Source organism: Pongo pygmaeus, chromosome 3 (assembly GCF_028885625.2).
Source record: "Pongo pygmaeus isolate AG05252 chromosome 3, NHGRI_mPonPyg2-v2.0_pri, whole genome shotgun sequence".
Taxonomy (NCBI): domain Eukaryota; kingdom Metazoa; phylum Chordata; class Mammalia; order Primates; family Hominidae; genus Pongo; species Pongo pygmaeus.
This window is the reverse complement of record NC_072376.2, coordinates 181,256,768-181,400,946: the sequence shown is the minus strand read 5'-3', so window position 1 is coordinate 181,400,946 and position 144,179 is coordinate 181,256,768. Positions and strand designations below refer to the sequence as shown.

At 36.5% G+C, this 144,179-nt stretch overlaps 1 protein-coding gene across 1 annotated transcript; it reads right to left on the bottom strand.

The window, feature by feature from the left end:
- Positions 1 to 26,569: 26,569 nt before the first annotated feature.
- On the bottom strand, positions 26,570 to 126,527 carry ANXA10 (annexin A10). Its single transcript, XM_054485747.1, has 12 exons — positions 126,346 to 126,527; positions 83,183 to 83,264; positions 71,767 to 71,861; positions 49,555 to 49,668; positions 47,908 to 47,998; positions 46,877 to 46,956; positions 36,212 to 36,265; positions 36,022 to 36,115; positions 34,682 to 34,777; positions 32,532 to 32,590; positions 29,622 to 29,744; positions 26,570 to 26,940 (listed from the first exon to the last, which is right to left on the bottom strand). Exons 1-12 carry the CDS (start codon positions 126,361 to 126,363, stop codon positions 26,872 to 26,874), a joined length of 975 nt encoding a protein of 324 aa, XP_054341722.1. The 5' UTR covers positions 126,364 to 126,527; the 3' UTR covers positions 26,570 to 26,871.
- Between the last annotated feature and the right edge of the window lie 17,652 nt (positions 126,528 to 144,179).

The following is a 144,179-nucleotide window of genomic DNA, read 5'->3' as shown; positions in this document are numbered from 1 at the left end:
AATCAGTAACTGGGTCAAGGGAAGCTTTACCTCTTCAACTTGAAATGCTGATCTTTATAGGAATTTTTGCTACTGCAAGAAATCTTATATAAGTGAGCAAGGCTTCCATAACCAGAGAATATACTCAAAGCTAGTCCCTGCTCCTCTCAATATCCCTTTGTGATCCTGTTTATATCTTCCTGTGCAATAAAGACCCACTTTATCATCTTTATATCACAAGCAGTTGAAGTCCCTACTAGGTTGAGTGCATATGAAAAAAATTTGTGTCTTACCAATGCATTTGATTAAACCCGTATTAGCTCTTATTATTTATGTGGGTGTACCAATCTGAAACCAAATCTAATTTCCCAGTAATAAATGGATTAATAATGCTTGCACTGCACATCTTTGTGACTCTGAAGTTGATAACAAGCTCTTATCATAGGTGATGCAGTTGAACAATATCCTAGAAACCAGAAAATGTAGACCCTTTTATTACAGGGCCTGGCTTTCTTGATACAACTCTACATAGATGTTTAATTCTCTGAAAAAGAATCATACCCCAACCCTGGCTGATTTTATGCAAGTTGATTCTGCAGTTCAATAACACTGAGGCTGAAATATTAGATTGGTGCAAAAGTAATTGCAGTTTTTGCACATAAATATATAACATAATTTTATGTCCTATTAAAGTCACTGACAAAATAGGATAAGGGTCAGATAATTATATAAAAACTGTTGGGAGTGGGGAGGAAAAAAGCCACACAAAGGTTTGGAGAAAGAAATTTTCAGGCAGGCCAGGTGCAGTGGCTCATGACTATAATTCCGGAATTTTGGGAGGCCAAGGCGGATGGATTGCTTGAGCTCAGGAGTTCAAAATCAGCCATGAAAACATGGCAAGACCCCATCTCTACCAAAAATACAAAAATAGCCAGGTGTGGTGGCACATGCCTGTGGTCCCAGCTACTCAGGAGGCTGAGGTAGGAGGATCGTTGGATCCTGGGCTGTCGAGGCTTCAGTGAGCCATGATTGTGCCACTGTACTCTCCATCCTGGGTGACAGAGTGACACCCTGTCTCAAAAAAAAAAAAAAAAAGAAAGAAAGAAATTACAAAAAACATTTCAGGCAGAGAAACAGCAGTGCAAAGGCCTGATGGGACAATAAAGTTGTGTTTAAGATATACTGAGAAGGGTAGTGTGACTGTGTGAAGTAAATAAGGAAAGTGGTAAGAGATTAGAGTGGAATAGAAGAAGGGGGCCTTATAGGCTATAGATTTGAAGAATACAGTGGAACATTTTGGCCAAGACATGGTCAAGACATGCTATGATTTGCATTTCCAAATGATGTTCTTTTACCTCGTGAGAAACAGACTGGAGGAGGCAAGGAGAGAAGGAGGCTATGATAGTCATCATGACACAAGTGTGTGGCTTGGATTAAATTAGCTACAGTAGAAAGGGAGAGAAGGTGTAAACTCAAGTAGGCTTACATTGTTGATGGATTATATAACAAATATGACATTATGAGAAAAATGAAGGATGATCTAGGTTTTTGCTTATTGATAGCAGGTTATAAATTGGGTTATAAATTGGATTATAAATCTTATAGGTCTTGAAAAATCAGTCCAACATGGCTGTAGACAGTACACTTGCTGAGGCATAGGAAATGAAAAGTTATTATACTCACAGGTTATAGAGGGAGAGAAATGGTCACCATTCAGCTCAACCAAGTAGGTGGGGAGCAGAGAGAGGGAGAGGACCCCTGGGCAAGTGTCTTTATTGGGGATCAGGGATGAGGGGATTTCACTGGTGTGTTTGAATGTCAGTAGGTGACAGTGAGTGGAGGAAAAGAAGTGCGCCTGGATTCCTGGGCAGGGTGTTCACAGCCTGTTTGTGGGGATGTTGAAGCATTTGGAAAATACGAAGTTTAAAAAATGTACAATACAGACAAGTATTTTAGCAGACATCTATTAGCACATACTCATGTTCTTTTCTGGTACATGACTCTTATGGCCCCCATTATTTTTCCACCTTGGCTTATTCAGTTACTTTGTAGATCCAGCCCTTCCCTTGTCTAGCAAAGAAAGACCCATCCATTAGAGCCTCCAGAAGGGAACACAGCCCTGTCAGCCACTTAATTCTAGCACGTGAAGTCCATTTTAGACATCTGACTTTGAGAACAGTGATATTACCACTAATTTAATAGTAACTTATTAATAGCAGCAATAGAAAATTTACTATAGTCACAAGGCTGACATTTGTATTTCCATTCATCTATCACCTGTGTCATTTTCCAATTAAACCATGTAAGAATAAAAAGGGTATTATATATTATTAACTTCCTGAAACACCATCATTACTATATTTATAGTTTGGGGATAAGTTGCAGGGTGAAATACAAAAGTGAGGAAATATCTCGTGATATAAAGGAGTTGTGGTCATCTCACAGCACTAGAAAAGGGGAATCTCAGGGGAGACATTTAGTATACATCTCAATCTGGGCTTCAAGTATTTTCCTTTCCTTATTTACCCATTATTTTATTCATTGATTTTAAATTTATATTCTATTTTTTGCATATATAACACAATATGTGTGTATTCATCTGTTCTCACACTGCTATAAAGAACTACCAGAGACTGGGTAACTTGTGAAAAAAAGAGATTTAATTGATTCAAATTTACTCAGGCTATACAGGAAGTATGGCTGGGGAGGCCTCAGAAAACTTAATATTACAGTGGAAGGGTGAAGGGGAGCAAGCACATCTTCACATGGAGACAGGAGAGAGAGAGGGCAAAGGGGGAAGTGCTACACACATTTAAGCAATCAGATCTTGTGAGAACTCTTTATTATGAGAACAGAAAGGGGGAAATCCGCCCCATGATCCAATCATCTCCCACCAGGTCCCTCTCCTAACATTAAGAATTACAATATGACATGAGATTTAGGTAGGGAAATAGAGCCAAATCATATTCTTTTGCCCCGTTGCCTTCCATATCTCATGTCCTTCTCACATTTCAAAACATAATCATGCCTTCGCAATAGTCCCACAAAGTCTTAACTCATTCCAGCATTAACTCAAAAGTTCCAGTCCAGAGTCTCATCTGAGACAAACAAGTCCCTTCCATCTATGAGCCTGTTATCAAAAACAAGTTAGTTACTTTCAAGATACAATGGGGGTACAGGCATTGGATAAATGCTTCCATTCCAAAAGGGAGAAATTGGCCAAAACAATGGGGCTACAGGGCCCATGCAAGTTTGAGACCTAACAAGGCAGTCATTAAATCTTAAAGCTCTAAAATAGTCTCCTTTGACTCCATGTCTCACATTCAGGGCACACTGATGCAAGGGATGGACTTCCAAGTCCTTGTACAGCTCTGCCTCTGTGGCCCTTCAGGGTACAGGTCCCACAGCTGCTTTTACAGCCTGGTGTTGAGTGCCTGCAGCTTTTCCAGGCACACGACACAAATTGTTGCTGGATCTATCATTCTGCGATCTGGAAGATGGTAGCCCTTTTTTCACAGCACCATTAGGCGGTGCCCCAGTGAAGACTGTCTGTGGGGCTGCAACCCCTCTGCACTGCTCAAGTAGAGGTTCTCCATGAGGGCTGCATCTCTGCAGCAGACTTCTGCCTAGACATCCAGGCATTTCCATACATCCTCTGAAATATAGGCAAAGGCTCCCAAAGCTCAACTCTTGCTTTTGTGACCCTGCAGGTACAAGCCTTGGAAGCTTGCCAAGGCTTGGGGCTTTCACCCTCAGAAGCAATGGCTCAAGCTGTACCTTGGCCCCTTTTAGCCACTCCTGGAGCTGGAGTAGCTGGGATGCAGGGTGCCATGTCCCAAGGCTGGACAGAACAGTGGGGCCCTGGGCCTGGCCCATGTACCCATTTTTTCCTCCTAGGCCTTCAGGCCTGTGATGGGAGGGGCTGCCATGAAGGTCTCTGAAATGCCCTGGAGGCATTTTCCCCATTGTCTTGGCTATTAACATTAGGCTTTTCTTTACTTATGCAAATTTCTGCAGCCTTGAATTCCTCCCTAGAAATTTTTTTTTGTTTTGTTTTCTACCACATGGTTGGGCTGCAAACTTTCCAAACTTTTATGCTCTGCTTCCCTTTTAAATATATGTTCTCTAGTGTCAGGCCATTTCTTTGTTTATGCAAATTAGCATAGGCTTTTAGAAGCAGCCAGGCCACATCTTGAATGCTTTGCTGCTTAGAAATTTTTTTCTGCCAGATATCCTAAATCATCTCTCTCAAGCTTAAAGTTCCACAAATCCCTAGAGCAAGGGAACAATGCCCCCAGTTTCTTTGCTGAAGCATAGTAGGAGTGACCTTTATTCCAGTTCCCAATAAGTTTCTTATCTCCATCTGAAACCACCTCAGGCTGGACTTCATTGTCTATATCACTGTCAGCATTTTGGTCACAACCATTCAATATATCTCTAGGACATTCCAAACTTTCCCACATCTTCCTATCTTCATCTGAGTGCTCTAAACTGTTCCCATCTCTGCCCATTACCCAGTTCCAAAGTCACTTCCACATTTTCAGGTATCTTTATAGCAATGCCCCACTTCTTTGGTACCAATTTTTCTGTATTAGTCAGTTCTCACACTGCTATAAAGAAGTACGTGAGACTGGATAATTTATGAATAAAAGAGGTTTAATTGACTTACAGTTCTGCAGCCTGTACAGGAAGCATGGCTGGGGAGCCCTCACGAAACTTACAATCATGACAGAAGAGTGAAGAGGAAGCAAGCACATCTTCTAATGGCAGCAGGAGAGAGAGTGAAGGGGGAAGTGCCACATACTTTTAAACAACCAGATCTTATGAGAACTCACTTACTATCACGAGCACAGCAGGGGGAAATCTGTCCACATGATCCAATCACCTACCACCAGGCCCCTCCCCCAACATTAAGAATTGCAATTCAACATGAGATTCGGGTGGTAACACAGAGCTAAGCCATATCAATGTGTAAACAAATCTCTTTAGCAACACAGTGCGATATAGAGAAAACACACAAATAGAATCAGCTGAAAGTAAACAGGAGTGAAATAAAGGATGTAAAGCCTAGAAAAAGCTAGACATGAGGGAGTGTTGCCAGGGACCCAGACGTGAGGGACTATTGCCAGGGGACATTGGAAAGGGTGTATGTGTGTGTGTGTTTGTGTGTGTGTGTGTGTGTGTGTGTGTGTGTGTTGGTGGATTATTAGCTATTTACTGTGTGACAATTCTTTCTTCACTGTAAAATATGAATTCAATAAATAAACTGCCACTAGTATTCCCACAGAATGGTACTGTTAGGCATGGGCTGTTCCCTTCTTTCTGAGATGTTCATGTATGTTACAAGAGATGAAATAAATAAAAACATAAGGTTGTCTGCAAAAGTTTTGTTTCTTATTGTCATAATGAATTTGTCATCCTTAAATTAATTTTCTACCTCTGGATGCAATCTGTATCCATGTCCTATTGACATACTTTTTCAATGGATCTCCCACTTATTTTCTTTTTTATTTCTACCACTATGTGTGTCCAAGCTCATGTTGTTGAACTATTATTATTTTGAAATATAGTCATGTGCTACATGACATTATAGTCAACAATGGACCACACATATGAAGGTGGTCACATAAGATTTTAATGGAACTAAAAGATTCCTGTTGCCTACCGTTTAGTATACTGTGCTTTTTTATGATTACTTTAGAGTGTACTCCTTCTACTTATCAAAAAAAAAGTTAACTGTAAAACAGCCTCAGGCAGGTTCATCAGGAGCTATTCCAGAAGAAGGCATTCTTATCACAGGAGGTGACAGCTCCATGTGTATTATTGCCCCTGAAAACCTTCCAGTGGGACACGATGTGAAGGAGAAAGACAGTGATATTGATGATCCTGACTCTGTGCAGGCCTAGGCTGATGTGTGTGTTTGCGTCTTAGTTTTTAATTAAAAAAGTTTAAAAATTAAAAAAATAGAAAAATGGTGATAGAATAATGATATATAGAAAGAAAATATTTATGTACAGGTGTACAACATGGGTGTGTGTTTTAAGTGTTATTACAAAAGTGTCAGAAATTTTAAAAAATTAAGTTTATAAAGTAAAAAAGTTACAGTAAACCAAAGTTAATTTAATAATGAAGGAATAAAAAATTTTTTAATAAATTTAGTGTAGCCCAAAAGTACAGTTTTTATAAAGTTTACAATGATGTACGGTAATGAGCTAGACCTTCATATTCACTCACCACTCACTCATGAACTTACCGAGAACAACATACAGTGCTGCAAGCTCCATTCATGGTAAGTGCCCTATATAGGTGTACCATTAGTATGTTTAGATATGTTTAAATACATAAATAGCATTGTGTTATAATTGCCTACAGTACTGAGTACAGTAACACCCCTGTGTATGTTGGTAGCCTAGGAGGTTAGGCTAGGTATGTAGTAGACTAGGTTTGTGTAAGTACACTCTATGATGTTTACACAAGGATGACACATTTCTTAAACGTGTCCTGTTGCTAAGTAAGGCATAGTCATAGTTGTATTTAGTTTTGGCTTTATCAATCGTTTTTCTTTTTTATGTGTCAATAAATTTTTAATCTTAATTATCTCCTTAATTTACTTTCTTAGAAAATAGTCTTCTTTTAACTTTTTTTCTTGGTTCTTTTAATTCCCTTAGCTAAGTTGGATGCTTAGCTCACTAATTTTCACTCTAACTTCTTTCCAATAAAAGTATTTAAGATATAAATTTTTCTAATTATAATTTTGGATGCATTCCATACATTTTAATAAATATTTTAAGGTTATTTCAAGTATTTTGACTAATTAACTTTTGCCTCTTTAGTTATTTAGAAGTAGTCTTATTAACTGCCAGACATAAGCCATTTTATTTTGATTTTCTTTTTTATCTTTCATTACTGATTATGTCATCAGATAACATAGTTCCTGAGACACTTATTCTTCGAATTTTGTAGAGTAGTTTTGTGACTTAATACATGGTTAGTTTTCATAAACGTTTCTTATGTGCATGAGAAGATTGTATATGTATATTCTCAAATTATTACATGTACTAGCAATCAGAGAAAGGTTCCTAATTGCATTATTCAAATTTTCTCTAACCTTATTAATTTTTAATACTTAAGAAATGAAGAAATATGAAGATGGTCATATCACAATGAAGTACTATTTCTTGCATCTCATTAAAACCTTGAGGGTAATTCATTGTGCTAATTCTCTACATAGCACTGTCTGTGCACGGGAGCTCTCCATCATGCTTTTATTTTTTACTGGACATCAGATTCCATTCAGCAGATAGTTTTTTAATACAAAGTGTTGGTTTGTACGGGAGGGATAGCATTGGGAGATATACCTAATGCTAGATGACGAGTTGGTGGGTGCAGCGCACCAGCATGGCACATGTATACATATGTAACTTACCTGCACATTGCGCACATGTACCATAGAGCCTAAAGTATAATAATAATAATAATAATAATAATAAAAGAAAAAAAAATAAAGCTAAATTAAACACACACACACACACACACAAAGACTTTTGAGCTGATGGAGAATAATTTTTAGTGACTCTCAAGACTAATTAATCACCCGAAGATTTTCTCTACCTTGTTCTGATCTTTATCACATTTAAAAATCAAATTTGAAAAAAAGGAGGAGAATAGATAAAACTGAGAGGAAGAGGAAGAAGGAGAATCAGGAGAAGGAGAAGTGACAAGAGAAAGAAACGTGACTGAGAGTCTAAAGGAGTGGCTGGGCTATGTCCTTGAAGTAGTTTGTAGCTGGGGCACATGCCAGACTGCAGGTGTATGTGCATATACTTTCAACCTTTGCCTTCAGTGTTCCAGACATATATTTTTCTAGGGGCTTTGACTTTAAAAAATGGGATTCTGTGATAAGCTACCTACTCTTCTTTTGTTTTCTAAAGCTGTAACAAAACACAAAGCTCTGTGAGGAAACAAAACCTAAAGCAGTGTGACAGCTGGTACAGAGAGGGTGCTGCCATCAATTCAGTTCCAGGAATAAGTGTAGCTCTACCTGCCTCTCTAGAGCTTCTAAGAACACATCTGAGGACTCATTCCACAGATCTTGTGACTACTGCCAGCTGTTGGACTGTGAAAGGGAAAACCACAGACCACAGGTAGAGGATGGTTTGGTGCCTGCATATAGATGAAATAGTGAGAAAAATGAGTATGTCATTTTGATGTCAGGGTGATGCTGGCTTCATAGAGTGATTTAAGGAGTAACCCACGCCCATATGGCTTCACAGTTGAATTTGATCAGAAATATAAAGAGCTGTAACACTATTACCAATTCTACTAAAATTATTCCAAAAAATAATTTTTTAGTTGGTAGGTCTTTTATTACTGATTCAATTTTGGAAATTTATATTGTTCTATTCAGGGTTTTTGTTTCTCCCTGATTCAATCTTGGGAGATTGTGAAGATGGCCGAATAGGAATAGCTCCAGTCTGCAGCTCCCAGCATGAGCGATGCAGAAGACAGGTGATTTCTGCATTTCCAACTGAGGTACCAGGCTCATCTCACTGGGGCTTGTCAGACAGTTGGTGGAGCCCATGGAGCAGGGTGGGGCATCGCCTCAGCCAGGAAGCACAAGGGGTCAGGAAATTCCCTTTCCTAGCAAAGGGAAGCCGTGTCAGATGGTACCTGGAAAATTGGGACACTCCCACCATAATATTGCACTTTTCCAACGGCCTTAACAAATGGCACACTGGGAGATTGTATCCCGTGCCTGGCTCGGAGGGTCCCATGCCCACAGAGGCCTGCTCACTGCTAGCACAGCATTCTGAGATTGAACTGCAAGGCAGCAGTGAGGCTGGGGGAGGGGCGTCCGCCATTGCTGAGACTTGAGTGGGTAAACAAAGTGGCTGGGGAAGCTCGAACTGGGTGGAGCCCACCACAGCTCAAGGAGGCCTTCCTGCCTCTGTAGACTCCACCTCTGGGGGCAGGGCATAGCTGAACAAAAGTCAGCAGAAACTTCTGCAGACTTAAAAGTCCCTGTCTGACAGCTTTGAAGAGAGTAGTCATTCTCCCAGCACCGAGTTTGAGATCTGAGAATGGACAGTCTACTTACTCAAGTTGGTCCCTGATCCCCGAGTAGACTAACTGGGAGACACTTCCCAGTAGGAGCTGACTGACACCTCATACAGCCAGGTGCCCCTCTGAGACAAAGCTTCCAGAGGCAGGATCAGGCAGCAACATCTGCCGTTCTGCAATATTTGCTGTTCTGCAGCCTCTGCTGGTAATACCCAGGAAAACAGGGTCTGGAGTGGTCATCCAGCAAACTCCAACAGACTTGCAGCTGAGGGTTCTGACTGTTAGAAGGAAAACTAACAAACAGAAAGGACATCCACACCAAAACCCCATCTGTGTGTCACCATCATCAAAGACCAAAGGTAGATAAAGCCACAAAGGTGGGGAGAAACCAGAGCAGAAAAGCTGAAAATTCTAAAAATCAGAGCACCTATTCTCCTCCAAAGTAACGCAGCTCCTTGCCAGCAATGGAATAAAGCTGGACGGAGAATGACTTTGAGAAGTTGAGAGAAGGCTTCGAACGATCAGTAATAACAAACTTCTCTGAGCTAAAGGAGGATGTTCGAACCCATCGCAAAGAAGCTAAAAACCTTGAAAAAAGATTAGACGAATGGCTAACTAGAATAAACAGTGTAGAGAAGTCCTTAAACGACCTGATGGAGCCAAAAACCATAGCACAAAAACTACGTGATGCATGCCCAAGCCTCAGTAGCTGATTTGATCAAGTGGAAGAAAGGGTATCAGTGACTGAAGATCAAATGAATGAAATGAAGCGAGGAGAGAAGTTTAGAGAAAAAAGTGTAAAAAGAAATGAACAAAGCCTCCAAGAAATATGGGACTATGTGAAAAGACCAAATCTACATCTGATTGGTGTACCTGAAAGTGACGGGGAGAATGGAACCAAGTTGGAAAACACCCTGCAGGATATTATCCAGGAGAACTTCCCCAACCTAGTGAGGCAGGCCAACATTCAAATTCAGGAAATACAGAGAATGCCACAAAGATACTCCTCGAGAAGAGCAACTCCAAGACACATAATTTTCAGACTCACCAAAGTTGAAATGAAGGAAAAAATGTTAAGGGCAGCCAGAGAGAAAGGTCAGGTTACCCACAAAAGGAAGCCCATCAGACTAACGGCAGATCTCTCAGCAGAAACCCTACAAGCCAGAAGTGAGTGGGGGCCAATACTCAACATTCTTAAAGAAAAGAACTTTCAGCCCAGAATTTCATATCCAGCCAAGCTAAGCTTCATAAGTGAAGGAGAAATAAAATCCTTTACAGACAAACAAATGCTGAGAGATTTTGTCACTACCAGGCCTACCTTACAAGAGCTCCTGAAGGAAGCACTAAACATGGAAAGGAACAATCAGTACCAGCCACTGCAAAAACATGCCAAATTGTGAAGACCATCAATGCTAGGAAGAAACTGCATCAACTAAGGAGCAAAATAACCAGCTAACATCATAAAGACAAGATCATATTCACACATAACAATATTAACCTTAAATGTAAATGGGCTAAATGCTCCCATTAAAAGACACAGACTGGCAAATTGGATAAAGAGTCAAGACCCGTCAGTGTGCTGTATTCAGGAGACCCATCTCATGTGCAGAGACACACACAGGCTCAAAATAAAGGGATGGAGGAAGATCTACCAAGCAAATAGAAATAAAAAAAAAGCAGAGGTTGCAATCCTAGTCTCTGATAAAACAGACTTTAAACCAACAAAGATCAAAAGAGACAAAGAAGGCCATTACATAATGGTAAAGGGATCAATTCAACAAGAAGGGCTAACTATCCTAAATCTATATATATAAATATATATAAATAAATAATAAATAAATTTATTTATTTATATATATACACATTTATTAATAAATAAATTTATTTATTTATATATATACACATTTATAAATAAATAAATAAATAAATATATATACTGAATACAGGAGCACCGAGATTCAAAAAGGAAGTCCTTAGAAGCCTACAAAGAGACTTAGACTCCCACACAATAATAATGGGAGACTTTAACACCCACTGTCAACATTAGACAGATCAACGAGACAGAAAGTTAACAAGGATACCCAGGAATTGAACTCAGCTCTGCACCAGGTGGGCATAATAGACATCTACAGAACTCTCCACCTCAAATCAAGAGAATATACATTCTTCTCAGCACCACATCACACTTATTCCAAAATTAACCACATAGTTGGAAATAAAGCACTCCTCAGCAAATGTAAAAGAACAGAAATTGTAACAAACTGTCTCTCAGAACACAGTGCAATCAAACTAGAACTCAAGATTAAGAAACTCACTCAAAACCACTCAACTACATGGAAACTAAACAGCCTGCTCCTGAATGACTACTGGGTACATAACGAAATGAAGACAGAAATAAAGATGTTCTTTGAAACCAATGAGAACAAAGACACAACATACCAGAATCTCTGGGACACATTTAAAGCAGTGTGTGTTGGGAAATTTATAGCACTAAATGCCCACAAGGGAAAGTGGGAAAGATCTAAAATTGACACCCTAACATCACAATTAAAATAACTAGGAAGCAGGAGCAAACACATTCAAAAGCTAACAGAAGGCAAGAAATAACTAAGATCAGAGCAGAACTGAAGGACATAGAGACACAACAAACAAAAAATCAATGAATACAGGAGCTGGTTTTTTGAAAAGATCAACAAAACTGATAGACTGCTAGCAAGACTAAAAATGAAGAAAAGAGAGAAGAATCAAATAGACGCAATAAAAAATGATAAAGGGGATATCACCACCAATTCCACAGAAATACAAACTACCATCAGAGAATACTATAAACACCTCTATGCAAATAAACTAGAAAATCTAGAAGAAATGGATAAATTCCTCGACACATACACCCTCCCAAGACTAAACCAGGAAGAAGTTGAATCCCTGAATAGACCAATAACAGGTTCTGAAATTGAGGCAATAATTAATAGCCTACTAATCAAAAAGATCCAGGACCAGACAGATTCACAGCTGAATTCTACCAGATGTACAAAGAGGAGCTGGTACCATTCCTTCTGAAACTATTCCAACCAATAGAAAAAGAAGGAATCCTCCCTAACTCATTTTATGAGGCCAACATCATCCTGATACCAAAGCCTGGCAGAGACACAACAAAAAAAGAGAATTTTAGACCAATATCCCTGATGAACGTCGATGCAAAAATCCTCAATAAAATACTGGCAAACCGAATCCAGCGGCACATCAAAAAGTTTATCCACCACGATCAAGTTGGCTTCATCCCTGGGATGCAAGGCTGGTTCAACATATGCAAATCAATAAATGTAATCCATCATATAAACAACCTAAGAAAAAACCACATGATTATCTCAATAGATGCAGAAAAGGCCTTTGACAAAATTCAACAACACTTCTTGCTAAAAACTCTCAATAAATTAGGTATTGATGGGATGTATCTCAAAATAATAAGAGCTATCTATGACACACCCACAGCCAATATCATACTGAATGGGCAAAAACTGGAAGCATTCCCTTTGAAAACTGGCACAAGACAGGGATGCCCTCTCTCACCACTCCTATTCAACATGGTGTTGGAAGTTCTGGCCAGGGCAATCAGGCAGGAGAAAGAAATAAAGTGTATTCAATTAGGAAAAGAGGAAGTCAAATTGTCCCTGTTTGCAGATGACATGATTGTATATCTGGAAAACCCCATCATCTCAGCCCAAAATCTCCTTAATTTGATAAGCAACTTCAGCAAAGTCTCAGGATACAAAATCAATTTGCAAAATCACAAGCATTCCTATACACCAATAACAGACAAACAGAGAGCCAAATCATGAGTGAACTACCATTCACAATTGCTTCAAAGAGAATAAAATACCTAGTAATCCAACTTACAAGGGATGCGAAGGACCTCTTCAAGGAGACCTACAAATCACTGCTCAATGAAATAAAAGAGGACTCAAACAAATGGAAGAACATTCCATGCTCATGGATAGGAAGAATCAATATTGTGAAAATGGCCATACTGCCCAAGATAATTTATAGATTCAATGCCATCCCCATCAAGTTACCAATGACTTTCTTCACAGAATTGGAAAAAACTACTTTAAAGTTCATGTGGAACCAAAAAAGTTCCCACATTGCCAAGACAATCCTAAGCCAAAAGAAAAAGCTAGAGGCATCATGCTACCTGACTTCAAACTATACTACAAGGCTACAGTAACCAAAACAGCATGTTACTGGTACCACCACAGAGATATAGACTAATGGAACAGAACAGAGCCCTCAGAAATAATACCACACATCTACAACCATCTGATCTTTGACAAACCTGACAAAAATAAGAAATGGGGAAAGGATTCCTTACTTAATAAATGGTGCTGGGAAAACTGGCTAGCTGTATGTAGAAAGCTGAAACTGGATCCCTTCCTTACACCTTATACAAAAATTAATTCAAGATGGATTAAGACTTAAATGTTAGACCTAAAACCATAAAAACCCTAGAAGAAAACCTAGGTAATACCATTCAGGACATAGGCATGGGCAAGGACTTCATGACTAAAACACCAAAAGCAATGTCAACAAAAGCCAAAATTGACAAATGGGGTCTAATTAAACTAAAGATCTTCTGCACAGCAAAAGAAACTACCATCAGAGTGAACAGGCAAGCTACAGAATGAGAGAAAATTTTTACAATCTACCCATCTGACAAAGGGCTAATATCCAGAATCTACAAAGAACTTAAATTTACAAGAAAAAATCAAACAACCCCATCAAAAAGTGGACAAAGGATATGAACAGACACTTCTCAAAAGAAGACATTTATGCAGCCAAGAGGCACATGAAAAAATGCTCATCATCACCGGCCATCAGATAAATTCAAATCAAAACCACAATGAGATACCATCTCATACCATTTAGAATGGTGATCATTAAAAAGTCAGGAAACAACAGGTGCTGGAGAGGATATAGAGAAATAGGAACACTTTTACCCTGTTGGTGGGACTGTAAACTAGTTCAACCATTGTGGAAGACAGTGTGGTGATTCCTCAAGGATCTAGAACTAGAAATACCATTTGACCCAGCCATTCCATTACTGGGTATACACCCAAAGGATTATAAATCATGCTGCTATAAAGGCATATGCATACATATGTTTATTGTGGCACTATTCACGATAGCAAAGACTTGGAACCAACCCAAATGTCCATCAATGATAGACTGGATTAAGAAAATGTGGCACATATACACCATGGAATACTATGCAGCCATAAAAAAGGATGAGTTCATGTCCTTTGTAGGGACATGGATGGAGCTGAAAACCATCATTCTCAGCAAACTATCTCAAGGACAGAAAACCAAACACGACATGTTCTCACTCATAGGTGGGAACTGAACAATGAGAACACTTGGACACATGGTAGGGACCATCACACACTGGGGCCTGTCATGGGGTAAGGGAAGGGGGAAGGATAGCATTAGGAGATATGCCTAATATAAATGACGAGTTAATGGGTGCAGCACACCAACATGGCACATGAATAGATATGTAACAAACCTGCACATTATGCACATGTACCCTAGAACTTAAATTTTAATAATACAAAAATTAAAAAAAGAATCAGCTTATCCATATACACACACAAAAAAATTGGGAGATTGTGTGTTTCAAGGAATTTATCAATTTCCTTTAGGAATTTTAGTTTGTGCATAGAGATGTTCATAATAGTCTCCAAGTATCTTTTTTATTTCTGTGGAATTGGTTGTAAGGTCACCTTTGTTATTTCCAATTGTTCTTATTTGGATCGTCTCTTTTTTTCCTTGTTAATCTAGCTAGTTGCCTGTTAACTAGGATCTAGAACTTTCAAATAACCTACTTTTGATTTCACTGAGTCTTCATATGGATTTTTGGGTCTCACTTTTGTTTAGTTCTGCTCTTATTTCCTTTTTTTCTTTGGCTAGCTTTGGTGTACTTCTTGTTTTTCTAGTTCCTCTGGGTGTGATATTAGATTGTTTATTTGAGATGTTTCTAACTATTTGAAGTATACATCCAGTACTATAAACTTTCCTCTTAATGTTGCTTTTGCTGCATCTCAAAGATTTTTGTATGTTGGGTCTTTGTTTTCATTTATTTCAAATAAGTTTTTTATTTCTGCCTTAATTTCATTGTTTATCCCAAAGTCATTCAGGACCAGGTTGTTTAATGTTCATGTAATGGTGTGTTTTAAGAGATCTTCTTGTTATTTATTTCTATTTTTATTTTGCTCTGGCCTGAAAGTATGGTTGATATGATTTCAATTTTTTAAAAAATTTATCAACACTTGCTTAATGGCCAAGCATGTGGTTGATCTTGGAATATGTTCCATGTGCAGATGAGAAGAATGTGTATTCTATGGTTGATGGGTGTAGTATTCTGTAGATGTCTATTAGGTCAAATTTGTCAAATGCTGACTTTAAGTCCATAATATTTTGTTAATTTCCTGCCTTGATTATCTGTCTAATGCTGTCAGTGGGGTGTTGAAGTCCTGCACTGTTATCGTGTAAATGTTTAAGTCTTTTTGTAGGGCTGGAAGTATTTGTATTTGTGTTTTAAATCTGGCTGCTTTAATGTTGGGTGCATATATATTTAAGATAGTTAAGTCTTCTTGTTGATTTAAGCCCTTTATAGTTATAGTGCCTTTCTGTGTCATTTTTTACTGCTCTTTGTTTAAAATCTGTTTTATCTGATAGAAGACTAGCGACCCCTGCTCTTTTTCGCTTTCCTTTTGCATGGAGAATCTTTCTCCAACCCTTTACTTTGAGCTTACTGGTGTCATTACACATGAAATCGGTCTCTTAAAAACAGCAGACAAATGAGTCTTGTTGTTAATCCGACTTGACACTGTGTGCCTTTTAAGTGGGACATTTAGACCACTTTCATTCAAAGTTAATATTGATATGTGAGGTTTTGATTCTATTATGAAGTTGTTAATTGGTTGTTTTGTAGTTTCTGTCATATGGTTGCTTTATGTGTTCACTGTGTACTTAAGTGTGTTTTTGGGGTAGCATGTATCATTCTTTTTTTTCCATGTTTAGAACTCCCTTAAGGATCTTTTCTAAGGCTGGTCTAATGATGACACATTCCCTTTGTTCTTACTTGTCTGGAAAATATTTCTTCTTCATATATGGAGTTTAATTTGGCAGGATATAAAATCTTTGGTTGGAATTTGTTGTTTTTAAGAATGGTGAAAATAGGCCTGTGGTCTCTCCTGGATTGTAAGTTTCTGTTGAGAAATCTGCTGTTAGCCTGTTGTGGTTCTTTTTATAAGTGACCTGTCCCTTCTCTGTAGCTGCCTTTAAGATATTTTCTTTACTGTTGACCTTGGATGGTCTGGTGACTATACCTTGGTGATTTTCATTTTGTATAGGTGTTTTTGTACAGGTGTTCTATTTCTTGTATCTGGATGTCTACCTGTCTAGCAAGATTAGGGAATTTTTTTTTTTTTTTTGAGACAGAGTCTTGCTCTGTCACCCAGGCTGCAGTGCAGTGGCATGATCCTGGGTCACTGAAAGCTCCACTTCCCGGGTTCACACCATTCTCCTGCCTCAGCCTCCCAAGTAGTTGGGACTACAGGTGCCCACCACCATGCCCAGCTAATTTTTTTTGTATTTTTAGTAGAGACAGGGTTTCGTCGTCTCTACGATGGTCTCGTAGCCAGGATGGTCTTGATCTCCTGACCTCATGAGGCCGCCCACCTCAGCCTCTGAAAATGCTGGGTTTACAGGCATGAGCCACCACACCCAGCTGGGAAATTTTTTTGAATTATTCCTTCAAATATGTTATTCATGCTGTTTACTTTTTTTCTCCTTCTCTCTCAGAAATGCCAAAATTTATACGTTTGGTTGGTTTACGTAGTCCCATATTATGTGTGGGATCCCAAAGTCTCAAAAGACTTTGTTCATTTTTAAAAATTATTTTACCTTAATTTTTTTTACTCAATTAATTTGAACAACCAATCTTCAAGCTGTGATATCATTTCTTCCTTTTGGTCTATTCTATTAATAAAGCTTTAAAGCTTCCAATTGTATTTTGAAATTCCGTAAGTGAGGTTTTCAATTCCAGGAGCTCTGATTGATTTTTTTTAAATATGTTAATGTTTTCCTTTGTTTACTGGGTTGCTATAGAGTTTTTGTGTGTGTGTGTGTTGATTTTTATCCTTGTCTTGGATCTCGTTAAACTTCCTTGCAGTCCATGCTTTCAGTTCTTAAATTGTCATTTCTTAGTTTCCATTTTGTCTAGTGACCATTGCTAGAGGGCTAGCGCAATTCTTTGGTGGTGTTACTACAATCAGATTTTCGTGATGCCAGAATTCTTGCACTGGGTTTTTTCATCTGGAGATGCTGGCACTTCCAATACTTGTAATTATTTTGTGTAGGTAGGATTTTTTTGTGTTTTATTTCTTTTCCTATAATATTATTGGGTTTTATTCTTTCCTTTTCTCTTCCATATCTCCCTAGGGGGTGTGACTGTAGAGAATGCTGAATAGGGTCTTTTGGGTTTGCTTCTATAGTCCTATTTACTTCCTTCAGCAGGTTTTATATTAGACTGTGTGTTTCTGCCTACAAGATATTAGATGGTGCTTATAGAAAAGAGCCAGATGCAGCCAACACAGCTTTGTATATACTTGATCCTTATTTTCTGGTAGAGGCTCTCTTTGCCTCAGGCAAAGGGCTGATTCATGAAATGCAGTTATCTGAGTTCCCTGCTCAGCCCTGGAGGCAGGGGGCAGGGGCTACAATAGATGGGGACAGACTAGGCAGGCTCACCTACCTATCCCCCAATGTCAGGCACAGTGCCAATGCCAAGAGAGAATCCAGTGGGTGGCCACCAGGTTCCCAGAGGTGTGCCTAGGCATGGAGCTGGGAAATCTCCTTGGCCCCAAGTTTTCTGCATGGGGATGGAGGGTGGCTTAAGCTCCTATTTGAGGAAAGTAGGTGCTCTGGGTACCTGGAGATCTACCTGGATGTGGAGCAGAGAGGACCTCCCCTGCACCAGGTTGTCTGTATAGGAAGGATGGGGCAGCTTGGGATGGTAATACAGGTGAATTGGTGCTCTGAATTCCTGGAGATCTTCCTGGGGACAGAGTGGGGAGATGCTCACTGCATCATAATCTATGTCCAGGAACAGTGGGGTGGTTCAGGCTACTGAATCAGATGAGTGGGTGCTCTGAATGTCTGGAGATTTGCCTGGGCATGAAGCAAAGAGGGCCTCCATGCACCAGGATCTCTGTACAGGAAGGACTGGGAAGGTCAGGCTGCTGATCCAGGTAAGCATGGTGCTCTGAGTGCCTGGAGATCTGCTTGGTATGAAGCAAGGAGTGCCAAGATCTCTGCACAGGAGGGGTGAGGGAACTCGGGCTGCTGAATCAGGCAAGCAGATGCTCTGACTACCTGGAGCTTTGCCTAGGCATAGGAGCAGAGAGCCATGCTAGACACAATTTATGCCCAGGAAGTGTGGGGCAGCTCAGGCTGCTGAAGCAGGTGAATGGGTACCCTGCATGCATGGACATCTGTCTGGGCATGGAGTGGAGAGGGCCTGACTGCACCACAATCTATGTCTGTGAAGGATAGGGTGGCTCAGGCTGTTTGTCCAATCAAATAGATGCTCCAAGTGCCTGAAATTCTGCCTGGGAGTGGAGTGGTGTGGACCCCATTGCATCATGATCTCAGGATAGCAGGCTGGGGCACCAAGAAATGGCACATGCAGACAGATTCCAGATTACTAAACTTGACCTGGCTGCAAATCTCACTGTCCAGGAGAAACTGCAGCTTTAGAAGTACTCCTCTTTCCCCAGGATTGCAACAGGATAGAATACAATTCCAACACCTACTGCTGAGATGCTTTCCACAGTTCTGGCTGTGGAGGCCCCTACCCAACTCCAGGCCAGGCACTCCAGTCTCTCGCTTGAGACTAAAATGCCTGTGTGGCAACACTGCCAGGTCACCACAGAATCTATCACAGTTTCTGACTGAAAATCTATGTTGTCTGATATTAGTATAGCCAACCCAAATCTCTTTTATTTGCTGGTTGCATAGAATATCTTTTCCCGTCATTTTACTTCCAGTCTCTTTGTGCTTTGGGATCTAAAAGGAGTCTTTTCAGACGGTATATATTGGATTATGTTTATTTTTTAAATCTATTCTGCCAGTGTCTACCTTTGGATTGGAATGTTTAAACCATTTACATTTCAAGCAATTGCTAATATGGATTTTTAGTCTTTTACTATTATTGTTCCTCATTTTCTCAATTGCCACTTCCTTTTATTTCCATTTATTTTTATGTTTTATCATTTTGATCCCTTCTCATTTTCTAACGTTTTTCAAATATATCTTCCATTTGAAAAAATAAATTTGAATGTATATATGTAAGGTATAAAACATGATGTTTTAAGATATAGCTATAGATAGTAAAATTATTACCATAGTGATGCAAATTAATTTGTTCATGTTACCTAGTTACCTATTATTTTTCTTTCCTTGATATATAATATTTTACATATTTATGGGGTACAAGTGAGTGTTTGTTGCAGGGATAGAATATGTAATGGTCCCATTGTTACTGCAATACCAAGGGTTTGGTCTAGGCCCTACTGCTCACTGCACAGAAAGCCAATCACTGAGATGATGAGTACTGCCAAGGAAGAAGGCTTTAACTTGGTGCTGCAGCCAAGGGGATGGGAGCTCAGTCTCCAATTCATCTCCCTGACTGACTAACTATGGGTTTATATAGCAGGGAAGAAATGTAACCATGCATAAGAAAACAGGAACTAAGGAGGGGCAAGGAAGCCATCATCACGAATGAGAAATCTGACAACTGGTGCTGTGATCTGGTGAGTTTCAGTCCTTTGATACTTTTCAGAGGCAAGTTTCAGTTTTTTGATATTTTTCTGAGAGGCCTGAAGATCCTGTCCAAAGGAAGGAACTCAGATAAAACAAATATAAGCTTCAAGCTTTAAGACCAGAAGGATCAATTTCTACGTTTATCAAAAAGAACAGTATGTGGGACTATTGGGTTGGTTTCAACATCAGGGTACTTGGGGTATCTGTCACCTTGCATATTTATCCTTTCTACATTTTGGTATCATTTCAAGTTTTATCACAATATTCTTGCTAAGTATAGTCATCATAGTCTGCTACCAAACATTAAGTCTTATTTTTTTTCCATCTAAATGCATGTTAATACCCATTAACCAACATCTCTTTATACAGCCTCCTACCTACCCACCTTTCCCACTCTCTTGTATCTAGCATTTTATTCTCCATGTTAATGAGATCAAGTTTCTTAACTCCCACATATGAATGAGAAGATGTGGTATTTGTCTTTCTGTGCCTGACTTATTTCACTTAATATAATAACCTCCAGTTCCATTCATGTTGCTGCAAATGACATGATTTCATTCCTTTTCTATGGCCAATTAGTATTCTATTGTGTGTTTATGCCACATTTTCTTTGTTGAGTCATCTATTGATAGACACCTAGGTTGATTCCATATCTTTGCTATTGTGAAGAGTGATACAATAACTATGAGTGCAGGTATCCCTCTGATATACAGATTTATTTTCCTTTGGATAAATATTCAGTAGTGGTGTGTCCAGAGTTGGTTCCTTCTGGTGGGTTCATGGTCTCACTCACTTCAAGAATGGAGCCGCAGACCTTCGCAGTAGGTGTTACAGCTCTTAAAGATGGCACAGACCCAAAGAGTGAGCAGCAGCAAGATTTACTGTGAAGAGCAAAAGAACAAAGCTTCCACAACGTGGAAGGGGACCCCAGCAGGTTGCCACTGCTGGCTGGGGTGGCCAGCTTTTATTCCCTTATTTTTCCCCTCCCATGTCCTGTTTCTGTCCTATCAGAATGCCCTTTTCTCAGTCCTCCCATGATTGGTTACTTTTAGAATCCTGCTGATTGGTCCATTTTACAGGATGCTGATTGGTCCCTTTACAGAGTGCTGATTGGTGCATTTTACAAACCTCTTGCTAGCTACAAAGTGCTGAGTGGTACGTTTTACAATCCTAGCCACAGAGTGCTGATTGGTGCTTTTTTTTTTCTTTTTTTTTGAGATGGAGTCTCACTCTGCCGCCCAGGCTGGAGTGCAGTGATGCAATCTTGGCTCACTGCAAGCTCCACCTTCCGGGTTCACGCCATTCTCCTGCCTCAGCCTCCTGAGTAGCTGGGACTACAGGTGCCTGCCACCATGTCCAGCTAAATTTTTGTATTTTTAGTAGAGGTGGGGTTTCACTGTGTTAGCCAGGATGGTCTTGATCTCCTGACCTTGTGATCTGCCCACCTCGGCCTCCCAAAGTGCTGGGATTACAGGCGTGAGCCACCACGCCCAGCCGATTGGTGTGTTTTACAATCCTCTTGTAAAACAGAAAAGTTCACCAAGTCCTCACTGACCCAGGAAGTCCAACTGGCTTCATCTCTCAGTGGGATTTCTGGATCATGTGGTAGTACTATTTTTAGTTTATTGAGAAATCTCCACACTGCTTTTTATAGTGGCTGCATAATTTACATTTCACCAACAGTGTTTAATAGTTCCCTTTTCTCTGGATTCTCACCAGCATCTGTTATTTTGTGATTTTTAAATAAAAGCCATTGTAACTGAGGTGAGGTGATATCTCATTGTGGTTTTGACTTGCATTTCCCTGATGATTAGTGATCTTGAGCATTTTGTCATATACCTCTTGGCCACTTGTATTTCTTCTTGAGAAATGTCTATTCATGTCTTAGCCCAATTTTTAATGGGACTATTGGTTTTTTACTGTTGAGTTGTTTGAGTTCCTTATATATTCTGGATATAGCCCCCTTTTGAATGAGTAGTTTGCAAACAGTTTCTCCTATTCAAGCAGTTGTCTCTTCACTTATTGAATGTTTCTTTTGCTGTGCAGAAGCTTTTTTGTTTAATATAGTCCCTTTTGGCTATTTTGGGTTTTGTTGCTTGTGATTTTGAGGTTTTAGTCATAAAATTGTTGCATGGACCAATGTCCTGAAGAGTTTTCCCTATGTATTCTTCTAGTAGTTTTATAGTTTCAGGTATCACATTTAAGTTGTTAATCCATCTTGAGTTGATTTTTGTACATATAGGGGTCTAGTCTCATTCTTCTGCATATGGCTAGCCAGTTTTTTTTAATGTACCATTTATTGAAGAAGGTGTCTTTTCCCCAGTGTATGTTCCTCATGACTTTATTGAAGATCAATTGACTGTAAATATATAGATTTATTTCTTGAGTCTCTATTCTATTTCTTTGGTCTATCTGTCTATTTTTACATTAATACAATGTTGTTTTGATTACTATAGGCTTGTAATATGTTGGGAAATCAGGTATTGTGATGTCTCTGGCTTTATTTTTTGCTCAGGATTGCTTTAGCTTTTCTGGCTCTTTTTTGATTAATACAAGTGTCAGGCTAATTTTTTCTATTTTTGTGAAAACTGACATTGGTGTTTTGATAGGGATTGAATTGCATCTGTAGATTGCTTTGGGTTATATAATCATTTTAATGATATTAATTCTTCTGATCCATGAGCACATAGTATCTTTCCATTTGTCCTCTTTAATTTTTCATCAGTGTTTTGTAGTTTTCCTAGTCGAAATCTTTCACTTCCTTCATTAAATTTATTCCTAGGCATTTTTTTGGTAGCTGTTGTAAATAGGATTTAGTTCTTGATTTCTTTTTGGGCTATTTCGTTATTGGTGTATAGGCATGTAACTAATTTTTGTGTTATGATTTTGTATCCTGAAACTTTACTGCATATGCTTATCAATTCTAGGAGTTTTTGGTGGAGTCTTTTGTTTTTTCTTTTTTTTTAAATAATATAAAATTCTGTTATCTGCAGAGAGGGACAATTTGACTTCCTTTTCCCCAATTTGGATGCATTTTATTTCTTTTTCTTCACTGACTAATCTGGCTAAGGTTTCCAGTAACATGTTGAATAGGAGTGATGCAAGTAGACATCCTTGTCTTGTTCCAGTTCCTGGATGAAATGCTTTCCATATTTCTCCATTGCATATGATGTTAGCTGTGGGTTTGTAATAAATGACCTTTATTATTTTGTTATATGTCCCTTCTATACCTAGTTTTTTGAGTGTTTTTATCATGAGGGAGTGTTGGATTTTATCAAATACTTTTTTTGCATCTATTGAGATAATCACGTTTCTTGTCCTTCATTCTGTTGATGTGATTTCTCATCATATTTATTCATCTGCATATGTCAACCCATCATGGTACCCCTGGAATAAGTCCCACTTGTTTGTGAAGTATTATCCTTTTGATGTGCTATTGGATTTAATTTGCCAGTATTTTCTTTAGGATTTTTGTAACTATGTTCATCAGGTATATTGGCCTGTAGTTTTCCTTGTCTGGTTTTGGTATCAGCATTTGGTAATGCTGGCCTTGTTAAATGAGTTAGGGAGAATTCCCTCCTCTTCAATCTTTTGGAATAGTTTGTGGAGGATTGATATAAGTTCTTCATTATACATACATTTGACAGAATTCAGCAGAGAATCTATTTGGTCCTGGTCTTTTCTTTGTTGGAAGACATTTTATTACCAATTCTAATTACTATTCATTATTGGTCTTTTCTTGTTTTCTATTTCTTTCTGATTCAATCTTGATAGGTTTTATGTTTGCATGAATTTATCCATTTCTCCTAGGTTTTGCAGGTTGTTAGCATACAGTTGTTCATAATAGTCTTTGATTATCTTCTATATTTCTGTGATATCAGTTTTAATGCCTCCATTTTCATTTCTGTTTTTGTTTATTTGTGTCTCTCTTCTTGGTTAGTCTAGCTAGAAGTTTATCAATTTTCATTCTTTTCTAGAAGAACCAGTTTTTCATTTTGGTGATCCTTTGTATTGATTTTTTTAGTCTCAACTTCATTTAGTTCTGCTCTAATCTTTATTTTTCTTTTCTTCTGCTAATTTTGGGTATTGTTTGTTTTTGATCCTCTAGTTCCTTGAGATGCATTGTCAGATTTTGTTTGAAATATTTCTATATGTAGTTATTTATTACTATAAACTTCCTTCTTAGCACTGCTTTTACTGTATTACACAGGTTTTGGTATGTTGTGTTTCCATTTTCATTTGTCCAAGAAACTTTCTGATTTCCATCTTCATTTTTTTTACTGATCCGATGTTCATCTAGCAACATGTTATTTGATTTCCACCTATTTGTATACGTTCCAAAGTTCCTCTTGTTATGGATTTTTAGTTTTATTTCATTGTAGTCTGAAAAGATGCTTGATATGACTTTGATTTTTTAAAAATTCAATGAGACTGTTTTATGGTCTAATATATAGTCCTTTCTGGAGAATGTTGCATGTGCTGATAAGAAGAATGTGTCTTCTGTAGTTGTTATAGAAAATGTTCTATAAGTGTCCATTAGGTCTATTTGGTATAAAGAGCAGTTTACTTATTTATTTATTTTTTGAGACAGGGTCTCACTCTATTGCCCAGGTTGGACTGCAGTGGCATGATCACAGTTCACTGCAGTCTCAACCTCCTGGGCTCAAGCAATCCTCCCGCCTTAGCCGCCCAAATAGCTGAGACTACTGGTATGAACCACCATGCCCAGCCCTAAAGTGCAGTTGAAATCCAATGTTTCTTTGTTAATTTTATTTCTCAATGATCTGCCTAATGCTAAAGGTGGGGTGTTGAATTCTTGCAATATTATTGTATTGGAGTTCATCTCTCTGTTTAGATGTGGTAGTATTTACTCTCTGAATCTGGATGCTCTAATGTTGGGTACATATATATTTAGAATTGTTATTTTCTTTCACTGGATTGGTTCTTTTATTATTATGAAATGACTTATGTAGTCTTTTTTTTACTTTTTGACACAAAGTCTATTTTGTGTACTATAAATATAGCTACTCCTGCTTGCTTTGGGTTTCTGTTTGCTTGAAATGTCTTTTCCGTAGTTTTATTTTCAGTCTATATGTGTCTTCATAGGTGAAGTGCATTTCTTGTAGGCAGCATATAGTTGGATCTGTTTTTATCTTTTCAGCCAGTGTATATCTTTTAAGTGGAGAATGTAATCTGTTTATATCCAAGGTTATTACTGATATACGAGGTTTTGTTCCTATCATATTGTTAGTTGTTTACTGGTTGTAAACAACTTGTATATTCTTTGCTTCTTTTTTTACCTCTGTTTATTCTTGTGGTTTGCTGTTTTTCAGTGGTGGTACCATGTGACTCCTTTCTCTTCCTCATTTGTGTGTTTGCTTTACTGGTGAATTTTACACTTTCATGTGTTTTCAGGATGATAATTTTCTTCCTTTTGGTTCCAGGTTACACTCACCCATCCTGCCTCTGGTTTCAGTCCTGGCTAGATTGTGGCATCCATTTAGGTTATTCCCCAAATCTGATCTCAGTGAGTATTTTTCCTTTGTCACTCCTAACTTTCTGAGCCTTGAGAGACAGAAGAGACCATGCTCTACTGATGGCACAAAAAAAACATATCATAACTTCCAACAGTCGTTGAGGCTGCTGTTAAAAGGTGAAGATAAAAACAGAGAGAAATGGCTTTTCTCATATAGCTTGGGCAAGTAGTTGGTTAAGTACTGTCACAGAAAAAGAATAGCTGGAAGTCAAACACACGCACACACGTGTACACACACACACACACACACTATATATATATATATATATATATTTTATTTTTTTTTTTTTGAGACGATCTCTCACTCTGTTGCCCAAGCTGGAGTGCAGTGGCATGATCTAGGCTCACTGCAAGCTCCACCTCCCTGGTTCACGCCATTGTCCTGCTTCAGCCTCCCAAGTAGCTGGGACTATAGGTGCCCGCCACCATGCCTGGCTAATTTTTTGTATTTTTAGTAGAAACGGGGTTTCACCGTGGTCTCAATCTCCTGACCTCATGATCTGCCTGCCTCAGCCTCCCAAAGTTTTGGGATTACAGGCGTGAGCCACTGCGCCCGACCACACACACTATTTTTACACCCAAATCTCTTATACATCTAATCCAGGCAAGCGTGTATCTGGCTGCAGTTTACCGGTTTATATCTTTTTTTTTTTTTTTTGAGACAGAGTCTCGCTGTGTCGCCCAGGCTGGAGTGCAGTGGTGTGATCTCGGCTCACCACAACCTCTGCCTCCTGTGTTCAAGTGATTCTCCTGCCTCAGCCTCCTGAGTAGCTGGGATTACAGGCACCCGCCACTATGCCTGGCTAATTTTTGTATTTTTGGTAGAGATGGGGTTTCACCATGTTGGTCAGGCTGGTCTCGAACTCCTGACCTAGTGATCTGCCTGCCTTGGCCTCCCAAAGTGCTGAGATTATAGGCATGAGCCACCATGCCCGGCCGCATTTTGCTGGTTTACATCTTTACTTATTTTTAAAGCCTGCTTTAGATGATCACTCTAGCTTTATTGTAATTGTATAGGCGTCTCAAAAATTCCCCAAACGAGGATGGTCACACTGCATTTTCCTTGGCCTTTCAAATCATGATAAAGACAGCCTTGAGCAGACTCTCTTGTTGTAGGTTGTTGATGGTTCACATTTAAATAAAATCTATTCCAATGCAATTTTTGTATTATTCCATCATGCACAATTTATTTAATTGCTGATTAGATAGTAGGCAAATTCAGGATAGTAGGCAAATTCAGTATCATATACTTTCATTCATAGTTTTCTTTGGCTTAGAATAATTTCACAGATAGAAGAGAAAATGTGATTGTATAAATTTTGTTATAGTGCCATGAACAGTATAAATTTATGAGAAAATCTCTATTTGGAAGTGTCTAGAAAGAGGAGTGCACAGTGCTCTAAGTCCTCTTCATTTCAGTAGTCCTCAGCATCACCAGCACAGATGGCAAGCAGTGCTTTCTTATAATGCCCTGAAGCAAAATTCTGAAAAGAAAAATATAATATATTTGAAATAAAATATCATAATAGTTCTAAAAATGAAGCATAATTCCCCTGAACTGCACTATGAAAGAGCCATGGACCATTAGCCTTTCTAAACTTATTTACTTTTCTTATCTAAAGATTTAACATGACCTAAGTACTATTCCCACTGAAAGTTGTTGAAGAATAATGCTCTGGTTATAGTCAGTAGTATGTGGTTTATATAAAGTTGGTTGAACCTGAATGTGTATTTATAAGAATAACTTGCCTTAGAATTAAATATTCTTCTTAACTTTAGGAAGACGTACCCTAATATTATTATTATTATTGTTATAAATGAATGTAGAATGTGGAGAACAAATTAATATGTCTCAAAAGATTTAAAAATGTTTATAATTATTAATGTAGTAATTCTACCTCAAGAAATATATATTAAGAAAGTTATCAATCATTGATAAGCACAAAGTTTTGTGCTAAAAATATATACACCATAATGTTATATATAATAGTGAAAAACTGAGAAGCAATGTATAATAATGTGAGGTAGTTTGTGTACTTTATAGCTTATACGGCAGAATACCATGATTCAATAAAAATACTCTTTTACATAGTAAAACATATTATTATTTATATAGTTTTAGAAAATGACTGAAAGTACCTGTCTTAGTGTGTTCAGGCTGTGACAAAAGTACCATAAACTGGGTGACTTATGAACAATAGGAATTTATTTCTAACAGCTCTAGAGGCTGGCAAGGACAAGATCAAGTAGATGTGGTGCCTGCTGAGTGCCTGTCTCTCATAGAGAGCCTTCTTCTCATTCTAAGCTCACATGGCAGAAGGGACAAAGGTGTTCTCTTCGGCCTATTTTATAAGGACATCAATCCCATTCATGGGCTTCACTTTCATGACCTAATCACCTCACAAAGACCCCACCTCCTAATATCATCACTTTGGGGTTAGAATTTCAGCAGATACATTTTCGGGAGACACAAACATGCACACCATAGCAGAATAAAAGTTTATTAATGATTATCTGTAGAAAATTAGGGTGGTTTTAATTTTCTTGTAATGGTCTTCTATAATTTCTATATTTTCCAAAATCAATGATAGTAATAAATATTATTATAAAATGTTTCTTTGTTAAGTATCAACTTTCATATTAAGGTGCTTTGGCACAAAGTCATGTAATGATAATTCAGTGCTTTAAATGTACATAGAAAAGTTGCATTAATTACATTTTCATATTAGCAGACTTTGAGGCAGTTGTGATTAATTATAATAAGTGCCTAAGAACTAATTTGTTCATTTAGAAAATGAATTATGCCATGCATTTCTCATCACTAAAAGAGTTTAGAGTTTTGAAAGTGGCTGTAGGAGAGTTTTATCAAAGATGAAGGAATAAGATTTCTCTTAAGTGCTCCATCAACTCTTCCTCTTAGAAACCATTTCAGCTCTCCAGAGGCCTACAAAGTCTTCTGTATTATGTGATCTCTTGGGCTTTAGGTTGCTTCTAGATTACTCTTTCAATAAACTAAAACACTGCTTCTTGGAATTACAAATTTCAGATGAAAACAACGTGAACAAGGTAATAGCTCTTAGCTCTGCACAAAATATAAGTTCAGCTCTATTCTCATGTCCCTGTGCTTGGCTTGGTTTAATGCTCTGCTCTCACCATCTTGAAATTCTTTAAGCTTTTTTGAACAAGGTGCCAAGCATTTTTATTTTCCACTAGGCTCTCAGTTAGGTAAATGGCCCTATATATTCTGAGGATTCTTTGTTAGGTTTTATCAAAATGCATGAAGTTTAAAAGTATCAGAATGAAAAAACTGGCTTGTTCAGTACTGAATCATTGCTCCTTTGCCCTTCAAGGGCTAAGGGATAAGGATATGTAGAGTTGTATATAGCTAGGAACATTAAGTCCCTCCGAATTAGCAGTTTATGATATTTGACTGACTGCCTTGCCTTCTATGACAATATGAGAGGACAGCTGAACTGATTTAAGAAGAAACCTCTTCAAAAGTAATGCAGTCTTTTGCAATATATATTTTTCCTGAGCCTGATCATACTTCAGAATTTAGCTCTTTAAGCACAATTATAGAGAATGAATATTTTGCATGACTGCATCAATGCTTCTGGGTAAAACACATCAAAGAGGAATAAGTTCTGTCGCTGAGGTAAAGTGTTTTCTTTTCTTTTTTCTTTTTCTTTTTTTGAGATGGAATCTCAGTCTGTTGCCCAGGCTGGAGTGCAGTGGTACGATCTCAGCTCACTGCAACCTCTGACTCCTGGGTTCAAGCGATTCTCCTGCCTCAGCCTCCTGAGTAGCTGGGACTACAGGCGTGTGCCACCACACCCGGCTAATTTTTTGTATTTTTAGTAGAGACGGGGTTTCACTGTGTTAGCCAGGATGGTCTCGATCTCCTGACCTCGTGATCTGCCTGCCTCAGCCTCCCAAAGTGCTGGGATTACAGGCGTTAGCCACCACGCCTGGCCAAGGTAAAGGGTTTTCTAAGTTAGCACCCTGCTGATGTTCTAAAGACTGTGTAGAGGACAAAACTAGGTTATCCCTGTCTGAATAGTTAACTTTTTAGAGTCTGCCATGAAGTTATTTGAATGAGAGCTTTTATCTCAGTTTCAAAAAGGAGAAAATGTGGGTCCAAATAAATCATGTGTCGGAAACTTACTCTGATATCATGAAATAGGGATTTTCCATATCGCTCTTTGTATCGTTTCCTTATGGTCAGCAGGTCTATTTCACTTCTGGCAATGAGAATCCTGATTACAGTTTTATTATGGAAACCAAAGTCCTAAAAGATACAGAGAAGTGGGGGAAATGAGAAGACAGCATCCTAAAAGTCAGTCTGTCCCAAGTGGACACACCCCTTTTCTGTAGTCATTTTCTCTTCTTCCTGAGTTCTTCCAACACTGGCATCACTGGCCACACAGGCTGTGGCTCAGATCCTGAGTCATTTCTGTCACTTCTCCCTCTCCCTTACCGCATGCTGACAGTGAATTATTCTCTTCTATTTTCTGAATGCCTTGTGCTCTCTATTGCAGTGCCACGACCTTGACTCTGACCCTTATCATTTCACCCTGATTCTGCAATAGTTGCTCCCCCTTTCTAGCCTTGTTAACCTTCACACTGTCCCGCTCACACTGCATTATAAACTGCAAATCTCATCCTGTGGTCCTTCCAGGTAAGAATTCTTCCTTGGAGGGGAAGACATTCTCAGCTCTGTCAGGTGGACATTGATTTGTCTAAGAGAGCAATAACATTTTAATTTTATTTTCTTGTCATCATTGAGAAATTATAAAAATTAGAATTCTAGGTGATTCAAATATTTGCAGATTTAAATTCAAATGCAGAAAAATACAAAATCAATGTCTGTATGCTAGCCCCAGAAATACTGCACCCTAACAAATCAGTTTCAAATTGTCTTTCCAAACGGAGTAATCATGACATCTAGTGGCCAGAAAACAGAATCTAATTTTTGAAGCCTGAATGTTTTGAATGTATATTACTAATAAACTTTTCATAATTTGAGGTGGTTAAAATGAATGATCTAACAATTATTCAACTTTAAAATGTAGATCGTTCACTTTAGAGTGCACTTGAGGAGAACACAGAATATATCTTTGGTTCAGGGGTGATTAAAGCAGCTTTTTGACAAATATTTGACATTTGAGATCTTCATGTATCAAAAATTACATTACTTGAATATACATCCTTCTCTGTACCTACAAACCATTTGTGAATACGCATATCTTCCTTTTGCCTTATAACACATACACAGCAAAAATACAGTTTTCATGTACTATTAGAATAAGTAGCCTTGAATTTGTGCATAATTGGAATCAAGGTAATTGTGATTATTTTCCCATAGTCATTCACAAGTGAAGCTTCGTACTGTTGTTGTAGTGGTTGGTTCTTTGAGAAAGAAACGATTGAAATAATCCTATAGCATTTCCCAATACACTGTTTCAAATAAATGTTTAACCAAATCAACTGTTTCTCCTAGAAAACAGAATAAAAGAGAAGCAAGACTGTGAGCACTGATCTTCCTTTTATGTTCTGGGGTTACTCAGGTTCTTCCTTTGCATAAATGAGAAAATACACTGCAGAAGATACATAATAACATATTCCTGACTATTAGCATATTTTCCCAGCATGCTGTCTACTTTTAAGAAGTATATCTGTTAAATTTACTTTGAGGATAAAACTGATTATTAAAATTACTGTATTATTGGATTATTTTAAATCATTTTCTTTGAGTTTTCAAGGCTATGATATGTATATAATTATCTGTATGAGACTTTCTTTCTTTTTTTTTTTTTTGAGACGGAGTCTTGCTGTGTTGCCCAGGCTGGAGTGCAGTGGCACAATCTCGGCTCACTGCAAGCTCCGCCTCCCGGGTTCACGCCATTCTCCTGCCTCAGCCTCCCGAGTAGCTGGAACTACAGGCGCTGCAACCACGCCCGGCTAATTTTTTGTATTTTTAGTAGAGACGGGGTTTCACTGTGTTAGCCAGGAAGGTCTCGATCTCCTGACTTCGTGATCCGCCCACCTCGGCCTCCCAAAGTGCTGGGATTACAGGCGTGAGCCACCGTGCGCGGCCGAGACTTTCTTTTTCTGTTTCATGTAGATATGGATAAGGAGTGCATTATGTGATGCACTTAAGCGTTTGTTTTTAAAAAAATGAATGCTCCAGGCCGGGCGTGGTGGCTCACGCCTGTAACCCCAGCACTTTGGGAGGCCGAGGCAGGCGGATCATGAGGTCAGGAGATCGAGACCATCCTGGCTAACACGGTGAAACCTCGTCTCTACTAAAAATACGAAACAAAATTAGCCCGGCGCAGTGGCGGGCGCCTGTAGTCCCAGCTACTCGGGAGGCTGAGGCAGGAGAATGGCGTGAACCAGGAGGCGGAGCTTGCAGTGAGCAGAGATAGTGCCATTGTATTCCAGCCTGGGCGGCAGAGAGAGACTCCATCTGAAAAAAAAAAAAAAAAAAAAAAGGAATGCTCCAAAGTATGTGTGACTGAATAACACACTGAAGTATGAAAAACATTCCCATTTAATTGCAAAAATAGATTTAGAGTTTATGGTTTTCTAGTTATCACTTTAAATACTTTTTGAAAAGAGCACAATGTTTAAAAATATCCATTGACATAATTTCGTGTATTGAAACTTCATGAACGTGGCAATTTCTTGCTGAGAGTTTGTAATATTTTGACATTTTCTGCTTAATGCCATATGTTTTGTACTTGCATAAGTCTGATGTGGGGGTCTTTGGAAACATACAAAAACATTTGAGTTTACCAGTTTCTGCAGATGTTAAATAATCTCTAAAGTGCACGGGGAGATGCACCCCAAATATGGTTCCCTAAATTTGATACAGAAAGCAGAACATTATTTTTATCTGATATGTCTTATTTTTGGTGTCTAATCCATTTATTTTTTCACTTGGGTGTATTTTCTTTGTACATACAAGTTCAAAAATGGTAATGAACATTTAAATGATGGAAGTAAAATTAATCCTTTGAGAAAACAGACACAATTTCTGAAGAAATTTTAAAAATATATGAGTCTTACTTACATGAATTGCACTATATAATCTATAAGCAAAATAGGCTGGTTTGTCTCGAACACAGAGAACTAGGAGAAATCAGAGAGAGAAGAAGAAACATTGAGAGTGAAAACATATATTTTCATCAGAATTTGAAAAACAATAACACTTTTCCTGTTACAATTCTTACATTGTATTATGATGTCAACACTTAGAATAATGGTAACACTATAAGCCACAGGAAAAAATATAAAGCAACAACATTATAATGAGTCATGCAGATTTTCACTTGGTCTATTTCTGTCTTTTGGAACTCTTGTTAGTTCCTTCATGTAGCCTAATGAAGAAAACTTTATCATCTTTATCTGAAAATTAAATCAATAGAGCTGCAAAGAGACCTAGGTTATTAACACTATTATAGATTATTATTATTATTGTAGGATTCAATATGATATAGCTCCCATGTAATCTGTTCATCTATTTGAATGCTATTTTTAGTAACTTATAGATTTGTGAGTAGACCTGAAATCTCTTAAGGGGAAACTATGGACCACAACTGGTCTAGACCAGTTCTAGAAGTTATCTAATAAAAACTGCTAAGGCAGTAGAACAGCCTAGAGCCTGGTCAACAGTTACCTTGCTGGAAGTCAGTTGATGATCATAAACATCCAGTAGTGTTTATTTGAAGAGGTTAACAAATTAATACATGAATAGGTAATGTATGAGAGGCTATAATTTCTAGCCAGAATGAAATCATCATAACAGTATTTCCCTGGTAGTTTAAGTAATTATTTTAGATTGTGAGATTATACCCTCATCTTTTCTTTCATTTTTAATACACGAAACCTTCGTAATCACTCTTGAGTAACTACTCCTTAAAAGCTCCTTGAAGGCAGCGAACTTTTGCTGTTTTTGCTGTTAAACACATTGTTCTATCTGCAGTGCCTAAGTCAGTGTCTAGAAGAGTAGGTGCTCAATAAATGTCTGCTGAGTGAATAAATCAGTTGAAATGTTTTCTGCCATTTCTAATGTCCACCACTTCCTCTCTTATGCCCACTGCTTTGTGGCAGGGGTCTATAGTGGAAAGAAAGCTATCTTGAGATTCAGATATTATGAGTTTTAGTCATAACTTTGTTGCTAATCAGCTGATAGGCTTGGAGGCAGTCACTTAGTTTCCTTAGGCATTGTTTATAAAATGAAGGATTTTGATGTAATATATGGTTAATAAATTTTGTAGAGATTTTCTGGAATAAATGTAACATTCTCAGAAAAAATACACAGTTATTAATAGTCATCTATTGCATACTATTTTAGGGGTTTCATCAAACTGTTTTCATGGAACCCTAGTTTGAGACTTCTTTACTAGATAAGCTACAAAAATTCCTTTATCTCTCAGCTCTCACGCCCATGTACGCCTCTGCCATTCAAGGATGGAAAATCACAATATTCATTTATTCAACTAGTATCTTAAGTGATTACTTGACTATGCCTTCGATGGAGATATTTCACAATGACCTCCTTTGGTCGTCCCTGAAATGTGTGCTGTCAACTCACCAGCACAGTACAAGACAAAGGTAGTTCTATTGCACAGGTAGTTCTATTGCAGTTTTTCTGGATAACTCACCCTGTTTTGTCCTCTATGGAGGGATATCATTTCTTACTTAGGAAGGAGCAAGAGGTGTGCCACTATCACAATAGCCTGAGGAAAATCACTACTTGGTAAATCTCTTTTATGGTAGGATTTACTCCTAAACCAAAATTTATTAGTAATGGTCACTAAAAAATCCTTTTCCTCCTAAAGAGAAGAAAACCACACTGTTAAGTATTTATCGGCTCTTGAACAGGGAATGGAAGTCAGTAAAGATAAAATGGATTGAACAGTGTGAGAAGCCAATTCAAAGAGAAAATATCTGAGAATGATATGTTTTCTGGTATGAAAGTTGAACTAGCTGTTAGGGAAGGGTATCAGTTCGTTAAAGTCATCAGGTTGCCAGTTTAGTGCATTTTATTAGTAGCTGATGTACTCTTCCCCTATGGAGTTTATGTGCTTTTGAATAATAAAATTCAAGGGAAAATGACTTGATCAAGAGCTTACTCATGCATCTTTAGTTCAATCAGAGCCACTCAGCATTTACTGAGAAATAAAATGTCTGCTGTGCTTCAAATAATTTATTACTTACCAATTGCAACCAGCAGCTCCTGAAAGTATCCATCATAACATTCATTAATGGCATCTACCATGTCTTGCCCAGAAATATTTTGAAATTCCTGGAAAACTTTAACAAATTGATGTAATTCAAAGGAGATTTTGAAAATATTATAAATTTATAATACAAATATTAATTAGATTGTTACACATAGTAAAAATCCATATTTTCCATAAAATAACTGAAAGTTCTACTGCTATCAATTCTGTTTGCTATAAATACCATTGAAACAAATACAAATACTCTTAGTAGAGTCAGCATAAATTTTGAACTTCAAAGATCTGTTATTATTCTCTTCTCTTGGGGAACAAATGCCACCTCCAGTAGGACCCACTAACTCACTGCTGATTTAAATTGAGAGGAAGCATACAACAAGCCATTATTTATGGACCAGTTATTTAGGACATATATAATAGGCTTATGGCAACAGCAAACTTCCTACTAGAGCTTAAATATGAGAATTAAGTGTGAAAGTCCTCTCTGTGATGATTAAAATAGCAGTCAAAGTATCCATAAAGAATATTCTGAGAAATATGAAATCAACTTTATGGGTGTAGACTAGGGTTTACTAATTTAGAATTGTGTTAAATTAAGATTCTCTATTTCATGAACTTAGTTATCTGACTATCCCAGGCAACTTTAGTTCTCATCCATTCTTACTGAAAATTAGAAGCAAGAAGATGTCTTTTCGTTATTATTATTAAGATTATCTTTAAGACAGGAATGTCTCTTATTGACTTGTAAAGTCTAGATGTGGGATTGGGGTAGGGTAGGCCATCTGTTGAAAATTTTCAGCCATTTGTGTATTTTATATAGAAAAAAACAAAATTTTTTTTAATAAAAGAAAAAGACACTGTAGTTTAGGGAATGTCAAAGGGCAAACTAACATGAGTGCACCCTCTAAGACCAATAAGATTCTATCGATATTGCAGAAATCATGACATCAATACTAATGACCTTGATGGAGTATTGACTGGTTAAACTACATTTACTATACATTTTGCAAGACAACATATAATGTACCTAATAGGAAATAGCTAATATATTTGAATAAGTACTCCATCAAATAAAGAGATTATTTTTAAAATGCTCAGTATTTGAAAGTTATTGGAAAAAATATTAAGGAAATATTTATTCCTTAGTAATGTCATTAAATAAGGCATATCTTATAAACAAAATTCAAAACAAGTACCTTTGAGATAACTGACTTTCTGCTATTTCCTTGTAATATTTCATTTTTGTTTCTAGTCAACCACCTTCTTTTTGTCATATAATCAGTCGAATAGCTGGAAAGAAACCCAGTTGATAATTACCCAGCCACAGCTGCTGGTAGCTCTTGTTGCACAGGATCATTTGCAGCATGGTTTTGTGCTCCCCCGTCTTCTGCTGACAGGCTTCCCATAGGACCTGGAACATCAGCCAGCACAGAAGTAGCATCAGAACCACTCCAGCCCATTTTAACCAAGGTTCTTTACAGTCAGTCTGAGAACTGGTTCTAGTTACCATTGCATCCTGAGCAGCCATTGCAGGGTCTGTATATCCTTCCTCTCTGGTCCCCTGTAAAGTAAGCACAGGTTTTCCATGTAAATGTTCTTAGTCAGCAACTCATATTGGTTAGTGGGACTGAAACCCTTGAACCACCAAACATTCTGATTGTTCCCAAGGAACTTCTATTATTATCTGGAGTAAGTATTCATTTCCTGATTTCATGAATACTTTAGAAGATAGTATGTAAGGTTTTGTCTTAAAATGTGCATTATTTTATTTTACTTTTTCTTTGCAGCACTGGTAATATTTGAAAGACTTTTAGGCATTTTTCAGTTTTCCAAGTCTCTGTACAGTATCTTCTCCCTTATCAAACTGAGTATCCACTGCCTGACCATGGCAGTGGGTGTTAGAAATGAGTGTTAACATTGTTAGAGCAAAAACGCAGAGAAAGTCCATCTCTGACTTGCACAATAGGATTTATACAACAACAAAATAGTAATGAAATTCAGACTTTGTGCAGTCAGAATATTTTGTAAATCTGTTTAACTCTCACTCCATTATCATTTAGAGACCAGACATGGTCCAGTCGATGATTTCAAACAGGAGGGAAGGGGCGCTAACCAATGCAGGGTCGATTGATTCCTGAAGGTTATGAGGGCCAGTGGTGAGAAAGAGGTAGGGAGACATGTTATCAGTCTAATTAACTGTTTCTTTTGGGTCGAGATATAGAGGGGAGGCTTTCTCCTTGCTCCAACTATGTTAAGAGAACACTGAAAGTACAGTAGCTTCTGCTTCTACCATTTTTCTTTTTTTTTGAGACAGGGCCTTGCTCCATTGCACAGGTTAGAATGCAGTGGCATCATCATAGTTCACTGTAACCTTGACCTCCTGGACTCAAGCAATCCTCCTGCCTCAGCCTCCCAAGTAGCTTGGACTGCAGGCGTGTGCCACTATGCGTGGCTAATTTTTTTTTTTTTTCTCAAAAAGAGGATCTCGCCATGTTGACAAGGCTGGTCTTGAACTCCTGGCCTCAAGTGATTCTTCCATCTCAGCCTCTCAAAATGTTGGGGTTACAGGCATGAGCCACTGTGCCTAGCCCTGTCATCTTTTAGGACACTGGGAATAGCCACAGTGCAGTGAATCCAGTGAGACAGCAAGATTGGGCACAGGGAGGTCTTGAACACAACTTCCTTGAATAAACCTCAATCCCTAAATAGTATGAATGGGATCCCAAATTTCTTACCTGTTCCTGATGGAGGAACTTGCAATCTAGCTGAGAACCTGTGGGGAAGCTTGCCAGATTGAGTGGTTTATGACCATGGCAGGGACAGTGTTCCATCAGCCAAGGGCTACAGGATAGATCACATTGACTTGAAGTATGTGGGAAACACAGCTAGACCTTTGGGGGAGTCTTCAGCTCCCGTGAGAGTAAAGGTGAGGCTAAATCGTCATGAAAGGTTTCTCTGACCAAACTGGTCAGTTTGGCTCTGACCAAAGTAAGACAGAGAAAAGATCATAAATTAAATCAGTGGCTTATCTTGGCAGCTAACACTGATAAATGCTCATATGCTGGTCATTGACACCTCATATGTTCAATGTCCAGAATTGCCAAGAATTGCTATTCCATAGTCAAGATCAGCCAAAATGCAGGCAATATCTTGATCTAAGGACACAGTGGTGACCTTTCTGTTGCCAAGATAGTTCATTAACCACACACACACATCTCTCTACCAATTGCCTTCTTGGAAAGAAAGGAGGAGGATGGCCAGAAATCTGAGAGTCAAATACTTAACCCAATAAAAGTATGAATGAGATAGAACATGCACCACATTCACTATTCAAAGTATCACATAGATGAAATTTGCCATTTTAGATGAAATATTAGGGCTGTTTTTCTTGATAACAAAAAGCTAGAGGCATATGAGAAAGTGCAATTTATTCACAAAGAAATAAGTAAGCTACCATTTGTGCATAAATTTGTAGCCCTGGAACATTTAATGTTTAATCATAACTCAAAAGTTGTATGTCCCCTAAAGGTGAACAACTGATGGGAAATAGGCATGAGTTTGTCAGTCACATTTCTTCTTGCTCAATTTCCTTTGCTTAAAATACCAAGAGACTAAGACTGCACATATGCAATTCTTATTTTGAAATCTGTGTATTAAATTAAAGGAGTGAATAATGTTATTGAGTGGTAGGACTATGGGTGTTATTTTCAAATCATGGAAATGTTGCGGTGCAGGTACCTTAGGAGTTCCACCTCATATTCTGGAGATAAAAATTAGAGATATTAAGTGAATTGCCCAAGGTCTGATTGTTAGAGAAGAATGTGTATTAAATATCAGTGGCATTTCTGACTCTGAGGTGTGGTTACCATACACTTCCCTTAGCCTAAATAACTTATTTTTACACAATATGCTCTGGCTCCCTTTCAAATTCTCTTATGATTTTAATTTATACCAAGCAACAAATAATTGGAAGCAATTAATATGCTATATCTTCTGTGACTATATGCCATTTATTTAATAACATACATTTGTGGTAATTCTTAGTCTTCATCTTATTGAATCGATCAGTAGGATTTGGTATAATTGACACTCTCTTCTTGCTATACTTTCATCACTTGGCTTCCAGGATCCTGCAATCTATTTCATTTTATTGGTTACTCCTCAGTCTTGTGAACTGGTTTCTCTTCTTTTCAATCTCTTAATTTTGAGGTCCAAGTAGTCAGTCTTTAATCATCTCTTTGTCTGTATTTACATTTCTTCTCTTGATAATGTTATCTACTCATGTGGCTTTAAATTCCATCTATATTATAATGATATCCATTTATCTTACCCATTTATTTATTTACATCTCTAGCAAAGCTCTGTCATCTGAACTTCAGATATGTATATTCCAATTGCCAATTCAGCATCTCCACTTGATTTTCTAATATACATATCAGGTTTAGCATGTTGAAAATCCAATGCCTTGACTCCTTCCACCTCAAACTCTTGCTATAGTCTCAGTCTTCCACACTGCACTTCATCCTTTCTGTTGCTCAGACTAAGAAACTGAGAGTCACATTTGATTCCATTTTCTTCGGCCTTTTCATAGCCAACATCCAGTTCCTCAGGAAATAATATAGACACTGCCTTCAAAAATGACACAGGATTTTTTTTCTGTGCGTTTTGCCTGTTGGAGACCTCTGTGGCTGGCAATGCTCCTGCCTGGGCCTTGCTCACCCTGGGCTTGTGGCAGGAGGTACCCTGCCCATTCAGCCTGTTGGGCTGTGTTTGCCTTGCAACCTGGCCTGGATCCCGTGGCCACTGTGACTGTGCACTCAGGCCGCAGAGTGAGGGGATGTGTGAGCGAGTGAGCATGGGGTCCAGCTGGCTGCTCCAATTGCTGGCACAGGTGCGGGCTCCATGTGGGGCTTGTGGCTGGACCAGGCTTGTCACAAGTGACTCCGGTGTGCAGACTAAGGGGACATGGTGGTGCCTGAAAACTTGAAGACTCCAGGTGAATAGGGGTGTGTTAACAGCTCTTTTAGTTCCACCATCGACAGCCTGACTAAAGGGGGCATGTGGCCCCTTTAGTAGCCAAGCAGCTACTTTTCCCATTGCTTGGTGAGTGGGAAGGGAGTGCTACAGGGCTACAGCTCTATTCACACTCACTGTTTGGCAGGTCTCAAGTTGTTGTCCCACATCCAAGGAGAATGAGGTTACACTGACAGCCAGTGGGTGAGCAAGGCAAAGAGTTTTATTGAGTGAAGAAACAGCTCTCAGCAGAGAGGGAGACCCAAGTTGGGCAGCCCCCGTACCCAAAGTCAGGTAGTTCCTCCCCCACCACCCGAAGGTGGGCAATCCCCTGCTCTGACTGAGTCCAACCTTTTTATGGGCTCAGAATGGGGGCGTATGTGCTGATTGGTTTGTTAGTACACAAAAAGGGTAAAAAAAGGCACCACTCAAAGATGGGCACAACAGTGTAAAAAACCAATTAGGGAAGGGTAGTAATACGTAAAATAGGTGAAGGGTGGGGATCAACCAGAGGAAAGCACCTCACATGGGAAGAGGGGTTCCCAATCCAGTCTGTGGATTTATCTGACACTTGTAGATGGGTTTTCAGCTTTAAACTGTCTTTGGTGTGAAGATTGGATTTCACTGCCCGTATCTGCTTAAAGATTTGGCTGTCTCCTGCTGCTATCTAAAATACATCCAGAAACTGGGCACTTATCACCACTGCCAATGCTCTCCTGTGGGTCCAAGTTAATATTACAGCTAGCTTTACTGCTGAAGCAGCCTCCTTACAGGCTTCTGTTTCTAGCTTTGTCTCCCGGTAGTCTTTTCTCAATATAGCAGCTATTGTGAATATTTTAAAGCATAAGACCACATCCCTTCACTAAAGACCCAGCAATGACTTACCTCTTATCCATTTCACTCAAAGGAAAAGCCAAAGTCCTTAAAATGGCTTCAGGATTTGACATAATCTTACCACGTGCTACTTCTCTGAATTCATTTACTATTATAGTATATTTCCTTTCCTTGCTCAGAGGCTACCAACTGGCCTTGTGTCTATCCCTCATACCCATTAGCTTTTTTTTACCTTACATATTTCTCTAGCTATACTCTTTACTTGGAACATCCTATCACATTGATTTATCTCATAAAGGTTAAATGATAAATCCAAAGATACAAAACTGATGGGGGAGATTTGATTACACTACGGTGCCCCACAGTTATCCACTAGGAACTCACCAGCTCCAAATTTCACCTCCCGTTAGGAAGAAAACTCCATTTCTCTTTGTAAAATATCTAGACAGATTCTCTCTGAAATGGTGTACACCACAGACAATGATCAAGAGAAGTGATGGACTTTTACAATCCCATTATTCACTTTATATCTTTTCCAATTTTCTGAATTTACTGATCCAAATCCTAAGTCAGTGGTTCCAAACTGAGGAGCCATTAATGTAGAAGTGAGAAGCCAATAGAAAATCTTCAAACTATTTAACAATCTAAGAGAAGTCATACATTTTACTAACAGTATAAATTATCATGGAACTTCTGATTTTCAGAGAAACTATTATTAAAGGAGATTATATTACGTTTTTAATAGTTGGTTACCTTCATTTTCTATTATGAGTTAAATAATCTTTACAAAATATGTATTATTATATTTTTATAATTGTATTTTACATTTTAAGGAAAATGTGTATTTTACATTTTAAGGAAAATGTACTGTGAAACTTCATAAGTATATAATGTTAAAGTAAACTTTATTAATTTTCCTTGGCTTATAAAAATGTAAGTCTTGATTCACCCACACTTTTTGGTATTCTATGTTGAAAGGAAAATTTTACTATACTTAAATGCTGTTCCAAGGTTAAATACTCATACGTATATTTAATGTTCCAATTCTAGAAATCAAACTTAAGGAGTAACACTTTTGGTGGAACCACAAACAGAAAAGAGTCTTGGGTCCTGAATCATGGTTTGGAGAAGACCTTTATGCCTATTAGGAACCAAAAGCCTAAAACTCTAAACTTAAAACACAAGCAATAGAATGTTGATTCTGTCCTGTCTGCAGTATACAGGATTAGCTTTTTCTGTTAAGATAAAACTAGGAAATAAAGTTGTGTGTGGAAGCAATAAAAATCTGAGCTATTCATACATGTAATTCATAGAAATTTATAGCTGCTACATTTTTTGAAAATTTTAATAAATATATAAGAAGGAAAATCAAATTAAAAATTCAAGTTGATGTTATCTTTAAAAAAAAGTAATAGTTCATCCTGTACATTCATAATCCAAATTAGGTAAAAACCAGTGATAAAATATTGTGTGTTATTTTAAAATATATGTATATCTACACAAATGATATTATTATATATACAAATACTTGTACTCATGTACACACCCTATCATTAATAAAGCATCATTGTTTAATTTTAGGAAAAAAATAACTACAATTGGGAATAAAATTGATTGCCCTATTACATCCCAAAAGTCACCATTCATTGATTATTTTTCCCTTGTGATTTATTTTCCCTCATGTTTCATTTTCAGAACTTGTGTTTTCCCCTGAAATACAAGAATGTCTGCTTTATAAAAATACGCTGTGATCCTAATTCTTAGATGTCAGTTATTTTAGGTGGTTTATAGCTCAACCTTTAAAGAGGTGCAGAAATGCTAAGAGGATTTGAGTTTTGATCGTTGACATTTTACCAAATAGAAGTAGAATTGGAGTGGAACCAAATGGGGTTGGAGGTAGGAGCAGTACAATTCAACAGCAGAGGTGTAGTGCATGTAGGCCTGACTTCATGTCAGCCCTTTCATTAAGTAGACCTGTAATGTCAGGCACACCACTTAACCTCTCTAAGCTTAAGTCTCCTCATCTCTACGCAGAGGGGATATTGCCAGTTGGGTTTCCTGGGAAGATGACTTTGAGACAGAGATCAGCATACAGCCTGTTAATTATGGAATGTTCTTGGGATCAACACCTCTGGGAGGGAGGGAACAAAAGCAGGATTTGGCTGTGATGCAGACCTAATGGAATTAAATAAAGTCCTTAGGAAAATAATTTTCTTCGTACTAAAACAATAAAAACTTGTTTGATATTAGGATTTATAATGGTTTATAATGGAACTGTTGGCTTCACTCTGTTAGGGGCAATACCTGTGCCAAGAAGAATCTCTGAGTGGAAACTGTTGCTTTAATTTATATTATTGTAGCAACATTATTGTAAAATTACCTTTTAAATTGATAAAAATTTTTAATTAAAATTAATCTTATAAAATGTAAAAGTTAGAAAATACTCAGTTGGCATCTTGTCAAGTGAGATTATTTTAAAATAGTAATTATTATTGAAAATATATTTTTCTACAAATGACTTCAACTTCTGTTACAAATTAAAATGAGCTTATACCTACATTTTACCAGAAGCTTCAGTTTGTACTATGAAAAACCAAATTATCTTTTCTCCACTGACATGGATAATCCTACAGATGAAAATCCTCAGAATAGGATGATTTACTGAGAGTGGTGACATGGGAGTTTTATGAACTATGCAGCCAAACCACAGAAATCCAAATTAAACTAAACCAAACCAAAACCAAACACAACAAAGCAAATTCTTTGTTTATATATGCTTCCCTTTTAGAAATTCTATTTGGGCCTAATATAGTCATCATCATAAGTTTTCTATTTATTGACAAATATGTCTTTACCACCTTCTGTTACCCATTTGAATTTCTTGGTTGCAATGTTCAATTCTCTTTCACAGCTTTGAAATACACTGATTGGCCAGGCACGGTAGCTCACACCTGTAATCCCAGCACTTTGGGAGGCCGAGGCGGGCGGATCAAGAGGTCAAGAGATTGAGACCAACCTGCCAACATGGTGAAACCGCGTCTCTACTAAAAATAAAAAAAAATTAGCTGGGCTTGGTGGCGCGTGCCTGTAATCCCAGCTACTCAGGAGGCTGAGGTAGGAGAATCACTTGAACCCGGGAGGGGGAGGTTGCAGTGAGCCGAGATTGCACCATTGCACTCCAGCCTGGGCGACAAGAGTGAAACTCCGTAAAAAAAAAAAACAAAAAGTAGAAGAAGAAATACACTAAATACAGATTGTAAAACTTGTTTCAACTTCCTTGAAGACAAATAACTTCACTACCTTTGATATTAAGTAGGCCTCCTTGAGTGAGGGTTTAGCCAATGATATCTGAGCAGAATGGATATGCATTACAACAAGGCTCATAATCACTTCCATGAGGAAACCTCTATTCTCTTTCTGCTTCCCCGGGTTGAAGACAGACATGATAAACTTAAAAGCCAGTTGTAACGGTGGAAGGAGACTAAGTCTCTGGATCACTTCTTGGAAGGGAAATGCACTCTGATCGGTAGCACCTGTTCTGGTCTTCCTGTGAGCTTGAGAAATGGCATTTACTTTATGCTTTCGGTCATCTATTACAAGAAAGAGATGAGCTCAGTAAATAACTTGCCAGTTTGCAAGCAGACACACAAGGGAGAAGAGAGAAAGTTTAGAAATTTGGTGCCTTGAAGAGTTAGAAAGAGAAACCACTTACTGATTCCAAGCAATGTAAGCTGAGACTTGAAGAGGCTTTGAAAAGTAAGGGTCTTTTATGACTCAGCCCTCTAGTAATACCCGGCCAGTTTTACCTTCTAAGAGATCCTTCAAGGAAATGTCTTTGAGTCGTGAAAATAAAAAAGGCATAAATGAGGGAGCAAGGATGCAAAGAAAGTCATACTGGAGAAATATATCTAGGAAAGAACTTTGCATGTGGTTAAGTGGTAAATGGACCTAACCAAAAGCAAGTAGATCACAACTCTTCTAAGTTTTTAAGAGATCCTCATTTTCAAAGACATTTCAAACTCAGATTAAAGAAACATTGATAACGTATGCTATAAACAAAACGTGAGGACTCTAAATTTGTCAAAGTTGAGCTGCTATGAAAGTGGTACAACCCTCAAGGATATAGAGAGGCTTCTCGACTTATGATGGGGTTACTTCCTGATAAATCCATTGTAAATTAAAATATCCCAAGTCAAAAATGCATTTAATACACCTAACCTATTGAATATCATAGCTTAGCCTAGCCTACCTTAAATGTGCTGAGAACACTTGCAGTAGCCTACAGTTGGGCAAAATTATCTAACACAAAGCCCATTTTACAATAAAGTGTGTTACATATCTCACATAATTTATGGAATATCAACTATTATGTGAAAATTGAAACAGTTTTGCACCATCATAAAGTAGAAAGGTACCACGAAATAGATAAGTCAGACCATAAAAATTCAGGGACTGAGGACTGTCTTCTCCATAGCACCTCTTCAGATAAAGCCAACCAGGATAAATGACAGGGAAGGACTTCTCAGAGTTTATCCACAGTAGCCACAGAAACGTTTAGATTAAAAACAAATCCAAGAACTCATGGAAGCAATTGGGACTGGAGGGGTTCAGAGAACAGGATGAAAGAATAGACAATGATCTACCTTGCATTTTTATCTGGTGATTCTAACTCCTCACCTAAGAGTGTGGGGCTCTGGGTTCCTGAGGGCCTTAGGCAGGATTCTCACTCTAGTCCCCTCCACCTGGACTATAGATCCTTCTCTCTCCTAGGTCCTACTCTTCCAGCTTTGTTCCTACTAAAAAGGCTTTCACGTATTCTTCTTTTTTTAAAGGCATTGAAATCTTTTCTAATGTCATGTTCCCATGTACAAAATTCTATCGACTTCTTGGTTTTAGTGAAATTCTTTGGTGACTACTAATTCTTTGCTAACTACTATATGCCTTTGATGTGTAAAGGAAAGGTTTGGGGGTTTAGAAACTCTTGTTTCATTTCAAACACACACACACACACACACACACACACACACACACGAAACACAAAACCAAACCAAACCAAAATTCTGGCTTTTAAGACATTTTTCTCAGCTGTGGCCTTTGAGATTCTCTTTTAGAAATTAAGAGCTGAACACTGACTCTCTTTCTCTTTGCATTCCTGAGTGCCTTTGCTAAATAGGATAACAGGCACATTGGAGAATATGTATAAAACAGGAGATAATTATATCTTTAAAAATATTATTTGTATTACAATGCTAATATGTGGAATATTTTCAAGAAATATTTATTAAATGGAAATACATATCATTTAGTCAGTACAGAAACATAAATGATAAAATCTATTTTTAACTTGAAGTAGTGTTCCTTTTTGGTAATATATAACACCACAGAATTTTTATAGGTTGCATCGAAGATCATATGCTGGCATTTAGAGTCTCTAGCATTCAATCAAATTCTGGATTTCTACTTATTAGCTCTTTAGACAATCATAGAGCTAGAACTTTATACTTTATGATTCTCTATTCTTTTCTGAATTACTTATGAGAATATTTGTATTATAGTGTTTTGCTGTTATTAAATGAGAAAATTGTTCTTCTCCTCACACAGTACTAGGCACATTGTAGGAGCTCAGAAATGTTAGTGTGTGCTAAGCCCATGTAGCAGTTTTAAAAATGAAATTATTTATAAGGCTGGGCGTGGTGGTTCATGCCTGTAATTCTAGCACCGTGGGAGGCTGAGGCAGGCGGATCAGCTGAAGTCAGGAGTTTGAGACCAGCCTTGCCAACATGGTGAAACCCCATCTCTCTAAAAATACAAAAATTAGCTGGATGTGGTGGCACGTGCCTAGAGTCCCAGCTACGTGGGAGGCTGAGGCAGGAAAATCACTTGAACCCAGGAGGAGGTTGCAGTGAGCTGAGGTCACACCACTGCACTCCAGCCTGGGTGACAGAGCGAGACTGTCTCAAAAAAAAAAAAAAAAAAGAAAGAAAGAAAGAAATTGTTTCTAATTAGAATTATTAACTGTAATATTTTTAATCTTTAATTTTCTCAGAATATAAAATTAATTATATATACATGTATATTTATAATGTCTTTAGAATAGATTTTTAATTTTTTGAAAATAGAGTTGATGCATTATCCATATTTGTCTTTAACAACTTAAATTTCTAGTTGAGTACTTTGAACATGGCTTCAGTAGATGTTACTACACAGAATTTACTGTTGAACTGTAATATACTGGAGTTTTCTGTTCTATTTTTTTTTTTTTGGCAATGACATATACTTATTTGCTTAGATAGTGCAAAGTAATGTAAATTTTGGAATGCCATACCTGGACCAAGTTCATGAGAGTATCTCTGAAGTGTCCCGAGGTCTCTGAATAAATGTCCTCCTGGAGGTTATTGCTGTATTCTGCATAAGAAAACATGTTAAAGGTATGATTTATTATAGAACTATGTATCAGTGTGTTTTGAATAAGTTAATGTTATTTCCCAGTTGTGAGTAGAAAGTCCAGGAAATATAGTCCACCTGTTGACATTTCTTTGTTAATAAAGTGTCTGCCAAAGAATTCTATCACCTAATGGTAACATAAGCATAGGACTATTTTTTAAAAATCTTTAGTCCAAAATTGAAAAACAGGATCGAGAGTCATTTCACATTCTGTGATTCTCAAAATTCAGAATTATGCATTCTATTTCCATAGAATGCTGCCCAGCCCAATACTTTTTCTAAGTGCGTCATCTCATTTTAACATTTTAGTGAAAGTTCTAACTTCATTCCCTTCAGAAAAGTCTTGTTTTTGTTTGAATGCGATAGAGATGACTGTCCACAACATTTTCTTGACACACAATGACATACAATACATAACGCAATAGAACTTAAGGTATCATACCTTTTTGAAAGTGAAAATAGTTACCCTTCCTACTTTTGAAATGTATAAAAAATCTGATTTTGCGGTAGATTACAGGAATGTGAAATTTATGTAAAGCGAAGCAGACATTTGTAGAATTCACTGAGCCATTATTGTACCTTATTTTTTCTATATGCTGGGTCTTTCCTGGGTAAGAGGTGAAATGCCCCCTGAATTAAAGTGTGGGACACTTTCCTGTCTTAATGAAAACATTCACCTCATACAGACTTGTAATTATTTCCCTGGAAAATTTGCTTAACTTGATTATCTAGTGAACTGTTTCATTTTTAGTGCACTAATAATCAATTTTACCTAATGAGTTAATTGGTCCTCAGCGAATCCTATGTTAAATGTAAGAATGTCTTAGATAATTCTTCAAAATACATAAACTGGAATATTTAATGTGTTATAAAGTTCTTATATGTGTAAAATATATTCACATATTTCCTTACGCAAGCAGTAGGCTTCTCGCATCTGGAAAATTTCTCCATTTGTTCTTGAAGCTAGTATTTCAATGAGGCAATTCTCATCAGTGCCTACTCCCTAGAGAAAGGAAAAAAGAGATAAATGTAAGGATATTCTTATTGGAAGTAATAGTGCACCTTTTGTACAAGAAAGGGACACAGCATTTCCAGTGTTTTGAGAGGTGGCAGGGGAAAGGAAGTGTGTTTAGGGTGAAGGCAGGCACAATCTTAGTTCCAGCTTTGCCATTTACTACCTATTTGACCCTGAATAATTAATATTATCTGAAGGAAACTCTGTTTCTTCATTTAGAATAAAACAGTATGAGCATTTCTAAACAATGTGGAGAAAGACATGTTCAAGCAATGCTCATGGCATTGAGCATTTCCATTTGCTGTTGGAATGATATTTGATATTCCATTTGCTGCTGGAATATTAATTCTTTGCAAGCTGACATTAGAATACAGGTTTTCTAATTTGCCGAGAATATTTTAGAGACCTGTGCCTGCCTCTCTAGATGTGGAATTTTGTACAATTTGCATAAATATTTGGATGGATGCTTTCTGTGGTCTCTTGCAGACACATGGATATATTGATCTGTGAAAGTGATCTTAAAGACAATATACCTTTTTTAGGAAAGCCTCAGAAATCCTTAGCATTCTATGAATTATTGATAAAATACACTTGTTTAATCAAAACAGCAACATATAAACATATAACTTTATTTTTAAAATAATTTTTAGACATAATTTTGCAAGAGGTAGGAATTGACATGTAACATGTATTAAAAGCGATTAGTTAAAATTCACATAATTTTTGTACAATGTCTATTTGGATCAGTAAATGTGATGGCCAAAATCCATGTCCTTAAATTTTTTCCTGTTGCCTCTTTTCTGTCACACATTGTTCACAGATTGTGGTAATCTGGTCATTGGCAAGCATCGTACTGGAATGATTTCAACAGTTCTGCAGGTGTTTAATATCTGCATTTGGAAAGAAGTAAAGCCAAGGTCCTCTTTGTTCCCTGTACCTAGCGAACAAAATCTGTAACAAATCCACAGTCAACTTATTTCATGGAAATGACTTTCCTGTAAGAAACACTGATTCTAATTCTTCCAAATTAAGATTTTTATACATTTGAGAAAAAAAAAATGTTTCTCTAAAGAATGAACTTCAGGTCATAAAAAGAAAATATAAAGACGTCATCTATATATTGTCCCTGATTCAATATCTTCTTTTGACTTAATCAAATTTTTACAAATAATGTAACAAGATTCACATCATTTTTAATACATTATCCTCAATATAGGAATACATGCTCAGGGACAAATCTGAATAGCCCTGGAGGCTTGTTCACTTTTCCTTGTTGTAGGTCAGCATTGGGGCTGGCTCAGTAAGTTTGTGACTTTGTACAACAAAAGAACAGGCTGATCCCAGCCACTCAGCCCGGGAGGCTCCAGTTTCCTAACAAGGCCACTGCCCTTGACCACAACATTTCCATTGTTACATCATTGTTTAGATATTCCCTCCCCTCTCCTTGATCATATAAGTATGTAGGAGCATCACAGGGCAGTTTCCCCTCTATTGAAATATTGGCCTGTACTTGTTACAGGCATATTTTTGGATCAGATTACTACCTTCATGGCATGCCAGAGCTCATGAGCATCATACAGTGGTGGCGGGTACAAGAGGCCAACCATCACATCTTTGAAGTGATCTGAAAGCTGCTCCCTCAGATCCCCAATCAGGTCCTGTGGAGGAAAAAGTACATATTTTTATTATATGTTACCAGATTTGCAAGAGAAATGAGATAATTGCAGAAAGTCTTTTAATATTTTCTTTTCCATGTCATTTAATAATAACAGAATAACAAGTCTGATTCACATGTATATGTATGCATTACATGAGATGATGAACTTGAAAATTATTGATTTAATCTCACCCCGCATGACATAGCATAGGCACATTGTAGTCATTTGAACATAGAATGATTTTCTTTTTCTGACCCTAAACTCCAACTCCTCTTTTGATCTCATTATGAAAATATATAAAAGCTAAACTTAAAAACATTTAATTGGGGGTCTTTAGTTTTCTTGTGGAATTACTGAAACATTAATCCTTAAAGAAAATATGCACTTTATTTTATCATTGCAACAGTCTCTTTTAGCAGAAGTCCCTGGTTATACTATTTACATAAGCCAAACAGCTTATGTAAATTCATTAAGTAGTCTTAGAACTTTCTTCAAATAACAGCTATATTATTTTAAATATTGAAAGTCAAACACTTAAAGAGAAATACATGCATACTAAATTTTTGTGCTATGAAAACAGACAAAATATTTTGCATTTATTTTACCAATGTAAAGTGGAATTAAAAAATATATATGCTCTTCCTACACAAAAACAACAGGCAAGCTAAGAGCCAAATCATGAATGAACTCCAATTCACAATTGCTACAAAAGGAATAAAATACCTAGGTATACAGCTAACAAGGGAATTGAAGGAACTCTTCAAGGAGAGCTACAAACCACTGCTCAAGGAAATCAGAGATGACACAAACACATGGAAGAACATTCCATATTCATGGATAGGAAGAATCGATATCATGAAAATGGCCATACTGTTCAAAGTAATTTATAGATTCAATGCTACCCCCATTAAACTCCCATTAACATTCTTCAGAGGATTAGAAAAAAACTATTTTAAAATTCATATGGAACCAAAAAAAGAGCCTGAATAGCCAAGTCAATCCTAAGCAAAAAGAACAAAGCTGGACGCATCACACTACCCAACTTCAAACTATAATACAAGGCTACAGTAATCAAAACAGCATGGTACTGGTACAAGAACAGACACACAGACCAATGGGACAGAATAGAAAACTCAGAAATAAGCCCACACAGCTACAACCATCTGATCTTTGACAAACCTGACAAAAATAAGCAATGGGGAAAAGATTCTCTATTTAATAAATGGTGCTGGGAGAACTGTCTAGTTATATGCAGAAAACTGAAACTGGATACCTTCCTTATGCTGTATACAAAAATTAACTCAAGATGAATTAAAGACTTAAACGTAAAACCCAAAACTATAAAAAACCTAGAAGAAAATCTAGGCAATACCATTGAGGACATAGGCCCAGGCAAATATTTCATGATGAAAACTCCAAAAGCAATTGCAACAAAAGCAAAAATTGACAAATGGAATCTAATTAAACTAAAGAGCTTCTGCACAGCAAAAGAAACTATCATCAGAGTGAACAGACAGCCTACAGAATGGGAGAAAGTTTTTGCAATCTGTCCATCGGACAAAGGTCTAATAACCAGAGTGAGTCTGTGAAGAACTTAAGCAAATTTACAGGAAACAAACAACCCCATTAAATAGTGGACGAAAGACATGAACAGACACTTCTCAAAAGAAGACAGACATGTGGCCAACAAACACATGGAAAGAAGCTTAACATCACTGATTATTAGAGAAATACAAATCAAAACCACCATGAGATATTGTTTCACCCCAGTCAGAATGGTGATTACTAAAAAGTCAAGAAACAACAGATGTTGGTGAGGTTGTGGACAAAAAGGAACATTTTTACACTCTGGGAGTGTAAATCAGTTGAACCATTGTGGAAGACAGTGTGGCGATTCCTCAAAGACCTAGAGGCAGAAATACTATTTGACCCAGCAATCTCATTACTGGCTATATGCCCAAAGGAATAAAAACCATTACATTAATATTATAAAGATACATGCATGTGTATGTTCATTGCAGCTCTGTTCACAATAGCAAAAATATATAATCAGCCTAAATGCCCATCAATGATAGACTGGATAAAGAAAATGTGGTACATATATGCCATGGAATACTATGCAGCTATTAAAAAGGGATGAGATTATGTCCTTTGCAGGGACATGGATAGTTGGAAGCCATTATCCTCTGCAAAGTAACACAGGAAGAGAAGACCAAACACTGCATGTTCTCACTTACAAGTAGGAGCTGAATGATGAGAACACATGGACACATGGAGGAGAACAACATACACTGGGGCCTGTTGGGGGTGGGGGTAAGCAGGGAGGGAGGACATCAGGAAGAATAGCTAATGGATACTGGGCTTAATATCTAGGTTATAGGTTGACAGGTGCAACAAACCACCACGGCACATATTTACCTATGAAATAAACCTGCATATCCTGCACATGTATCCCTGAACTTAAAATAACATTTGAGGGAAAAAATATATATGCTCAATTTATTTTCTGTAGGGTTACCAAGAAATCTGAATGATGTTTAAAATAATCTCTCACTCAAGTGTGTAAAGCATATTCAGTTTTACTTAAAAACATGCAATACTTTAGTTCTGAGGTGGTTCAATACTGGAATTCAAGTAAAACATTGCACATTGAAATAACAACAAAATAGTCCTAATTTTCATTTTATTTGGCATAATCCAACAACACCTTTCATATACTGTGGATTTTCTTTTTTAGTAGATAAAAGCATTATAAGAAGAGAGAAAACACAAAATACCAATATTGGAAGTGTAAGAGTTATGTGTATGTATACTATAGACACTAAGGAGTAAAAAGAGACTATTATAAACAAATTTCTGCCACTATATTTTAAAATTTAGTTGAAATGGACAAATTCCATGACAAATACAAATTACCAAAATAGGCTCAAGTATAAACAGAAAATTTAGATTGCCCAATGTTAATTAAAGAAATTGAATTTGTAGTTAATTCTCCCTCCTATCTCTAGACCCAGGTGGAATCACTAATGTAATCTAGCAAGCTCTTACGGAAGGAGTAAAGTAAATCCTATACAAAATCTTGAAGAAATTAGTGGATGATAGAAGATTTCTCAGTTTACTTTATCTGGCCAGCATTGCTGTAATACAAAAATTAAAATAAAAACTTCATAAGAAAATTGCAGACTGATATCCCTTATAAACCTAGACACAAACGTGCGTATTCAAATATTTATAAAGCACATCTAGTAATACATAAAAGGAATGCCACCTAACGAGCAAGTAGGGTTTATCCCAGGAATGCAAGGTTGGTTTGCATTTGAAAATTAATCAATGTAAATTTCCATTTTAGCAGTATAAGGAGAAAAGCTATATGATGATATCAGTAGAAGTAGCGTGTTAGTCCACTTTGTGTTGCCATAAAGAAAAGCCTGTGGCTGGGTAATTTACAAATTGGTTTAATTGTCTCATGGTTCTGCAAGCTGTACAAGAAGCAGGGCACCAGTATCTGCTTCTGGTGAGGCCTCAAGAAGCTTACAATCATGGCAGAAGGCAAAGGAGGAGCAAGAGCTGGAGGGAGGAGCTGACAGGCTCTTTAAGGGGAACTTATTACTGACGGAAAGAGCTCTTCATGAGGAATCTGCTCCCATGACCCAAACACCTATCTTCGGGCCCACCTCCAGCACTAGAGGTCACATTTCAACATGAGATTTGGAGAAGACACATATCTAAACCAAATAATGTAGCAAAAGCATTTGAGAATATTTAGCACATAATCATCATAAAAAAATTCTTAGCAAAGAAAGAAGGAATCTTTCTCAAACTGATAGAGGGCATTTACAAAATTTCTACAGGGAAGAGGATACCAGTGAAAAACTAAATGCTTATCCTCTAAGATTGAGAACAAGGCAGGATGTCTGCTCTTACTGATATATTCTATTTGAATTTGTACTAGAACTATATACTTAAAAAGAAAAGGCAAAACTCTAAATCTTCTAGAAGAAAGTATAGGAACAAATCTTTGCAACTTGGTGTAGACAAAAAATTCTTACATGATACATGGAAGAATAAACAATATATGAAAAAATGATGAATTTAACTTCTTTGAAATAAAAACCTTAAATTTTTGAAAGGAACTTTTAAGAAAGTAAAAGAGAACCACAGTTGTCACTTCACATATTTGACAAAAGAATTGTGCCCAGAAGATATCAGAATCTCTTAAAACCCAGTAAGACATTCTGATGAAAACATGGACAAGACGTTTCAACTAGAACTTCCCCAAATAAAACTTACAAACTGGGAATAAGCCTGTGGAATGTTTAAATGTTTTCATGCTTAAAACATTAATCATTAGACTAATGGAAATTAAAACCATCATGAGATACCACCACATATTCTCTAGAGTGGCTAAAGTTAAAAGACTGATAATACCAGGTGTTGGTGAGGATGTGGATCATTTGGAACTGTCATCACTGATGAGAATGTAATATATTGCAACCACGTTAGCAAACTCTTTTGTAGTTTCTCATGAGTTTAAACATATATTTAAAAGCAATCCATCAAATGCATTCCTTAGTAATAACCAACAAAAATGAACATTTATAAACCCAAAGAACATGCATATTTATAGCACATTTATTCATAATAACCCCAAATTGAAAATGAATGTCCATCAACAGGTGAATGAATAAACAAATATTGGTATATATATGCGCTAGAAAAATACTCAGCAATAAAAGAATACACATAGCTTCACAAGTGAATCTTAAAAACATTATTCTGAGAAAATGAATCTAGACATAAAAGAGCACATATGACATGATTACATTTATATTAAATTCTAGAAATAGCAAAAATTCATCTATAAGGACAAGTAGAAAGCAGATCAGTGGTTTCTTTCAGCAGAAGGATGTCAGGAGATGGGCTGCAAAGGAGCAGACACAAAGTCTGGAGATATTAGAAATGCTCTATACTGGCCGGGCGTTGTGACTCACGCCTGTAATCCCAGCACTTTGGGAGGCTGAGACGGGTAGAGTCAGGTCAGGCATTCAAGACCAGCCCGGCCAAGATGCTGAAACCCCATCTCTACTAAAAATACAAAAATTAGCCAGGGGTGGTGGCAGGCGCCTGTAATCCCAGCTACTGGGGAGGCTGAGTCAGGAGGATCACTTGAACCCGGGTGGCAGAGGTTGCAGTGAGCCGAGATCATGCCACTGCACTCCAGCCTGGGCAATAGAGCAAGACTCCATCTCAAAAAAGAAAAAAATATATAAAGAAATGATCTATACCGTGATTCAACTGTACAGTGTTCAAACTGTATTAACATAAATAAAGTTTATTTTATAGAAATTGTACTCAATATTGTGAATTTTTAATTTTAAAATGTTATTTTGGCATCTATAATGTGAGTATTTTCAAACTCTTCAATTTATTCACTTCTTTCAAATTTATATGCCATACCACTTGATCACTGGTTTCAATTTATTTATCAGGTAATTTAGTAGTTTTAGCATTTTTTCCACACCAGTGTACCTTAGAAAAAATATGAACTTCATCATTAATATTGGTGCCCTAGAGGAATGATTTTTTAATAAGCCTGAGGATAGAAGTGACATGAGAATCCTAGGTAAGAGGAAGAGTTTGTAAAATTATTCAAAATTAATAGAGTCTCCTGTTTGGAGGCCAGGTGTTTGTCCCTTTACTCCAACCAAACATCACCAAGATGGATAAAAACAAGAAATAGGGGCCGGGCACGGTGGCTCACGCCTGTAACCCCAGCACTTTGGGAGGCCAAGGCGGGAGGATCAGGAGGTCAGGAGATCGAGACCATCCTGGCTAACACGGTGAAACCCCGTCTCTACTAAAAATACAAAAATTAGCCGGGCATGGTGGCGGGTGCCTGTAGTCCCAGCTACTAGGGAGGCTGAGGCAGGAGAATGGCGTGAACCTGGGAGGTGGAGCTTGCAGTGAGCCGAGATCCCGCCATTGCATTCCAGCCTGCGCGACAGAGCAAGACTCCATCTCAAAAAAACAAAACAAAACAAAACAAAAAACAAAAAACAAGAAATATGCACTTAAAAGCAATGTGGTCACCTATTATGTGTATATTACTAAGGGCCAACATGAGACCCTTAAGGGCAAGGCATTGAAACTTACAGAATTGTATGAGTGTATAAATTAGAGATATTATTCATAAAATGAAGGTTCCTGGAAAGCGTAGTTGTGAGGTGAGCTTTGAAAGATGAAGTGGGATTTGGTCAGGCAAAGGCTTAGGAGATACCAACAATAAATAATGTTTCAGGACAGAGAAGGTACTGTTCTGGGTAGAGCAAAACGTGCCTGTGAAGTATACAGCTAGCCTGCAATAAATGTTGGGTTGATTTGAAATCTGAATATTTCAAAAGAGACTTTGGATGTCCTTGTAGTGCAAAGGTTATACCATGAGGCCCTTATAATGGAAAGTTGAGTAGGCCAGGCAGAAGAATGTGATGATTATCCTAACAACTAGCATTTACTGAATACTTAATATTTGTCAGACCTTATTCTGAATATTAGAATAACTGTAATAATTTATTACAACAACCCTGTGAGTTAGGAACTGTATTCATTCCACTATGTAGTTAAGAAAATCAGGCACACAAAGGTGACATAGTTAGCACCATAGGAAGCCACTAATTATATGCCACCAAACTGATGAACATAGCAAATAGGTGGTACTTGTTGCATGTTTTAGGCATTTTTAAATAAATCTGGTGGCAGTGCGTTGAAGGTTTGAATGCAAATGGATCAATTCAATATACTTTTATCTCTACAGGATAGTGGCACTTGACAGTTGATAGAAAGGTAGAAAAATTAAAACGATCATCTCTTCCATGAGCCTTCTTCTATCCCTAAGTGAAATTGATTATTTCCTGGCCACCACTGCTTTATCTTTGCATTTATTATATTTCAATGACCACATTATATGATAAATATATGTGCATATTTCCCCCAAAAGTCTATCAGGACATGGACTTTCTCACAAATTCTTCAAAATTCAGCATCTAGCTCTAACAAAGTACTGAGTGCACAAAATATATAGAGTACAGCTTATAAATAATACATAAATGAATGTATAAGCAAATGAAAGAATAATGGATGAATGTGGATAAAGAAAAACTTGGTAAAGGATAAAAAAGGCAATGTTCCAGCTGAAGACTGTGCAAACATTGCGAAAGTTTGTTATTTAACCTTTAGTCACATTTCTTTGATCACTATTCCCACCCCACACATGTATCACAACATATTTCTTCCCTTTACATATTATATGTTTATACTAATACTGAATTGTAGACTGAGATTAGTAGTGCCAGTAGATGGCGCTTGTATCTTTGTTTTTAACTCAGAGGCATGCGCGCGTGGGGGGGGGTGTGTGTGTGTGTGTGTGTGTGTGTGTGTGTGTACATACCTATAGTTACGGTGAACTAATTTTGTAAAAAAAAAGAAATAATATAATTTTAGGAAAATAAACAATATCAGATATCATCTAATGTTAGAATGTACAGGTTCTGGAGGTAGGCTTTTTAGGCTTGAATCCTCACAGTGCAAAATACCAGCTATGAGATTCCAAATATGTTCCTTAACTTCTTTGTGTCTGTTTCCCAATCTGCAAAGTGAAAATAATCACAGCATCTGCCTCACAGAGTTAATATAAATGTTAAAAGATTTAACTCAGGTAAAATTCTGAAAATATTTTATGGCATATTATAGGCATTCAATATATGTCTTTCCAACCTCATAAAACCTTAAGTAACTTGTTGCAAATAAAACATGATTAGTTAGGTTGTTTCTCTCTCTACCATCCCCCATCTTTGTCTGTCTCTCTTCACCTCACAGTTTTCCCGTATTTTTTGCAACTTTTACTATATCCCAAGCTTGTCCAACCTGTCTTATTTTGTTTTCTTTGTTGTTGTTGTTGTTGTTGTTTTTTTACTTTAGGCTTTTAGCAGCTTGAAGCCATGGTTTTTAGTTTCTCTCTCTAGTGATAAGCAGAAAAGAGGGATGGGGAAGGCCCTTTCTTGGCCCAACCAGAAACAGAAACTAAGAACCCATGACTGTATTTTCTCCTTGGTTACCCCTGCTATATCCGATTGTCAATGGATTCTATTGTCTCCAACTTACAAATCTATCTAGAAACTGATGAACTGTTACTACTTTTACTGCTACAATCCTTACCCAGGCCACCATCATCACTCTCCTTTGTTAATATAATAGCCTCTGGCTGGGCACAGTGGTGCATGCCTGTGTTTTGGGAGGCTGAGGCTGGCAGATTGCTGGAATCCAGGAGTTCAAGACCAGACTGGGCAGCATGGTGAAGCCCCGTCTCCACAAGAAAATGCCAAAAACTTGCTGAGTGTGGTGGCATGCACCTGTAGTCCTAGCTACTTGGAAGGCTGAGGTGGGAAGATTACCTGAGCCTGCGAGAGTGAGGCTGCAGTGAGCTGTGATTGTCCCGTGGCACTCTAGCCTAGTGACTAACTGTGAGATCTTGTCTCAAAAACAATAGATATATTGTTTATATATATTATATATATATTATTTATATATTAAATATTAAATAAGCCCTATGAGTTATAGTTTATTTACATAAAATATATTTTATATAAATAGAATTGCTGGGAGGTGATATTATATATAATTTACTTATTTGTTATATATATATATAAAACAGCCTCCAAGTGAGTTTCCCTTCTGTCCTTGTATCTTGCAATCTCCTTCAATAACCTTGAGAGTGTGATCTTGGGAAAATAAAAATCAAATTAGTTACTCCTCTGCTCAAAATGTTTTCTCTCAAGCCACACTCCAAAATAAACTATACCATTATTTTATACAATTGATCTTAGAAGAAAATGAACACTCAGTATTTTATTCCCTTGTAAATGACAAAGTCCTTACATGGTCAACAAGATACATAATATCTTCTTGGTAACTTCTCTGACTTCATCACCTACAATTCTCCTTGCTCCTGATTTCTCTTGCTCTGGCTACAGTGGGCTTCTTCCTGAACCTGGAATAGCAGATTTGCTGAAGTCAGGCCCTTTGCTTTTGCCCTTCACTCTGACCTTCATGTTCTTCCCCTAGGTATTCACAGGGCCCACCCCCTCTGCCTTCTTAGTGAAGCCTGCCCTGTTTATCCTATTTAAAATTATACCCCATCTCCCAACACTTCCCGTATTTCTTAGCTGGCTTCTGCTTTTTTCCGAAGCATTTATTGCCTTCTAAGCATGATCTCGCCCACCCAGGTGGAACAGGTGGAATGTAAGCTCCATCATGCAGAGCTGTTGGTCTGTTTTCTTCACGGCTATTTCACCAGCCCATAGAACTGTGCCTGCTACATAGTCATCACTTACAATATAGGTACAAAATGAATGAGTGAATGAAAGAGAGAATGAGGACTACTTGTAGTTCAACAATTATTTGCTTGGAGTCATTCTTGGCAATTTGAACATAAATAAGTGAAGGTCCTTATCATCAAGCAGTTTTCTTCAGTGGAGAGAAATACAGGAATTACAATTAAATTACAATACAAAATTTGGTAAGTGCTATAGTAATGGGATTAGCATGCTATTATCAGGACACTGGAAGGAGGTGTTACTTTCAGTTGGGAAGATAAATATTGAATAATATGTTTAAATAACTAAACATTACAAGTTCAAAGTGGAGCCTTCAAATAGGTTCTCTAATTAGAGTATTAAATTCTCACTAGGACTTAGATATATATATACACCACTTTTCAAATGCAACCTTTGTAGCGCGACTTTCCCCAGCTGGACTGCCTCTGCTTTCCTGTATTCGGAAGACTTGCCCTAAAGCATACTCTGCTGGAATCACAGCTTGGCCTTACATTAAGCTAATGAGTACTTGCTTTGCAAATTGAGCTGTTCTGTGTTGCCGATGAAACTGCAGACTACCCCTGCTGCAGCTATTCTAACCACTCCATTTAAATTAAAAATAAAGTGGCATTTTCTTATTTCTTATTCATCTTACCTTTATCTTATTATGGATAAACAGGAGCAAGAAATAGAAGTAAGACTAACATTTTTCTTGTCTGAATATGCTCAGGGGAAGAGTTTCATATGCTTTTCACTTATATGGCTTTTTCTATTATTATTTAAAATGTTATTTACTGTTTAAATATCAATGATGCATGCTGTATAAAGTGAAATTTAGAATTTGTCTTAATTCTATCTCCCTCCCCCAGTGGTCACTATGTAAATACTTGCATCATTTTATATTATATTGAAAAATTAAAATGAAATCCTAAGTCCCTCAACTGACTGGATGAACCCGTTCCTGGCCAAGGGGGCCCCAGAGCAATCTTGAAAACTGAGTTCCTAGCAATGATGGGATGGAATTTAGAATACACCTTATGGTACCCCATCCCTAGCTCACAGCCTTTCTTTCCTAAGAGTTAACCAGAAACCCACCCTTTGGGAAGACTTGCTCCACCCCTGATATCAACCAACCCTCTTACACTGCCTCTCGTTTTCATGGTTTAGACAAAACAACCAGCCAGCATTCTTTCCTGGCTAGAGACCACTGACCACTGAGTGGTTCTGGCCAGTCTACGGAGGATGTGCAATGAGGGTTTTCTGTCACCCTTCAGTGTCAGAGGGCTGAAAATTCCACCCTCGCAACATGCTAACACCACCGTGTTTTGAACATGGGTCCTGTGGAGAGGTATGAAGCTTAACTGCACATGTGCATGTTTCTCCTTTCATAAATATTCATGACTCCTATAGCTTATGGAATATGTATATTCAGCCATCCTGTTCTGCATAAATTTCTGTCTTATTCTTCTGGCTATCAAAGTGTCTGTTTCCGGTTTTCGGCAAGAGACCATGCTTCCCAGCCTGTCAGAATGGCCACCCTGCAGGCTGCAACCTTTTATAAAAAATAAAGCTTTCTTTTCCAAATTTATGAACCTTGTTATTCTTCAGTTGACAGTATTATAAAAATGTTTGTGTAAGTTGCTTCGTCACTTTGCAGTGGTAAGAGAATATTCTTTCGAATAACTTCATTTTACAGATATTTTCGCAGTTTACATAATTATTTAATTTTCAATGAAATTTGGGGTTTTTTTGTTTGATAATAATGATAATACTTTGGTCTTCTAGACACACATAGTATATTTAAGCTAAACTCTCTGCTTTCAAATACCTGACAAAAAGTAACACAAATACTTTTAACAGTATACATGATTTCAGAAGAAAGAGAAACCGCTTGATGTAAAAATCAGGAAAAAATGAAAACCAGAAGATAGGAAAGTGAGCTGACCTTGGAGATGATCCTGCAGGTGACTGGGGAAAGTAGAGGCTGGTTTTGAGAGATATTTGGCTTGGGGTTTAATGCCTAATTTAGGGCACTGTATGAGGAGACGAGAACATTTACTGGGCAATGTAACACAGGGAATCAAGTCTGAAACCTCACATATGAGGTTGCTATCCTCAAAGGGTTGCATCCTCAGTAGCAGCGTGAACTAGAAGAAAAATATTATTCAGCATTGAAAGATTGGCAGAAAGCTCACACTCACCACTCATTGCCTAGGCTTTGAGTAGGGGAACGTTTTCCCTGATAATCTGAAACAATAGACCTGTGCTTTCCTGGGAGTTGAAGTTCAAATTTATTTAACTCATATGAACTGAGACCTCCATGAAGAGAAATCATCATGAAAGCTGATTTCAAACTAGTGATTCTCATGGAACAGAAGAAGCAAATGCAAAATCAATCTTCAGAAAATCTCTGACACTCCAGAACAGAAAAAGATTCTCCCTAAAGAAGCAAAAAACAAGACCCACCTCCTAGGTGATATAGTGGACTCTGCAACAATCAGAATTGAAACCCCATGAATTTGAGATCATTAATAACACTCTGAGGGAATACTATGAAAAAAGTTAACAGACTTTTTAAAGAAAGCAAATAAAATTCTAGAAATTAAAAACTAAAAAGAGTAGCTAATAAAAAACTAAAATGTAATCAGTACATTGGGAAAATACATTTTAAAGTGACAAAAATATTCTACATATGTAGACAAGAAATATATGGTATTTATATGGTAACATAAAGTTAACAGACTTGAAAGAGTGAATGAGAGGGACAGACTTTGGTCTAAAAGGATTTACAGTAGGAGAGAATGTGGACAATGCTGGAGACACACTATTTCCAGTCTTCCAGAATACGTGAATCCTCAGCTGTTTAGACAAAAATATACAAGCCTGTTGACTATCACAGTGAAACTACAGAATACCAAAAGTAAAGAAAACTATCTTAAAAGCATCCAGAGAATAAGAGAGAATCTACAGAAAAAAGGACCAAAACAAACAAAATAATAACCTCTCGATGTCAGAAGAGTTTTCTCAGAAGTGTCGATAAGGACCAGGAAAAACAACAACAACAACAACAAAAAACTGAAGTTATATTTGCAAAGATGTAGGGAAGAATAACTAGAATTCCACCCTGAATTCTATAGCTATCTAAACTAATATCTAACAATAAGGAAATAATAAAAACATTCTTAGGAAAAGACTGAAATAATTTAACATTTATTTGTTATTTCCAGAAAAAAAGGAACTGCTAATGAATCTCCTTTTGAAAAAAATCACATTGAAATCAGAAACATAGAATTGGGTATTAGAAGAAAAATGTACAAATAAATTAAGAATCACAAATAAAACTAAAGAAACACTAACTTACACAATGGCATAATAATGACTAATTTGGGGGAGTATAAAACAGGGTGGAATAAAAATATTGGTCAATAATAATATGCGCCTAGAAAATTTCCCCAGCTTTTATGTCAATTACAGGAAAAAACTTGAGGTAAGAGATGTTATTGTGAACGTAGGTTAGCAAGTAAGAAAGAGTCCATTTCAAAGACTGACTCATTATAAAAAATTGTCGGCCAGGCGCGGTGGCTCACGCCTGTAATCCCAGCACTTTGGGAGGCCGAGGCGGGCGGATCACAAGGTCAGGAGATCGAGACCATCCTGGCTAACACGCTGAAACCCCGTCTCTACTAAAAATACAAAAAAAATTAGCCGGGCGTAGTGGCAGGCGCCTGTAGTCCCAACTACTCGGGAGGCTGAGGCAGGAGAATGGCGTGAACCCGGGAGGCGGAGCTTGCAGTGAGCTGAGATCCCGCCACTGTACTCCAGCCTGGGCGACTGAGCGAGACTCCGTGTCAAAAAAAAAAAAAAAAAAAAAGAAAGAAAAAAAAATTGTCACGGCCAGGCACGGTGGCTCATGCCTGTAATCCCAGCACTTTGGGAGGCCAAGGCGGGTGGATCACAAGGTCAGGAATTCAAGACCAGCCTGGCCAAGATGGTGAAACCCTGTCTCTACTAAAAATACAAAAATTAGCTGGGCGTGGTGGTGGGCACCTGTAATCCCAGCCACTCAGGAGGCTGAGGCAGAGAATTGCTTGAACCTAAGAGACGGAGGTTGCAGTGAGCTGAGATCGTGCCACTGCACTCCAGGCAACACAGCAAGACTCTGTCTCAAAAAAAAAAAAATGGTCACATATGGGTCAAACCCAATTCAGTCAAAGGACTCAGACCGCTTGGCTGTGACAGAAATAACTGTGGTTCTGACCTCTGACTCAAGGGCCCACAAAGCTGAAACACATGGGGTCAGTAATGATTAAGTTGCACCTGATGGAGGACTTTGTGTAGGCCAAAACCATTGGAAATTTATTTGATTGAGGTGTGCACAGCCACTGTACAGGAAATCAATGTGTCATGCTGACTGATGCAGAGCCTCTGTCTCCCTCATATCCCCTGAACTTTTCCTTCCCTCTACCCCAACTTCTACTGCTTTCAGGAAAAAAGTGAGTGAGGGTGGGACAGAGATCTTCCTGTTCCCACTGTGGACTAGGGCCATGCACATTTGCCTTTGTGGAGCAGGAGGACTCAAGGATATGTGAATCTGTTGGATGCAGGTGTCCATGTCACCATTCTACCTGGACCCATTGGTGAATGTACACCCAAATTCAAAGGATGGGTTTGAGAAAGATTTGAAATGGAGAAGGAAAGTCAAAAAACCTTATGATTGGAGACCTTTAGACTAGTATAACTTCCACTGTTGAATGTGCTTGGTATTCATGTTTATTTGTTTCCTCTGTGAATGCTCCTAAATACTGGAGGGGATGCTTTCCACAGGAAAACAGCATATGTAAGAAGTGCTACTACCTATGAAGCCCCATAAGCCTAATGATCACTTTCAGGCATAAGTTTCTATGATAGATGGTTTGCTGATTGGAGCCTCTGGCAAGGGAAAGCAGCCTCTCAAAGGTGCCTCTTGATGTTTCAAACTTGTTGCCTTCCCGATACAATTCCGGGTCTATCCCTTTTGAAAAGCAGCTACTGGCCTGCTATTGGACTCTTGTAGAAACTGAATGCCTGACCCATGGAGGCCTTGTGACCCTGATGCCTGATATTCCCATTATTAGGGTAGGTCAACTGGGACTCAATGAATGGCAAGGTGGAAGAACCCAGCCAGTCTCACCTGTCAAATAGAAGTGGTACATCGAAGAATCCAGTAGGCCTGGACCCTGCAGTGTCTTGCATTTACATGAAAAAAATGGTAGCTATTCCTTTGGGGGAAACTTTTGGGGAAATCAGCAAGCTGCTGATTCAATGGGGACCTCAATCTGTTGCCCTAAATGCCATGGCCTGGTTCACTGGCAATTCAGATAAGCTGAAACCAGATAGTGTCCACTGGGCTGCTGTGGCTACTCAACTCAGAAACACCTGTGCAGAACAAAAAATGAATGATTATTGCCCCATGGGCAGAAATCAAGGCTATTATAGCTCTGAACAGTGTTCCCTTTGATAAACTCAATCTTTTTATTCACTCTTGGGCTGTTAGCCTTCTCTTTGGGTTAACTCTTGGAAAAACACAAACTGCATATTAAACAGGAGTTTCCTTCTGTAGTCTGTGGGGAAAAATTGCAGGTGCTGATAACTTTTGTGTCCTTCTTGCAGCTGTCCACACTAAGGGCTGATTCTCTGATGAGGCCAACTGGAATCCAGGTGCTGATCCAGCCTGCATTGCTCAGATCACACAATTGCTACCTGGATTCATCAACAGACTGGGCATGTGGTAAAGCATTCTATGTTTCTGATGCCAAGGTTACCACCGCTTGCCGATCTTGTCACTTTTGTCAAAGGTTGACTTGCGTTTTTCCTGGCAAAGGAAATCACAATTCATAGGATATTGCCCCTGTAGTTCTGGAAGATGGATTGCATCAGACTTTGATCACCTCATAGACTTCTGTAGGTCCTCACAAATGATAACACTTTTTCAAGTTACAATATTGCTGTTTCAGGTCAATCAGCTGACTTCCGTCACATCACTGTGGCCCATGAAAATAATCTGTGCCATGTTTTTGGCTTTCTAGACTACTTGAAGTCTGACCATCATGCAGTTTTATTAAAGATGCCACTCAAGGCTGGGCATGGTGGCTCATGCCTGTAATCCCAGCACTTTAGGAGGCCGAGGCGGGTGGATCATCTGAGGTCAGGAGTTCAAGACCAGCCTGTCCAACATGGTGAAACCCCGTCCCTACTAAAAATACAAAAATTAGCCAGGCATGGTGGCATGCACCTGTAATCCCAGCTACTCAGGAGGCTGCGCTGCTTGAACCTGGAAAGTAGAGGTTGCAGTGAGCCAAGATCACGCCACTGCACTCCAGCCTGGGTGACAGAGCAAGACTCTGTCTCAAAGAAAAAAAAGTCACTCAACAATAGACTAAGAGTCAAGGTATTTGATGATCTCCACCATCCCTAGGCTTCTGGTATTGCTGCAAATTGATCAGCTCAGTAAGACTTCTGACTCTATCTTCTTGACCTTCGTCTGTCCTACTTAGCTTAGTAGGGAAGCTTGGTCCCTGAATTCAATGGTTCCTGGAAAATATTAACCTCCTTTCAATTTCTTGGAAAATGACCGTGATGGAGGAAGAGGGTCATATAAACCTATTTGTAAAATTTGGGATTTCACTCTGACCTTTTCTAAGCATGATGCTTCTTTCTCTTAACACTGAAAGGATAATTTAGTGGGTAGGGTGTTAGCAAAACTTTGCAAAACTTACAACCAAGGCAATTCCAGTGAAAGAGAGCTGGCCTAACTGACTCCATCTTGCTTCTAACCTCCAAGATGTATTTGTTCATTCCTGGTCATAGGCTGAACTAACTTTGGGAGAACTTAGGTTATAGTTTAACTTTGAAACAAAGATGGTAACAGCCCTTTTCTAAAACAAATTCCCTAGGCTGCCTTTGCAAGACTAACAAATTAGCTACAAGATTAGAAATTATGGGTTAGGAGTCTTGCAGCTGGAGGCTGTGACATTCTGAACCTCCCTAAATTGTTCCTCAGGAAAACATCAGTGTTATACACTTGATCTTAGCCAAAAGGCTGGGAAGCAATACCACGTCAGTATTATAAAACCTAGGGTTAGTGCTTGAGATATTTTGCAGACCCTGTGCTCAGTGGATTAGCTGGCAACACCCAGGTTGATAAGCTGGCTCATCTGGTCTTGCGGCCCCCACCCAGCAACTGACTCAGTGGAGGAGGACAGCTTTGACTCCCTATGATTTCATTTCTGAACCAGCCAATCAGCACTCCACACTTTCTGACCCCCTACCCACTAAATTATCCTTAAAAACCCCAGTCCCCAAGTTTTTGGAGAGACTGATTTGAGTGATAATAGAACTCCTGTCTCCTGTACAGCTGGCTCTGTGTGAATTAAACTCCCTGTATTTATATTCCCCTGTCTTGATAAACCAGCTCTGTCTTGTCAGTGAGCAAGGAGAAACCACTGGGCGGTTACAATACCAACCTCAGGGTGTCCTGGTTGGTCTATTCTCTGGGTAGCAGCCTAATCAAAAGTGGACATAGGAATTCAAACTCAATTCTGATTCAGTCACTTGGATTCTCTCTGGAATCTCATCATCCCAGATCATAAGGATAAGGATCATTGCTTTGGGTACACTATGTGTGGGACATAATAGCTTTCCGGAAATTGTATACAAATGGCTTTGTCCCTCTTGTACCTGACCATTCCATATTAAAGTTCTGGGTGTAAGTTGGAAATGATAGAAAAAAACTGATGTTACACCTACCGGAATGGAACAGGTCAATTTTCTAGTGGTAGAGTAAGAACAACAACTGGGCGCAGTGGCTCATGCCTGTAATCCCAGCACTTTGGGAGGCCAAGGCGGGTGGATCACCTGAGGTCAGGAGTGCGAGATCAGCCTGGCCAACATGGCAAATCCCTATCTCTACTAAAAATACAAAAATTAGCTGGGCGTGGTGGCACGGTCCTGTAATCTCAGCTACTTGGGAGGCTGATGCAGGAGAATTGCTTGAACCCAGGAGGCAGAGGTTGCAGTGAGCTGAGATCGCGCCAGTGCACTCCAGCCTGGGCGATAGAGCAAGACTTTGTCTGAAAGGAAGAAAAGAAGGAAAAAAAAAAGAACAACAATCTTGGCACCTGGAGAGAGAACACTTAATTACACCATTTTGGCCTTAGAAGGCATTCAGGATTGCCTTAACTCACTGGCCAAGACTGTTAGGTGATAGGCTTGCCCTGAACTTCCTCCTGTGGGTCAGGTGAGGGATATCTGGAGCTCTAGCATAGGGCTTGGGGTGAGTGACAGCTTTAGATTAGGCCCTCTTGAGTAGCTGACACGTAAGCAAAACCTTGAAAGATGTGAGGGAATTAGCAGTATAGATGTCTGCCCTTGTAAGCCTGAGTGTTTGCTCCATTGAGAACAGTGGGCATTACTGAGAAACTGTGGAAGAGACAATTTAATAGTCAGATAACCTAGGCTGAAGTTTTACTTTTGGGCAAGTCAGCTCCGGCACTAAATTTCTTAACCAACAATGTACGTTAAATGAATGACAGAAGCCAGCATATTTTAGACCGGATAGTCCCTGTTTTAGATGAAAAAATGAGAAAATGAATTGCATCAATGCTGAATTTGAACTTTTTCAAGAATCATTGTCTGTTTATTCTTCTCCCCATTCACAAGGGCATTTCATTGTTCCCTTGGTGTCACTGCATAGTTTTTAACTAGCACTTGCTTTGGTGGGGAAGATCAGAAGTGACCTCATGAATTACTTTGATAAATATGTCAATCAGCAGAATTCCAAGTGGATTTTCAGTTGAGTCTAGGGATTAGTTTCTGCAATAGGTAAGGCAAAGCTGATGAAATTCAGCCACTCTGCACCAATGTAAAATGTCAAGTAAGAAGTGTTCATGGAGCCTGCTGAGAGTTGTACTTCACTCAGCAGCTAAGAAAATGATTCTGTCAACTCTTGATGATTTTTGTTAATGAAAATTTAAAATATTATTGATTAACATAGGGGCTAATGTATACATTCTTACCACAGAAAGGGAAAAAGTAGCAGGAGATACACCTTGGCTAGGTGGAAGAAGTAGTCCTAAATGTGAGCGGTGGTGGATGTCAAGAAGACCTTACTGATGGTCAGAGAAATTAACCTGGTAGCAGCCAGGGCAAGGAATGAGAGAAAAGAAATCTAGGCAATTAGTGTAGATTCATTTTAACTACAGAGTGGATAATGAAAGGATGTTTTTCCTTTTCTTTAAAAAAAAGTAAATAGGCAGAATATAATGCCTTAGATTCACTGATTCTGTAAATGAAATGCCTCTTCTATGCCAGACCTGGGCTGGGCTCTGGAGGGATAGCAGCAAATATTACAATCCCTGCTTTTCCAGGAGATTACAGTGTTGTTGGCAAGATGTAAAAGTGAACCAGCACAACCAAGTAGCATTATGCACAAGGACCTCTTGGAACCAAGCAGGAAACACAGAGTAGAGGGTGAGCATGACCGGTTGGGAAGGTTTACAGGAGCAGTCAAAGCCTGCCAGTGTCTTATTGGAGGAGTTGTAGTTAGATGCACCTTTACAATGTCATTCAATAAACATTAGTTAAGCAATCTTGGTATGCTAGACAGACATTTATGGTAAGCTCTAGGATGAACAAGAATCATCCCAGCTTTCAAAGCCTTAGACTGTGGTAAAGTGAAACAGATACAAACAAGCTCACAGATGTGTCATTAGTTACTGTGAGGAAGTTACAAAAAGGATGTATTAGCAGCCCAAGTCTGTTCCACTCGATCTGGTGGGGGGCTGTGAGGTCTTGTGTCCAGTACCTGGAAGGATGATAGGTGTCCAGCCTGTGGTATTGAGATCAGGTTATTGAAGACAGATAAAACAACATGACTGGAGGTGAGGGGCAGGCATGGTTAATTTGAAGAACTACAAGTATAGCAGTTCTATTTGGCTGCAGGTGGAAAGTGTGTTAGGGAAGGGGAGAGGGATGAAGATGGAGAGCAGAACAAAGCAAACAAGGCTTTGTGTGCCCTGGGAAGGCATTAGGTTTATTCCATGTGTAGGAATATGTGTAGGCAGATGGCTAGACATGAGCAGGTTACTCAAGGGGAGCCCTTGAGAAAGGAAAAGCTTGGGAAGTCTTAGGCTCAAGGGACCACCCATCATTTACATATTAATAGAATCTCTAATGAGTGGGTGGACAATTAGTCAACTGTGAGCAGAAAGAAAGGAAAAGGGCAGAGGAGAAATTCCTAAGAGATATATAGGCACAAGTACCAATTTGACTGCTGTACGACCTTCCCGGGGTGGCGGTAATGAGCAATGCAGCCATTAGATAGAATTCGTATCTAACCCCTGGCCCACGCATGCGCACCGACTAATAGTAGCGGAGGGCTCCACAAACCTGGGGTGGAAACTAGGCAGGGAAAAGGCAAGGGCTTACGGCAGAAGCAGAAAAACTAGATAATGAAAAAAGGCAGAGACTTGAGACAGAGCGGGAAACGTGAAGAAAAATCCAACGTTATGAAAACTCAACCCAGGACTCTGCCGGCCCATTCTCTTTCAGCAGCCTGCTCTGCCTCATCTTTCAGAATGTCCTGTCCCTGTAAATAAACTCTCTGCTCCCTCTTTCCCTTCAAGTAAAGATTTCTGCTGTCTTTGAATTGTCACATGGCCATTATCTTACTCCCAAGATGATCAAGGACCGAGGATTCCCCATACTTTTTAGTAGCGCATGGAAACAAGGATGTTTGCAGGGAGAAACAAGATAAACACTCAAGGATTAAAGTGGCAAAGTGATGTGTGAAAATTTAGATTTTGAGTCATTCTGGCTACAGTTTGGGGACAGACTGGAGTGGGAAGGGACTAGGGTAGACAGGACCATTTAAGAGTTTCAGCATTAGTCTGGGCACAAAATGATGAAGATCTAAATCAAGACTGTGTAAGTGAGTTTAAAGAGAGAAATGTGTGAAGAGAAATAATTTACAGAACTCACTAATTGATTGTAAATGACAAGGGTATTTCAGAGGAAAGAGGCAAACACGACTTCCAGTTTTCCAGGCAGTGCAATTTAGTGTATCAGCCAAGGTTTTCCAGGAGGTATGAATTATTCAGCAAAACTGAGGGTTTAACAAACTCTGAGACTTTATATGCACAGTGAAAAGTTCTTCACTGGAGTATAAATTGTTTAGTAGATTTTAAATTCCTTGCGTGTAAGTACTTCATTTTAAAATTGTTTAAATCTGCTTTAGCATAGTTTTGTAGAGCTTGATAAAGTAATGTTTTCAGGCTAAATTTAACCTGATTTGTAAAAAGCAAAAATGCATGTAAACCTTTGGGTTAAAAAAAAGTTACTTAAAAATGACATTTCTTGTCTGGGCACAGTGGCTCACGCCTGTAATCCCAACACTTTGCGAGGCCGAGGTGGTCAGATCACCTGAGGTCAGGAGGTCAATACCAGCCTGGCTAACATGGTGAAACCCCGTTTCTACTAAAAATACAAAAAATTAGCTGGGCGTGGTGACGCATGCCTGTAATCCCAGCTACTCAGGAGGCTGACGCAGGGGCATCGCTTGAACCCAGGAGGCGGAGGTTGCAGTGAGCTGAGATCACGCCATTGCACTCCAGCTTGGGCAATAGGAGCGAAACTCCATCTCAAAAAAAAAAAAAAAAGACATTTCTTATAGCACTATGCATATTAAAACAATGTTAGATTACCAATGATACAATTTTTATAGTTTTTATATTCTCTTTCAAAAGAAAACTAGTACTGGTGTAGGTGGAACATAGGCTGAGGTAACAGTTTATGTGGAAAAGAAGATATCACTGGTCTTCTACTTTGGCTTAATTTAACTAAGGTCACTACTGATAGTAGCTTTTGGATTATTAATTCAATCTAAAGCTGAGGGATATCTTTTATTTCATCTACTATAGTTGTTCAAAGACTGGGGTTTAGAGGTGGAGTAAATTTACATGGATTAACTATACAGAGAAAGTTTTATGATAATGTTTCATCGATAAAGCTCAGCTGATGAAGTAATTGTTGTTTCAGGCACTTTTGGCCTGAAGGGTTTTTGTTCTGAATTTGTGGTTTAAATGCATAGCAAAAGCAAGGAATCTTTAATGGTACTTGCTTTGAAATTAGAGTGTGATTACTTTAAAACACTATGGATAGTTTTATTGCCTTAAACTATTTTTAAACTGCCATTCTTTTTTAATGGTCTATATAGCTGCATGCTGGTGAAAGGAAAAGCTAGTAGAGAATTCACTTTGCTTGCCAGTTAGGTGAGGACTTGCAAGGAACTGTAGGAAAAGCTGTTATATTTTGACCTGGTGATCATTAGTTTTTTATGTGCCTTCCCTAAAGCTCTCCACAGGGGTGTTTCCAGCACAACACTTTAAGCCTAATTGGACCCACTGGCAATGTAAGTTTATTAAAACTTTTCATCTGGGGACACTGAATGATTTTGGGGAAAGAACTTGTCACTGGTCACTGTGAGTGTGAACATATCTCACATGTATATTTGTTTCATAATATAGATTTTATTCCTTGAAACATGTTAGAGGAATATGAACTGTTTCTGACATATAATGATGTCTGAGATATTTGCAATCTGTGAGATTGAAAAAAAAATAATACCTATTATCTGTGAGTGTGGTTAGTTCTCAAGAGATTGCCCTAGAAATAGGTCAAGATAAAGTGGCCTTACCCGGCCATACATGCTCTGGTATGCCTCTGCAATCATCAGCCTTTGTGCATTGCAGCGCTGCGTCAGAATGTTGATCAGCATGTCTTTGTCACAGTCTGGAAAAGAATAATATTTGAAGATTAGTAAAGTCACTACTTAGTAGTTGGGAAGAATCCATTATCTAACGATCATAACCAGTGTGTAAGCATTATCCCTGATGGTATTTTACAGCAGGGAACAATTTTAACTAAAATTGGAAATCATGTAATGATGCTTGATGAAGCCTGGATCCTTCCTATCTCCTAATTTAGTGCCATTACTATAAACTAGGCATTGAAGGAACATTCCTCAAAATAATAAAAGCCATATATGACAAACTCACAACCAACATCATGCTGAACAGGGAAAACTTTCCCCCTGAGAACAGAAACAAGACAAAGATATTTCCTTTCCCCACTCCTATTCAACATAGTACTAGGAGCCCTAGCTAGAGCAATCAGGGAAGAGAAAAAAATAAGAAGCACCCAAATTGGAAAAGAGGAAGCCAAACTATCTCAGTTTGCTGATGATATGATCTTACCATCTTATAGAAAACCATAAAGACTCCTCTAAAAGACTCCTAGATTTGATAAATGACTTCAGTAAAGTTTCAGGATACAAAATCAACATATGAAAATCAGCATCATTTCTATACACCAACAACAATCAAGCTGAGAACCAAATCAAGAACTCAATTCCATTTATAATAGTTACAAAAAATAAATAAAATATGTAGGAATACATTTAACCAAGGAAGTGAAAGATCTCTATAAGGGTAACTACAAAACACTTGAAAGAAATCATAGATAGCACAAACAAATGGAAAATTATTTCATGCTCATGAATTGGAAGAATAAATATCAGTAAAATTATCATACTATCCAAAGCAATTTACAGGTTCAATGCAATCACTATCAGCTTATCAGTGTCATTTTTCCTAGAATTACGACAAACAATCCTAAAGTTCATATGGAGCCAAAAAAGGGCCTGAATAGCCAATGCAATCTTACACAAAGAGAACAAAGCCAAAGTCATCACATTACCTGATTTCACACTATATTACAAGGCTATAGTAATCAAAACAGCATGGTACTGCAATAAGAACAGGAGAAAACAAATAACTCCATTAAAAAGTTGGCAAAGGATATGAACAGACTTTTTTTTTTCCAAAAGAAGACATACAAGCAGCCACCAAACATATGAAAAATGCTTAACATCATGAATCAGCAGATAAATGCAAGTTAAAACCACAATGAGATACCATCTTACGTCAGTCAGAATGCCTATTATTAAAAAGTTAATGGCCAGACACGATGGCTCATGCCTGTAATCCCAGCACTTTGGGGGGTCGAGGTGGGTGGATCATGAGGTCAGGAGATCGAGACCATCCTGGCTAACATGGTGAAACCCCATCTCTACTAAAAGTACAAAAAATTAGCTGGGTGTGCTGGCGGGCGCCTGTAGTCCCAGCTACTCAGTAGGCTGAGGCAGGAGAATTGCTTGAACCTGGGAGGTGGAGGTTGCAGTGTGCCGAGAGCACGCCACTGCACTCCAGCCTGGGCAACAGAGTAAGACTCCATCTCAAGAAAAAAAAAAAAAAAGTTAAAACAACAGATGTTGGAGAGGATGTGCAAAAAAAGAAATGCTTAAAGACTGTTGGTGGAAATGTAAATTAGTATGATCTTTGTGGGAAACAGTATGAAGATTTCTCAAAGAACTAAAAATAGAACTGCCATTTGACTCAGAAATTTCACTACTGTGTGTACATACTCAAAGGGAAAGTAATCATTATATAAAAAAGATATTTGCATCTATATGTTTATTGCATTACCATTTACAATAGCCAAGATATGTAATCAACCTAAGTGTCTATCAACAAATGATTAGATAAAGAAAATGTGGCATATACACACCGTGGAACCATGGAATACTACTCAGCTATAAAAAAGAATGAAATCTTGTCTTTTGCAGCAACATAGATGGAATCAGAGGCCATTATCCTAAGTGAAATAACTCAGAAACTGTCAAGTACCATATGTTCTCACTGATGGGTGGGAGCTAAACAAAGGGTACACATGGACATATTGAGTAGGATAATAGATATTAGAGACTCCAAACAGTGAGAGGGTGGAAGAGGGGCAAGGGTTAAAAAATTACCTATTGGTTATGATGTTCACTATTCAGGTGATGGGTACACTAAAAGCACAGACTCCACCAGTGTGCAATATATGCATGCAACAAATCTGCACTCATACCCCTTAAATCTGTAAAAAAATTTTGAAAGGAAAATAAAAATCCAATCAAAAGCACAGAGGAGTGAAGAAAATATAGTGTCTCTTCAATCAGCTCTTACTCCACTAAAAAATGGCTCCTTGACCTTTAAGCTGATTAGTGTTTAAATGGGAGCAACATCTGATATTTGGATTTAGGTCCCTGCCTGGCTACCCTGCACAACTTTGGGACACTGCTCTCTGCATCGCAGCTGTTCCAGCTCCAGCCTTGGCTAAAAGGACCCCAGATATATCCCAGGCTGCTGCTCCAGAGGGTACAAGCTGAAAATTGCCAAGGCTTCCACATGGTGTTAAGTCTGTGAGTGCATGCACAGCAAGAGTTGAGGTTTTGGAGCCTTTGCCTAGATTTTAAAGGATGTATGGAAACACATGGATGTCCAAGCAGAAGTCTGCTGCAGAAGCAGAGCCTTCATGGGGAACCTCTACTAAGGCAGTGTGGAGGGAAAATATGGGGTTGGAGCCCCCACACTGGGGCACTGCCTAGTGGAGCTTTGAGAAGGGGGCCACCATCCTTCAGATCCTAGAATGGTAGATGCACTGACATCTTGCACCAAGCACCTGGAAAAGCACAGGGACTCAACACCAGCCCTTGAGAGTAGCCGTGGGGGCTGAGCTCTGCAGAGCCACGGGGGTGGAGCTTCCTGAGGCCTTGGGAACCCACCTCTTGCATCAGTGTGGCCTGGATATGAGACATGGAGTTGAAGGATATTATTTGGGAACTTTAAGATTCAGTGACTGCCCTGCTAAGATTCAGGCTTGCATAGGGCCTCTAGGCCCTTTGTTTTGCTGATTTTTCCCCTTTGGAAAGAGAGTATTTAGCTAATACCTGTACCCCCATTGTATATTGGAAGTAACTAACTTGTTTTTGATTTTACAGGCTCATAGGCAGAAAGGACTTGCCTTGTCTCACATGAGACTTTGGACTGTGGACTCTTGAGTTAATGCTGAAATGAGTTAAGGCTTAGGAGACTGTTGAAAATGAGTAATTATATTTTGCAATGTGAGAACATGAGATTTGTGGGGGGACAGGGGCAGAATCATATGGTTTGGATTTGTGTCTCTTTGCAAAGCTCATGTAGAATTGTAATCCCCAGTGGTGGAGGAGGGACCTGGTGGGAGGTGACTGGATCATGGGTGCAGATTTCCCCCTTGCTGGTCTTCTGATAGTGAGTGAGTTCTCATGAGATCTGGTTGTTTAAAAGTGTGTCACAACTCCTTTTCCTCTCTTCCTCCTTGTAGGAAGGCCATGTAGGATGTGCCTGCTTCCCCTTTGCCTTCTGCCATGATTGTAAGTTTCCTGAGGTCTCCCCAGCCATGCTTCCTGTACAGCCTGCAAAGCCATGAGCCAATTAAATGTCTTTTCTTTATAAATTATGTAGTCGCAGGTAGTTCTTTATAGTAGTGTGAGAACTGACTAATATTAGTCTTTCTTGTTGAATAGAGATATGGCTTATAATGAACATATATTAAGGAGGGAGGAGTAATAGAGAAGGAAATCGTGAAAGTACAAGGCACCTGTGTGCTTCTGAGGGATAGTGTGAACCCGTCATGCTTTTCATGGAACACCTGCTACCCTGTCTATCTCCTCCCTAGTATAGACTGTTTCTGGTCTGTGTATCCTTCACTTCCTCATGTACCAACACACCAAGCTAATAGATCGGTTTAGTGCACAACTAGTTTAGATGAATTTTGTAGTCATAGTAGAGTCAGCAATATGACATTAACCTTTCCCTTAGCTTGACTAAAATTTAGATAAGTTTCTTCCCAACTACAGACTCCTAACCTCCCTTTTATTAGAGCATTTATTTTAGAAAACATGCTATTTTAAATTCTTTCTCTGCCTCTTAGAGATGTAAGTCTCCTCCCAGCCTTTTGCAGTTTGACAACCCAAAATTGTCTTTCTCAGGGATATGGAGTCATCCTTTTGAAATGTAATCATTGGGAAGATAGAAACTGTATTTCCTTTTCCCAGTGTCTGTGTTAGGACAGGAACCTGACTTTGTTAAGTGCCAATTAGCAATCACAGATAGCCTAATCACATTGACCAATGCCCTCCCTGCCCAACATCCTTCAGTTCTTTCCTACTATCTCACCATGCTGCTTAAAAACTCTCTTGCCTTTGTTTCATAGGATTTGAGTTCACTCTCTCTCCCTTCTTGCAATGGTCTTGATTCCTACCGCAGAATCTTCCTTGCTGTTTAATTCCATCTGGTATAATTTTTCTACGACAAGGGGAGATATATAATGGAGATGAGGAGAAAAATGAATTGAAAAGCTAGAATGTTAAGCAAATCATCTTTTTTGAAATTAAGTCCATCCTGGATGGGCTTAGGATCACAGGAAGGCTATGAATAAGCTGCTGAAATATCCAGCGAATGAGAACAAGTGTTTGGAATTAACATAGATGACTGTACCACTGAAAAGCAGGGGGAGCATCAGGGTATTTTATGCACAGACAAATGGTCTGAAAACTGTAACAGGGAGGGAGGAAGGCCTAGAATTGTCTTCAAAGATAGAAATTAATGGCTACTGAGAGAAAAGGCAGACTCCACTGAAAAGGCATAGAGAAAGGTGATGTCTGGCTGAAGTTTGGTTAAGACCCTGAACTAAAAGGCAAAAAAAAGAAAAAAAAATAGCTGTAGAGGAATCTGTTAATGGCATGATGGACATTCTAAAGTGAACATATATTTAATAATAAATAGAAGATTTTAAAATTACTTTCTTTGTCTTATTCTTACTATTATCACATTTATGAAATTATTATAGTCTTGCTTTTTGTTCTTGTTCTGTTGAGATTATCCACAATCTAGTGCTCTGAATTGCTCTATTAAGTTTTCATAGCAATTCTTGTTTATTTATTCTTCCAGAGATATTTTATATGAATCTCAATAATTGTATTACAATTTTTAAATTAAAATAAATGTAAATTTAGGAATCAATTTTGTAAGTGTTGTCTTTCTGTCACTTACATGATATTTCTGCCAACCTACTATTTAAGGTTTTTTCTTCTCTAAAAGACTTAGTAAAGATTTGTGGAGCTTTTTGCTAATGACAAGAAGGTTTATTTTGCTAAAGTTATTTATATTTGCACTTCTATTGATATTCCCAGTTATGTTATTTTTGTTTTATTTCCTAACACATAATTGCTTAATTGAAGAAGTGATATTGATTTTTGTGTTTACTTTGTATCCTGAAAAGTTATTGAACTCTCTTATAATATTAAGTAACTTTTTATTAAACTTGAATTTCTAGATATATAACTTCTTCATATAATCACACTTTAATTTCTTCTTTGTAATCATTATATGTTTTTCTCTTTCTTCTCCTACTGCTTTAGGTCAGGGATTTCTAAATAATTTATCTTTTTCTGATTTTAATGGAAAATTTGGGCATAATGAACCATCACAATTTTATCAAATTTTCTTTTGTACAAGTGACTCTTGTTGTATGTGGTATTTATATTCTACAAATTTGCCATGAACACTGAATTAGTAAATACTGAACTATTGTTCCTAGGGAAAATGCAGGGTTAGGTTTCTGTAACCCTGTGGTTACAATATTTTTTGTCTACTGAAATGTCATTTGCATTATGTTTGTTTGCCAATGTCCTTATGAAACAAGCCAGTCTTGTTAGCACTGAAAACTATGCTTCCACATAACCTTCTCCTGTATAAACATTTAAGAGATATTTTTAAAGCTCTTCTATAGCGTCCTGATCTACAGAATTTTTCTAACCTGCCACCCAACACTGCTTTCAAAAGAAAGCTGACCGCTTTGATTATTTTTTAAAATTATTAATTTTGTTATCAGTTATCGTCTCATGAACCCACAAATTCAGCCATTTTTTCATCTTTTCCATACTTCATAACATAGAATAGATGTTACTGCAGCATTTTCCAAACAGCATCGTGCATAGATCAATACATTTTCTATTCTTTTTTATGGATGTATTATTTTATTAATTCATTAACATTAAACTCATGGCCAACAGTACTATAGCTAATTCTTGAATTTAGTTTATGTAACACACGTATTTTTTTCTTGAATACTTCTTTTTGTGCATAGGAACACACTAGGCAGTACTTCAGCACTATGCTTGGGGCCATTTTAAACAGCACAATCACCAAGCAAAGCATAAAAATGCAAAATTGTGTCACTACATAGATTGCATAAAGGACTTATTTACAGCATGAAAGCTAAAAGAAGATGGCAGAGGTCACCTTGTTTGATTTCAACCAGCAATATGCATTCTATTGACTAAAATTTTTCACCTCTCTGCACGTGCCTGCAAATGACCACGAAATATCTGTGAATATTGATTTGGGGGTTATAAAACAATTTTAGTGAGTAGATAAATTTGTAAATATAGCATTTGTGAATAATGAGAATTGACTGTATGGTCAAATAGGTAAAAGTGGCCTCCTAGGCAAGAAAATAATTATTACTAAAATTTAAAATTATTCCTTAATTTATTTTTAATTTTTGTGGTTACATAATAGGTATATATATTTATGGGGTACACAAGATGTTTTGATATAGGCATGCAATATGAAATAAGCACATCATGAAGAATGGGTTATCCACCCCCTTAAGCATTTATCCATTGAGTTGCAAACAACCCAATTACACAGTTTTAGATATTTTAAAATACACAGTTGTTATTGACTATAGTCACCCTGTTGTGCTATCAAATAGTATGTTTTATTCATTCTTTCCAACTATTTTTTGTACCCATGAACCATCCTCGAGTCCCCAGCAGCCCTCCACTACCCTTCACAACCTCTGGTAATCATCCTTCTACTTTTTTATGTCCATGTGTTAAATTGTTTTGATTTTTAGATCTCATAAATAAGTGAGAATATGCAATGTTTGTCTTTCTGTGCCTGGCTTATTTCATTTAACATATGATCTCCACTTTCATCCATGTTGTGGCAAATGACAGGATCTCATTCTTTTTTATGGTTGAATTGTACTCTGTTGAGTATTTGTATTATATTTTCCTTATCCATTCATCTGTTGATGCACAGGTTGCTTCCAAATCTTAGCTATTGTAAATAGTGCTGGAACAAACACAGGAATGCAGATATGTCTTTGATATATTGATTTCCTTTCTTTTAGGTATATACCCATCAGTGGATTTTCTGAATCACATGGTATAACTCACTTTTTAATTTTTTTGAGGAACCTTTAAACTGTTCCACATAGTGGTGGTACTAATGTACATTCCCAGAAACAATGTACAAGGGTACTCTTTTCTCCACATTCTTGCCAACATTTGTTATTGCCTGTCTTTTGGATAAAACTCATTTTAACTGAGGTGAGTAAAATTATTTCTTAATAGCACTAAGTGGTCTACAAGAAATCAACATTAAAGACACAGAGAGATTAAAAGTAAAGAATGAAGAATTATATGCCATGCAAATGCAATCAAAAGAAAGTTGGAGTAGCTATGTTAATTTTAGACAAAGAATACTTCAAAGCAAAGAAAACTATCAGGAATAAAAGGGTTATTACAAAATGTTAAAGGGGTCAGTTCTCCAAGAAGATATAACAAACCTTAATATGTATGTGCCAAACAACAAAGTGCCAAAAGAGATGAGGAAAAAATAATAGAATTGCAAAGAGAAATAGAAGAATCCACTGTTATAACTGGGCAATTTAACACCTCTAGAGTAATTTTTCAATTACTCTATAAGTAATTTTTCAATTACTCTATAAGTAATTTAAAAATCCAGCAGACAGAAAACCAGTGAGGGTATCATTGAAATGAACAGTACCATCAATCAATGGGATTTAATTAACATCTATAGAATGCTTATTGCCACAAAAGCAGAATACACATTCTTCTCAAGTTACATGGAGCATTAACCAAAATAGACCACATTCTGGACCACAAAACACATCTTAACAATTTAAAATAATAAAAAACATACAAAATATGCTCTGAGGCCACAATGAAATTAAACTAGAAATCAGTAACAGAAAGATGGCTGGAAAAATCACCAAATATACACAGGTTAAACAGCACACTTCTAAATACACATGAGACTAAGAAGAAGTGACAAGAGAATTTTTAAAAATTTCAAACAAATTGAAAGTAAAAATACTACTCAAAATTTATGAGATGCAGCAAAAGCAATGCTTAGAGAAAAATGTATAGCATTGCATATAGAGAAACAAAAAGAAATCTGAAAGCAAGAATCTAAGCTTGCATCTTAGGAAACTGGAAAAAGAAGAGAAAATTAAACCTAACATAAATAGAAGAAAAGAAAGATTAGAGCAATAATCAATGAATTTGAAATTGGAAAATCAAGAGAAAACATCCATGGCACCAAAAGCTAGGTTTTTTTGGGGGAAACATCAATAAAATTTATAGGTCTTTAGCTAGGATAAGGAAAGAGAGAGAAAGCAAGAGAGGGAGAGAGAGACAGACAGAGAGAGAGAGAGAGAGATAAAACTTACAAATATCAGAAACAAAACAGGAGCCATTACTACCAATCTCAATGGACATTAAAATCATAAAAAAAATTATTAATAACTCTAAGACCACAAATTTGATAGTCTAGATGAAATGGATCAATTTCTTCAAAGACACAACCTACCCAAACTCATAGACAATCTGAATGGGCCCATATATATCAAAAACTTAAGTCGGTGGTAATTAATAACCCACAAAATAGAAAGCAGTAGGTCCATATGGCTTCATTTATGAATTCTACCAAACTTTTAAGAAAGAAATATCAATTTTCTACAATCTCCTTCAGAAATTAGAAGCATAGAGAATGCTTCATAACTCATTCTACTAGGTCAGCCTTACCCTAATACCAAAACCAGAGAAAGGCACAACAAGAAAAGAAAATTACTGACCAACATTTCTCATGAGCATAGATAGATGCAAAAATCCTCAAAAAGTTTGAAAGTCAAATATAATAATGCATACAAAGCATTATATTTCATGATTAAGTGGGATTTATTCCAGATATGCAAGGAAGTTTCACCATTTAAAAATCAGTTAATGTCATCCATTGCATCAACAGGAAAAAGGAGAAAAATCACGTGATTATATCAACAGATGAAGAAAAATCACTTTACAAAATCCCATACCTATTCAAGATAAAAACTGTTAGCAAACTAAGAATAGAGGGGAACTTCTTAACTTCATAATGAACATTTTCAAAAATCCTATAGCTTGCATCACACTTAATGATCAGAAAGATCAGGAACAAGCTGAGAATCTCCACTCTGAATAGACTGAGTGTTTCAAAAAAGATTAATTTTGACTTGTGTGCTCCTTTGTCAAGATTTAAGAATGTAGGTTAAAAATGATTTCAGTTGTCCAGGATCTCAGAGGGCTGACCTAGCAATTACACATGTTAATAGATACAAAATAAAACTGGTGATAAGAATGCATGGGCAGGAAAGCATCTTCAAGTGGTGAGAAATTGGAAAGCAGACTGCACTATTAGGGAATGTTAACTAATAAGTGTTTCTTTCGATAGATGATGAGTAAATTTTTATACAACTTAAAGCAATTTCTATCAGAGCTACTCATTTTCATTTGTTTCAGAATACGTTTTTGCTTTCAGATTTTTCTAAATAAAACACAGTAGCTAAGAAAAACATTCGTAATTGTCTTTTTCAATAACACTTCGCCAGAGTCATGGGGATGGATAGACCTTTAAGGCAATTTGAGCTGTGTTCATGCTCTGGCATGCTACAGTGGACACCGTGCAATCAAAGCCCAAAACCTCCTAACGTACTTCAGCCTAATACACTGACAAGCAACAAATTATGATGGTCAAAATGAATCTTATTCTGACCCTAAAATTGCAACGACAGGAACATTGAAACTGGAGCAAAGAAAAACTTTTTGGTGAACAGATTGCTGTGACCCATAGTTTTAAAGCAAAAATTGCACTCCTCAATAAAAAGTTAATTCGTAACTTTGTGTTAACTTGTCTTTCTATTGTTCTAGTGATGACTGATATTTTAAAAGGCATGAAAGCATTGCAAACTCCTAAAGTCAGTTTTAGCGAGCATATTTCAAGTCCTCTATTGTTTTCCTATGGGATACTGCTAGTGAATAAAACACACAGATGTGCATTCATGCATACACACACACAGTCAAGTTCCTGCAAAGGCGACCTTGTCTTTAAAGTTAAGAGCTTGCTTTCTTATGAAAGGTTTTGCATGCCTTATGCAAAGATTTCTTTTATGTTGTCTATCTTTGCGCTCATCAAGAGTCTTCTTAAAACAGGTTTTATTGTAGGAAACTATATGAAAGTTTAATACCGCCATATGATATCTTAAAAATTATATATATATATATTTTCTTGTAAAAGAATCCCCAAATTTTCCTCCCTTCTTCTGTCTATATATGCTTTTTCTAGACTCTAGTCTCATCCATTACTAATCACCTCTATGTCAAACTCCAAGCTCTGGGAGTTCACAGTCCAGTCAGCAGGTAAGACAAACACAAGCACAGTACAAATGAGATTAGGGGAGTGAGAGGTAGGAAGTAAGGCGCCTGGGGGGTTGGCATAGCTGATTGAGCTTGCAGTGCCCAAAGAAGGATTCAAAGAGGAAGGCTCATCTGAACAGATTCTTGAAGAAAGAGAATTTAGGTGAAAAGTAGACAAGAGAAGAAAATAGCATTCCAGGCAGAGAAGTGATTGGGCCAATTTACAGAGATGTGAAAAGCAGAGTCATTTGAGGGAAGAGCAAAAAGTTTGATTTGATTGGAAGTGGAAATAGCAAATAGCAAATGAAACAAGCTAGAAAACAGAAGCAAAGGTTAAAAAGAATGCTCTATCCTGGATTAAGGTGTTTTAGTAAAGATTTCATGTAGTAGTTAGTGATGAGGCACTTAATGGATTTAAGGCAAACATTTTAAGATTAGACTAGCAATTTCTAAAGGCAAATTTGTTCATTATTGTCTTTTTATATTATTTTTCTTCTCATTCTACTTCTTTGCTCAGTTTTTTTTTTGTCTAATCTGTATCTGTGTTTTGTAAGACATCAACTATTTTATACCCACAGTATAGTCTTAAAACATGGTAAAGCAAAAAATAATCACAATAAAAGATGGTAGAAATAATCAGACTTACCAAATCCTTGGAGTGCTCCTCCTAGCATTTGGGCATCCATTATGGGATTGAAATTGGGAGCTGGGAAGATGGTTCCTTGCACCTGGTGGGAAAATCAGTGAGAAAGTGATTGTAATAATTCACGTTAATGTTTCAACATTGTGGCCAGGCACAGTGGCTCACGCCTGTAATCCCTGCACTTTGGGAGGCAGAGGCGGGTGGATCACCTGACGTCAGGAGTTCAAGACCAACCTGGCCAACATGATAAAACCCCGTCTTTACTAAAAATACAAAAAATTAACTGGGCCTTGTGGCGCCTGTAATCCCAGCTACTCAGGAGGCAAAAAAAAAAAAAAAAAAAAAAAAAAAGTTTCAGCATTGTTTTCCAGACAAATGAAAATGAAAGTATATTGTGTAAATTTAAATTACTACAAAACATACACACAAGGACTGTTAAACAAATGCCTTACTTGTGTGTCAGTTGCAGAGAGAAAATTTGGTTGAGTTCATTTTATCTGTTGGTCTCTACTTGTTTGCATCTATTATTCAAATAAGGGACTGTGATACCAAAATCAACAGTAAAAAAATGGAAGAATCAAATTAATAATATATACCTTCTTGACAAACAGTAAGTTTTTTTTTTAAGGAATGGAGATTATTTTATAGAAACTGAAAAAGGGTACCATATTGGTGGGATTCATTTCATTCATATGAATTAGAAATGGTACCTGCTACTACAGCTTTTTTCTATATAAGGGACCCTAAAATTATATTAGAAAAACATAAAAATAATTGAATTTGGATTATGAGCTTCATAAATATCCAGGTGATATAGATAAGGCAGAATTATCTAACCAAAGCTCATGGCTGCAGAGGTAAACATAAAAACCTGACTGACATTCTATCTAAATTCTCTCTCTTGACAATTATAAAATGGTAGAACATTTAAAGCAGGCTTGTGATCCACATGGTGCATTATTTTAGACTGAACCCGTCAGGACTAGGCAACGTATAATCACACTCAGCACAATAGAGCTGTCAATCAAACTTTATTAAGAAGGGCACCTCTCACTGTTTGTTGTCAGTATGCCCAGACACATTGGGGAATTCATGCCTTCCCACAGCAGATGAGTCTTCTGGGCCCTGACATGAACTCAGACATTCCTATTAATTAAGTTAATTAATTAATGAGAACGGGACTAGACCATAATTTCTAGCTAAATGAATATGCATATACTGATATCAAAATACTTGTAAAAGGAATTTGAAGGACTAAGAACTGAAAACTAAGAATTGAATTCAGTTTGGATTCTACCTCACTGATACTAATAAATATGAAGTTGTCTATCTGAAGTAGACCAAAAAACATGATGATGGTGATATGTCTATATTTTTATTCTTAGAGGTACAACTAAATTAGTGGAATTCTTATTCTGTGAATTATGCAGATTCTTTCAATCATTATACTTATCATATTTAATGTTTTGCATCAGGAAAACAAAACAGAAATAAATATATCAGACAGACTCATAAGAATTACCTTGGAGAAGAAGGTGTGGGGGAAAGAGCTGGTCCTAGATAAGAGGGTGTAAATTTCCCCCAACCACATCTATGAATGAATAAGCGATCTGGGAAGTGGGACTGCAGTGTTTCCACAGCTGATTGTATATGAGTTAAAAAAAAAAGAGTTGGAGGTGGTAGCCACAAGGTTACTAAGTAAGAGAGTGATACAATTTGATTTGAGTTCCAGTGGTAACACTTTATAACAATGTAAAGAATGAAACAAAAAGAAGCAATACAAGTTGCAAGAGTGGGTAATTTAGAATGCCAGTTGAGCTATAATGTAAACTTGAACTGAGGCAAACAGCATGTTTTCAATAAATACAGATTTCTTGGTTAACTAAATGTAACTTAACCTACTAATTTTTTTGAGACACATTTTAACTTAACCTAATAATGGCAGTTTACCCTGAAAAGTTACCTTGAACAGTCAGAGACTGTTTTAGGAGTTTTCCAGAATTTATACTTTTTGAACAATGCCCTTTTTATATGCATGACTATTTTTTTATTCTGGCCTTAGAGTAAATTGGAAATTTTGAAAAAATGTACATTTTTCAATGTGACAGTGAGAAATAATGTATATCTGTATGTATTAAGATTTTTTTCATTTCTTTGGAAGTGGCCAGATTTAGAAATAGTATAACTTGTCTAAGCCAAAATAAATTGTAATACCTGTCATTTCTATTTAAATTCTTACCACAAGGTAATCAAAATATAATCTTTGCTTCTAGTTACATAAGAATTTAGGTTTTGGAAAACGAATAAAGAATACTCTCCTTTTAGAAGACAGAATAAACAGCCACATAAACTTACTATACAGAAGAGCATGAGTAATTGTATGTTTAAAATTTAGTTCTAGAAACTATCTCCCCGCCTCTGCAAATAGATATCCTTAAATGACAGAAAAATTTCAAATTTATTAATGCCTGAGACTGAGTACAGACTGAAAGAAAACACTTGTTTTGCACGTGAAGTCGAAAAAATTATTTTTACTATCTCATATCAATAGGTACACCAATATATGGATCATATTTCACTTATTCATAGCCAATTAGGTGGCCAGGATTCATAAAACCACGTCCCTCCAGATTCAGCATCCCTATGCTTCCCACATTTGAATACTTTTTCTCATGTGGGTTTTGAGTCACATGCACCTTGGCAATCTGAGTGCCTCAAGACTTTTTGAGTTTGAAATGTCAGCTAGGCAAGGTGACAGTTTGACTAACAAGACACCTGCTGGAGTGTGGGTTTCAATGGATAATTCAGATGTTTGAAGTAGCTTAGTTTTAGTGCAGTTGATATTAGATCTCTAGTTAATTAAAGACTTTAAGAGTCCTAAAAGGAAATTGTACATAAATCTTAGGATTTCCTTTCATGAGGCATTTACCCAGAACATGGCATTGGCTTAACTTTGGAGCATTGCTCCTTGGATTTTACTTTGGACAGAACTAAATGCTCTAAATTCTCCTAAAGGTCTTCAGGCATTTACCACCCTCTGCCTCATGTCTCCCAAGAGTTCTTCCAAAGTGGTTTCGATGGCTTTAAACACAGCCAACATTAAAGGGTGGATTACTGAGCACATTGTCTTCCTTACCCTTCCGCAGCTAACGAGCCCTTCAGTCCCATTCCCTCGTTCCTAGCCTCACAATAGTTTTCATGTAATTTGCCTTCTTTTAATTTCTGTTACTACTACTTAATACAGACCTTTGCCAATTTTTCTTTGAGTTATATCTTATAAGCTGCCAAGTAGATCCTATTTGTCTACCAAAATGATCCTTCTAAAAGATCAATGTTATTTGCCCTTCCATGCTCAAAATTCTTAATGCCCAAAACAATGCTTCTCAATATTTGTTTTGTACTCTGGCCCACATGAAACATGGTTTTCAGAAGAAAAAAACATCCTTGGGAGCATCTAGGCTTATGAACATGTCCCAGTATGCTTACTTTAATTACATCCCATTCTTGTCCACTCAAGAAAGTATATTGCAATCCAACTGGGTGAGAGTATCATACAGGCAATGCAGGAATCACATAGGATAGAAAAAGTCAAACTTTGGTTCTTCAATATTAAACATTTTCAATGCATGCTGTAACATATTCCTGTGACTCAGAATAGATGACTCAAGGGATTCAACTCAAATATTTTAAGAGTATACAATATTCTTCATGACCTGATTCTTTACTCCCTGGATAGTTTCATGTTTTATTTTCTCTCTCCTGAGCCTCTCTATTCCTACACCGTGACTCACAGTCACACACTCCAGCTGAAAGGAACTTCTGTGTCATTGTTCATTTTGTTCCCTCTGTTTGAATATTTCCTCCTCAACTCGCATCTCTTGATTTCACCTTATGATCACGGCGAACGTCTATACAAGATGTTATCTTTCAAGCTTTAGCTCCAGAGTCATCTTTTACATGCAGCCATTCATGATGCCTCTAGTAGACTGTCCACTCCCAACATGGTGCCCGCTATTTTATCCTGGGCACGGAACTGTAGCACACGCTACTACAGCATCAATTGCACATCAGCAGAAAATTTCCATTTCTAATTCTACTGGGTTTCTGAGAATAATGGCTCCTATTAACAGGGCTTCCTCAGTTTTCTTAAGAGTAAACCTGAATGGGAGTGGCTGTGCAAATATGGAAATAGAACTGTTCTTGCAAGTAAAGGAGAAGGATTTGGATCTCCAGGAAATAATTTGGGAAGACACCTAACAAGGAACAAGAATGGAAAACGAGGCAAAATTCCTCTCTGTGACCTCCCCTTACTAGTCACAACTTTTCGTTAACATTTGTTAAAAGGTTGTTATAAGTGATTTTTTTTTTATAGAAGCTGGGGAAAAGAATGAGTTATTTGGGTTTGTCTGGGTGAAAAAAAAAATAACAGGCTGACAAAGGCTCTCTTCAGTTTAAACTTTAGTTAGTTAGTCAAACTGCAGTTGAGCACCTCTGAATCCTGTTCCCAGCTAGACATCTACATTTGGGGGTCTCTGTTAGTCTTGGCATCACTCAATTGTAATGACAATCTTGCTAAGTCAGTTTAAAGAAAATGTCCTAAATGTGATTTCTGATGAACCTCAATGTCCGATCAAATTCCTCATCCCCCAAGTGATGGCTGGTCACTCCAGCCTGCCTTCAGCAAGATTCCTGTTAGGTATATTAAACCAGAATCAACCCTCTACTCTTGATGCTTAATCTCAGTATTTTTTCATTCCAGATGCCTCCCTTGAATATAAATCCCCACTTATCCATGATATATTTGAAATTGCGCTCAGTTCTATTCAATACTGAAATCTCTTTCCCCCTATTGCAATAGTTTCTAAATAAAGTCTGTTTTTGTTTGTTTGTTTGTTTGTTTTCCATTTTAACTGCTACTCAGCTCTGGTTTCTTCAATAATGCACAGCTATAGAGCTCACGTGGGGAAAGAATCAAGGCAGCATAACATGCTAGGAGTTTGAAGAAATCTGGGAAGGCTTTGGACTCCACATTGCATATCAGGGTATTTGAGGCAATCTTATGCGTAGACCCCCACAAAAACCTACGTGGTTTCCTGCTTCTTCTAGGCTATAAGCTCTCAAAACCATAGATTTTGTGCAGTGTAATTCTATTAATAATACTGTATTCGATTTGAAATAATTTCTGACTTTGCCTTTTCAAAGTTTTCAGTAGACTGGCAGAATTTTGATTACACAAATTCCTTCACAACATTAACTTGAAATGACGCTAAATATGTGATACGATTTGGATATTTGTCCCCTCCAAATCTCATGTTGAAATGTGGTCTCCAATGTTGGAGGTGGGGCCTAATGGGAGGCGTTGGGGTCATAGGGGTGGATACCTCATGGCTTGATGCTGTCCTTACAATAGTCAGTGAGTTCTCACGAGATTTAGTCGTTTAAAAGTGCGTGACACCCTCCCCGCCAATCATCTCTCTTGCTCCTGTTTTCACCATGTGACAGTCAACCTCCTGCTTCACCTTCTGCTATGAATAATGCTTCCTGAGGCTTCCCCAAAGGCCAAGAAGATGCCAGCACCATGCTTGTACAGCCTGCAGAACTGTGAGCCAATTAAACCTCTTTTCCTTATAAATTACTCAGTCTCAGGTATTTCTTTAAAGCAATGTAAGAACGGCCTAATACAATATGATATATTGACTTCAGTTCTAGGTATTCTCTCTCAGTAGTTGTAATTCACACAAGTGGAATTTAGTTCTATAATACAGAGTATTATATTGGGCTTAAAATGTATGTGCAAGTTTCAAAGTAAATTACTTTCTAGACAATCCAGTAAGAGGTAACTATTTTCTAATCACCTGATCTCAGTCGGAAACTTCCTCTCCATCCTATTACCCTTATATTTCTAATGAGATTAGGAGGTTTAGAAACAATATCAAGACACCACTGATCCGAAGAGACTTCAATGGATATGGATTTGAGAGAATGAGTCTCATTCACGGAAGGTCAAAATGGAGGAGTAAAAAGCTGAAAAACTGGCCGGGGGCGGTGGCTCACGCCAGTAATCCCAGCACTTTGGGACGCGAGGTGGGTGGATCACAAGATCAGGAGTTTACGAAACGCCTGGCCAAGATGGTGAAACCCCATCTCTACGAAAAATACCAAAAGTAGCGCGGTGTGGTGGCGGGCGCCTGTAATCCCAGCTACTCGGGAGGCTGAGGCAGAGAATTGCTAGAACCCAGGAAGTGGAGGTTGCTGTGAGTGGAGATTGCACCACTGCACTCCTGCCTGGGTGACAGAGTGAGACTCTGTCTCATAAAAATAAAACAAAACAAAACAAAAAACAAAACAAAACAAACAAAAAAGCTGAAAAAGTAAAGGGAATGTTTCCCTGTGAAAAGAACATGTTCAATGAAAAAAATTGAGAGTATATGGGAAATAAATATTTTTGGTGTATACTATAACATATGAAAACACGACTTTTAATATTCTAAAACAATGAAACTTGGAACTTTGTTGAATAAGCACCAAATGTTCTCAATTTTTAGCTCTAAGCATTTAATTATTTGATAATGTGTTTTTAATCAAATTTTTGAGATTAACTTTGATATTATTAAACGATAATTAAACTATTCACTTTAAAAGTTAAGTGCATTTTGATTAAAATTGTAGCCTACACTTACTGTAATTTTATAGAATTTAAATTTCCTAGATTCAAATAACTAAATGTCATGTTACTTTTTGAAGAAAGTTAAAATAAATGGCTAACATGTGTAATATAGTTTTACTATTGTAAATTAAATGCATATACACAATGGATTCAAGGAAGAAGATGATACATTGTATCATAAAAGTCTAACAAAATTCCATGGAATTTGAAGAAAAATGACTAATCTTCAAGTGAAAAATAGAAAACAGTTAATGCCTTGTTAGAATGTGTGTGTGTGTTTTTTTTTTGGTGTGTGTAAAAGACATATGTTTACTCAAAGAATGTAAACAATGAAGAAAACTACAAATAATTTTTAAAAACCCTCAGTCTCACTACTCAGAATTAAAAATTATAAACATCAAATGAAAACATGGTTAGGAGTATAAATATTTTTAAAAGATAAAATTGCTTTTTAAAAACTTTTATATTAAAGAAACAGAAATACATTGAATGAAGTGCCAAAAACTTAAGCAGACAGCTAAATGAATTTTTCCTTATGGGCCAAAGTAGCTGTGTCCTAGATCTGGATATAAAGCAAGAAATACGTTTTACTAAATGCAATTTGGGATAAATACTACTTAGATTAAATGAAAAAAAAATTAATGAAGTGATATTGAAAAAATGTACTGATTTTTAACAAATCCACTTTAAGCACTGTAAGTATTGACATTTTAAAGTGTCACTTTCAGGTTAGGAGAAGAAATAAAAACATTAACATTAAGTCATTATATCTTATAAACAATTTTTCAATTTTAGATGGATTCAAATACAAACATTATGTAAAAGATGAGGATATTGAACCTCCCACATTGCTTCCTAATTTCCCTCTTCTCCCTGTCAACATTGTTAGGTATTTTATTAACATTACGATGTCATCAAAATTTATTACATGTACATTCTGTACCATTACCATAATGACCACAATTGTCCAACAATATTCCAATAAATTTATAGAAATATATTAATAAAGTTAAGTCTTATAACCAGTTATTTACCCAGGCTTTTTTGTTCCTGAAGTGTTAATATTTTCTTAAATGAATTTTGCCAACAAGTATTTTTCCTCCAAGACGTGCTTATGAATGATGTTTTACTTGAGGTGAAAATTTTACGCTTGATTAGATTGCAACATGTGGAAAAACATTGCTTGGAAATTTTATATTTCCTGGAAACCAGCTTTAAATAAAAATTATTTAACAAGTTTTCACAGCTGGTACTATTTCTAGGTTCGAGGCTTCCTATTTTGACTTTTTTCCTATGAGTTTCACATTTATGAAGTTCATAATATATTTCAATGTTCCAGTAAAACCCCATCTCCATTAAGTCACCAAACTTATAAATCATCTTTCATGAGTTGCTGTAAATAGCTGCCATTTACGGAGTGCCAAGTATTGCAAAACTGTATTTCTCGGTATTGTATTTCATCCTGAAAGCTACCCTATGCTATTACAGCTATATTATTCCCCATTTTGTAAATGCAAAAAGTGAGACACAGCAAAGGTAAGGACTCATTGTGGCAATACAGCTACTTAGTGGCAAAGAAGAGGCTTGAATCCAAATTTATCTGGTACTGAGCCAAAAAACTTAAATTCTTTCCCTAATTTCTTGTACCAGTTAATTTGGTATGTATATACTTATTTTCCAGCACTATCTTACCACTGAAATAATTTGTTTGGGGGACACAACCAAATTTCATGCACCCCATAATTAGAAATCATGCTTTGTGTAGTACTTTCTATTTCTCAAAGTTCAAGGCCTAGCACTTTGGCTGGGCTTGTAACTAACCAATTGTTTGCAGTGTATAACAATATTTCAAAATATTTCATATATTAACAAAAGACATACATATTAATATGGTTCTAAACTTTTTGAAACATATACAGCTGAACTGCAAAGCTCAGTGCAAGCTATTAAATCCAGGTACCTATAAACCATGTAGCATAAACATGGCCCCATTGTACAGTGGCTGCTTTGGAAGAACTCAGAACTCAATTGAAAATTAAAAATTCTGGGGAGGAGCCAAGATGGCCGAATAGGAACAGCTCCAGTCTACAGCTCCCAGCGTGAGCAACGCAGAAGACGGGTGATTTCTGCAATTCCATCTGAGGTACCGAGTTCATCTCACTAGGGAGCGCCAGACATTGGGCGCAGGTCAGTGGGTGTGCGCACCGTGCGCGAGCCGAAGCAGGGCGAGGCATTGCCTCCCTCGGGAAGCACAAGGGGTCAGGGAGTTCCCTTTCCTAGTCAAAGAAAGGGGTGACAGATGGCACCTGGAAAATCGGGTCACTCCCACCCGAATACTGCGCTTTTCCGACAGGCTTAAAAAACCACGCACCAGGAGATTATATCCCGCACCTGGCTCAGAGGGTCCTACGCCCACAGAGTCTCGCTGATTGCTAGCACAGCAGCCTGAGATCAAACTGCAAGGCGGCAGCGAGGCTGGGGGAGGGGCGCCCGCCATTGCCCAGGCTCGCTTAGGTAAACAAAGCAGCCAGCAAGCTCAAACTGGGTGGAGCCCACCACAGCTCAAGGAGGCCTGCCTGCCTCTGTAGGCTCCACCTCTGGGGGCAGGGCACAGACAAACAAAAAGACAGCAGTAACCTCTGCAGACTTATATGTCCCTGTCTGACAGCTTTGAAGAGAGCAGTGGCTCTCCCAGCATGCAGCTGGAGATCTGAGAACAGGCAGACTGCCTCCTCAAGTGGGTCCCTGACCCCCGACCCCCGAGCAGCCTAACTGGGAGGCACCCCCCAGCAGGGGCAGACTGACACCTCACACGGCCGGCTACTCCAACAGACCTGCAGCTGAGGGTCCTGTCTGTTAGAAGGAAAACTAACAGAAAGGACATCCACACCAAAAACCCATCTGTACATCACCATCATCAAAGACCAAAAGTAGATAAAACCACAAAGATGGGGAAAAAACAGAGCAGAAAAACTGGAAACTCTAAAAAGCAGAGTACCTCTCCTCCTCCAAAGGAACGCAGTTCCTCACCAGCAATGGAACAAAGCTGGACGGAGAATGACTTTGACGAGCTGAGAGAAGAAGGCTTCAGACGATCAAATTACTCCGAGCTACGGGAGGATATTCAAACCAAAGGCAAAGAAGTTGAAAACTTCAAAAAAAATTTAGAAGAATGTATAACTAGAATAACCAATACAGAGAAGTGCTTAAAGGAGCTGATGGAGCTGAAAACCAAGGCCTGAGAACTACGTGAAGAATGCAGAAGCCTCAGGAGCCGATGCGATAAAATGGAAGAAAGGGTATCAGCGATGGAAGATGAAATGAATGAAATGAAGCGAGAAGGGAAGTTTAGAGAAAAAAAAATAAAAAGAAACGAGCAAAGCCTCCAAGAAATATGGGACTATGTGAAAAGACCAAATCTACGTCTGATTGGTGTACCTGAAAGTGACGGGGAGAATGGAACCAAGTTGGAAAACACTCTGCAGGATATTATCCAGGAGAATTTCCCCAATCTAGCAAGGCAGGCCAACATTCAGATTCAGAAAATACAGAGAATGCCACAAAGATACTCCTCGAGAAGAGTAACTCCAAGACATATATTTGTCAGATTCGCCAAAGTTGAAATGAAGGAAAAAATGTTAAGGGCAGCCAGAGAGAAAGGTCGGGTTACCCTCAAAGGGAAGCCCATCGGACTAACAGCGGATCTCTCGGCAGAAACTCTACAAGCCAGAAGAGAGTAGGGGCCAATATTCAACATTCTTAAAGAAAAGAATTTTCAACCCAGAATTTCATATCCAGCCAAACTAAGCTTCATAAGTGAAGGAGAAATAAAATACTTTATAGACAAGCAAATGCTGAGAGATTTTGTCACCACCAGGCCTGCCCTAAAAGAGCTCCTGAAGGAAGCGCTAAACATGGAAAGGAACAACCGGTACCAGCCACTGCAAAATCATGCCAAAATGTAAAGACCATTGAGACTAGGAAGAGACTGCATCAACTAACGAGCAAAATAACCAGCTAACATCATAATGACAGGATCAAATTCACACATAACAATATTAACTTTAAATGTAAATGGACTGAATGCTCCAATTAAAAGACACAGACTGGCAAATTGGATAGAGTCAAGACCCATCATTGTGCTGTATTCAGGAGACCCATCTCACGTGCAGAGACACACATAGGCTCAAAATAAAAGGATGGAGGAAGATCTACCAAGCAAATGGAAAACAAAAAAGAGGCAGGGGTTGCAATGCTAGTCTCTCATGAAACAGACTTTAAACCAACAAAGATCAAAAGAGACAAAGAAGGCCATTACATAATGGTAAAGGGATCAATTCAACAAGAAGAACTAACTATCCTAAATATATATGCACCCAATACAGGAGCACCCAGATTCATAAAGCAAGTCCTGAGTGACCTACAAAGAGACTTAGACTCCCACACAATAATAATGGGAGACTTTAACACCCCACTGTCAACATTAGACAGATCAACGAGACAGAAAGTTAACAAAGATACCCAGGAATTGAACTCAGCTCTGCACCAAGCAGACCTAATAGACATCTACAGAACTCTCCACCCCAAATCAACAGAATATACGTTTTTTTCAGCACCACACCACACCTATTCCAAAATTGACCACATACTTGGAAGTAAAGCACTCCTCAGCAAATGTAAAAGAACAGAAATTATAACAAACTATCTCTCAGATCACAGTGCAATCAAGCTAGAACTCAGGATTAAGAATCTCACTCAAAACCACTCAACTACATGGAAACTGAACAACCTGCTCCTGAATGACTACTGGGTACATAACGAAATGAAGGCAGAAATAAAGATGTTCTTTGAAACCAACGAGAACCAAGACACAACATACCAGAATCTCTGGAACACATTCAAAGCAGTGTGTAGAGGGAAATTTATAGCACTAAATGCCCACGAGAGAAAGCAGGAAAGATCCAAAATTGACACCCTAACATCACAATTAAAAGAACTAGAAAAGCAAGAGGAAACACATTCAAAAGCTAGCAGAAGGCAAGAAATAACTGAAGTCAGAGCAGAACTGAAGGAAATAGAGACACAAAAAGCCCTTCAAAAAATTAATAAATCCAGGAGCTGGTTTTTTGAAAGGATCAACAAAATTGATAGACCGCTAGCAAGACTAATAAAGAAAAAAAGAGAGAAGAATCAAATAGATGCAATAAAAAATGATAAAGGGGATATCACCACCGATCCCACAGAAATACAAACTACCATCAGAGAATACTACAAACAACTCTACGCAAATAAACTAGAAAATCTAGAAGAAGTGGATAAATTTTTCAACACATACACTCTCCCAAGACTAAACCAGGAGGAAGTTGAATCTCTGAATAGACCAATAACAGGAGCTGAAATTGTGGCAATAATCAATAGCTTACCAACCAAAAAGAGTCCAGGACCATATGGATTCACAGCTGAATTCTACCAGAGGTACAAGGAGGAACTGGTACCATTCCTTCTGAAACTATTCCAATCAATAGAAAAAGAGGAAATCCTCCCTAACTCATTTTATGAGGCCAGCATCATCCTGATACCAAAGCCGGGCAGAGACACAACCAAAAAAGAGAATTTTAGACCAATATCCTTCATGAACATTGATGCAAAAATCCTCAATAAAATACTGGCAAACTGAATCCAGCAGCACATCAAAAAGCTTCTCCACCATGATCAAGTGGGCTGTATCCCTGGGATGCAAGGCTGGTTCAATATATGCAAATCAATTAATGTAATCCAGCATATAAACAGAACCAAAAACAAAAACCACATGATTATCTCAATAGATGCAGAAAAGGCCTTTGACAAAATTCAACAACCCTTCATGCTAAAAACTCTCAATAAATTAGGTATTGATGGGACATATCTCAAAATAATAAGAGCTATCTATGACAAACCCACAGGCAATATCATACTGAATGGGCAAAAACTGGAAGCATTCCCTTTGAAAACTGGCACAAGACAGGGATGCCCTCTCTCACCACTCCGATTCAACATAGTGTTGGAAGTTCTGGCCAGGGCAATTAGGCAGGAGAAGGAAATAAAGGGTATTCAATTAGGAAAAGAGGAAGTCAAATTGTCCCTGTTTGCAGATGACATGATTGTATATCTAGAAAACCCCATTGTCTCAGCCCAAAATCTCTTTAAGCTGATAAGCAACTTCAGCAAAGTCTCAGGATACAAAATCAGTGTACAAAAATCACAAGAATTCTTATACACCAACAACAGACAGAGAGCCAAATCATGAGTGAACTCCCATTCACAATTGCTTCAAAGAGAATAAAATACCTAGGAATCCAACTTACAAGGGATGTGAAGGACCTCTTTGAGGAGAACTACAAACCACTGCTCAAGGAAATAAAAGAGAATACAAACAAATGGAAGAACATTCCATGCTCATGGGTAAGAAGAATCAATATCGTGAAAATGGCCATACTGCCCAAGGTAATTTACAGATTCAATGCCATCCCCATCAAGCTACCAATGACTTTCTTCACAGAATTGGAAAAAACTACTTTAAAGTTCATATGGAACCAAAAAAGAGCCCGCATCGCCAAGTCAATCCTAAGCCAAAAGAACAAAGCTGGAGGCATCACACTACCTGACTTCAAACTATACTACAAGGCTACAGTAAGCAAAACAGCATGGTACTGGTACCAAAACAGAGATATAGATCAATGGAACAGAACAGAGCCCTCAGAAATAAAGCTGCATATCTACAACTATCTGATCTTTGACAAACCTGAGAAAAACAAGCAATGGGGAAAGGATTCCCTATTTAATAAATGGTGCTGGGAAAACTGGCTAGCCATATGGAGAAAGCTGAAACTGGATCCCTTCCTTACACCTTATACAAAAATCAATTCAAGATGGATTAAAGACTTAAACGTTAGACCTAAAACCATAAAAACCCTAGAAGAAAACCTAGGCAATACCATTCAGGACATAGGCATGGGCAAGGACTTCATGTCTAAAACACCAAAAGCAATGGCAACAAAAGCCAAAATAGACAAATGGGATCTAATTAAACTAAAGAGCTTCTGCACAGCAAAAGAAACTACCATCAGAGTGAACAGGCAACCTACAAAATGGGAGAAAATTTTTGCAACCTACTCATCCAACAAAGGGCTAATATCCAGAATCTACAATGAACTCCAACAAATTTACAAGAATTAAACAAACGACCCCATCAAAAAGTGGGCGAAGGACATGAACAGACACTTCTCAAAAGAAGACATTTATGCAGCCAAAAGACACATGAAAAAATGCTCACCGTCACTGGCCATCAGAGAAATGCAAATCAAAACCACAATGAGATACCATCTCACACCAGTTAGAATGGCAATCATTAAAAAGTCAGGAAACAACAGGTGCTGGAGAGGATGTGGAGAAATAGGAACACTTTTACACTGTTGGTGGGACTGTAAACTAGTTCAACCATTGTGGAAGTCAGTGTGGCGATTTCTCAGGGATCTAGAACTAGAAATACCATTTGACCCAGCCATCCCATTACTGGGTATATACCCAAAGGACTATAAATCATGCTGCTATAAAGACACATGCACACGTATGTTTATTGAGGCATTATTCACAATAGCAAAGACTTGGAACCAACCCAAATGTCCAACAATAATAGACTGGATTAAGAAAATGTGGCACATATACACCATGGAATACTATGCAGCCATCAAAATTGATGAGTTCATGTCCTTTGTAGGGACATGGATGAAATTGGAAATCATCATTCTCAGTAAACCATCGCAAGAACAAAAAACCAAACACCGCATATTCTCACTCATAGGTGGGAATTGAACAATGAGAACACATGGACACAGGAAGGGGAACATCACACTCTGGGGACTGTTGTGGGGTGGGGGGAGGGAGGAGGGATAGCATTGGGAGATATACCTAATGCTAGATGACGATTTAGTGGGTGCAGCGCACCAGCATGGCACATGTATACATACGTAACTAACCTGCACATTGCACGCATGTACCCTAAAACCTAAAGTATAATAATAAATAAATAAATAAATAAATAAATAAATAAAAGAAAACGGCCCTCACCAGACACCAAATCTACCAGTTCCTTAATTTGGGACTTCCCAGCTTTCAGAACTGTGGGAAATAAATTTCTGTTGTTTATAAGCCAAAAAAAAAAAAAAAGAAAATTAAAAATTCTGTGATTCTATGACAATTGATTGCTTTGCTCCACCTGTATATGAGAAGGTGTGCTAAATGAAAATCAGCCTTATAAGTCAAAGACATCTGCAATCATTTTGGTAATTCCTAGTTTGCTATCACAGCCTATTTCCAATTATGTGGATGTGCAATGTACATTTTTCTGACCCCTCTTAACGAGGTTATCTCTATGAGGTTCCACCTCATTTCCTGAGATAGTTCTATGGGCTGACACTATTTGTTCCTTTTTCACTATGTCATATTATTTTCAGCCTTATTTCCTCATCACAAATCTAAATAGTAGCAAATGCTTAGAACTAAGAAGAGAACAAGACTTATGAGATAGAATCTTACACATTGTGGAAGAAAAATATATATCAAGGCACACTAAATAAAAATCATGTGGGTAATGAGTAAATATAGAAACAAGCATAGATACGAAATATTTTCAGCTAGTTGAGTTTTTATCATCTTTGATTATTTGCACAAATATTGTTCTTTGTTAGCCAGATACTTTAGAATCAGTTACAAAATTTATTAATAAAAATGCAGAAAAACATGAATAATAATTTTTGCTTCTTGATATTATTTATTTATCCAAGTGAAAAATAGGATATACCATGAAGGTATCTTTACACATTTCAGCAATGTTTGCAGAATTGTTTTCTTCTTGGTTAAAAAATATATATACACACATATTTTTTAAAAGCAAATCTCTAAAAGTCTGCTTCCCAATCATGAAATGGCTCTGAAGGAGAAATCCTCTAGAGTACAGAGTATATTTTCTAAGGAGAGTACACCTTTTTTGAGCAAAATACCAGCCAGGTTCTCAATAGTTTGGGTACCAACTCCCCATTCGTTACTAGAAGTCATTTGAAAAAACAGAACACTACTAGTGCCATCGTAGAATCCTTACTGCTCCGAGAGAGCAATCAGATTACAGTCACTTCTCAGGTTGTTCTAAAGAATTTTTCAGGAGCTGAGAGCACAGCATAAATCAAAGTGAGTGAGACCCTGCAGAGTTACAATAGCTTCCTCCCTGAAATAGAAAATACATGGCTGGGAAATGGCTGGGACTGCTGTGACACTGATCATCATACAATATTCACCATACTCATTTCAGCTGAAAGAGGAAATGCTTATGTTTATATTTAATCTTTTGAAAGCTCAATTCTTTGCTATCCCATGCTAATTAGGCCAAGAGCCCATTTTTTCCCCCTTGTTTCTTTAGAGTTTTACAATAGTCCTCAATCCTTATACACAGAAGGTCCTCTAGTTACGTCATTTTGATCAACATTGTTTGGTTATAAATTGATGAGTTAAAAAAAAAAAAAAAAAAGAATCCCCGGCAGTGACACTGTGTGGAGTTTGCATGTTCTCCTTATGTCTGTGTGGGTTTTCTCCAAGTACTCCTGTATTCTCCCACATTCCATTGATGTGCACATTAGGTTCATCCACTTGTCCCCATGGTCCCAGTGTGAGTGAGTGAGTGAGTGAGTGAGTATTGTATGAGTGCACCCTGTGGTGGACAGGCATCCTGGCCAAGGTCAGTTGCCACCTTGTGCCTGAGCTGCTGGGATAGGCTCTGAGGCCACCTGTAACCCTGAAGTGGAATAAGTTGGTAAACACTTATCTTGTTTTTACTAATCTTTCTTACCTCACATTTATTTCAATTTTAATATTGGAAGTCTTTGGTCTATTTAGAACTTCGGTGATGTTTTTGTGATGAGAGATGTAGGAACGTAACTCTTACGTATATCAACTAGCCTATGGGTAAAATTGATTTTGTTATACATTGTTTTCCTTAAAGGTGCAGATTCCAGGAACCTATCCATGACATTAGGTGAGGACTTACCATACAATGGCAGAGCTACACATGGAAGATTCAGTCACTATTCACAAAGAGTTGGTATATGCAGCTGGTAATGCAAAGAGTGTTATAAGAAACGATGAAGTGATGTGATGTGTTCCTGCCAAAAATTAGACAAATACAGCATATATTTATGTATTTAATCTTAAGGTTGTATTTTTAAAAGGAGTTATTTTGGAGAATGCACACTTTTTCCAATTGTTCAAATATCACTTTGGGATAAGTATTTCAGAATTGCTTTCAGAGATATTTGAATACCTCTTCTTCTTATTAGTATTTTTGAGACAGGATTTTGTTCTGTTGCCCAGGCTGGAGTGCAGTGGTGCAATCATGGCTCACTGCATCCTCAACCAACCAGGCTCAAGTGATCTTCCCACCTCAGCCTCCTAAGTAGCTGGGACCACATGTGCCCGGCTGAGTACTTATTATTTTATGATGGATTTGATGTTTACAATTAGCGAAGGCTAAGACTAATGAGATACAGATTAATAAAGCTATTAATAACACCACGTTATTTGTGTGTGTGTGTTTGTGTGTGTCTGTGTGAAAAATTTGCTGATGATATTAGTGAAACTGGAGGAAATTTATAAAATTAAATGGAGAAATAATTGCTAGTAAATTTCATAGTGTTTCATCACTTAGTGGCTTCAATGAATCAAACTTCACTGTTAGGTCACAAAGAACATGGATTTAAAAAATGAGAGTGGATTTGGCTCAAACACATCCCTACTTCCGGAAAAATATTTGCCTTACTGAGCTCTGGTTGGTAGTCATCCTATATGAAAAATGACACCAGTTTATAATACTACCTTTATTCCATAATGGGATGTTTTTCTTAGTTATTAAAACAAATTGCATATTAATTGGATTTCTTCTACAATAATAAACAAAATATGAAAAATTAAAATAGTGCCTTTTTGCCTCTGATTCAGTAGCTTACTGAAACTTCTAGTTATTTTTTTGGGGGTGGGGGAGATATCTGGAGATACTCATTCTTTTATTTATTTATTTATTTTATTTTGTTATTCTGGCTATAGGGGTTGCTATAATAAATACCATACTTCTGTTTTTCTTGAAATAAATGTTCACCAGCCCATTACTGGCTCATGCAAAACAAAATTGGCTCAGAGGAATATTGCACATATAATTTACACAAAGAGGCATAGATTCAGAAGAAGACAAATGGAATATAGTGATTTTGTCTAAAATCTCCAAGCTGGTCACATCTGTAGGCTCAGTCTTTGGGTTTTACTCATGCTTGTCAATAGACTGTTTAATAGTGATTTTTTAGATTCAAAAAGTAGGATTTTTTTTTTCTGCACGTGTTTTATCTATATGGATTGTATCCCACCCAAAATTTGAGACCTAGTTCATGCTCCAACTATATTATGTGAAGTCTCTACAGATTTTACCAAGTATTATTATTATTATTCACTTTGCATCTCTACTACACATGGCATTCCATTTTTTTGCATTTGTCTTTATCTCTAAATTTTAAACTTCCGGAGGGCAGGTACCTTTCTTTTCTTGCTTTTCAAAGCACCTAGGGCAGTGCCTTAGAAATAATGTGAGCTCAGAGAATGTTTATAAAGTATAAAAAAATCCATGTACCACAGTGACATCTTTTGTTTACCCAGTGGTTTTAAAAATTCATTATTCATATAAGCAAGCTATGCTCTAGGTATCTTCACCTGCATTTCCTTGGTAATCACCTCAGCAGTCTTGTGAGACTGATAATATGAATCTTATTTCACACACGAGAAGACTATGAGGCTGAGTAAGTTGTTTAAAGCCACACAGGTATTGACTCATGAAGCTAACATTCAAATCCAAATTTAACTTCATGGTTAGTGCCCTTTCCATTATTGCTGTAATTTGTGTAAAATAAAATAACATATACTATTAAGACTTTTTTTTCACTTATGTGAACAAAAACATTTCCATTTTCAAAGGACCCTACAAGTAAAAACAAAATTCTAAAAGGATGAGCTCTTATTTTTATGTCAGTTCAAAAAGAAAGAAGAGGGGTGTGTGTGTGTTTTGTAGGGAGGGATGGAAACAGAGTAAGAAAGACACCCAAAAAGAAATTCCCATTGTCTGGGTTGCTGAAATTTGTTAAGAACAGAATGTCTAATATTTGATTTCAAGTTATTTGCACAACCCCTGTGTAAACACATCTGTTGTCATGAACTTTCAATAGAGGTGAGTTGGAATAGATTTTAGTTGGTGGTATTTTGGGGGAGTGAAGGTATCAGGGTTTTCCCCATGATAGGGTTATTCAGCATCAAGATGGGATCAGCCTAAATGCCCACCAGTGATAGACTAGATAAATAAAACAAGGTATAGAGGCTGGGCACAGTGACTCATGTCTGAAATCCCAGCACTCTGGGAATCTGAGGCAGGTAGATTGCTTCAGCCCAGGAGTTCCAGACCAGCCTGAGCAGGCAACATGGCAAAACCCTAACTCTATACAAAATTAGCTGGGCATGGTGGTACATGCTTGTGGTCCCAGCCACTTGGGAGGCTGAGATGGGAGGATTTCTTGAGCCCTGGATGTGGAGGTTGTGGTGAGCTGAGATTGTATCACTGCACTCCAGCCTAGTCTAAAAAGTAAGACCCTGTCTCAAAAAAATAAAATAAAATAATAGAAAAAGAAAATGTGGTACATATACACCATGGAATACTATGTAGCCATAAAAATAAACGAGATCATGTTCTCTGCAGGCACATGGTTGGAGCTTGAGGCCATTATCCTTAGCAAATTAACACAGGAACAGAAAACCAAATATTGCATGTTCTCACTTACAAGTGGAAGCTAAATGATGAGAACACATGGACACATAGAGGGAGAAGAGCACACACTGGATCCTTTCAGAGGGTGGATTTTGGGAGGAGAGATATGATCAGGAAAAATAACTATTAGGTACAACAAACTTCCATGACACAAGTTTACCTTTGTAACAAACCCTGCAGTTATATCATTGAACTTACAATAAAAGTTTTAAAAATTGCTTAAAAAACAAGAGGGGACAGTATGCATGCGCTGGCTGCATGTTCCTTAAACTAATTAGTCAAATGACATGAAAACATAGAGTTTCAAATGAGTAAGATAATTGTTAATCTTTATTTCCTGTGTTCTTCTAGCTTCAGAAAAAAATATTTAGGGAGACAGTCACTGGAATAGAAATTCTGTGAACCTGATTTAAATCTTAAAGCTTACTTCAGCTTCTAGCTGTGTTATGCTTGTAAAGAAAATATGAATGTATTACCTAATCAATATAAAATTTAATGAACTGATGGACAGTTCATTAGTACTAGTACAGTCAGTGATATTAAAATAGGCTTAGTAATATTTTTTCAAATTTTATGCCAAAGTATTATGGCCAGAAAACTTAAATTATTTCCCTAGTTTCTTGTACCATGAATTTGGTGTGTGTATACCTTATTGCAGTACCTTCTTATCATTGAAATAATTTGTTTGGGGGACAAACCAAATTTTATGCCCCCATAATTAGGAATTATGCTTTGTGCAGTACTTTCTATTTCTCAAAGTTCAAGGCCTAGCACTTTGGGTGGGCTTATAACTAATCAATTGTTTGCAGTGTATAACAATATTTCAAAATATCTATTAACCAAAGATATACATATTAATATAGTTCTAAACTTTTTGAAATGTATACAGTTGAATTGCAAAGCTCAGTGCAAGCTATTAAATCCAGGTACCTATAAACCATATAGCATAAACATGGTCCCTTTGTATGGTGGTTGCTTTAGAAAAACTCAGAACTCAATTGAAAATTAAAAATTCTGTGATTCTATGACAATTGATTGCTTCACTCCACCTGTATATGAGAAGGTGTGCTAAATGAAAATCAGCCTTATGAGTCATGGACATCTGCAATCATTTTGATAATTCCTAGTGTGCTATCACAGCCAATTTGCAAGCAATTTGCTACATGACCAAATTTATGATAAGTTAGTTGCCATAAAATCTTTAAAATTAAGTGGGTAGATGTCTGGAGTTAAAAAAGAGATAGAGGGGAACTGATTTCACTCACCCAGCCTCTTACAATTAAGATCTAAGAGTATCTTCAACTAATGTGCTTTTACTATTTTTAAAAACAATTTTCTAGGAAGATGTCATTGAAAATTACTTCAATAGAAGACTACTAAACTTAAAAGAGATAGTATGACATGACTTGTTACCATTCAAGTCTCAAGATATCCTATCTCCAATCCCTGAACCCTGTCAGTGTGGCCTTGTATGGAAAAAGGGAATTTGCACATGTGTTTAATTAAGATTCTTGAGATTATCCTGGATTATCTGGGTGGGCCATAAACACCTTTCCAAATGTCTCGTCATAAGAGGGAGGCAGAGGAAGATTTGACTACAGAAGAAGGCAGCATGATAATGAAAGCAAGATGCTGTGTTACCAGATTTGAAGGTGAAGGAAGGAAACATGACCCAAAGAATGTAGGTGACCCCTAGAAGCTAGAAAAGGCAAGAAGCTGTTTCTTCCCTAGAGTCTCCAGAAGGAATCATCTCTGCTGCTACCTTCACTTTAGCTCAGTGAAATTGATTTCAAAATTTATGACCTCTAGAACTGTAAGAGAATAAATATGTGTTATTTCAAGCCACTAAGTTTGTGCTAATAATTGCTACAGTAGCAACAGGAAACTAATACATTTACTTTGAAATCCATGTATCTTATGTGTCCACCAGTCCTAAACTCACACGCCACAAATTTGCCCAATCCTCATTGAGCCCTCCATTCTCATCAAAAGATTTTTAGGATGGGCGTGGTGGCTCATGGCTGTAATCCCTGCACTTTGGGAGGCTGAGGCAGGTGGATCACGAGGTCAGGAGTTGGAGACCAGCCTGACCAACATGGCGAAACCCGTCTCTACTAAAAATACAAAAAATTAGCTGGGTGTGGTGGCAGGCACCTATAATCCTAGCTACTCAGGAGGCTGAGTCAGGAGAATTGCTTGAACCTGGGAGGCGGAGGTAGCAGTGAGCCAAGACTGTACCACTGCACTCCAGCCTGGGCAACAGAGCAAGACTCTGTCTAAAAAATAAATATATACACACATCTGGAAGATAGCAGAGCAATGAAAGAAAAAACAAGAACAAATAAAACATAGTGTAGGTAATGAAAGAATCAAGTCCTTAAATGAAAAGAGATTACCTCATGTTGGAGAATATTAATGAAAAAAATAAGATTAACATTTGAAACATAATATTTAGACCTATTTAGGTTATTTACAAAAGAAATAACCAAACTGCCCTTAGCATTCTCTTCTGCAAAATTAAATACGAGAAGCCAATTGATCAGCCCTTCCAGAATCCAGAGAGAAAGGTTATAAACTGAAAAGCTTTAAAACCAGCAAAACTATAATTTAAAGGAAAGGCAAAAGGAAAAATGCCACCTACATAACCTTTCCAAGCATAATATTAAACAGTAATTCCAACCAAATGAAAGCTGAATAAATGTAAAAAAGTAAAGGGAAGAAAAGAAGTAATTCAATACCATGAATAAGTGTTCAAAAGTCATAGTCAACACACTGAGTTTTCAATTATATATCAAGAATAGTGCTAAATAATTTATATTACCCTGTGCTATGGTTTGAATGTGGTGTCTTTTCCAATATCTATAATAAAACCCAATTACCAAGTTGATGGGATCAGAAGGTGGAGCCTCTGGGAGGTGATGAGGCCATGACAGCTCTGTCCTAATAAATGGGATTATGTACTTTCATACAAGGGCTTGATGAAAGGAGTTCCTCCACCTTCTGTTACTTGAGAACACAGCACTTTTCCTTTAGAGAGGACACAATGTTCAAGGCACCATTGTGGAAGCAGAGACTGGGCTCTCACCAGACCAAGTGAGATGAAAGCAGAGACTGGGCTCTCACCAGACCAAGTGAGATGAAAGCAGAGACTGGGCTCTCACCAGACCAAGTGAGATGAAAGCAGAGACTGGGCTCTCACCAGACCAAGTGAGATGAAAGCAGAGACTGGGCTCTCACCAGACCAAGAGAGAGCACCTTGATCTTGGACTTTCCAGCCTCCAGAACCATCAGAACATAAATTCCTGCTCTTTATAAATTACACAGTTTTAAATACTGTGTTATAGCAGCACAAAATGAACTAAGACAGCATATTTAACTCTCAGGCATTAAGCCATCAAATATACAAACAAATGGGATTGGTCCTATTACTAAAGTTGAAGAAACAGATTCAGAGAGACTGATTTCTTTCTTTCTTTTTTTTTTCCAATGGAGTCTCCGTCTGTCACCCAGGCTGGAGTACCATGGCATGATCTTGGCTCACTGTAACCTTTGCCTCCCAAATTAAAGTGATTCTCCTGCTTCAGACTCCTGACTTGCTGGGACTACAAGCATGTGCCTCCACACCTGGCTAATTTTTTTGTATTTTTAGTAGAGACGGGATTTCATCATGTTGGTCAGGCTGGTCTCGAACTCCTGACTTCAAATGATCCATCCACCCTGGCCTTGCAAAATGCTGGGATTACAGGCATGAGCCACCATGCCGGCAGGGAGATGCATTTCTGTTTCTAGGTCATATGGCTAGTAAAGTATGGAGCCTACATTGAAAGCCCAATCTGTCTGATTCCAAAGGCTATGCTCTTGATTGCTAGACTAGTCTTCCATATGAAGGAGAAATACAGATGGGAATATTTTTTAGTCATTAGAAAATTAATATATACTTAATGTATTAAATTTGGTGAATAAAAAAACTCTGACATAAAAAGTTAAGAAAAATCATTTATGATCTCATTGTCTACAAATTATTGTTAAATATTTTAATAGCTGTCAAAAAAGAAAATAGTCCACCAAGTGCTCTTCTTGTACTTTTCACATCTTTACATATAGTCATAAGGTATTTGTTTCTAAATGAAATAATGAAGTCATATTTACATTTTTTTTTGTAATCTGGCTTTTCTTTTGTTGCCTTTTTTTTTCCCCCTAGACAGAGTCTTGCTCTGTTGCACAGGCTCTGGAGTGCAGTGGTACGATCTCGGCTCACTGCAGCCTCTGCCTCCCAGGTGTAAGGAATTCTCCTGCCTTGGCCTCCTGAGTAGCTGGGACTACAAGTGAATGCCACCACGCCTGACTAATTTTTGTGTGTTTTTAGTAGAGATGGGGTTTCTCCATGTTGGCCAGGTTGGTCTTGAACTGCTGGCCTCAAGTGATCCACCTGCCTCGGCCTCCCAAAGTGTGCTAGGATTACAGATGTAAGCCACTGCACCCAGCCTGGCTTTTCTTTTTCATAATATACCACTAATAGGATATTTCTTAAAGTCTGTTGTGCTTATCTTGAAGATAAATTTCAAGGAGCAGATCTGAAAATACTACTCAGCCCTCCTCATAAATAGTTTAATTAATAATAAGATGTCATTACATGCTTTTTATTGATCAGTACTATATTATTTAAAAAGAACTGAAATAATGTTTAAATTCTGTGAACATATCTGTGTCCCAAATAAAATAGTGATAAGTATATTTTGCAAATCATGACATTCTAGAGACGAAGGAGGATTATACTATTTTTATAGCTACTGTGCAGTTTAAACAGCACCTCCATATTCTTTATCTTATTTGATGTTAACACGAGTATATCAGGCAAGGTAAGTGTTCCTATTTCTATATTATATATGAAAAAATGACAATATTTATACAAGGCCAGTGGCTTACTAATTGGCAGCCTAGAATAGGTGCCATGAATGTTGTGTCCTCTCTAAAGTGTTCTGGATTTAAACTGCTTTTATAGTGTATCTTACCTGTCAATTTTATGCTTTTCTACTCTTTTTTTGATTATTATTCTCACATTTTGAAAAATTAAGGCTTATTTTATGTTTTTCATGTCCCATAAAGTGGTTAAAAGGCCTAGTACACATAAATTAATCTAGAAAGGATAAAACATATAGTAATTTAAGATTTTTGAAGGGTTCAACATAAAGCAAATTTAACATAGGATCTAAGTGTTTGCTCATCCTCAGGGAACGCATGCACTCCTGAATCTCACACTTAAAACAGAGATTATGCTGACATTTAATGTGTGAAGGACTGAATTCTGTAGATTTATTAGAAAAATTTCTACAAAATGGTATTACAAACCTTAGATGAATGGTGATTCTAAAATTTCAGCAACTTTAATCTCATTTGATGTTTTTAGATAGGTTAATAATCAGCACTCACAAAGCACAGTCATCTATTTCACAAACAGAAACAGATTCCTGGAGATTAAAAGTTCTTTAGCTTTCAGTAGCAGAGACCAATGATATTGTTATCTAGAGAACTGTATGTTCTTGAGATGTTAATGAGAAAAAGAATGGTCCTTTAGATTACCTTTTACTTTCCTCCTTTTTGTACACCGATAGACTATCATTGAAAGTATCATGAAATTCTGTTCCCAGCAGATTTTTACCTTTATAATAATGCACGGCTCTGGTTGGTTTTATTGTTTTTTTTTCTTCCTTTCCTTGAGTTAATACTTAAGCAAGAGTATGTGATTTTAAAGTAAAGCCAGTTTGCAGCTAAACAAAACCTGGGCTGGGCAATCCATAAATAAGTTGTTTAACTATATACTAAAGAACTTCTAGACTTCTATATGAAAGAATTTCAATGAAAACAAAAGTTTCAGAATTTTGAAATTAACCTTGATAGACAAATAATATATATTACAGAGTTAGAAATAACAGCCAGTTTGTTTAGGGTAATTTTTACCTTAAACTATTTTAAATGAATGTCTTACACAGCATTTCTATTCTAGTCAATGAAATAAGATGTACCAATCTCAAAAAAAAAAAAAAGAATTAACACAAATAAAAATGTTGTAGCATCATTAATATGGGTGGAAGACATTTCATTACTAGTTTTCTTTATAAACATTAACTATACATCTAGCTATAACTAAACCAGGGGATGGAGACAAAAGGAGCACATTTTATCTTGATTGGTTTTCTATCAGTTGGTTAACAGGTTTCTACTTCTAACATGGAGTTTATTTATTTTTATTTATTTAAATTATTATTATTTTTTGAGAAGAAGTCTCACTCTGTCACCCAGGCTGGAGTGCAGTGGCTCACTATCCCGGCTCACTGCAAGCTCCGCCTCCCTGGTTCCCGCCATTCTCTTGCCTCAGCCTCTTGAGTAGCTGAGATTACAGGCGCCCGCCACCACGTCTGGCTAATTCTTTTGTATTTTTAGTGGAGGTGGGGTTTTACCGTCTTCGCCAAGATGGTCTCGATCTCCTGACCTCGTGATCCGCCCGTCTTGGCCTCCTAAAGTGCTGGGATTACAGGCATGAGCCACCGTGCCCGGCCTAACATGGAGTTTATTGATGCATTATAGTAAGGAGTGTAAACTAAGTGAGATAACTTAGATAACTTAGCTGAATATAGCTAAAACGCTTTTAAAATATATTTAAAGGTAATTTTTAATTTCTCAGGAGTACCTAGTTTTATAAAGACATTGAATGTATATTTTATTATGATTTTATATAGGTAAGAAAAAGATGATTCAGCAAATATTGATTATCATGAAATTATATGGTAAGGAGTCTGCAGTTATTTTTTAAAAAATCTTCAAATTCATCTGTCAGCTCTTTGCCAAACCACTCAATGACAGATTCAGGAAATGATAAAGTCACTTGCCTAAAGGGGGAATGAAATTTTATCATTTTATTTTAAAAAATAATACTAACTTGGTGATTTATTTTATACTTTGAATTATTGGTAATGTACCTAACATTTTCCTAACATGTACTTAAGTCCAAATCAATTTTCTGATATAAATTGCATTTGGAGTATTTGATATCAATTTTCTTCATTTAAAAAATGTAATAGCTACAAAGATAGAAGGAGTAAGAGAATTTTGATAATATAAAAAAACTTGAGCACATATGCCTAGGAGACCAAAATCCTTTAAAATTCATACTGTGTTTTATATTAAAATGAAAATTTTTGCTGAATAAATATGGTATGTTGAGCAGAAATCAGTTATGGGTTGCTCTGCACCAAACACATATTGATCTCCTTTCTGGAAAGTGAGGGTTGGTAGAAATTCTCATTCGATGGGTACATAGTAGAAAAAAACGTGGGAAACATCAAAGTGTTCATGTACCACCATAACAAGATTTTAAAATTGGTCCCTTTATAATTCAGTTTTCACTGAGGCTGTAACCTGATGGCAAAATAATAGCTGCCAAGAGCATTCACATTCCAAAGTGAAGAACAGGTTCCCTAGACCAGGTTTGCAAAGAAAATTATAAAAATCAGTGTTGTTTTTCATAGCCACTTACTAACCTAGATGAGGTTATAAAGGGGATTTATTCGGGTAGAGGTGATAGTGTTCTCTGAGACCTCCTTGTCCTGCCATGGGGAATGAGGTGGTGATGTCAGCATCAAGGAGTCCACCCAGAGAACTTGAAATGTGTACCATATTTGGGGAACACCTTAGGTGCACATTGAGAAATGTCTAAAGCTCAGATTGCGTGGCTACGTAGCTATTTTAAGTGAGAGGGTGGCTTCACAATGGATATCTGAATTCCAATAATTTGTTGCACTCCCAGAGTTTATTGGCACATAAGATGTGAGACTTTGCCACAGACTACATAAGTGCTACAAAGTAGGAGGAGTTGGCCATAAACCATTTTGAAGGGATGTGGCTCCAAATTCTCCTTTAGAAGGAATGACAGGAACTCTAAGAGGGAGCAGATTGATAAGAAGATGGCAAGAGAAGATTGTTTGCCATGAGAAATATCCTAAAAACCTATAATGGTCCCAAAGAAACATCTTTGAAAGCCATAGTGTATCAGTGCTAAATGACTATAATACCAGCTAAATGACACCAAATGTCAGAGGTGTTTCAAAAAGAGCAACTCCATCTTGAGTAGGGGTTGGGTAAAATAAGGCTGAGACCTCCTGGCCTGCATTCCCAGACAGTTAGGCATTCTAAGTCACAGGATGAGACAGGAGGTCAGCACAAGATACAGGTCATAAAGACCTTGCTGATACAAGGGGTTGCAGTAAAGAAGCCGGCTAAAACCCACCAAAATTAAGATGGCAATGAGAGTGACCGCTGGTCATCCTCACTGCTCATTATACTCTAGTTATAATACATTAACATACTAAAAGACACTCTCACCAGTGCCATCACAGTTTACAAATGCCATGGCAATGTCAGGAAGTTACCCCATATGGTCTAAAAAGGGGAACAATTTTTACCTTGACACAACATTACACATTTTAAATTTCTATAAATTTTTGTGAGTGCAAGTGACTTATGAACATTTAATTATCTAAGAGTAACAGAAAAGTAATGGTACTTCAATGGACTGGATGTTCATGTCTCCCAAAATTAATATGTTCAAGCCCTAACCCCCAATATAATGGTATTTGGAGATGAGGCCTTTGGGAAATAATTAGATGTAGATGAGGTCATGGGAATGGGTACCCTATGATGGGATTAGTATCTTTATGAGAAAAAGCTGAGTCTCCATCCCCTATGTAAAGATACAGCAAGAAAGTGGCCGTCTGCAAGCCAGGAAGAGGGCCCTCTGCAGACACTGAATTTGCTGATACCTTGATCTTGGACTTTCCAGCCTCCAGAACTGTGATAAATAAATTTCTGTTATTTCAGCTACCCAGTCTATGGTATTTTGTTATAGTAGCCTAAACTTACTAATATAGGACCTATGGAAAACTAGTCCTAGTGAGTTTCAATGAACAATTTAAGAATGAAATAAATGCACATGGTTTTTGCCTCCAGTAATTATCCTGAGTTTAATTAATTATACTATCTGATAAAAACATTTCAGTGTTGTTCAAAAATATATTTTAGGTAAAGGATAAATACAACAATTTCTCATCACTTTACATAATTGGAAAGTGAAATTAACAATGTCAGAGAGATATTCACTAAAAAATCTCTAAACACTTAAATTGCTCCTATTCTCCACTGAAACTCTTTGTTTCCTTGACTCTGTTGCCCCCTTTTATTGACATTCTTGGTCTAAATCTATTTTATCCTCAAAGAACTATTTAACAGTTTTGTACTCAAGTAAATCCATATTTTTTTCTTTTTTTATTGGTCTGCTTATATTACTGCCAATGGAATCCATATAAAAGGAATTCTAATGTGATAATTTTACAGTATACTTTGGTCTTTTGAAGAGGCTCTCAACTAACCTGCAATGTGGGGGATAATATTCCTAAGAACTCCATGAGGCTCTCCATACTTTTTGCCACTAACTTAAATGCCTCCATCTTTGAGGCATCTCATGGGCAACACATCTAAAAATAGCGGGAACTTTTATATGTAATGCATTTTATCCTATATGATTTAACTTTTTTTTCTGATTGGGAAGAGAAGGGCATAAAAAGAAGCATGCATCTATCAAGTAAGTGACAAACTGGAGCAAAAATCATGTATCATGTAACCAGAAAACATCTGATAATTATCTTCCCTGGACATTGTAAAAAATAAAGCACAGCCAGAAAATGTTACAACCTCCTCTCCATTTCTCTTGTGATAACAGACATAGATATCTCACTAAAGTAAGGCAGTAAAGCCGACTTGATTTTAAATCATCTTTGTTCCTTGCTGTACAAAGTGGTAAATTATTTTAACTCCCCTACTTCACACCTTGTAAAGTAAAAGTTGTAGACATTTTGCAAGTTTCAGTTACTATGAAGATTAATGAGATATGTATTTCAATTAATAGTAATTATCATTCATCCTATTTCTCTTCTTTCTTCTTCTTATAATTAGTACCTGTCTGGAATATCACACAGGTTTTGTTTTTTCTTCCAAGAGTTCCATGAAACACTATATTGTTTTCAAGAATCACACTGATATAAAATTAGAAATGCCTAGCTTAATTGAGTTGTAAAATTAAAACTTTAAGATTTTTACAGGTCCACAATCTATATTTTATCCATTTCCCACACATTATACTATAGAAATTCATAATAAATGTTTTTAAAATATCGTTGGCCCAAAATTGTTTGTACTTATTGTTGACCTATAATTGTTTGCATTGAAAAGTACCCAAGTAATAGGAATAGACAAAGATTTCATGACAAAGATACCAACAATTGCAACAAAGGCAAAAATTGACAAATGGGATCTAATAAATTACAACAAAAGAAGCTGTCAACATAGTAAACAATCTACAGAATGGGAGAAACTTTTGCAAACTATGCAGCTGACAAAGGTCTAACATCCAGCATTTATAAGCAACTTAAACATATCTACAAAGAAAAAACAAACAATTCCATGTTTGGAGTATGTGTGAAACACTCCAAAAAGTGGGCAAAGGACATGAACAGACACTTTTAAAAAGAAGACATATATGTGGCTAAGAGGCACATGAAAAAAAAGCTCATCACTGATTATTAGACAAATGCAAATGAAAACTACAATAAGATATCTCACACCAATCGGAATGGCTATTAATAAAAAGTCAAAAATAACAAATGCTGTTGAGCTTATAGAGAAAAAGGAATGCTTATATACTGTTGGTGGGAGTGTAAATTAGTTCAACCATTGTGGAAAACAATGTAGTGATTCCTGAAGGAGCTGAAAACAGAACTACTATTTGACCCAGCAATCCCACTACTGGGTATATACCCAAAGGAATATAAACCATTCTATCATAAAGACAAATGCATGTGTATGTTCACTATAGCACTATAGCACTATTCACAATAGCAAAGACATGAAATCAACCTAAATGCTTATCAATGGTAGACTGGATAAAGAAAATGTGGCACATATACAACATGGAATACTACATAGCCATAAAGAAGAATGAGATTGTGTGCTTTGCAGAAACATGGATGGAGCTGGAGGCCATTATCCTTAGCAAACTACCACAGGAAGAGAAAAACAAATATCCCATGTTCTCATTTATAAGTGGGAGCTAAATAATGAGAACACATGGACACATAGAAGGAACAACAGAAACTGGGGCATACTGGAGGCAGGTGGGTGGGAGAATGGAGAGAGTCAGGAAAAATAACTCAGGGGTAATAGCCTTAATACCTGAGTCACAAAGTAATCTGTACAGTGAATTCCCATGACACGAGTTTACCTGTATAACAAACCTGCACATGTACTCCTGAACTCAAAATAAAAGTTAAAAAAAAAAGTGCCCAAATCTACAGATCCCAAAAGCTTTCAAGACCACATGGACCTTTGCTGATCAAAACAAGAGAAGAAACAAATTCACTCATCTACATTTATCACACAATTCTGCCACTTTTAATACTCATATATTTCTGTGCCTAAAGGAAAATTTATAACATTAAATATATATATTAGAACAAAATAAAATTTAAGTTTTCACCTTAAGAAATTAGATAAATAATAGAAATTTACATGCAATGCAAGCAGGAGGTAGCAGATAATAAAGACGAGTAAAATCAATAAAATTAAAAAGAGAAAAATAAATAAAATGAAGTAAAGTTATTTGGATAACAATAAAATTGATAGAACTGTAGCCAATTTACAAAGAAAAACTAAGATACAAACTATAAACATAAAAATAGGTGACGACATTCCTACCAAAAGGAATGCTATGAATGATTCAATGCCCATATATATTCAATTTAAAGTTCTTGACAGACTAAAATTACCCAAACTCATTCAAGAAAAGCAGTTAACTTAAATTGCCTCATATCTATTGAGAAAATTGAATTTGTATTTAGAAACCTTTCAGCAAGAAAATCTCCAGCTTACATGGTTTTACTGGATATTTCTGCCAACCATTTAAGGAAGAAATAATACCAATTCCACCAAATTTTTTCTAGAAAATAGAAGAGAACACTTTCTGACTCATTTTATGAATCTAGATTATACTAATACAAAAACCAAATCAACATTACAAGGAAAGAAAATTGTAGGCTAGTAACCCTTATGAACATAAATGCAAATATGCCCAACATAATACAAGAAAATTCAATGTAGTAATATATAAAAAAGAGGATGTAGTACAACTTAGTTGTGTTTATCCCAATAATGCAAGACTGGCACAACGTTCAAAAATCAGTTTAGTTCACCTTATTAACAATTTAAGAAATAAAACTTATGTGGTCATCAAAACATGATGCAGAAAAAACACTTGACAAGTATAGCATCTATTCATGTTAAAAACTCAGCAAACTTAAAAGACAAAGCAACTTCATTAATTTGGTAAAAGATATCTACAAAAGCCCTACATCTAATATTTACTTAAAGGTGAAATATTGAATGCTTCACCTCCCTTTCCACCACCCCAGTGTGCTGTAGACTAGGAAGAAAGCAAGAATGTTATTTTTCATCACTTCAATACCATACCGAAAAATCTTAGGCAATGCAATATGAAAATTATAAGAAATAAGTATTACACATATTGGAATCGAAGAAACAGAATACTTCTGATAGTTATTAAAGAAGACTTAAATAAATAAAAATATGTACCATTTTCATGGCTAGAAAACTTAATATTGTTAAGATGCCAATTCTCCTTAAATTGGCCTACATTTTCAACAAAATCCCAGTAGAAATCCTGGCAGAATTTTGTGTCGATGTTGACAATTTTATTCAAAAATTTTTATGGAAATGCTAAATACCTAGAATAGCTGAAACAATTTTGAAAAGAAACTCCAAAATTGTGGAAGTAATGCTAATTGATTTTAAGAATTGTTATTATTAAGTCATAGTACTAATGAAACTCTGCTATTAGGTAACAATCTTAAAGTATAGCTTGATTGGACAGAATAAAGAATCTAGACTCACATAAATGCAGACAAGTAACTTTTGACAAAGTAGTGAAAACAATTCGATAGAGAAAAAACAGTTTTCCCAAGAAATGGTACTATAAAAATTGAAGATTCATACAAAAAAAAAGCTTGACCTATACTTCATGCCTTATACAAAAATTGATTCAAAATTTGTCATAGACCTAAATAGAAATGTAAGTCTATAAAACTTCTAGAAGAAAAATATAGGAAAAAATCTACATGACTTGGGTCAGTGAAAGAATTTTTAGAAATGACAACAAAAATATGATCCATAATGAAAAAATAAATTAGACTTTGTCAAAACTGAAAACTTTTGCTTGGTGAAAAGCACTGTTAAAGGACTGAAAAGACAATCCACAGAAAGAAAGGAAAGGTGTGTAAGTTACATTTTCATAAAATGTTTACTCCAGAATATGTATAGGACGATATAAATAAACAAAGAAAATGATATAAAAATAGGGAAGTATTTTAAACAAACACATTCACAATGAAGGTATAGTAAATGAACACATGAAGATATGATCAATATCATTACCCATAAAGAAATGCAAAGTAAAACTACAATGATATTCTACTGTAATATATTGCTGGTGAGAATGCAAAATTGTATAGTCACTTTGGGAAAACAGTTTGCCAGTTTTTTCTAAAGCTAAACGTACTGTTACCATATGACCTAACAATCTCGCTCCTAAGTGTTTACCCAAAAGAAATGGAAACATAACTGCACTCAAAAACTTTAACTTGATATGTTTATAGCAGCTTTGTTTATAATCACTAAATCCTGAAACAACCCATAGTTTATCCATTCAAACTGTGAATAGATAAACAAATTATGGTACATCCATGCAACAGACAGCGACTCAGCAATAAAATGGCAGAACTATTGATTAATACAATATGAATAAGGGTTAAATGTGTTCTACTAAGTGGAGGAAGCCATATCCAAAAGGTTCAATAGTTATGATTCTGTTCGTATGACATTCTGGAGAAGGTGAAACTATAGCAGCGGCAAACAGTGCAATATTTGCCAGAGTTTGGAGTTTGGGGTCAGTAGCTGACTACAGGCAGGCAGTGTGGTGGAATTTTTGGATAATGGAAGTCTTCTATAAGGAAATGTGGCATTGGATACATGACTTAAATCATAAAATTTTATACCACAAAAAGCACATTTTGGTAAATGTAAGTTTAACAAAATCAACAAAGATGTATGGGAAATCCAACAGAAAATGCAGTTTGTAGCAAATTTATCTATTTATATGACAAATAAATCTCATAACCACAATAAGCTCAGTGGAGAGAGGGGATGTGCCCTAAGTAACTTTAGAAAATAGTGTTTTGACTGAACTGTAAAGCTAAAAATAAAAATAATCCAAACAATGTACTCCTCTTGGTAAAGTTGTTTCTCACAGAGTAATGGCTTAGGAAGTTTTAAACTACATGTATGGTAGGGTTAAACAAATCAGCAAACATGTTTCAGATATTGATAGTCTTAGTTTTCACTGTCTGAGAAAGAAGTAACAAATAATGGTGAAGGTTAGAACAGTGTTGTTGATTAGATTGGAGGTATTAGTATGAAGATAGATGGTAGATAGATGTATAGATAGAGACAGAGAAATAGATAAGTAGGAAGGTAGATGGAGACATGCATACATGCAAACATATATGCATACACATGTACAAAAGTAAATATAGATGTGTACAGATAAATGGGTTAGTATACACACATATTTTTTGCTCTGTACTCTTAAGAGGGCATATAAACAGTGATATCCCAGTAGCAATGAGTATAACTAGTATCCAGATCTTGGTTTTAAATATCGGTCTTCAATTAAAGGAATCAGGGCTTTTTGGAGAAGTGGTTAATTCCAGGGCTGGAATAAGAAAAAATACAAGATTAGATGAACACATCTTGTAGCTGTAAGTAAGGAAAAGCTTCCCCCTGCCCTCTACCAAACAAACAAACAAACAAACAAACAAACAAAAAAAAAAACCAAAGAAAAGAGAAAAGAAATGTCAAAAATAAGACTAAGCCTAAAAGTGTTCCCAATGGCCATTAGCTCCTGGGAGCAGTGTATTAGTTCATTCTCACATTGCTATAAAGAAATATCTGACGCTGGGTAATTTATAAAGAAAAGAGGTCTCATTGACCCACAGTTCCACAGGAACAGGAAGCATGATGCTGGCACGGGCTCAGCTTCTGGGGAGGCCTCAGGAAACTTACAATCATGGAGGAGGGCAAAGGGGCAGCCAGCACATCACACAGCCAGAGAAGGAAAATGAGAGAACCAAGTGGGAGGTGCTACACACTTTTAAGCAACCAGATCTTGCAAGAACTCACTCTCATGAGAACAGCACCAAGGGAATAGTACTAAACCATTCATGAGAAACAGCCCCCACTATCCAATCACCTCCCACCAGGCCCCACTTTCAATTCCTGGAATTACAATTCTACATGAGATTTGTTGGGGACACAGATCCAAACCATATCAAGCAGGAAACCAAAAGATCAGCAGAAAAACTGGTATAATCTAAACAATATCTGTGGTTCAGTTAATTGCACTGTGCTTATTTTAATATCCTGTTTTGATAACTTCAATATGGTTATATAAAATGTAAACATTAGGGAAAGCTGGGGGAAGGGTAATTAAAATTATGAATTATTTTGACGACTTTTTTCTTGTAAATCTGAAATGTTCCCAAAACAAAAAGATTAAACATAGTATTTTTAGGTGCATATCTAGTCTCATAAAACCAAATATGGCAAACTTTTAAATCAGAAATTGCCACATTGGTTTGAATTTAGCTTCAAGCTGTATAGTTTGACAAAATAATTTCACAAGAATTACAACTGTAAAATTAAGATAGAGGTTCAAACGTGAGAATAATAATGAGTTGTAGCAGGAAACAGATACCAGTTGTTTTTGTCTTCACTTTGAAGAGCACCCCATACAAGAGAGAGAAGCAGAGCACTTAGAGCTAAAGATGAAGGAACCTGTATGAGAGGCTTAAGGAGGGAACAAGTTTGTCAATAGAAAGACAGGTGACAATCATCTTAACCATATGGAAATGTCCTGCCTCACACATTGTCATAGTGAGGTGACAGAAAGCCTTACAGGGAAGTACAAGTTTATGATGAATCTGTTTTATATCCCACTCTAAGGAAAGAATGTTCTTGTAAATCAAAATCAGATGAGAGAAGAATAAGCTACATTGCCAATAAAGCTAAGTATTTTTGAAAATTCAACCTGTCTACATGTCTCTCTAAATCAGACTTAAAAAATCTAGATTAAAAACATGACTAAATGTAAGAAAAGTTAATCTGATGCTTTTAATTACAATACACCATTTGACTAGTTTTCTGAGTTTAGTGCACCTATCTTAATTTCTACGACTGATTCTAGATTACGTGAATTTTTGTTTGAAAACTTTCTCAATATGCAAAAAGCATTGAGAAAGAACAAAAAGGAGATGAACCTAGATTATAAAGCTGAACTCTTGCATGTTGTAGGAGAGAGAAAGAAGCCTAATATTTGAAAGGGACTAACTCACTTGTTTCTCTGTTATTGTTGGCAGACAGTTTATATGTAACCCTGTGATTCTGAGAGGAGGTATTATTTGATACTGATTTCCCTCTGCCAAATGACTAAAATAACATTTTATAAAAACCATTTCTGTCTCTGAAGCATTCAGAGACATATGGATCATATATTAAAAAAAAGAGCAAGTCCACTAAGTCATGAAATTAGAAGTCATTGAATATCTTGAAGGAAAACCAAGCATAGCCGCCCACAGTCATTCTAGTATTCACAATATCTGGAATGAAACAAAAGAAGAACCAGCAGGGAGTGAGATCTCGAAGAGTTTCTTCTGGTACTTAAGTTGTATTAGGTTCAGTTGTAACCATTGTTACATGAAAAAGTCTTACTTCAAAACCACTAATTACCTTTCACTGATGGTTCATGAATCTAACCCTTTTCTACTGTGAAGGGACTACTGTATTCACTGTGAATATTTACGTTTCTATATGTGAGTTGCACTCTTGATTAAACACACAGCAGTCAGCCCACAGGTGAGGAAAGGTACACAGAAGGTGCATGTGTCCCCAGGTACTGACGCCTCTGTCTTTCGGCACCTTTGACCGTTTTCTTACTTACCTTTTCAAACAATATTTTCAGACTGGCAACTAAATGAATGCCTAGCAGAATATGTACATTTATTCAATATCTCCAAAGGGTTGAACAATAATCAAGAAGTTTACTACTGTACTAATGGCAACAATAAAAGAATAACCCACCAATAAAATACAATATGATTTACATATTTTAAAACGATTACTAATACACAGTACTAAGAATGCTATATCTGCTGTGGTTAAAGTGCTTTCTTTTTACATAACTGAAAAAGTATTACTACAATGCCTTCCATTCTGCCTTATTTATAAAATGGTAGAAATGTTTTAATTAAGAGATAGAATGATAAAATTCATGAAGACATTCTGTTGCTTTATTATTACAAATTGCTACCAAATAAAGATGAAAAGCCAATCCAAAGTTGCTGTGAGTGAAGTTGATTCCCACTGTATCTATAATAGGGTATATAAAACACATTATCTTGTGTGGATTTACTTTTATGTTTTATATGTGATACTTGTAATAGTCTTTTTTTTTTTTCTGGTTCCTTCTAGCATAATTCCCCAGAATGTCTACAGGACATAAATAAAAGTGTAACTGAGGAAGAATATATTCATAACTGTGTAGTGTAAGACTGTGATACTGGCAAAGAAAAATAGGCCCCAGGAAGCAAGTTTTACTCTGCCTTTGATTACAAATGCATGTCCAAAAGCTATGAGTAAAGTCTTACAAATAGCTGGAGACTATTTAGAAGAAGCTGATGCTGGGAGATTGATAGCATAAACTCTGAAATCTCTTTTTAAAAATTATTGCAAACCCTTCCTTTTGGATGAATCAGGCTGAGCTACTTCTGATTACAAATAATTTCTACTGATAGAAGAACGCTAAGGTAGATAAGGGTCGGATGTTGGTGTGTGAGGCTGTACTGAAAAATGAAAAGTTGGTAAGTAATGACCTTAAAATGACTCCTTTCTTTCTGCTTTTTCCTTTCCACCTAATTGGGGAAATAAATGACTCATTAAACTAACTATGATTCATACTGCTTAAACATAATTTCTGAAGACTTCACCTTAAGGGTTAAGGAAAGAAGTATGTTCTTAACGCTTGTCATTTGTGATAATCTAATGACTTTCTTCCTTTACTGTTTGTTAAATACGTTGATTAATTAGGAAAAATTAAAAAAAGAACATATAGTTAACCATCTTTCTTTTTAATTTCAAGAGTGCCTTAGATTTAAAGTAATACTTATTTAAATGGGCACACTGTACTAATGTTAATGGTATAAGTACAATATCAAAATAACAGATAATTTTATAATAATCTCAAAAACTAGCCAATTCAAGAGAAACCAACATATCTAGAGAGGTGTTCTAACTTCTCACTTGGAAAAATGCAAGTGATTCTACAAATTGAAGTCTTCTTATTTTTCTAGCTATTATGATAAATTAAGAACTTGCAAACCGAGATGGCTTTCTCAAAATATCCTCTTTGCTGACATTTACCTCCTATTCCATTACTTTGTCTAATTTCAGAGTGAGTATGAATCCTATACATCAATGAAATACATGTTTCAAGAGGGCAGGGTTTATGAAAATCATATTTATGACAATCATATTTATTACTGTCTGACCAGTACCTGGAGGTGGGACCAGGGACACCAGGTAGGAAGCCACTGCGGAAGTTGGCAGGCAATGATAATGTAAGGTATGAGAGAACCTGAGCCAAAGATAATAGCAAGGCTTAATTTTTTTTAACTTTCCTTTTTCTGTACTAATAAGAGGATGAGTTTCTACTCACTGAGTAGACACTTGGTTACAGGAATCCGGGGTTCATGCATAAGTTCTGGGTTGAGACATAAATTCAGAAAAGAGTCTGTATATAGAATGTAATTAAAACCATTATATTGGATGTTATGACCAAAGGAGAGGCTGCAAGGAGGAAGGAGAAGAGTTTCAAGAATTTAGCCCTGGAATATTTCTGGCAAAGGCAATTGTGTCTAATAACACCCTCTAATAACACCCGTATATCTAGTAAGATGAGAGGAGAGGATTAGGCATGGGATTTACCCATATGAAGGTCATCGTTTACCTTAATAAGAGCAGTTCAGGCAGGGCATTTGAGAAAGAAACCTAATGAGTGGAAACGGAAAGAATTGAAGGAGAAGAAATGTATACAATGGGTGTAACACATGTTTGAGGAGTTTTACCATAATAAAGAAGATAAGTTACCAGAAATTGAAGTAAGTGGGTTTATGAAATTTTTTTTGCATGATACAATCTACTTACAAATAAACATTATGCTAAGTACAAGAGAAAATTTATTTCCCCCATGAAACTTTTGTTGTTTCTCAAATTTCTTTATAAAATTTGGGACTGTTGTATATATACACATACATATATGCTTATGTATGTATTGTATATACATATGTATGTATATACACATACATATATGCTTATGAATGTACCGTGTATACATATATATGTATATACACATACATATATGCTTATGTATGTATTGTATATACATATATGTATCTACACATACATATATGCTTATGTATGTATTGTATATACATATATATATGTATATATGCATTGTATTAGTAATGGATACAAACTTAACCTCCCCTCTAGAAACAGTGCATTGGGCTGCTGAAGGCCAGGGGTTTTGAATTAGACAGAGTTGGATTCAAGCTTTGGCACTGGTACTAAATAAAACTGTGAATAATAATAGCTCATCTTTTTGGGATGCTTCTATGCTCCAGATACTCTTCTTGGTGCTTTATATGCCCAGCCCCTAGATTAAAAGCAATCTATGGTTGTTATAATGGTATATTTTAAAAAATTAGCAACATGTATGCATGCCACTTCAAGGAAAAAGTTAAATTTAATTTTTCCAATCCAACTCTTATTAGTTCTACAGAAGCTTCAGTAAAAGTTGAAGCCATAACAGCATGATTCATAACTTTTGTTGAATCAAAGTGTGTAAAGTTCAGACCATGTAGCCTTGTGATAGTGAAAAGCAATCTAAAGTATGAATAACCTTTTAATAATATTTGCTCAGTAAGTCATATTGCAGATAAACAATCAAAGTCAGATTTCTTGGATGGAAGTTTTTGTCCTGGGAATTACTTTCTATAGGAAAAGACAGTCTTGAAAATAATCTTGCCTTATCAACAGCCTCTCCTCCAATGAGATGTCTTGTCAGTCTGCAATCACTCCCAGGTAATATGCCCTGAATTCATTTCTGATTTATGGAGTGCTTTTCCTTCGCTACATGTAATCCACTGCTAAAAACCAATGCATTTATTTTTATTCTAGTTAGGCTAAAATGCCGTATGTCTCATTGCCCATAGTAGACACTGCCTAACATGCTGTTGCCTGACTTTGGTGCTCTTGAGCTATTCTGAGGCAAACTCATGAGTCAAAGCATCTTTGTAAAGATACCGCTGCTAAGTTTTTCTCGTTTAACTGGGGTCACAAAGAATAATCATACCTAGGCATTTTTTTCTCTCTCTCATTGTGGTAGAAATGATTTTGGAGTTACACAGGATCCTATGTATCTGTCACCTCCTGGCTTTAAACTCCTGGGAAAAGTATTTAATTTTTCTGAACCTTAGTATTTTCATCTGGAAAAAGGGGATGATAATATTGTCCTAGAAGTTTGCAAACACAAAAATAATATATATAAAACATTTGGGTAGAATATCTAGTACTTCCAAAAGAACTTCAAACCTTTGCATGTTAAATGGTATTCTTATAGGACAATTTGCTGTGAAGATTAAATTAAACAAGGTATGGATGATGTATATAGACACTCAGTAAATTATTATTATAATTTCTATATGTTTGTATAATACATAATGCTATTTTAGGTAAGAAATATGATATCAACATGTATCCTACTTTTCATACTGCTATGATTAACATTTTCTGTCAGTCAATAAATATGATAGAAATAGGAAAAAGTGTCAAAAGGGTAGAAAAGGGAATAGGATTAAAGTTAACTCTAATCCTATTAGAGGTCAAAAGGAAGGGTATCATCTAAGAAATGAATCTATAGTAAATAAGATGCTACTGTATGAAAAAGGGGGATCAGTTGATGACAAAACAAGACAAAATCAGTGAACAATTTTTACAAGAAAATTGTATTCTAAAGAGGCAGGTGTATTCTAAAGAGACATTATATATTAATAAAAAGAATTTGAACCTAGGGCCGTAGAGATATCTGGGTTTAGATCCTGACTTGGGCAAGTACACTGTATAGTAAAATTTCCTCCATTCAAAGAGAGCTATTATAATATTATAATAATATCTTCCTACAAGGTGATTTATATCTGACTAATATATCAAAACTCAGGCTTGCAATAATCTCTTAATTAAACCTTGCTTTTGAAAGATGGTCTTACAGTCAAGCACGTAAGTAAAATACACTATTGCACCAAAGATAAATTTCCTTCTTAATGTAACAAGCACACTTAAACTACCTTAATCACTGGGGCCCACCTAACCCCATAAATATAGGAAGTAATTTTAACATATTATGTATGTTTATCTCCTACAGAACTGTAACCATTTTTCCATGATTCTTGTCTCTTGCTTGAAGTATATTTAAATTTTCTATACTTTGTAACAGAGTAATGCACTACCTATCTCTGCGGTAGTGCTCTGAAAAATGATAACCATTTTATATCAAGTGTATAAGTTCAGATGTTATATATACTGCATCAGGACTGCCAAATAAGGAGGATCTAGGGACGTATCTTTAACAAACAACTCAGTCAATTACTACTCACATTATAAAATAAGAAATTACTTGTCAACAGAAGAGCCTGTCTCTTGCTTGAGAACATCAGATTAAAGAGATAAGCTTGGCCTCAAATATTGGCCTTTTTGACGCTAAATTCTGACCACTGGGGTCATATACCTTAAGATAGAAAATTACTTTAAACTATACTGATATTGATTATGTAAAACCATTTTACCATCCACACTTGCTGAGATTATACATAAAACATAACATTCACCTCTAAAATAGCTAATCAAAAGTACTTAAAATGGATTCTTAGGTATGCTCAAATCCAAATCTTTAATCTTCAGTTTTCTTCATTTGCTTCAGAAGCATAGCAAATAATTGCATTTAAAAAAAATCTTGTTATCATGGTAATGTTTAATAATCCCAGAAATATAATTTAAATATTCTATAAATGTTTCTTTTGAAAAATGGGCATATAAATAGTAATGTTAGACCGCACAATGCATAGAATATAATAGTAATTACTCCCAAATAATTATACTCAAATGGACAGAAAGAGAAAACAATAGGCATTTGCAAATTTAATCATTTACTATGCTGGCCTAATTACTTGATACATTTTTTCTCTGTAGTGAAATATGACCACCTGACAATTAATAAAACAATAATGGTAACTTTCAACTGCAAAATGAGATCTTGAAATCTTAAGATGAAATTAAGATTGTTAAACTAACAGTGATGGAAAATAGCCGCCTTTTAAGTCCTAATTCAATATTTATCTGAAGAAACACAATACATAAGTAAAATTTTCCTGCATTGATTACTTTGTATGAGTAAACAATATGTTTTGTGCGCCAAAGTTTAACAAAATAATTATGCTATAATTTTTTTGCATAAAAGTTCCCAGAAAGTTGTTTTTTGTTTTTTGAGATGGAGTCTCGCTCTGTCGCCCAGGCTGGAGTGCAGTGGCGCGATCTCGGCTCACTGCAAGCTCCGCCTCCCGGGTTCACGCCATTCTCTTGCCTCAGCCTCCTGAAAGTATTTTTTATAATATAGATTTGTAAAGAATCATCATTGACACACATAGACTTGTATATAATTTCTAAGACCACAAGGCATAAATTCACATTTGTATATAATTTTCAAGACCATGTGAAATGGAGACCTTTTCATATAAAGCATATTCAGACAACTTAATGTTCATGTTGGCTTTTGAAAAAGTGAATGACTATTAGAGCAGTTGGACTAAAATGATTCAGACAAGGCCAAAAGAAAAAAAAGACCAAATCTTGTTATATATTGCTTCTATTCAACAGAAAATTATTCAGAAATAAGCTATCTTCTAAAGAAAGCATGGACTTAAAATAAAATTAATAGTCAAAATTATTTTAATTTTTTATAGATAGAAATAAATATTGAGATAAAAATCTTATGATAACTTCAGTTAGAATTCTGAATCAAATTACATATGAAAGTAGGGACAACTAACTTGCCTCTGTGGGATAATATGATGTTTCAAAATTAGCATGGATTTAAGATTTCATAATATTAACTCTGTTTAATAGTTATATTGAAGACCCACTAATTAAAAATTTAATAAAAACAAATTAAAACAATATTTTCTGTTAAAAACGTCAAAAAACACAAATGAAATTTTATAAATAAATTTTCAAAACAGTGAAAAGCTTTACAGAAATAAGCATTATACTCACATAGTCTCCACAAAACATTTTGATGGTAATCGTTAACTTCAGGGATGAAAATATTTGATCAATTGCATAAACTTGTTTCACTGTGAAGCCAGAAAGAATTGAGGTTCACTGTTAAATCAAACCTAAATATGTTCACTGTTCACCTCAGACTCAGGCAAGAAAATGTAAAAGCAAATCTGGATACAGCATGACTTGAGATACTGTATTTATACTTAGTTATCAGTCATAGGTGAGTAGGCAGAATTATTGCACAAAATAAATAGAACCATTAACCTAATCCCCAGTTGTATGTTGATTTAAGACACATAAAGTAGCCAACTAATGAAAGAAATGTAATCTTTTGAAAAAGCTGATGACTTATGGAAAGCTAAGTTGATTACCCATAAAGTTAATCATTTATTTTCTGATTAATTGTTGTTAACATGGAAACTCTTTCAGGTGCTCCAGCCCTAGTTTCCTATCTTAAATTGCTAGGTTCTACGTGTATCCATACAATTTTAAAAAAATATTTCAACTACTGTTTATCTGCTCTTATATTAAAAAATAATGTATTTAGGGGCTGGGCCTGGTGGCTCATGTGTCTAATCCCAGCACTTTGGGAGGCTAAGGCAGGCAGACCACTTGAGGTCAGGAATTCGAGACCAGGCTGCCCAACATGGTGAAACCCCATCTCTACTAAAAATACACAAATTAAAAAAAAATTATTTTAAATATATTTAGAAAAGAATTCATTATCCACCAATAAAAGTCTTTGGAGAAATATATTCACCATCATTTTTTGCACTTAATTTTCCTATATTTATATATATGTAATTTTAATATTTAACTATTGCATTTTAAGGAAACAAATTTTAGAAAAACTTGTAAAGTTCAATATAGTGTTGGAAACTATCTAGATACATTCATATATCATTCCAAAAATAACAAAATGAATCTGTGTTATATTATTTTACTGCTACTTGCTATTTATTGAACAATATGGTGTTCATTTATAAAAATTTTAAAATACTTTGAATAAGAATTAGGAGCAAATAATCCTTTATTGAAAGAACAAAATACTACAAGACAAGTGTCAACTGATCAGCATCCATAGGTCTAGAACTACCCAAAATAATTCTGATGTTAAAATATGAGTAAAAGCCATGAAGCAGGATGTATTTATATAATACATACACACACACACACACACAAACACAAATATATATATATACATATATATATATATAAAATGAGCAACTATATATATATATTCTTCAGCATTCAATTTATAATATTATCTGATTACCTTACCAATATACCTGGTACTATGAGAGATATATAGAACCATGCTGCTTGGCTCAAAAACATTAAAATCTAGTAGGTCCTACTATGTATGTGTATGTGTCTGTGTATGAATCAGGGTCTTGTGTTTTTGCTATGTAGACAGCATATAGCAATTATAAAATTGTATAATTTATATTGTATAATTGCTATAATTGTATAATTTATATTGTATAATTGCTATATGTAGACAGCATATAGCAATGATAAAATAATAGATATACTTATTAAAACTATAGGATTCAGAATTAGAAACAAAAGAAGAATTTTTAACTACAATTATTTTTTAATTAGAAACAATAGAAGAGTTTTCAACTACAATGATTTTTTATGATTATTTTAGTAAGTTGCAGGTCTTATGGCTTTTATTATAGACTAAATATGTGAATATGAACAAAAATTGTCAAAATATTTGAGACCAAAATCCTTTCCCTAAGATTATTAGATAATTCAGAGAAAAGAGATTTGATAATAATCCCTAATTCTCTCCCAGATAATAGTTACTTAATGTATAATTTTATTCATCATTATTTTGTGATTTAGCTTTTAAAAAACATATCCTTAAGGGAAATTATGATATCAGGTATTTGGTTTATAATATTCCATGGAAAAGAGGGTCATGAGACATCTTTTGATACCAGTGTGGCAAAATCTTGAAAACTATTGGGAAAGATGGTAGTTAATTAGTTAATATAATTCTATTTTATGTTTATGAAAATTTCCCTGATGAAAATTTTAAAATGTTTGGTTGTAACTTATTTACTTTTACTGAACTATCATTTGATTATCTACAACCTGTACAGTAATAAATGTTATCAATAATAAAGCTTTTCCTCTATTCTAAACATTGTTTCAAGTCAATATACTTGTATAAATTAATTCTTACAGCAACTCTATTAGCTTGGTACTGTTATTGCCCATATTTTATCCACAGCATAGATAGATAGTAGAGAGGAAATGGAATTACTCTGTAGTCAAGAATGTTGCCTAAAATGTCACTCTTGAAGTGGGAGAGTGAAATTTGAACCTAAGCAGTCCAGTGAGAGAACCTGTAACCTCAATCTCAATGTTACATAGATATTCTATTAAGGAATAAAACAAAGCAACTTAAAAAGAAAATGAAAAGGCATGTTTCTTGATTCAAAAGGATTTACAGTTTAGTAGGTTTTAAAAATTAACAGAATATAAGATGATAAATGGTAAGAGCCATAAGCAAGTTGCAAAAACTATTTTGAACAATTTCTCAAGAGGCAAGTTACTTAGGCAGCAAGTAAATGAAGAATGCTTCACAGATGAATTAGCGTTTGAAATGTGACTTACCGCAATGTCCTCTAGTTTCATCCATATTGTTGCACATGGCAGAATTTCCTTCTTTTTAAAGCGTGTATATTATTCTATTGTGTGTATACTACATTTTCTGTATCCATTTATCCATTGATGGATACTTAGGTTGTTTCCATATCTTTGCTTTTGTAGACAGTGCCGAAATGAATATGAGAGTGCAGACATCTCCTTGATATACTGATCTCAATCTTTATGGATATATATCCAGAAGTGAGATGGTGGATCATATGGTAATTCCATGTTTTGTTTTTTGAGGAATCTCCATACTGTTTTTCAAAATGCTATACTAATTTACATTCCCATGAACAGAATACCAGGTGTCCTTTTTCTGCACAACCTCACCAACACTTATCTTTTGTCTTCTTGATAATTGCCATTCTAACAGGTGGGAGGTGATATCTCATTGCAGCTTTAATTTTCATATCCCTCATGATTAAAGATGCTGAACATTTTTAAACATCCTTTGTCCAATAGCGTGTTTTATTTTGAGAACTGTCTCTTTGGGTCCTTGGCCCATTTTTAAATCAGGTTACTTGTTTTCTTGTTATTGAGTTGTTTGAGTCTCTTAGATATTTTTGATATTAGCACCTTATCAGATGTGTGGTTTGCAAATATTTTCTCCCAGTACACGGATTGTTTTGTAACTCTTGATTGTTTTCTTTGCTGTGCAGAAGCATTTTTGTTTGATGCCATCCTATTTGTCTAATTTTGATTTTCTTTTCCATGCTTTTGGGGTCCTATCCAAGAAATAATTGCTGAAATCAATGACATGGACTTCCCCCTACGTTTTCTTCTAGCAATTTTAAACAGTTTCAGGTCTTACATTAAGTCTTTAATCCATTTTCAGTTAATTTTTCTGTAGGGCGTAAGTTAATAGTCCAATTTTATTCTTCTGCACGTGGATGTCCTATTTTTCCAACAACATTTATTGAATAGACTGTCTTTTTATCATTGTGTGTTCTTGATACCTTTGCCAAAAAACTCAATTGATCATAAATACTTGGGCTTACTTCTGGGCTTTCTAATTGGTTCCATTGGTCAGTGTGTCTGTTTTAATCCCAGTTCCATGCTGTTTTGGTTACGATTGATTTATAATACATTTTGATATAAGATAGTGTGATGCCTCCAGCTTTGCTCTTTTTTTGCTCAAGATTTCTTTGGCTATCTGGGGTCTCTTCTGATTCCATGCAAATTTTAAAATTGTTTTGCCTTTTTCTGTGAAAAATCACATCAGAATTTTTATAGGAATTGTATTAAGTTTGTAGATTGCCTTGAGTGGTATGGCTACTTTAACAGTATTAATCCTTCAGTCCATGAATATAAAATATATTTTCACTTATTTGTGTTGTCTTCAGTCTTTCGTCAATGTTTTGTAGTTTTTAATGTACAGATATTTTACCTGCTTGGTTAAATTTACTCCTAAGTATTTTATTTTTTCGTGATACAATTTTAAATAAGATTGTTTTCTTAGTCTGTTTTATGGATAGTTTGTTGTTAGCATATAGAAACACAATTGATTTTGCATAATGACTTTGTAACCCGCACCCCTACTGAATTTTTAAAATCAGTTCTAACAGTTATTCAGTGGAGTTGATAGGATTTTCTATGTATAAGATTATGTCATCGGCATACAAATAAAATTTCATTTCTTCCTTTCATGTGTAAATGTCTTTTACTTCTTTCTGTGTACACTTTTACCAGTGAGTTTTTTAAATATATTTTTATATACTTTCCTATTGCTATTTAGTGACCTTTTCCTTTATCTTGAAGGAATCCTTTCAGCATTTGTTGTAAGGCAGAGCTAGCAGTGATAAAGTCCCTCAACTTCTGTTTGTTTAAAAAAGGTTTTATCTCTTTTTCACTTTTGAAAAATAGTATTGCTGGGTATAATATTCTTGGTTGACAGTTGTTTTTCTTCTAGCTTTTTGACTATATTATCTCAGTCCCCTCTGACCTACAAGATTCCTGCTGAAAAACCCATTGATAGTCTTATGAAATCTCCCTCGTATGTAATGATTTGCTTTCCCCTTGTCCTTTCAGTATCCTCTCTTTGTCCATAATTTTTGACAGTCTGATTATGATGTGTTGATGTGGATCTCTTTGGATTTATTCAATAGGTATCCACTGAGCTTCCAGTTCAGCACAGCAAGGTAGCCCACCCTCCTTCCAACGAAAGATTGTAGGGATTTATCACTAGAGAAAGGTAAGGACAAAGGCACAGAAATTGCTGACTCTCTTATTTAGGGTTGAGGAGGTTTATTTTTTATTTGCTATGTAGGCTCCCAACTAAAGGCTTGTTCGAGGCCAGGATCACAGGCAGCTTCTGGAAATCTGTGTATCCAAACTCTTTCTAGAAGTCGAAAGCTGGATTGATCTGAGGGACTACAGATACTGGGAATAGTTGTGTGGATTAAAACTCCTCTTTGTTCTTTTTGCTTGAAGGAAATTCTCTGATACCCTTTTCCTGCTGCTCCTCAAGCAAGGTAATTTAATAGACAAGCTGTCTGTTAGAGATTATAAATGTTGGGCACTCTATGTGTGGTACAAATCCTTCATCCTTCTAGATGCAGCTAGGAGTTGGGGATTTCTTCCTGATCATAAGGCGCAGTGCTCAGGGTGGGCTTGGTGGTTTATATCTGCCTTTCCTACCCATTTTGATGTGTGTATTTTCTCAATTCTCCAGTGTGTAGGAGTCTTTCAACTAAATTCTGTCATTCTCTTGGAAAGAATTGTTTGATGTGTAGATGTTAATCTGGTGTGTCTGTGGGAGGAGGGATAGTTAGAATCCTCCTATTCTTCTATGTTGCTGGTGTCAGCATCTAGAAAAATTTGAATTACTGTCTACTGTGCCATATTAAATAAGCATTTAATCTTTCTTGGAGTCAGATTTTATCATTCATTCAATTTATTAGCAAATATTTATCAGGCAACTAAAAGGTTTCTGACAGTGTAATAGGTATTTGGGATACTTCATGAAACAAGATAGGAAAAAATCTCTGCTTTATGGTGCTTATGTACATTAATTAATGATTTGAAATTTTTATTTTATACATGATGAAAAAAGTATAATTAACAAAAGTCGTTTAATATGTTTATATATATTTATGTATGGTTGACATTGACACTGCCTTTTTTGAGTACTGCAAATTGCCTAAAACAACAATCATAAGAAGAAGGCTAGACATAGAACATTTTTTTTCCAATTAGACAATGATCTTCAAATTGTTTTGTCTCAACATTCCCCAAAGAATTTGGGAAAACTATGTACCTCTTCTACGTTTTTACAAATGTCATATAAAATATTTTCATTCAAGTTTAAATAGTCACAGTTATTTTTTACTCTTCTCAAAGCATCCAATGTGATCTCAATACCATAGCAATTCAATGTCCACTTAATTCATCTAAATATGTAAAATAAGTTCTTATTTAGCAATTGAATATTTTGCATCATTTCTTTCTCTTAATTCTTATTTCCATTCTATTTCCTGCACAGTCATTTATTATGAAGTAATTTATGCCTGAATATCTTCTAGGGGATCACCTTATCATATATTTATAAATTATATTTATAACTTAAAGAAAATTGCTTGTAATGATTTCCATCCTTATTCAAACTGGAAGCCATGGGCTCTTCCCACTAATCTTTGTTATTTTCATAAATCACCCAATAAAGTAGATATACCACACATTATTTATCCATTTACATGTTGATAATCATTTGACTGTTACTAATAAAGATGATGTCGGGCTAATACTTGACATTTTCACCCTTTTAAGTTTTAGCCATTAAATTGTTGTGTGCTTGTATCACATCATGCTTCTAATTTGCAATTCTCTTATTACTAAGAGTGTAATCTTTTTATATGTTAAATGGCCATCCTTACATGTTCTTACGCAAATTGTTCAAAGATTTTCTCCATTTTCAACAATGTTGGTATATTTAGTATTGATTTGCAAGAGATCTTTATAAATTCTGGATACATAACCTTTATCAGCTTTGATTTATAAACATTTGCTTTCAGTTTGTGGCTTGTCTTTTTATTTTTGAAATGTCTCATGAATAGAGTAGTTTTTGTTTGCTTTTAATTTATAATTGAATAAACTCCAATTAATTATTCATTTTCAAGCTTTTTATGTTTAAAAAATTTTTGCCTACCCCAAGATCACAATGTTTCTTCTAGAAATTTATAGTTACAGCTTTTATGAAATATAATAATTACTCAGTTATATTTTGTATCGTATAGTCAAGTTTCATTTTTTTCTCTTCATAGGGATACTCAGTCGTTAAAGTACTATTTATTTAAAATATTTTTTCTCATTGATTTGTTTCTACACATTAGTCAAAAATTACTTTACCATATATGTATGGGTCTATTTCTGGACTCTACCTTATGCCTCATTGATCTAGATGTCCTTCCTTTCACCAATACCACATCATCTTAATTCATAACTGTAGGTTTATAATTGTGAAAATCAAGTAATGTGATTTCTGCAAATTTGTTACTATTTTTCTCCTTCTCTTCCTTTTTAAATTGCTTTGGCTCCCATAGGTTATGTTTTTTATTTTATAAATTATTAATATCCTTGTCAATTTCTTAAAAAGTATACTGGGAACTTAATTACAATTACATTAAATCTATAGGACTATCTGGAAGAATAAATAATACATTAATGCCTAGTCTTCTGATCCATGAACATAGTGTATCTCTCAATCTATTGAAGTCTCCACTTTCATTAATATTTTTTCAGTGCATTTATTTTTATCTTAAAATATCTCATATTTTCTGATTTCATTGAAAATCATATATGTTACTTTGTTTTTGAATTATTTGTGTCAATAAATAAATATACTATTGCATTGTATAGGTTCACATTGTATTCTGTGACTTTGCTAAGTTAAATTGTTAGTTATTACAGCTATTTTGTAGAATTTTTAGAGTTTTGTACTTATACAATCAGGTTATTGTTTAAATGTCTGCAACCCACTCAAAATTCGTGTTGAAACTTAACCTCCAAAACAATTGTTTGAAGAGGTGGAGCCTTGAAGATGATTAAGTCATAAGGAATCCTTCCTTGTGAATGGGCTTAAGGCCCCTTAATGAAGAGGCTTCACACAGAGCTCAACCTTTTTTTAAATTTTTTTTTCTTTTTTTTTAGCTTTCCTGCCCTTCCACTGTGTGAGGACACAGTATTCATTCTCTCCAGAGAATGCAACAACAAGGCACCATCTTGGAAGCAGAGAGATTGGTCCCTTCTCAGCCACCAAACCTGTCAGTGCCTTGATCATGGTTTTCCCACCCTCTTGAACTCTGAGAAATACATTTCTATTGTTTGTAAATTACCCACTCTGTGGTATTTTGTTATAGCAATGCAAACAGACTAAGACCAGGTCAATTTTTTTAAAAGATAGTTTTACTTCTTTCTCTCCAATCTGAACTTTTTAAAAAATTCATTTTTCTTTTTTTTTCCTTTATTATTATTATTATTATTATACTTTAGACTCTATGGTACATGTGTGCAACGTGCAGGTAAGTTACATATGTATACATGTGCGATGCTGGTGCGCTGCACCCACCATCTTGTCATCTAGCATTAGGTATATCTCCCAATGCTATCCCTCCCCCCACCCCAACCCCACAGCAGTCCCCGAAGTGTGATGTTCCCCTTCCTGTGTCCATGTGTTCTCATTGTTCAATTCCCACCTATGAGTGAGAATATGCGGTGTTTGGTTTTTTGTTCTTGTGATAGTTTACTGAGAATGATGATTTCCAATTTCATCCATGTCCCTACAAAGGATATGAACTCATCATTTTTTATGGCTGCATAGTATTCCATGGTGTATATGTGCCACATTTTCTTAATCCAGTCTATCATTGTTGGACATTTGGGTTGGTTCCAAGTCTTTGCTATTGTGAATAATGCTGCAATAAACATGCGTGTGCATGTGTCTTTATAGCAGCATGATTTATAGTCCTTTGGGTATATACCCAGTAATGGGATGGCTGGGTCAAATGGAATTTCTAGTTCTAGATCCCTGAGGAATCGCCACACTGACTTCCACAAGGGTTGAACTAGTTTACAGTCCCACCAACAGTGTAAAAGTGTTCCTATTTCTCCACATCCTCTCTAGCACCTGTTGTTTCCTGACTTTTTAATGATTGCCATTCTAACTGGTGTGAGATGGTATCTCATTGTGGTTTTGATTTGCATTTCTCTGATGGCCAGTGATGGTGAGCATTTTTTCATGTGTTTTTTGGCTGCATAAATGTCTTCTTTTGAGAAGTGTCTGTTCATGTCCTTCACCCACTTTTTGATGGGGTTGTTTGTTTTTTTCTTGTAAATTTGTTTGAGTTCATTGTAGATTCTGGATATTAGCCCTTTGTCAGATGAGTAGGTTGTGAAAATTTTCTCCCATTTTGTAGGTTGCCTGTTCACTCTGATGGTAATTTCTTTTGCTGTGCAGAAGCTCTTTAGTTTAATTAGATCCCATTTGTCAGTTTTGGCTTTTGTTGCCATTGCTTTTGGTGTTTTAGACATGAAGTCCTTGCCCATGCCTATGTCCTGAATGGTAATGCCTAGGTTTTCTTCTAGGGTTTTTATGGTTTTAGGTCTAACATTTAAGTCTTTAATCCATCTTGAATTGATTTTTGTATAAGGTTTAAGGAAGGGATCCAGTTTCAGCTTTCTCCATATGGCTAGCCAGTTTTCCCAGCACCATTTATTAAATAGGGAATCCTTTCCCCATTTCTTGTTTTTGTCAGGTTTGTCAAAGATCAGACAGTTGTAGATATGTGGCATTATTTCTGACAGCTCTGTTCTGTTCCATTGATCTATATCTCTGTTTTGGTACCAGTACCATGCTGTTTTTGTTACTGTAGCCTTGTAGTATAGTTTGAAGTCAGGTAGTGTGATGCCTCCAGCTTTGCTCTTTTGGCTTAGGATTGACTTGGCAATGCGGGCTCTTTTTTGGTTCCATATGAGCTTTAAAGTAGTTTTTTCCAATTCTGTGAAGAAAGTCATTGGTAACTTGATGGGGATGGCATTGAATCTGTAAATTACCTTGGGAAGGATGGCCATTTTCATGATATTGATTCTTCCTACCCATGAGCATGGAATGTTCTTCCATTTGTTTGTATCCTCTTTTATTTCCTTGAGCAGTGGTTTGTAGTTCTCCTTGAAGAGGTCCTTCACATCCCTTGTAAGTTGGATTCCTAGGTATTTTATTCACTTTGAAGCAATTGTGAATGGGATTTCACCCATGATCTGGCTCTCTGTTTCTTGTTATTGGTTTATAGGAATGCTTGTGATTTTTGCACATTGATTTTGTATCCTGAGACTTTGCTGAAGTTGCTTATCAGCTTAAGGAGATTTTGGGCTGAGACAATGGGATTTTCTAAATATACAATCATGTCATCTGCAAACAAGAACAATTTGACTTCCTCTTTTCCTAATTGAATACCCTTTATTTCTTTCTCTTACCTGATTGCCCTGGCCATAACTCCCAACACTATGTCGAATAGGAGTGGTGAGAGAGGGCATCCCTTTCTTGTGCCAGTTTTCAAAAGGAATGCTTCCAATTTTTGCCCATTCAATATGATATTGGCTGTGGGTTCATCATAAACAGCTCTTATTATTTTGAGATACGTCCCATCAATACCTAGTTTATTGAGAGTTTTTAGCATGAAGCGTTGTTGAATTTTGTCAAAGGCCTTTTCTGCATCTATTGAGATAATCATGTGGTTTTTGTCTTTGGTTCTGTTTATATGCTGGATTACATTTATTGATTTGCGTATATTGAACTAGCCTTGCATCCCAGGGATGAAGCCCACTTGATCATGGTGGATAAGCTTTTTGATGTGCTGCTGGATTCTGTTTGCCAGTATTTTATTGAGGATTTTTGCATCAATGTTCATCAAGGATATTGGTCTAAAATTCTCTTTTTTTGTTGTGTCTCTGCCAGGCTTTGATATCAGGATGATGCTGGCCTCATAAAATGAGTTAGGGAGGATTCCCTCTTTTTCTATTGATTGGAATAGTTTCAGAAGGAATGGTACCAGCTCCTCCTTGTACCTCTGGTAGAATTCGGCTGTGAACCCATCTGGTCCTGGACTTTTTTTGGTTGGGAAACTATTGATTATTGCCACAATTTCAGCTCCTGTTATTGGTCTATTCAGAGATTCAGCTTCTTCCTGGTTTAGTCTTGGGAGGGTGTATGTGTTGAGGAATTTATCCATTTCTTCTAGATTTTCTAGTTTATTTGCGTAGAGGTGTTTGTAATAGTCTCTGATGGTAGTTTGTATTTCTGTGGGATCGGTGGTGATATCCCCTTTATCATTTTTTATTGCATCTATTTGATTCTTCTCTCTTTTTTTCTTTATTAATCTTGCTAGTGGTCTATCAATTTTGTTGATCCTTTCAAAAAACCCATTTTTCTTATTTTATTAAATATGAATTCCAGTATAATATTGGATACATGGTAGAGGCAATATAGTCTTTTATGACTCTTAGGAGGAAGCATTTCATTTTTCATCACTATGTACGTTATTAATTATGGCTTTGTAATAGATGTCCTTTTTTAGGACATCTGAGAAGTTTCCTTTTATTCATAGTTTAGTGGATTTAATAATTCCTTTTTCTGAAACTGAGGTGATCAATTTTTTTAAATTCTATTAATGTAGTGAGTTATAGTAATCTATTTTGAATATTAAATTAACCTATATTTCTGGGAAAAGCTTCACTTGGTCATTCGGCATTACATATTTTATATATTGTTAACTTTGATTTGCTAAATTATTTTTTAAAAATTTGCATATAATACAAGGGATATTCATCAGTAGCACTTTTTAAAATTTCATAGTGACTTTGTCTAGCTTTTTTTATCAGAGCAATGCTGGCCTCTGAATACAAGTTGAAAAGTATTCAATTTTTCTCCATTTTAAAAAATATTTGTGTGATATTGATATTTTTTCTTTTTAAAATATTTGGTAGATTTTACCAGTGAAGCCAATCTTATCCAGATTTTTATGTGAAAAGGTTTATTTTATAAATTATGGATGCAATTTCTATAGTTGTCCAAATTTCTCTTTGATTTTATGTTCAAATGTTTTTAATATGGACTTTGAAGACTTTTCTTGTAAATTTAAAGGGGGACCCACTTAGAACCAGTTTCAAGGAACTATCCTTTTTCCTGAATATGTGCCACACTTTGCTGTTTCTTGGAATGTCTAGTAATTTTTGTTTTAAAGCCAACCACTGGTAATGAACTCTGGATACTGTTGCATTTTTGTAAGGATTGCTTGATTTTTTTCTAATACGTAGTCAAGTTGCCTAGACTCAGACAGAAAATGTGTCTTCCCTATGTTATGCAACAGCTGAATTTTCTGCTCTGGTCTTAACAACTTCCAGCTACTGCTTTTCTTATCTTGTTTCTTGTAGGGGGTGTTTCCATTTGCCTGGATTCACTGTTAGCCAAGTTTTGGGCCAGAGATTATAGTTAGATATGTGGTCCTTCCATGCCTGTGGCCTACTTGTTTCTAGAAATTCACGTGTAATTTTCTACTACTATTCTGGCCTTAAGCTCTCTTCTCATACTTTAAGCCAATAAGACTTCTTCTTTTGCCACTCAAACTGTGCATGGTCAGAGTGCACTCTGACTCATAAAAGTCACTTTTTTTTTTTTTTTTGGCTGGATGCAGTGGTTCACGTCTGTAATCTAAGCACTTTGGGAGGCTGAGGCAGGAGGGGTATTTGAGGTTAGGAGTTCTAGGCCAGCCAGGCCAACATGGTGAAACCCAATCTCTACTGAAAATATCAAAAATTAGCTGGGTGTAGTGGCGGGCATCTGTAATCCCACCTACTCAGGAGACTAAGGCAGGAGGATTGCTTGAACCTGGGAGGAGGAGGTTGCAGTGAGCCGAGATCATGCCATTGCACTCCTACCTGGGGAACAGAGCGAGACTCTACCAAAAATATAACAAAATTAGCCAAGTGTGGTGGCACGCACCTGTAATCTCAGCCACTCAGGAGGTTGAGACAGGAGAATCGCTTGAACCTGGGAGGTGGAGGTTGCCGTGAGCCGAGGTCGTGCCACCACACTCCAGCCTGGGTGACAGAGCGAGACTCTCTCTCAAAAACAAACAAACAAAAAGTCACAAAATTTTCAAGAATAGATTTCTCTTTGATTTCTACCTGCCTTTTTATTACTTGCTACCCCTACATTTCAGGACTTCTTTGTACAAATGTACTTTGTATCAGCCAATGATGTGGTTAGAAACTTCCTCAGATGAAACAGAACATCTATTAATGACCAATAGCTAATAGTATACATAATGATGAGAAACTGAATGCTTCCCCCTAAGATTTGTAAAAGGCTAGGCTGCCTGTTCTCCTTTCTTTTTCAGTCCTCTTGCTGCCAATATTTTAACTCTAAGTTTCTAACTGGTCTTTCAACCTTGAACTCTCATTGCTGGTACTTTTACCATGTAAGACAATGGTTTTCTACTGCTTGTTTACATCACTTTGGCTGTGGGGTTGAGAGGGTCTTTAATTAAAAAGTCACACAGTCAGGTCTCAAAGCATCAAACCCACGTTCCTTACTGTTTCGGGAGCTGGCTTTTTTTTTTTTTTCATGGGGTGAGGGCAGGGAATAACATTTGCTACTGTTTCTGTCTGATTTTGGACAATTTCTAAGTGCTTTTATGTAGTTGATTTTTAAGTTTTATCTAGTTTCTGTCTGTGGGAGGGCTTACATGACAACTTTACTTAAATACCATTACTGAAAGTCTTTCCTTAATATATTGTGATTTAATTTTTTAAAAAATCTGTAAACATAAGCCCCTTAGTGTTAATTTTTTTTCTTGATGGAGATTCCCCTAGATTAATTGTGCACAATTTGCCAAAAAAAACATTATATTTCCAGATATATTATAATACAATGAGATGGCTAAAGCATTTTTTCAATGAGTACATGTGTCCACGGATGGCTAAAGTTAGAGAAAACTACAGCATACACTCTGGTTTTACTTCTTTAATAGGTACATGTTCTTGAGAAGCATATTAAAATAAGTATTTTGATGTGAAGAGAAGAAATTTCATTACAGAAATCTGACTCAATTCTTGAGAAATCTGACTCAAGTCCTGAGTGATACTAATGTTATAATTTATCACCAACATAAATTTGGTGCAGAAGGATATGTTATTCATTTATCATCTCAATTTTTTAATAAATACATCAAAAGAGAAGACTTCTCAATTCCTATTGTGTTGTTATCCTTTTCCCAGATACACCTTGTCATCACAATTAAAAATTGACAGAAACAGAGAAAAACAACCCTATAAACGGGAAACCTATTGGTCAAACTGTTTCTGTCACCTGGTAACAAAACCTATATAATAATGTATTAATGTTTAATTTTCTTAATTACCTTGAAGTTCTTTGAAAAGGACAAGTGGAAAGAAGCACAGACATTTTAGAAATATTTATATAGATATACTAGTAATTTCATATCATGTTTGAAAATAGAGTTGGTCCTTAAACTGTGCAGGTGTTAGGGGTGCTGACCCTATGAACAGTAAAAAATTTACATATAATTTTTGACTCCCCCAAAACTTAACTAATAGTCTACTGTTAACTGGAAACCTTACCAATAACATAAATAACCAATTAACACATATTTTGTATTTTATATGTATTATACACTGTATTCTTATAGTAGTAATATGAGTTAGAGAAAAAAATATTAAGAAAATCATAAGCAAGAGAAAATATAGTCACCATTCATTAAGTGGAAGTGGATCATCATAAAGTTCTTCATCCTCACGGTCTTCATGTTCAGTAGGGAGTGGCTGGTGTTGCTGTCTCAGGAGTGTCAGAGGCTGAAGAAAATCCACATATAAGCAGGCCCATGTAGTTCAAATCAACACTGTTCAGGGGTCAACTATAATTAAGTTTAAGATTTTGACTGACAGAATTAGAGCAGCACATCAACATCTGTGAGAGAGAATAATTCATCCTAATTCAATGAATCTGGTACTCCAAAATATTAGGCATTATGTTTCAGAATGCAGTAAAGGACATTTTGTCCTACACCTATGTATAAGTTGAGGTGTTCTTCTTAGAACGCAGGCTTGTTTGCTCTGTGAGTATTAACAACAATCAAAGTGAGTAACTATTAGGCCAGTAAAAGTGCAGGTCTTACAAATTACATTAGTAATTCCTGTTAAGCGAATAGTTTATTATAAAATTCACATTTCTGTTATGTTTATATAAATCTAAAATGTATACTTAAGACTTATATGTGAGGAGGGAAAAGTATATGGTCAAGTCATAATAAATACAAGAAACACACTCACAGTAAAAACATTATATTTATTGGCTACAATTTTAATATGTGACAGCAAATATCGAGTATGTGATAACCAGTTCTTTCTGAAAATCCTTGTTTGCTGTGTCACTCTCTTGAAGATCTATTTCACATTTTTATTTTTATCAACCTTCCATCCCCTATACTCTTTCACCCTACTAATTTTCAGCTGATCCCTTCCTTGTTGTTTTATTGAGGATACATCCATTAATGCAAATAGGAGATTTTTCATTCTTCTACTATGTGTATTTGTACCTTCGTATTTTCTCCCATCTTCCCCTTTCACAGTGCACATTGCTTCTAACTTGGTCTCCTTTTCCTACCAGCTGACTATATGAATTCTTCTCACTTATCCAGGAATTTCATTCCTGAAATTATCTCATTTTTATACATCATCATTTTATTCTTTTATTATTTCCAACAACCCAAAATTATGTTACAGCAACTGTAATTTTAAAAAGCAAGCAGGCAACCAAATGGAAGTATTCCCTTGGCTTTGTATTCTCTACCTGCTGCAACTTCATTTTTGTTTTTCTGTTCTTTTCACAGGGAAAGCTTCTTCAGACAGTTTTCTATACCCTCTCTCTCCACTTGTCTATTCTTGCTTTATCCCACGTCAATCAAGTATTCCCACGCAACACTGAAACTGCTGTTGTCATAAATAATGGTCACCTTTGCAAGTCTAGTGGATTATTCTCTGTTCTCATCTTGACATAATTGTCTCTCCTTCATGATACACATTCTTCTGGAACTTACATTCCCTTGGTTTTACTTTGACTAGATTGATTGTATCTTCTTAGTCACCTTTATTGTAAATTCCACTTATGTTACTATCTTTATATTATTCCGTTTTTTGGTTCATATTTTCACTAATGAAAAATATATGTGTTACATTTTTAAAAATATGTTATTTAAAAATGCCCCTCTAACATTAGAACAAACTCTATGGAGATAGAAAATGTCTTGGTCTTCTTCACTACCATAATGACAATACATAAAATAGTGTATAAAACATCTAAAACAGCATCCAACAAGTATTTTTTGAATGAATTTTATTTTTAAGAATCTGGAGCTGAGGGCAAGGCTATCATCTATGTTGTTGGGGCCATTATACTTTCCCTGGTGACCATCCTCTGTGGCAGGTCTCTTAACCTCTGATGTGTATACAGAACATCTATTAGCTTAAGAACCAATGTTATTTGTCACCAGATTCTCTTTTCTTTGAATTTCTGTTTCTATAACTTTAAAAATGTTATCATTGATCATTCTAGCTAGCAATACCTGTAACCTCCTTCTCTGCATACTTCATGAATCTTTGTAAAGCAAAATAGCAAAAACTGTCTTTCTTGAATTATATTGCATATCATTTAGAACAATAAATTTTTAGTGTAGATACCATGTATCCCTCTCAAAATGTCACTACTTTTTATGGCTGGTCAAAGAGAATTAATGTTGAAATGTAAAGCAATTTTCCAGGATTGAATATCTACATACAATATACGCTAGATATCCATGTTTTAGGTAAATGAACAAAACATGATTTTAAAAATTATCTTCATTTCTGTACTTTGGACATATTCTGATGTTCTAAAGTCCATTTAAGATTCATTCTGGTTAGAAATTTGCACTGACCCTTTCCAATTTGTAGCAATAGAAGTCATGAATAAAAATAATTAGATTTTAATTATTTTTAAAATTATATGTCCTAATCCTTGTAGAAGAAATTTAATTAAAAGTCAAAGAAAAGTAACTTACTATAAAGATTTTCATCACTTTGAAAATTAAATTCTAGCATATTAGTCATGTGTATTAATTTGAAACAAAGTTCACATCCTTGGAATAATAATTTTCATATATCCACACAGAGATTAGTAGTCAGAGGATCATTATCACTAAAGAAAAAATAAGGTGCTGCTAAATTGGTCTCATCTGAATATTTTAATAGGTAATATTACAATTAAAAGCAAAGTATATTAAAATAGTAGCAAGTGTTTCTGAATCATATTTACCTTTTGGCTTATAAATACTTTTGTTTTGAAATAAACTACATATTGTACATCTTATGTATCTTCAACATGATTAACCTGCAGTAGGGAAAACTCTATTCTTATGGAACAAATGTGGCAATAAGTAGAGCTTTAAACCTGATTGTTCTTTTGTTGGAATCACTAAAGTTTGTATTATAATATAAGAATATTCTGTTTTCAATGTATACATATAATAGTCTTATCCATTGAAATAAAAAATAGGTTTTTATGGAAATACAGGATTTCATAAGTCATTTAAATGTATTATAATTTATATATACAAGTGTGTATTGTCATTTACCATGAAAGATTATACATAAATTACTGTGATGATGCCATTGTTCCAGTGATATAAAATAAGATTTTAAAGCAATGAAAGTGCCAGTTCTGTTCTAAGCACTTTAAATGGTTTAATTCATTCCTTGAAACAACCCTACAAAGTAGGCATTATTATTATTTCATAATACAGATGGAGATTCCATAGATTGAAAATCAGATTTTGATAATTGAAAGGACTCACAGGACTTCACAGAGCATCCTTGTATAAGGCTTTCAGTAAAGGTAAAGAACACAGTCGAGTAGGAGAAAGAGTTGAGGCAAATATTAGGGACCTGCTTATCAAAGTCCTTATATGCACAGAACATGCTTCATCTCCAGTTCCGGCTTCCATTTGTGCAGTGAGCCTTGTTTTGGGAAAACTTTTTAAAAGTATTCTGGTGGAATCTTTTATGTCCTGTAGTTATGTAGCTAAGCCAAGGTGAGTAACCAGTAATAGGAGTTA

What these genes read in the sequence shown, in the direction of transcription:
- ANXA10 (XM_054485747.1), bottom strand. An exon ending in AGCTCTGGCATGCCATGAAG is followed by an intron (nt 47,999 to 49,554) that starts GTAGTAATCTGA and finishes TCCTTTCTCTAG; the next exon opens with GGAGTAGGCACTGATGAGAA. An exon ending in CTACCAGCAGCTGTGGCTGG is followed by an intron (nt 34,778 to 36,021) that starts GTAATTATCAAC and finishes AATTTGTTAAAG; the next exon opens with TTTTCCAGGAATTTCAAAAT.